At 50.9% G+C, this 128,108-nt stretch overlaps 2 protein-coding genes across 3 annotated transcripts; both read left to right on the top strand.

The window, feature by feature from the left end:
- Window positions 1-16,009: 16,009 nt before the first annotated feature.
- KLF15 (KLF transcription factor 15) lies at window positions 16,010-23,877 on the top strand (the record flags this gene model as incomplete). The annotated part of the gene is made up of 2 exons (XM_084248107.1): window positions 16,010-17,097; window positions 23,709-23,877. Exons 1-2 carry the CDS (start codon window positions 16,019-16,021, stop codon window positions 23,875-23,877), a joined length of 1,248 nt encoding a protein of 415 aa, XP_084104233.1. The 5' UTR covers window positions 16,010-16,018.
- A 64,705-nt stretch (window positions 23,878-88,582) lies between these two features.
- Window positions 88,583-120,761, top strand: ALDH1L1 (aldehyde dehydrogenase 1 family member L1; the record flags this gene model as incomplete). 2 transcript variants are annotated; one of them, XM_084247923.1, is made up of 22 exons in its annotated part: window positions 88,583-88,709; window positions 89,297-89,531; window positions 90,365-90,530; window positions 91,614-91,715; window positions 92,366-92,455; window positions 93,793-93,930; window positions 94,832-94,957; window positions 96,501-96,592; window positions 97,642-97,789; window positions 98,726-98,845; window positions 101,155-101,282; window positions 103,947-104,097; window positions 105,721-105,791; window positions 106,090-106,195; window positions 107,319-107,406; window positions 113,846-113,939; window positions 116,119-116,218; window positions 117,422-117,520; window positions 117,909-118,074; window positions 118,654-118,759; window positions 119,691-119,890; window positions 120,706-120,761. In XM_084247923.1, 22 exons carry the CDS (start codon window positions 88,583-88,585, stop codon window positions 120,759-120,761), a joined length of 2,709 nt encoding a protein of 902 aa, XP_084104049.1. The 2 variants fall into 2 exon arrangements, with proteins under 2 accessions (XP_084104049.1, XP_084104050.1); XM_084247924.1 differs by lacking the exons at window positions 90,365-90,530; window positions 91,614-91,715 and having other exon boundaries at window positions 89,297-89,514; window positions 92,384-92,455.
- Window positions 120,762-128,108: the final 7,347 nt, after the last annotated feature.

The following is a 128,108-nucleotide window of genomic DNA, read 5'->3' as shown; positions in this document are numbered from 1 at the left end:
GCCAGGCAGCAGACAGTCTTGTTCCGCCTCCCCTCCCCCGAGTCCCCAGAACAGAACCTGCCCTTGAAGTTGCAGCCCCTTGGCCCCAGAGCCCACAGGAACCCGGCAGCCTCTCAAGGCTCCTGTGCCCCCTCACTCCCCAGGAGTACACTCTGCTGGGGACCCTCCACTCCCAGGCTCCCCGACCCTCACTGCCCCACCCCGAGCCCCTGGGGACTGTTCCTGCGTGCAGTAGACAGGCCATTCTCTGTCCCCGGATTTCAGTGTCTGTTGAAGTAAAGTGGGGACAAAAACAGGGAAGAAGGTGATTCTTTGAACTGCAGGAGGTCAAGCCAGAGCAAGAGGTGGAGAAGGTGGGCAGGCCCCTGTGGGCAGGGACGGACAGTGGGGGAGCTGCCACAGGAAGCCACTGCCCATGGAGAAAAGACGCGAGGACCCCTGCTTGCACACGCAGTGGCTCCCCAGATCTCTTGGCTGTAACCCAAATTAAGAAATCCAAATCCATTAATTCAGGAACCCCATGAGCCTGAAAGTCAAGTTTCATGGAACAGGACTTGCCTTTTCACCTGCAATGAACTCTGCGATTTTCTTCTTTTTGATTCGATCCTTCTCTCTGCTTTTTGCTCATAACAATGCTGATTGCACTTTACTAAATGGATTCTCGATCCACTACCCAGTTCCAACTCGCAGGTGGAAATAGCCGTAAAGAGACCTGGCAAAAGGCTATGGGGAGGGCCTCCCCGGTTGGCGCAGCGGTTGAGCGCTGGGTTGCGAAGCTGCCCGCAGCCTTTGCGGCGCCGGTTCGATCCCCGGCTGCTCCCTGGCCACCAGAGGAGGGTCCCACATGGCGCGCAGACCTCTCCTGCCGCCCGCTGCTCCCCTCAGCAGTGTACTTCAGTCCTTCTGCCTGCTCTGCTCCCCGCTCTGGCTCTGGTGAATTCTCTCACCCTCCCGTGCTTCTGACTGTACCCAGTGCATGTATAAACAAAACAAACAAAACAAACAAACAAATAAAAAAAACATGCCTCTATAAAAAAAAAAAAAAAAAAAAAAAAAGGCTATGGGGAAAGTGCATAGTCCGGGCCTGGCCGTGCCCCTCCCCGGGCCGCCGTCCCTGCGCACAGGTCGGGGAGGCGCTCCTTCTTGCCAATCCCTCTACCCCACAGCCTCCCCAGGCTGAGTTGGGCCTCTGTTAAGTTTTTTACTTTTGTCTTTAGAATATTCCAGCCCAATTGCCCCGTGGCCCCAGGGACACACATGAGATGCTCTGGCATGGATGGGCCAGCCAGGAAAATATCCAACCATGGGGAAAAAGCTGTGCTGCAGCCCGCAGAACCCCCTGTTGCCCACCACTCCACCACCCTGGGCTCTTCTCTAGGACCCCTAGGCGGCCGGGTACAGCAGGGGGCACCTCATAGCCCCAGTTCTGTTCCGTTGTTCTGTCCTGTGGGGACTGAGCCCTCTCAGGGGGTAAATATTTTGACTGTCACCCCTGCCATGACCTCTGTGCTGGAGCAGGGCTAGGCTCAGACCTGTGTGCCTTGAAACCTGGCCTCTCCACTCCGCCCCACCAACACTCTCTCTGCCTAAGTTTTGCATCTTGCCTTTTTCAAAGGGCCACTGAGGAGGAAACAAAACCTTTCCCTCACCCTGGCCCCACCTGCCAGCTAGTTTTGAGGTTCTGTTATAGAGCAGCCCCGATATTAAATGGGTTCCTGGCTGTGGGTCCTCACCCGCGCGCTTTAAAGGGACTTATGAATACTCTACTACAGACACGCAAAAGGGTTAATAAAAGGTTTATTTACAAGAGAAAAAGAAATAAGGAAAATATACAACTCAGGGAGAAAAATAGGGAAATAAAGTCTTTAATGCGTCCTACCCGATACGACGACCTGGAAACCCAAAGTCACTCTCAGAGCTGGCCGGACGCTGTGAGCTGGCGGAGAGCCAAAATGGAGAGAGAGCCCCCCCAAAGCCCACATGTCTCCCTTTTGTATCCACCTGGCTGCTTCACCCCACCCTCAGGTCCCAGCCACCTTCCCTTGGGTGGGGATAGGATTTGGAGTTCCCAGTGTCTTTGGCTTTGGCCTGGGGTGGGGGTGGGGTCCACAGAGCCTGTATGGAATTTGCTTTGGGACATCCTTTTCCCCCTAACAGTTCTGCTACCAAAACCTACTCCTGAGGTCACTACTGCCACCCTGGTTCCCCTGCTGCCATCTCTCCCCTGGCTCCCCTACTCCTGTCTCTCCTATGTGGTCACTCTCCAAGTGCCAGCCCTTCTCTGCTGTGCCCCAGTGGCTGAACTCCAGGGCTGCCAGCCTTGGGCCTCACCCTCCAGCGTCTGGTTGGTTTGACTCATAGGAGGCCCTGAGGCAATGGCGGCACTAGGGGGGTGAAGGAGAGCAGACAGAGTTGGGGTGCTACCCCTACTCCCTGCCTGGCCAAGGTTCTGGCAGTGTCACTGACACCCCCATATTGCCCCCTCTGGCAGAGCCAGAGCCCCATCGTTAATTATTCCGCTCAGTGCTTTTGAATGCGTTATCTTGAGTGTTATCTTGTCCTCTGAGACTGCCCGCTGCTACCCCACCCCCGCCCTTTTGCAGAACAGTCTTTATAAAGCCCAAATCTGGTGGTGTTTCCTTCTCTTCAACACTTGAGCGCATGCCCAGTGCTCCGCGAGCACAATCTTTATTGCCATCTACAACAGTCTGTTGAGCTGCCAGTCGCTGTCCCCAGTGCGGCCCGAGGTTAATTGAATGGACTGTGTTGCTTGCTTTTTTTCTCCTCTTTGACTTTTAAGGAAATGGTGCATAGTGAAATGGAAGGGAGCCGAAAACACCAGTGTTGTTGGCCGCAGGGACTGGGGTAGGGGGTGTGTCAGACTTCACTTTCTGTAAGAGGCTTGCTGCCTGAGTCTGAGATGGTGTCTTACTGTGGGTGGTGGGACAGATGTTATGAGTTCCGGGCGCCCTGCCTCCCTTACAGCTCCCACCTTATCCCCATGTCCACCTGGTTCTGGGACTCAGCTTCCTGTCAGGCTATTTCATGCCTCAGGGCCTTTGCACATGCTGCTCCCTAAGCCTGGATTGCCCTTTCCTCTGCTCTTCCCAAGACATGCTCCTCAGTACCGTGTTACCTCCTCAGGGATGCCCTTCCTAGCTGATATACCTGAAGCAGCTTCCCTCTGTCTTCCTGTTTTTTGTTTGTTTGTTTGTTTTTTCAGAATCTGCAGGACATAAAGCACTGCTGCATAAGTATTGTTAACTATTCCTAGCACTTATTATCATCAGTAGCTATCATGTCCACTCACTGGAATAGAGGCTCTCAAAAGACAGGCCCGCCTCTCTTGTTCAGTGCTGTACCCCCAGATCTGTGTAGGCACACAGTAGGTGCTCAGTGAGTGGACAGCCTGCAACTGTCCCTGGGAACAGAAGCAGCTTCCAGGATGCCCTGAATACTGGTGGCCCTGGGTGGGGGCTGGGACTCAGAGGAGTGGACGCCCTTGGGGTAAGACCTGTGGGCCCCTCCATATACTCCCCTTCCTTGTCATCACTGAGAGCTTGCAGGATCCAATAACATAGCACCAGGAGAGCCTCCGACCTGCCTCTGGCTGGCAGGCTCTGTGTACCCCCATCCCTCTTTGCAGTGCAGCCCATGCACTGAGCAATCCTCACACTGCCCATGACGGGACCACCAAGGCACTGCCCTCTACAGTCAGCCCGCTGGAAGACTGATGGGCAGTGTGCTGTTATTGAGAAGAAATCATCCCAGTGTTACTTTGAGATGGTGCCAACACCTGCAAGGCCCCTCAGGGCCCCACATCTGGGCCCCTCACCAGGCAGCCCCTCCAGAATCTTCTTCACATGCCCCTGGGGAAGGCTACGCTGTTGGGCTCAGCCCTGGGAGCAGGAGTTTGTCTCTTCTCGGGTGGGGATGGAAGGAAGGACCAATGCATTGCAGGAGAAGGTGCTGAAGGGGCAGAAAGGCAAGGAGAGGCATCCAGGGCTGGCCTGGACTTGACTTTTGATGTAGGTGAGGTCCTGACCTCAGCACAAGCTATAGAATAATTCCAACTGGACTAAAGGAACCTGTGATAACACAGAGCCTGGAAGGTACTAGATGTGTGATTATGCAAGCATGGGTGAAAAGATGACGAGCCCTGATACCCTGAAGTAGAAAGATTTTCTAAACATAACATCAAAGGCAGAATCCACAACAGCATTTGACTACATAAGTATAAATGATCCTGTGCTTCGAGGAACGTGGCTGGCCACCTGGAGTTAAATACCCTTCCTCTGCACGGAGTCCGTGCACATCAGCAAGACAAGACTGGTTCTTTCTGGAAAGGAGAGGACACAGCCAGGCATACCACAACAGAAATGCACAGTGCCAGTAAAATAGAAATAAAATTGAAAAAGCATTCAACTTTACCAATAATCCAAGAGATTCAAATGAAAACCATGGCACTTTATTTTAACCTGTCACACTGGCAAAAACCGACCCCCAATTGTCACTTTTTATAAAGCACTCAGTGCTGTCAAGGATGCAGGGAATGGGGACTGGGATTCATCGACGGCCAAGGTCTAGATTAATATAATCTCTCAAGGGTGAATTGGTCACGAAGATGAAATCTAAAAATGTCCTCTGACCCAGAAATCTCACCTTTCAGATCTGTCTTTAAGAAGTGATCAGGCAAGTATGTGCTAGAGCTGGTTATTGGTTTTGCATAAGAGTGATAAGCTGGAAAAATCCGTGTTGCTTGAAAATGTCCTTCATAATGGATTTGCTAGAGAAACATGGGCACATCTACCACTGTGGAGTACTAGGAGGCCTTTAAAAATGACTGCTGTTAACCTGTCATTGGCAGAGAATGAAGTACACAATATACTGCTCTGTTCACAAAAGGGTCCAGACGCAGCCCACTGGTGAACACGTGGATGAAGAGAATGTGGTCTGCAGACACAATGGAATATATTTCAGCCTTCGAAAGGAAGGAAATTCTGACCTGGATGAGCTCTGCAGACAGCATGCCACGTGAATAAGCCAGTTGAGAAAAGACAGGTACTGTGGGATCCCATCTAGCCGAGAGCCCCTAGTAGTCATACTCACAGGGACAAAACGTAGAAGGGGGATTCCCCCATTACAGGAAAGGAAAATGGTATTTAATCGGGACAGAGTTTCCACTGAGGAAGACAGGAAAGTTCTGGAGATGCATGTGCCGATGGTTACCCAACAATATGACTTACGATGGTTCACTTTTATGTTCCATGGTTTGAACCATATATTTTTTTAAATTTTATTTTATTTTATTTTATTTTATTTTTTATAGAGGCATGCTTTATTTATTTGTTTGTTTGTTTGTTTATACATGCACTGGGTACAGTCAGAAGCGTGGGAGGGTGAGAGAATTCACCAGAGATAGAGCGGGGAGCAGAACAGGCAGAAGGACCAAAGTACACTGCTGAGGGGAGCAGCGGGAGGCAGGAGAGGTCTGCACGCCATGTGGGACCCTCCTCCCGTGGCCGCAGAGCAGCCGGGGATTGAACCGGCACTGTAGAGGCTGCAGGCAGCTTTGCAACCCAGCGCTCAACCGCTGCGCCACCGGGGAGGCCCTGAACCATATTTTTAAAGTCTCCAAAATAGCATATATAGTGTGTTTCCATTTTCGTAATGAAACAAGAAAATGTTAATAAGAGTGTGATTTTGAATGAATTTTTTTCCTTTTTATTCTTCTCTGTACCTTCTGATATTTTGGGCCGCATAAACATTTATTTTTATGCTAATCAAAAACTATATAGCAGTATAGCATACAACTATACTGAATTATAGTATCTCAGTACTATACAACACATACAACATGCAACAACCATATTTTGTCCTGGTCATGAAAATAATATATGTTCATAGTAGAAAATCTGGAAAAGTGAAAACGTAATGCTAAAAATAAAGGTCACTTGTAATCTCATCACTCAATGTAAATATTTGAAAAGCCATCACTCTAACTACTTCCATATTTCTAATTTTTTTCGATGAGAATGTTTGTTCTTTACACAATCATGTGTGGACTAGTTCCTACACGAAACTTTGCATCCTGTGCTTTTGGACATTGATGTTCATCAATAGTCTTTAAATAAATGATATTCTACAGCATAATGGGGCATAGTGTATTTTCAGTTATTCTTTTGTTGGACATTAATTGGTTTCTGATTTTCCTCAATTGTAATTGATGTTGGGAAGAAAAATTTATATAAATCTGACTGCAAATCTGATCACTTCTTTGCGATGAGTTTCTAAGAGGAAACCTACTGACTGGAAAGCAATGTTACCAGGTTATTTTCTAGAAATGCAACTTAGCCTCTTTTCAACAGTGCTCCAACTTTAAAGTATCTTTGTCAATTGGGTAAAAAACATATCTTGTTTTAACGTGTGTTTCTTTGATTAATAAGGAGGCGGGAGGTCTCCCCTGCATGGGATGGCATTTGCAAGTTCTGCTTCTGTCTTTTTTCTATTTGGGATGGTGTTTTGAAATGACAGAGAGTTCATCCCCAAATCTGGCCATGAATCCGGTCAGGTGGGTATGGGTGGGGTCAGCCCGAGGTTCTGATCCTTCATTGTAGGGGTCCTTGTAACAACTGTGTAGAACTCTTGTGTAGAACTCCCGCTCATGTGGGGAGACTGCCCTGTGTGTGCTGCCCAGCGTGACCCCCAGAAGGGGAAGGGAGTGGGGGCAGGAGCAGTAGAGCCTTAGGGCCATGGTATGGGGTACCATACCACAGCTGACACCTGTGAAAGGCATGAGGGAAGGGGATGAAGAGTCCAGATGCAGTGCAGCTTGGGAAACGTACACACTCGAAACTTACTGACTTCCTTGGGGCTTTCTTGGAGCAGAGTGACAGCCAGCGACACCCCCTCCCTGGCTCAGAACGCAGGCACTCTGGGGAAAAGGGATCGGAGCTGCAGGCTGGAGGTTGGCCTGAAAAACAGGTGTTGAACTTCGAGGACTTTAACCAGGCCGGAGTGACTCATTAACTCCCTGTCACCCATCAACGCCAGCCTGCCCAAGCTGAGGAGCAGCCAGATTTAGCTGGGAGGTGGTTACGATCTGTCTTCATTTCTGAATGTGAACTCCAATCCTTTCTGTGGACACGAAGCCTCGGCTGTGGCATTTTTCTCTTATATTTCCCCTCTGTGGTTTTGATTTGGTTCTGAGGGATGTCCATCCTGCCATTCAGCTCATGAATACTATTAAGTATTTGATTTTCAAGAATTCTTTTTTGTTCTGTGAAGCCTCCTTTTTCACGGTCATTAGTTTTTGTTTGATGGTGATAACAGCAGTGCTTACATCACCAAGAAGTTGTGTGGTTTATGAAAGGGAAAGCTGTAAAGACCTTGGAACAGCCCTGCATGGAAAAAATGCCCACCAGGGCCAGTTCCCAGCTCAGTGCCTGGTATTCACAAGCGCTCAATAAAGTTACCTATTGTATCAGCTGCTTCCCAGAAGCTTGTCCTAGAAGACTTGGCGACTCTGGGGCTGTGTGGAAGCCCAACTGCATTCCAGCCAGCGTGGAGGAGGAAGAGTAGAAGGAGGCTTGCCTCTTCCCTCTATGGGGTGGGGGTGGGGGGAGTCCAGAATGGAGTTCTGCGCACAGCCCACTGGCCAGTTGCAAGGGAGGCTGGGAAACACACTCTTTCTTAGGACAACTCTGTGCTCTGCTGAAAAGTAGCATTTCTGAGCAAGGGAGATTGGACATCTAAGGACTAGCCATGTTTGTCACAGAGAGACAAGCTTTAAATAAATGAACACACACACACACACAAATGTGCGTGCGCACATGCAGTTTAATGAGCCTTGAGAAATGATGTGAAGGAGAGGTAGATGATATTGGAAGAGCAAATGAGGGAGGTCAGGAAGGCTTCCCTAAGGAGGTGACATTTGAGATGTGAGAGAATGATGTAGAGCTATTGGGGAAAGAGGAGACTGTTCACAATAATGCCAGCAGTGGTGCAAAGGCCCTGTGGTTGGAAGACCATAGTACACTCAGGAAACTTAAGTTCTCTGGTCCACGGACACAGGGGATGAGGTTCCTGTGAATGGTCCACAGGAAGGTGTTCCATGGGGCTGAAATTCAGATAGTTAACCTGCTCCAGGCTCTTTTGAAGTTTCTATATGTATTCACTTAATCCTGGAACAACCTGTGAGAGTGTCAGTTCTCAACTTCAGAGAAGCAGATGCCCAGAAGGGATCAGACAACTCCAAGGCCTATGGGGGAAGCACCGCTACAAGAGAAGGGGAAGGGAGTGGGGGCAGGAGCAGCAGAGCCTTAGGGCTGCGGTATGGGGGACCATACCCCAGCTGACACTTGGGAAAGGCGTGAGGGAGGAAGATGAAGAGTCAGATGCCATGCAGCTTGGGAAACTTACTGACTCAAAAGCAACATTATGAGGTTGGAAACAACATGGCTGCCCACCAAGGAGATCCCCAGAGCCCCGATGGTGGCAGCAGAATGGCCGCCAGTGGACAATGCCACATGTAACCGGTGGAGAGTCTCCACTTTATTCTGGGTGCAGAGCGGTGAGTGCTGTTGACTGAGCTGGGGCACCTAGGTGTTATGGTGTCACTGTACCCCTCAAATTCATAGCTGAATACCCTAGCACCTCAGTATGCGACTGCTGTGCAAATAGGAACTTGAGAGAGGTGACAGGCAAAATGAGGTTGTCAAGATGAGTCCTGCCCTATCTGACAGGTGTCCTTGTAAGAGGAGGTGATGAGCAAGCAGAGAGGGGAGACCCCTGAGGGCTCAGGGAGACAACACTGCCCTCAGGAGCCCATCCTGCAGACACCGTGAGCTTGGACTTCTGGCCTCCAGAACATCAGGGAAATAGTGGCCATTACTAAGCCTCTCAGTGCACCATGTGGTGTTTGTTACAGCAGCCCGAGGTGGCTGGTGGGCCAGGCTGAGGGGGCAAGCTTGATGGGTTTAATTTTTGGACACCTTTGCTTTGTGTTGCCTGTGAGAAATTTATGGGGAGAAGTCTGGGGACGATTCGAAGGCAGGGATGGGGTGGGGAGGCCAGGGCTGCAGTTATTCTGTGGCTCAGAGGTGTGGCTTATGTGGCAATGAATCGGACCCCACAGGTGGGGTGGCAATGGCAGGATTGCTGAGCCCGGTGAGCACGGGCCCTGCATAAGTCTGTTCACCGTGGGTGTCCTGAGGTTCGCCGTGGGCCCATTGTCCCCAAGGCCCCTCATCAAGGGATGAGAGGGAGCAAGCGCTTTGAGCCTCTACCCTGTGTCATCCCCAGCAGACTCCCTCAGGACACGCTGTCTCTCAGAACAGCACTTCCTTGTCTGTAAGGCTGGCCTCTCGGGTGTGAAGACAAGATGGAGGGTCTGAAGTACAGCGTATGCGCCGCCATTATGAACCTGAGAACTGGAGGGATTCAGGGAGGAAGGCCGCCCCCACATCCCCCGTGGAGGGGTAGTGGAGACAGAGGCCTTCTGGGACAAAGGTGGAAGATGAGGGGCTTCGGGAGCTCTGCCAGGCTGCCCGAGAGGAGATGCAGCCACTGTTAGAGCGACACAGCCAGTTACCAGTGCCCCAAAGGGACAGCCTGAACTTCATGTCCCTTGCCTCCTCCTGTCTGTCCCCAGAGTCTCCCACCGGTCAAACCCACTGGGACACCAGAGGGTCTCCAGGGCTTGGTCTGTGGAGGGAGCTGCCCGGACCACAGAGCAAGTGGAGAAGTCTGGGGGCCTGGGGGGGTGAGCAGAGGATGTCCAGGGGTATAGTCACACCCTTCTTTACAGACAGAGAGAGATAAGCATGGTATTTAGAATTAAGGACATTATATACATATACATATATATATATTTATTTTAAAAAGACAGAAATTCTGAGTGGAACTGGTGCTTGGTGGAATGTCACTTTTCATCCCATGACTTCCTATAGTGCTTGAACTTTACAACAATGTGCAGGTGTGATTTTTAAAAGAATTACTTGAAGGCATGACCTGGGTGCCAGTGCAAGAGGCCAGGGCTTTCAGGGAAGAGAGAACCCCATCCTTTGGGTCCCCATCAGCCACCGGCCACTGTTTCATCAGCTTCTTGTCATTTTCAGGGCCCTGCGTGCCCTTCCATAGGAGAACCTGGATGCTTTCTCTCCTACCCCCAACGGGACCTAAACCCCTGTTTCCTTTATAAAAATGGCGAATGCCATGTGTTCTGCCCCACTTTGGCAAGAGCAGCCTTGAGGGGTTGGACAGTGTGCAGAAAAGCCGCATCACATCCTCGTCTACACCACAAACTCCTTACACTCCTGGGTTTGGCTTCCAGTGGCAGCAGGAGCTGCATCCCTGACCCTGACGGGTGCACAGGGAATGCCCCAAGTCCCACCAGGACCTAGGGGAGAGCGCAGCCACCCTAGTAGGAGCCCAGGCCCACCCATAACATTCCAGAAAGCCTAGACAGGTCATCCAGCAGCCTCCTGGGAGAGGAGCAGGGGAAACCTCTCCACCTCTGGGTCTGGAGGGGAAGCTCCAGAGGTGAGCTCTGCCCACACATCCCTGGGCGGTCTGGAGGGTCCAGAAGACAAGCAGGCGTGGGCTGGCTCACCCACTTCTCTCTTTAACAGTTGGGTGAACTGGGAAGGACCCGCCGCCTTTCAGAGTCATTTCTTCATCTGCAACACGCTTGGCCGAGGATCTCGCAGGAGTGTGGGTTAGAGGGCTCGCAGGCTCGCGGGCACGCTCGGCTCACGTGCTTCTCTTGGGCAAGTCACTCTCGCCTGCTCGCCCTCCCTGTAAGCCCAGCTCGGACGCGGCCTGGGCTCGCTGCCGACGAGGCAATCTGTGAACCGCCCTGGTCAACTGCTGAGCACCGCTGGGTCTCCAGGAAGGGGCTCCCGGCGGCGGGGTCACTGCTCCGGGGCAGCGGGCAGCGGGCCTCGGGCGCCCGGGGAGGCCGGGGCAGCGCGGCGAGCGCGCCCTTCCCGGGCGGGGAGCTGTGATGGCTCAGCGGAAAGCCCGTACCGTATTTCTCCTACAACACGCTCCCCCGCCAAGTCCCCGCCTTTACTGGCGCCCAATCCGAGACCCAGCGACCCATCTGGGTCTGGAGGTGCTGGGTGGGCCGAGCTCGCCAGGCCGACCCCACGGCGCCCGCCCCGGGTGCCCCACACTTTCAGGAGACGGCAGGGCTTTGCTTGTTCCCCGAGGCGCGTCTCGCGCTGTCCCCGGGGAACCGAGGCTTGGCAGCAGCCCCCCGCGGACGCCCCGAGTCCACCGTGAAGGGAGGACCCCGGAGGTGGCCAGGAGCCAGGGGCCCAGCGGCCGGCGAAGCGCGGGACCCCCGCGGGGCCGGGGCTGCAGAATCTGCCGTGCGCGGCTCGCCGGCGGCCGGCGGCCGGCGGGGCCCGGGGCGGGGCGGGGCCGGGGGCGGGGCCGGGGCGGGGCGGGGCCCGTGACGCGCGGCGCGGGCCAATGGGGCGCGCGCCCCGGGCCGAGCCTCCTGCGAGCCTTCGCGGCGCCCGGGACGTCACGTGAGCCGGGAGTGAGCTCCGAGGCGCCGCCGCGGGCCGGACTCCGCCGCAGCGACCCGCGGGCCAGCGGGCGAGCGAGCGCAGGAGCCGCGGCTCGCCCCGCGGCCGCCGCCGCCGGACCCGGACCCGGAGCGAGGCTGCCGGCCCAGCCCGCTGGGCCTCGGGACCCCGGGCCCGGCCGCCAGCCGGGCGCGCGCCGGACTCAGGTGGGAGCGCGCGGCGGGCCGGCGGGGGACGGGCCGGGCGCCCCGGGAACCGGCCGGGGCTCGGGGCGGCGCGGGAGGCGCGGGCCTGCGGCGGGGCCGGGCGCCCGAGCCGCTGCCCCGCTCCGCGCGAGCGTCCGCGGACGTGTCCGAGCCGCAGGGCGAGCCCCGCGCGAGTCGGGGGCGCCGGGGGCCGCACCCCGTCCGCGGGCGCTTCGCTCGGCGGCGCTGCCCCGGCCCGGCCCGGCCCGCGTGTGGGCGCGCGCCCCCGGCCCGGCGTCCCATATGGCGGGGCCTGGCCGCAGGAGCGCACGGCGGGCGCGCCGGCCCGCCCGGGGCCGGGGAGGTGGGGCGCGCCGGGGCCGCGGCGGGGGTTCCGGGCGGTCCCCGCGGCCGGCCTGCGGGAGGGGGCGAGGGCGAGGGGCTGGCGCCCGGCGGGCAGCGCGCCAGGGTCCGAGTGGGGCTGAGCGGGTGCCCCAAGCGCTCCTTTCCCACGCGCGCCCCCACGCGCGCGGGGCCCCGCCGTGTCCACGCGCTGGCGCGCTGCGGGCGCCTCCCGCACGGCCACCCCGGCCCCGCGCCCCGCGCGCGCCCCGCGCCCCCCGAGCCCGCGCCCCGCGCCCCGCGCGCGCACAGCCCCACGGCGGGACTCAGCCCCTCGCACACGCCGCAGCTTCCCACGCGCGCGGAACTCCTCCTGCCACACTGTCGCGCTCCCTCTCCCCGGACCTCAGCCAAGTGACGCCGGGGAGGGGGCGGCATCGCGAGCAGAGAGGCCCCCCGCCCCCCACGGCCACGGGATCCCCTGCCCTCCCCACCCTGGCGTCCCCTGTGGAGTCTCCACCCGCCCCCCAGCCTGGAAGCTACGAGGGACAGTGTCTCCTTCAGTGCCCCGGGGTGGCAACGCGGCTCCAAGCCGGCGTCCCTCAGGCCCCTCCCCGCCGGGCCGGCCGCTCGCGGGACACCCCGCGCCCGCAGGTGCGAGCGAGCGCGGCCGGGCGGGCCGGGCCGGGGGCCTGCGGGCCGCGCGGGGAGCCGGGACTCTTATTTTGAAAGGCGGCCCCCGCCCGCCGCCCCCGTGATTTGCGCGCTGACCCAATGGCGAGCCCTTGGCCGGCGCCCGGCTTGTTATCAATTACATGTTGTTCCTGCAGCGCTGTGTCCCCGGGAGGATAAACAGCAGGCCCGGCCGGCGGGGAGGGGGCGGGGCCGCGCCGGGGCCGGTGCCCGGAACAGCGCGTCCCTCCCCCTGCGCCCTGCGCGCAGCCTGCGCCTCCGGCCGTGCCACGTGCGGCTGTGTTTCAGGGGCCCCGCCGGCCCGCTCTCCTACCTCGGTACCCCGAGCTAACCCGGCCCCCCTCTGGGCGCTCAGCTTCCAGCCCGGGCCACTTACCCCCGCACCCTCCCTCCCGGCGCTGAGAGCTGCTGCTGACCGGGCTGGGCTGCCCGGGTTCTCGTTCCCCCTGCCAGGACCCCAGAGCATCTTGCTCACTCCATCAGCAAATTCTGGGCCCCTGTTTTATGCTAAGGGATAGGGTGATGGACAGCATAGTCAGAACAGCTTGTATTCTGGTGGGGAGGTAGGCAGAAAGAAAATAAAGTACCCAAGTAAATAACCAAGATAATTTCCTCAAATGGTGATAGGGGGTGATTTCTGAGCTGAGGTCTAGTGAGACCCTCCCTCCCACAGGAGTGTTGAGGGAGGAACCCAAGGAGAGGGAATAGCCAGGGCAGTGAGGCCTGTGAAGTGGGAGAGCTTGCCACACCGCCGTGGGGAGTGGAGCAGGTGGAGGTGAGGTCTGGCAGAGATGGGCAGGCCCAGGGCCTGGGCTGCTGGGAGGAGACTGGGCTGCGTTTCCTGAGGACACCCTTGGAGGTTTACTCCCACCCCACCCTTCTGTGTCTATTTCCCCTGCTAGTGTTTTTATCATCTCAGTTGGTATCTCTAAAAAGTAAGGCATTCTTTAAATAGAATGTACCAACCACCATGGCATTATCACATTTACAAACATTAGCAGTAATTCCTTAGTCTCATGGAACAGTCTATGGGTAATCACACTGGGGTCAAGGGTGAAGCAGGTAGGGATATGGCCCCTTCTGCCCCTCGCCCACCAGTCCTGGGGAGTCCCCGGGTTCCAGGAAGGCTAGAGTCCCTCTGGTTCCTTAGCATCACAGCAAAGGGTCAGAAAACCCACCATTTGGAGGTCATCCAAATGGCTGGTACTGATGTGCTTGCGAGCCAGCTCCTCTAGTAAGTGCCCTACAGGTATTAGCTCATTGGACCCTTATAACAACCTGGGAACTAGGCACTGTTGGCAGCATCCCCTGAACAGACCAAGACACGACACAGAGAGGTTGTGCCACCTGCCCATGGCTGTCCAGTGAGGAGTTGCAGACACAGGACGACAGCCCCTGCGCTGAGAGTAGACAGTGGATTAGGGGCGGTCTGAGCTTGCTCTCCAGCCTCACTAACCTTGGCGTTATCTGGTACCTTCATTCCTTGTCAACACTTGATTTGGTGCATAGTGTGTATTTTAAAACTCCCAGTTTAAAATCCTTAGCCGAGTGTTGAAAACCCAAAGCCTGATGTCTTCCTTGCTGAGGGGGGTGCAGGCCTGACCAGGGCATCCACCTTGCCTTAGTTTCCCAGAGCTCTGTGGGGCTTTCCAGATGAGTGGGGAGCAGAGGTCAAGGGTCCTGGTCTATCTCAGCAGAAGAGAGGCTTAGAGGTCATTGAGGCCATTGATGGGGAAGTTGAGATTTGGGGAGAGTAAGGACTTGCCCAAGGCCACAGCTGATGATGAGTCTGGCCCTGGAGGGCTCTGTGGTGGTCTGCCTGTTGACCCTTCAGCAGTGCTGGGCGCCAGCCCCTGGCGTGGTCCTTGAGACTGGGGGTGGGTGCAGAGGTGATGTCAGGCCGCAGAGACTCTGGCTTCACATGCAGAACATTCTGCTTCCCAGCCTCAATAAACACCCAGCCATGGTCACTGGTTAGGGACAAAGGTCCATAGAGGTGGCCCTGTCATAGCTGGACACTGTTGACTCGCCTTGGACACTGTACCTAGCAAGGCCTTCAGAGGACACAGCTTTCTCCTCTGCTCTGTGTTGACACCCTCTGAGCCCCTCCTGGGTACCAGCTGCCACACTGGGAGCCGGGGGTCCAGCAGAGACCCAAAAGCCCAGCCTGCCCTTATGGAGCACCAGGCCTCATGGGGACATAGGAATTAGCAGAGACTTCCCAAGGTGGTGAGTGCTCCCCGCTGGGAAAGCTGCAGCCCCGATGTGGTGGGCAAGAGACTCTCGTCTCCAGGCCCCCTAAGCTGTCGTGATGTCCAGTGAGGTGGACATCAATGCAAGGGCCCCAGGCTCTGCCTGCCCTGGTGGGAAAGTCTCCGTCAAGTGTTTGGGCACAGTTGAGAGTGCTTTACACAGACTGTCCCCACCGCTCCCATTTCACAGATGAGGCGGCTGAGTCTGGGGGGCCTGGGAACCGGCATGATGAACTGCCCGCCTTCCTGGGGAAACAGCCTGTGAGGGCATGTGCATAGGAATCTTTCATTTTTTTACCACAAACTAGTCTTGCCAGATTAAAGTACATCTGCCCAGTTAAATTTCAAAACAACTTTTAACATAAGCACATCCCATCCGATATTCCAGACATTCTCATATTAAAAGTTCTTTTTAAAATCTGAAATTTGAATTTAACCCGGTGATGTGTATTTTGATTTGCTCAATCTGGCAACCCTATCCAAACCCTAACAACACGGGGGTCAGAGGGCAAATGGCCTTCCTCCACCCTCCCCCCTCCTCCAGTGACTCAACTGGAATGGAGCTGAGGCCAGGTGTCCTCAAGAATGAGCAACTCCAACGAACTGGGTGAGGTTCCCCAACCGTGGTCATTCTGGGGTGCAGCGAGCTTCTTCACCTGCACACTTTCTTGCTCACACCCACTTATACTCAGTCACTCAGAGGTCCAAGTGTATTCTTGCCTAGAATCTTTCTGGAAAATCTGTTTGAAACCAAAAGTGTCCTGGGTTGTGCAACAGGCTTGGAGAGGGCTCTTTTGCAAACAGGTGGTGCAATTTCAGAGAACGCTCTTGCAGGCAGAGTTCTCCCAAGGGACGAGATGGAGGCAGGATCCAGGCACTTGTCTCTGGGAGGCTGTGGGCAGGCGGTGGAGGAGGGCGCAGGCCCGCGAGGTGGCAGGTGAGTGCGCTATCCTCATGACCAGGCCTTCCTGTTCCTTTCCGCAGCCGCCACCGGCACGGCCAGGCCAGCATGGTGGACCACTTGCTTCCAGTGGACGAGAGCTTCTCGTCACCGAAATGCCCGGTTGGCTATCTGGCCGAGAGGCTGGCTGGCGGGCGGGCCTACCACATGCTGCCCTCCCCCCTCTCTGAGGATGATAGCGATTCCTCCAGCCTGTGCTCCTGCGCCAGCCCTGACTCGCAAGCCCTCTGCTCCTGCTACAGCAGTGGTCCGGGGGCCGAGGGCCAGGACAGCATCTTGGATTTCCTACTGTCCCAGGCCACGCTGGGCAATGGTGGCGGTGGTGGCAGCATCGGGGCCAGCAGTGGCCCCATGGCTTGGGGGCCCTGGCGGAGGGCACCGGCTCCTGTGAAGGGGGAACATTTTTGCTTCCCCGAGTTTCCTGTGGGCGACCCCGATGATGTCCCAAGACCCTTTCAGCCCACCCTGGAGGAGATTGAAGAGTTTCTGGAGGAGAACATGGAACCGGGGGTTAAGAAGGCCCCAGAGAGCAACATCAAGGACTTGGAGGCCTGTAGCCAGCTCTCGACTGGGCCACACCGGAGCCACCTCCTTCCCGGTTCCGGCGGAAGGGAGCGCTGTGCCCCCCCTCCAGGCAGCACCAGCGCAGGCAGCAGCCAGGGCCCAGGTGGGGGGCCCGCACCCGACGGCCCCATCCCTGTGCTGCTGCAGATCCAGCCCGTGCAGGTGAAGCAGGAATCCAGCACAGAGCCCCCATCCCCTGGCCAGGCCCCGGAGAGCATCAAGGTGGCCCAGCTCCTGGTCAATATCCAGGGGCAGACCTTTGCCCTCGTGCCTCAGGTGGTGCCCTCCTCCAGCCTGAACCTGCCTTCCAAGTTTGTGCGCATCGCCCCTGTGCCTATTGCTGCCAAGCCTATTGGGTCAGGACCCCTGGGACCCGGGCCTGCTGGCCTCCTCATGGGCCAGAAGTTCCCCAAGAACCCAGCAGCAGAACTCATCAAAATGCACAAATGTACTTTTCCCGGCTGCAGCAAGATGTACACCAAGAGCAGCCACCTCAAGGCCCACCTGCGCCGGCACACGGGCGAGAAGCCCTTTGCCTGCACTTGGCCGGGCTGCGGCTGGAGGTCAGTATGGGGGTGGCAGGCCGGGTGGTGAGCGAGGCCCACTTGTCTCTGCTCCCCTGGGTGTGTGGCCCTGGCAGTGTTCTCCACCATTAGATAAGGCTGATTATGAAGGGGAGAGGGGTCTGCCAGGGGTCAGGGCCAGAGCTAGCACGGCTGCCCAGAAGTTTCTTTGTCCCTCCTGTTCACTAAAGCCGGAAACCAGCCAGTCTCCAGTTTCATAATGACCAGGTAAGGCTTGCTGCGGCTTGCGCTGTGGGCTGGACCACAGCAGAGGAATCCTTGTTCCTACAGTTCCTACAGGTTACAGTAGTAACCAGAACAGGTAGCTAAGAGCAGCGGTGCATGGGCTGAGACTGTCCGCAGCTCCCTCTGCACCTCACAGCACCCCACAGTACTACCCTCACTCCATCCTGTAGCTGAGCAGACTGAGGCTCGGACCTGCCTAGTCCCTGGCCCAAGGTCACAATACTTTGCAAGTGGGATTTGAACCCAGCGGGGGTGCATCAGAGAAGTCACTCCTGAAAGGCTGCTTCCCCAACCGGAGGGACCAGCTCCATCTGCAGAAGTTCTTGGGCCCATGGGCTGGGCCTGCCTCATGCTCCCGCTGGGGCCATGGAGGTGTGTTTGGGAAGCCAGAAAGGCCAGTGGAGAGAGAGGGCCAAGCTGGGGATCTCGACTGAAGGTGGAGGAATTCTCCCAGATGCTCTGCTCTGTGTGGCACGGCGGGGAACACTTTTCAAAGTGCAGGGGCCTCGTCTGGGTTATCCGGCCGAGGGCAGTACAGCTGGATGGATCACTGAGGCGCACTCTCCCCTGGACACCCCCTCGCTGTCTACAGGAGGGCATGTCTGTCCACCTTTGAAGCGCAGGCAGTAGGCCAGAAGCTCGAATGCTCGGGACCACCTCATCTACACTCTCCCCAATTTGGGGTGCCTATCTGCAGGAATCTCCAGCCTGCCCAGGGGGTGGTGTGTGCTAACAGCAAGTTCTGGGTTCTGCTGCGTGTGTATGTGAGAGAGCACTATGGCGTGCTTGTCTGCACTGCATATAGAGCTGACCTTGCACACGCGAGTGGAGCTGTGTGAGTGTGTGATTTGTGTGTCTCTGTGCCACAGGACCATCATGTTGGTGTGCATATGTCTCAAGTTTGCCTGAGCACCTTGTGCGTGTATGTGTGTGCATCTGTGTGGGGGTGGCATTCTGGGGAGCAGTCTGCAGCCCTGGTTTTTTTGACCAGACTCTTGTTCTGAGAGCTCGTTATCCTGACCTCCTGCGCTTCGGCTTAGGCTGGAGTGTTAGATGTGATTCTGGTGGCCACTTTCCACATAGTGCCGAGCAGGCCGGGGAGGGGCTTTGGACGCAGCACACTAGCCCCTCAGCTGAGTGTGGCAGTAGCAGTGTCACTGCCTCTGAGCCTCATGCCACCCACCGAGTGGGCCCTAGTGACCCTAGTGGCCCTAGCTGTCCTTGTCAGGCAGCCTGTGAGGCCTGCCACCCCTTCTCATTAGCCACATTGTTACTCTCATGCAAGGCCAAAGTATGAGAAGGCTGCTCAAAGGTATTCTGCCTCCACATGGTGGTACCCCATTTGGGAGCTACCCCCAGGCTCCCAGGGACTCTTCTTAGAGGCATTCTCCTCCTGGTGGGGAGCAGGGCTGTGGAGAGACTGGCAACCCTCTTGGCTGAGCTCTGTCCTGGTGTTCTCTGGCATGGCTGATCCCTGGTGAGCAGGCTCTCCAGTGGAGAGAGGCTGGTGGGCAGGCAGGGAGGTGTGGCCAAGGTTGCCCGCTCAGCCTACACCCCTGGGAGGAGGCGCCTGCTTTCTTCTGAGCTATCCCAGAGTGTAGACAGGACTTGACCTAGAGGGTGTTACAGCAGCCTCTGGAGGCAGCAAGCTCCCTAGGGCAGGAGGTATGATAGCAAGTGAGATCTGTAGAGGGAATTCAGCTTTGCTACTGAGCCCTGGCATTAGTCTTGCCCAAGACCCACTTGGCAGAGGAAGACAGGGAGGGTGCCTGACATGGTGAGCTCCCGATGGAAGGCACAGCAAAGGCATGGGGGTTGGGGGCACCCACCTTTCAGGAGCCCTGTTCTCTCGAGGATGCTGAGTCTGTGGTTGGGCCTCAGGGATTCCTGAACCCCTAGGGATATAGGCCAGACACACCTTTCTCTTCAGCCAGGGGAGAGGATTATCAGAATTAGACTGGAGACAGACCTGGCTATGGGGCAGCTTGTGGTGGTGAGGCTGCCGGTGGTGAGATGTCACATTTACTGTCCACTTAACTCTTTGTGTGGCCCCATTCTAAGGTTCTCAGGGCTGGAATCTCCTTCACCAGCCCTCACACTTGCTGGCATGTCTCCAGCCATGGGGAGCTCATCCTCCCCCAGGCTACTCTGCCCTGGGGGTGCTCAGGTGCACTTACATTCCTGCCCAGTCTGTGCCACAGTTGTGGCCATAGGCCTGCGTGATGTGCTTGCGGACCTCCCCGTGGCTGTGCAGTGTCCCTTTGGTGGGTCTGGGGCCCTGTCTATGGCCCCTGGGTCCAGTGCTGTCCCCCACTCTGGCAGCTCTAGTTAACCTTACAATGATCCTGACTTTGTTCTTCACCTGTCGTGTGCCTTGGCTCATCACAACAGCCCCAATCCACATTTTACAGAGGGGGAGATTGAGACCCAGAAAGATCGTCACATGCCCATGGACAGAGAGAGTGACGTGGTTCTGGATACACCCCCATGTGGGTGCCTGGTCTGCCTTCACCCATCAGCAGTTTTCACCTGGAGAAGCCAGCTGCCATGCCTGGCCTTTTCTCGCCCTCCCTCCCTCTGTACCTGCTGTCAGAGCTGGGCTGGCCTCCTCCTGGCCCACCCGGCTGTCTGCTCTTTCCAGCTTTATGATCGGGGCTAGGGAAAAATTGCTGACACCCCCAACAGTGACGATAACAAAAACTCCTACTGTGCACCAGACACTGCTTTTATCATTCCAAATAAGTCTACCAGGGAGGCATCAGTATGTTGTCCCCACTTTACCGGGAGGCACCGAACAGCTGAGCCAGCTCTCCATGGTCACACAGCTAGTTAATGGGAGAGCTGGGAATTCAACCCAGGCTTCCCCCAGCCCCCACGCCCCACCGGGGGCCTCTCCTTACCCCTCTCTGCTCACCTCCATGATGGGAGGACCTCCACCTCTACCTGCAGCTGGGCCCTGCTCTTCGGGGTTACCTCTCACCTGCCTGCCTGCCTCTGTAGGGAACTCACCACTCCCAAGACCGCCTCTCTTCTTCCTGGTGAGCCATTTGCTCGTCCTCCCACTGGGTTGGTACTGGCCCTGGCGCTGTGTCCTGTGCTCAGAGGACAAGTCAGCCCCACCCTGTGCACCTTTGTGTAATGAACGGTGTGTTCCCCCCACCCCCTGCCCAACAAGGTCCTCACTTGCCCTGGTACCCAACCCCCACTTCCTTCTGCCTTTGGTGCTGAACTCTGTATTCCCTGTCCCTTCCCCTCCTGTGACGTGGCTTGGGCACCCTTGAAACCAGACTTGCCCTACTCCGATGTAAGTGTCTGGGAAGTGGCTGTTTGCCTGCCTTCCTAGAAGTTTCCTTGCTTCACCCGCAGACACAGGCCTTCTTTGTTCCCTGCAGTAGAACGTCCTGTTCCGGAATGGCCAAGCCATTCTATCCGGAATCCCCTCCTGCCACAGCTAATATGAATCTTAGCAACTTTCAGCAGCCCCGGGTGGCAGGTACTGTTGTCAACCACAGGAGACACAGGAGGCTCATAAGAAGGGCTTGCAGGCCTCAGGCCGCAGAGCCAGTGGGAGGCAGGGACAGGATGTCACCTCGTGGTTCAGCCACCAGCCTGCTCTCTTGACCCCTGCATCATGGCTGGGGTGACTCTATTCCTAGCGTAGGCAGGGCCCCCACATATGGCTGGGCAGGTTGTGCATGGCTTGGCTCTAGGGAATGCCATTCCCACCGCCATTTTTGGGACTTGAGCGCTTGCGAGAATGGCTTTCTGGCTTATGGTTTTCTTGACCAAAGGTGCTGTGTGTGCTGATGTTAGGGGTTATCAGATAGTCCCTGGCCCCCATGTTTCCTGTTCCTGCACCTCAGCAGCATGAATCACAGTCGTGACCCACGTGCCCCAGGACCTCGCCCGGGACAGGCCTGTGCACAGCTCCTTGAGGTCTAAGCTCACAATGTTGGACAAATGCCACATGCAACGCTCTGCTCTGAACACTCCTTGCCTTTTGCAGCCCTCACAGCTCTCGGAGGTGGATCTGTCATTCCGCCCATCTCCAAGTGGGGAAATTGAAGGTCAGAGCCGGCTGCTTACCCAGGCAGCGTGGTCAGTAAGTGGGGGAGTCTCTGCCCTCAGAGGCTGCATCTGGGCCATTTGGCCCCCTCCTGGTAGCCTCTGGGTTTCCCTGCTGGCTGCTCTTGGGAGAGTGTGGATAAAGATGTGAGGCAGGCGTGGTGCCCTCAGAAGCTCACAGGACCCTGTGGTGATGGGGAGGGGTTTGGAGCAGGGGGACAGCTTGTTCTCAGGCCTGGCTTTCCCTCAGCGGCCTCTCCTCGGGGTGTCCCCACAGAAGTGGGCTGCCGTTTTCCCGTGTCACTGCCTTTGGCCTCTGAGTCAAGTCCTAGAAGGCAGGCAGGAATCCCAAGGTCTTCATTGCCTGAGGGAGAAAATGAGACCAGGATGCTGCTGTGTTTGTTCAGGACCTTGAGGGGCTTCTGGTGAAGTGGGCATCCAAGCAGCTCCTGCTGTCCCTCGCCCATGTGATCTGGTCAGCCTCTGGGTCTCTGTCCTCTTGCTGTGTTCTTATGGGAAACCTTGGGTATGGCTGGTGGCATTGTTTCTGCCCTCTGCCCTTCACAAGCCTGTCCGAGGGGGGCAGATGACTGGTTGGGGTGCACACATGTGAACTCAGATTGCCAGGGTACACTGCTGACACTTCCTCACTGGCAGGGGGCTCGCGTGACACACCTCCCAGCCAGGCTTCATGCAGGAGGTAGGCCCTTTGTGGCCCCCAGGGAGGCGGGGCACAGCAGGGAGCTGTGTGGAAGCCCTTTTTCTGGCCTTGGCTGCTCTGTCCTGGTGATCCTGGATCAGGCCCTCATCACTCTGAGTCTCAGTTTCAACATCTGGTAAATGGGGCACTTGGGCCGCCCATCCTTTATCCTGCAGATACACTGAGGAAATTGACCTGTGATAGCCCCACGTGGTGTTCTAGGATGTGGGTGGAGCGCTGGCCCCTGAGCGCAGGGCCCCAGGTACTGGAGGTGGCCAGCCAGGCTGGGGTGCCGGTCCTCCGTACCCACAGGCTGACTTCCCTCGGGGGCCCAGGTCCTCCTTCCTGCCACCACCAGAGCCCTCACCCCTGGGATAGTTCTGCTCCACGCCAGGCTGTGAGATCAAGGGCTCCACCCCCAGGGTCAGCCCCTAAACATCAGCTGTTCTAAGGCGCCACCTAACCCACCTTTCACTGTGCGGTGCCAGCTCCAGGAGTGAGGAAGTTGGGCCTGTGTGCGTGTACACACATGTCAATGCGTACCACGTGGATATGTGTGTCAACATGTGCCCACGTACATGCAATTGTATGTGTGCACGTCGTCATGTGTATGCACGGTGTGCATCTGGGCACATGAATGTGTGTTCGTGCGCGTGCAGCTTCCCATGTATGACGTGTGCATGTGCACGTGTGTGTGCAAGCAGTGGGTCTTGAGGGGACAGCACTTTGCCCTCCTTTGGGGGTTTGCTATGTCATCCTTTCACTTAAACACACGTACTGGGCACCAGGCACAGGGCTGGCCACAGGGGAGACCACAGGGAACCAGATAAAAAGTGGGGTGTGGGGTCTCATGGCCGAGACCAGGGTCCTGGGATGCGGAGAGCAACAAATCGCTGGCGTCTTGATGGCAGCCTGAGCCTGGACCCCCTTGGGTCTTAACTCTCCCATTAGCAGCTGCCGCCTCCCTGTGGCTTCTGGACTGCAGGAGAGTTATTCCGCACCCAGCCAGGGAGGGAGGTGTCGGGGGAACCATCTAGATCCTGGAAGTACCGGCCAGGGTGCATTTCTGTTTGGGGACATCTTAGGGATCTCAGCTATCAGGAAAGCAGGGTGCAAGTGTAGGGTGAGCCTCAAACCTGCTGTGTGGGAGCAAGAGCCAGGAGCTGGGCTTCCCTGCAGTGCTGGGGAAAGACACATCCCCTGGAGGGCAGTTCCCCCACATCCCCACCTCCCCTGCGGGGGGCTTCCCCTGCAGGGCCCCCTGCAAAGTCCCAAGGTCTGGCCTAAGGGGAGAGCCCCTCCCTTGGGCCTACAGGGGACTGTGGAAGGAGTTCCCCAGCTCATGGGCTTGAGGGCGGGTGGGAACACCTAGCAGCCACTGACTTGGGTCCAGAAGCAGAGAGGCCCCGGGGGGAACGAGCCTCTGGGGTGCAGTTCTTGCCATCCCAGAGGGTGTCCGGGCAGGGGGCGGGCTGGGGACAGTGCGTCCTGTCACCTGGGGTCTGAGCTGCGCGCGGCGCCCGCCCAGGCCCTGCCGAGCCCCAGCCCAGTGGCCGCCCCGTGGGGTGCGGGCCTCGCTGACCGCCGCCCTGTCCCGCAGGTTCTCCCGCTCGGACGAGCTGTCCCGGCACCGGCGCTCGCACTCGGGCGTGAAGCCGTACCAGTGCCCGGTGTGCGAGAAGAAGTTCGCGCGGAGCGACCACCTCTCCAAGCACATCAAGGTGCACCGCTTCCCGCGGAGCAGCCGCTCGGTGCGCGCCGTGAACTAAGCCTTCAGCCCGGCCCCCGCCCAGCCACCCCTTATTTTGTAGCAATAATTTATTTGCCTTCTTCAGAGGAACGCCACAATGTTACCAACCCACCTTCTGAAGCCCGGGAGGCACAGAAGAGGGGGGCTGGCCTGGGAGGCGTGAACCCAGAGCCACCCCCCCAACTTGCCGCCTCTCCTGGGACTTAGCGCCGCACCCAAGTCCCTGGGGGCTGGGTCCCCAGGGTCCCGGGCTGGAGGTCGGCCCTCTGGTGCCTTCTGTCTCCGTGCCTTCCCTGGCCTCTGCTGCCGTGCCGCTGGGGGCCTAGCCCTTCTCCCGCTGGGCACTCTGCCTGGGCCAAGGCCAGCACTTTACTGCTTGGGAAGAAGAAATGTGGAGTTTTGGAATGTCACTTCCCACAGGGAACCATGCCAGGGAGGAGGAAGTAGGCCGAAAGTCCAGGGCTGCACTGTGGTGTGGGGGGCTCTGCTCAGCTGAGCGCCCCAGCGGTGGGCAGGGCGGTGGGGATGGGGCAGTGCATGTGCTGTAGTTAAACGTGCAGAGCAGACAGATGCAGGCTCGCCCAGCACCTGCGCCCAGCATGGCTCACCCTCTCTCCCTGTTTCCAGACAAATCCAAACACCAGCCTCCAGGGTCACCTTCGGGAGGAGAGGGAAGCAGACTGCATTGTGTGTGGAAGAGCTAGATAGAAACTCCCCATCCTGATTTAGAAATGCATTCCTTATTTTGTCTAGAAATTAATATCAAATGAACTAGCTTGTTTTGACAGGTTTATTTCACATCCTATGAATGTATGTAAATAAAATGTACATAGGTACATCTACATAAAATATCTTTTAATAACATATCAACATTTGTGTACATTTGAAATTAAAAAATCTATGAAGCTGGTGTACATATGTTACAATTATGTATATTTTCTTTGGTCCTTCATAAAAATATATTTACTTTGCCAATAAAAAAGAAAAAAAAGAACTGAAGAGCTTCACGGCATTCATGTGCTGTCTTCCTCTGGAATGCCAGGAGATCGGGGTGATTCTGGGGGCTGAGTCTGGGGACTTTGGTTTGGTCCCAGGAGGACACAAAGGCCCCTATGGGGTCCAGCTGGGCATTTCCCCCACACAGCCCCACCTCCATGCTGGCTGTGGGGCTACTGCTTATTCTAATTTCTGGGAGGGCACGGAGCCCCTTCTCCTCTCCATAAACCCAAGTCCAGCCCCCCTTCTCAAGCGTCAGTTCTGGAAGTCACTGCAGGCCAGGGCAGTCCCTCAGGGGCCACTGCTGCTCTGATGTACTGTTTGAAACTTTCGCTTGGTGCTCATTCCCAATGTGTGGTTCACCCAGCAACTATTGTGCACCTACTGTATGCACTGTGTTCTGGTTGGGCCGGTCGTTTCTCCTCTTAGATTCCCCTAGGAAATCTCCCACGTGCAGGGTATCTCCCACGTGCAAGGTGATTATGGATGAATTAGGGGGGTCTTGTCCAGGCAGAGGGGAAATTCACAGAGGAGATGTCAATATATGAAGTTAAGCCACCTTCCTCCCCCTCCCAGATCCTCTGAGGAGACAAAACTCCCCTGACTCCTCAAAAGGATTGAGGTTTCTGTTGTGAGGTTGTACAGTGAGGCTTGGCCCATCCACATGTCCTGGGCAGGCTGGGAGGTTGGGGGTGTGGGGGTGGGCGGAGAACCAGGACAGGCCATGAGCTAGTCAGGGGCCTCACCAGGGTGGAAACTGCTGGCTGGACAGGGTCACGCCACAGCAAGAGGCCTGCCCTGGTGGTTTTGAACTCAATAAGTGAGAGGTGGGGACCTTCGAGGTGTGGTCCTCAGCCCAGGAGCCAGACGCCTCAAGTCCTGGGAAGTGTTCCTCAGTGACACCCGTAGAGATCTGGAGCCAGGTGGTAAAGCACCCATGGACTTCCAGCAGAGATGTTTCAGTAAGGGTGTGCATGCGTGTGTGCATGTGCATGTGTATGTGTGTGGGGGGGAGGTCATGCACCCCTGCAGATGGAGGCCATTATTCCTGCTCACTTGGGAGCCCCCTGCTGAGCCTCCGTCCTGTCCAGGGGGGTTGGCAGACTTGGAGCTTCCGTCTGTGCCCAGGATAGCACAGTGATCAGAGAATGGACATCCCATCCGACGGCCCCGGTCCTGGGGAAACAACTCGGCCTTGTCACCTCTGCCCTTTGCCCCTGACTGGATGTACCTTCTGTAGCCAAACATGCCCCAGGAAAGCCAGGCATTGATTTCCAGGCACGCTCATGTCGCCTTTCTTCATCCGTAAACAAGCCAGCATCCCAGATAAGGGACAGCAGGGGTCAGGACCGTCACCCTGGAGGAGTAGGCCTGCAGCATGGCCGCCCACAGGGCACCACTCAGCTCATCCCAGTATGTCCCTGGCAGCCTGCTCACTCAGAGCCCCCAGCCCTGGCCGGCCCGTCCAGTGCAGGCTGGGCTGGCCGTGTGTTGTCTGCATGGCCCTCTCAGTTTGGGCTTCCAGACTCCTCACCTGACAGGTGTGTTCATGCCCTTGCTACGCACCTGCCTGGGTGGGCAGCCCAGCCCAGGACTCTGCTTCCGGGAGGTGTTGACCAAGAGCGGGCCGGTGGGTGGGGGCCAGCTGAACCGGGGGATCAGGGCTGAAGGGTAATGAGGATGGGTTCTTGAGTCTCCTCCACCCTGTTGGGTGAATTTCTTACATCTCTGAATTTGGGCTTCTTTACCCTGCTGAGCCGATATGCAAGTCCCCAGGTGGCTACAGGATGGTGAATCATGAGGAGAGCATGAGTGTGACTTTGAGCAACGGCAGGGACTCGGGATGTGGGCCTGCCTCTGTGCCATCTGGAGAACTGGGGGTCCACCTTGGGGGACCCACATGAGCACTGAGAGTTCTACTGAGGCACCTCTGGGAGGCCCCATGCCACTGCCTTTTTCACCCTTTGTAACTCTGTGGCCGGAGGAGGGTTTGTCTTGGCCTGTGGGCTGAGAAAGCGGATGGAACTGGGAGTCGGTGTGTTAGTAGGGGAGGAGCTGGGGCAGTCACAGAGTAGAAACCAGGCCTGAAAGACATCCCTCCCAACACACACACACACGCACACACGCACACACACACACACGCACACATGCGCACGCACACACTCCCTGCTCACTCCCCAGGGCACACAGAAGGGAGTGAAGTAGCTTTTCCTGAGTCCTATGCTAGAATATGGTTAGGCTGCTATAACAAAGAAATCCCCCAACACAGTGGCTGTGGCTACAAGTACTGATGGAAGTTTCTTCCTCTCTGTTTAAACAGTCCAAAAACAAGTAGCTGGACTGCTGTGGTGGATCAAGTGTGGGGCACCCAGACTGCTCTCTTGTTGCCCTCCATGTCTCTCCAGGGTACAGAGCCAGCCAAGAAAGGCAGGCAAGAGGCCTATGCGCCCTCCACCCCTGCCAGGCTCTGGGTTTGCACAGTCCTTCATATTCACTTCCACATGGTCACAGGCCTCATGTACCACAAGGGAAGCTGGAAAACGTAGTCTTATCCCGGGAGTTTATGAGCACAGCTAAGATTTGGGGGTCCATTCCAGAAGAAGGAAGGCATGTGCTAGAGTTGAGTTTCTGCCATAAGCACATCTGTGGTGGGCTGGTGCCAGGCTATACTGTGCTCAGAGAGGGCCATCCACCGCCCCAGAACCTCCATACAGTGCTGGTATGTCATAATGGAGGCTGGTGGGCTCACTTGCATGGCCTTGCCAGTATTTGCAGATGGGTGTCACTGATAAGTATAGGGCCAATGGGCAGGCCTCCAGGGGCAGCAGATTATCCAAAGGGAAACCCTGCTGAACAGAGGAATTAAGATGCTTTGCTTGACAAGCCAAGGTTACAAAGGACAGAGTTTTGACTCTTACAGACAAAAGTAAATACAACAAAACCAAATCCACATAATGTCACCATTGTCTACTTCTGAATAGGCACAGTATCTATACAAGTATCATGGAGGCAAAGAGAACAGAAGCAGAAAGGCCCCAAGGCCAGGGCTTCTAGGAAACTGCAGCTTTCTTACATACCAGTTGGTTCAGAATAATAAGCCTGGTCATGGGTTGGGGAGGAAACTGGGCATATACATGTTGTCCTTCACAGCTTTGGGTAGGGAAAGGGGCTTAGACTGTCATATAAGATGATGGAACATGGACACAAGATCAGTCCTCCTGTGAGAAACAAGCTCTTACTTTGTTTGAGGGCAGGCAAAGATGGAAACTGAAGCTGTGAGACCTGTTAAAAAAAGACAACAGATCAAGAAAAATGGAGGCATGAGGTTACCTGATTTTAAACTATATTATAAAGCAACAGTAATTAAAACATGATATTGAAATAAAAATAGACACATGGATGAATGAAACAGAATTGAGGAGTCCAAAAATAAATCCATCCCTACATCAATACCTAATTTGTGACAAGTGAGGCATAACCACACAATGGAGCAGGGGAAGGTTTTCAACAAATGGTATGGGGAAACTGGGCAGTCACATGTAAAAGAATAAAACCAGCTCACTCTCCAACTCAAACTATACACAAAAATAAACTAAAACTGTATTAAAGACTTGAATGTAAGACCCGAAATCATTAAATACATAGAAGGAAATCTTGGTGATATACTCCATGATGTCAATGATATGGGTGTCTTTGGGGACCCAACCCCTCCAGCCGGGAAATGAAAGCAAATAAATATGTGGGGTTACAAACAATTAAAAAGCTTTTGCACAGTGAAAGAAAATTTCCAAATTAAAAAGAGAGTCTACTTAATGGAAGAAGATATTTGCCACCACACATTCTCTGAGGGGTTATTATTCAAGATATAGAAAGAACTTATCCAAATTAATATTAACTAACAATAATAATACCCAATTAAAAATGGGCAGATCCGAATAGACACTTTTCAAAAGAGATTTATGAACGGCCAACAGACATATGAAAAATGTCCATCGTCACTTCTTTTTAGGGAAATGCGATGAGATAACTTCTCACACTTGTGTGAAGGAGTTACACCACAAAGCCTGCTAACAGCAAGCATTGGCAAGGATGCGGAGAAAGAGGAACCTTATACAGTCTTGGTAGAGTGGTGTAGTCATTTTGGAAATGGACTTTCCTCAAAAAACTAAAAATAGAACTACCTTATGATCCAGTAATGTCACTTCTAGGTATTTTATCTGAAGAATATAAAATCATCAACTCAGAGAGTTATGAGCATCATCATGTTTATTGCATAATAGCTAAGTTGTGCCAGCACCTTAAGTGCCCACTGACAGACGACTGGATAAAGAGGGGGTGGTCTGTGTCACTCAAACCTAAGGAAAAAGGAAAAGTTTGCATCCGCAGCAAAATCGAAGGAACTGGAGGGGATCATGTGAAGTGGAATTCGTTAGACACAATTAAAATGACTGTAATGGAGGGAAAGGAAGAAGCGTCCAGAAGACTTCAAGAAAGCACACGCCTCAGCGAATCACTGCAGGGCCCAAAAGGGTTCAGAAATTTTCTGTGACCTTCGGTAGGGAAAAAATGCGGTGGCTCCACGGAGGCCACTGAGAAGGCCCAACAGAAAAACAGGATGGAGCAGACGGAGAAAGAGAGAGAAGGGAGATTGAAAGGAGGTGAGCACTGCAGCTGCAGAACTGAACCCCGCTGCTGTCTCACATCTGTGGACTTCTTTTCTGGGTGACAATGATGCTCCTCAGCTTCGCGAGGGGTCCTCCCGCTCACCCACCTCTGGAACTGGACCCTGCGCTGGTTCTGGGAGCCACTGGTGGGCACCGTCCGTGCCACCAATACTGAAGGTTTGCAGGGTCCTGGCCCCAATGCTTTCACTCTTTTTTTTTTTTTTTAAGATTTATTTATTTATTTATACAAGCACTGGGTACAGTCAGAAGTGTAGGAGGGTGAGAGAACCCACCCGAGCCAGAGCAGGGAACAGAACAGGCAGACTGACAAAATACACTGCTGAGGGGAGCAGCCGGTGCGGCATGAGAGGTCTGCGCACCATGTGGGACCCTCGCTGGTGGCCGGGGATCGAACCGGCACTGCAGAGGCTGCGGGCAGCTTTGCAGCCCAGTGCTCAACCACAGCACCACCAGGGGAGGCCCTGTTTTCACTCTTATGTGATGTTTCCATTGAAATAATAAAATAATCATATATACTATGCATACTAAGTTCTATTATGATGATATAATCATAAGTAATATAACATGCTAAATTCTGTTATAATGATATAATGTGTATTCTCTCATATTCACATGTATCAAAAATAACATACACTATATTAACATGTAACAAAATATGTAACGTATATACCAACATAGTTATAATAATATGATCTAGAATAGGTACCTCAATAACAATTATAACTCAGAGCTATAATATAAACTCAGCTCCCAGAACAAATATTTGTTGAGCAAATGATACAGGTCATAGGCAAGAGCTACTGCTAAAATTGATGGGAGAACAAACAGGGGTTTAAATATATTATTTAAAGTTACAAAGGAAGCATGGTAGATTGCATAATGCTCCTCCCCTCCCATCGCCACCCCAAGGATGCCCGCCTCCTAATCTCTAGAACCTGCAGAAGTTGAAGAAATGGAAGATGCAGTGTTGCCGGTTTTGAAGATGGAGGAAGGAGCCATCAGCCATGGGATGCAGGTGGCCTCCAGCAGCTGGAGAGGGCAAGGAGAGGCACTGTCCCCTCAGCACCTCTAAAACCATCCAGCCCTCATGACACCCGGATTCTAGGACTTACTTTTTTTTTTTTGAGATTTATTTATTTATGCATACAAGAGCTGGGGTACAGGCCAGAGATGCGAGGTGTGAGGGGATTCACCAGAGACAGAGTGGGGAACAGAACAGGCAGACTGACCAAAACACACTCTGAGGGTGAGACAGAAGAGATCTGCTGCGCCATGGGGGTTGCTCCCTGGCCAGCCGGGGATCGAACTCGTGCTGCAGAGGCTGTGGTCAGCTTCATAGTGTGGTGCTGAACCCCTGGAGCCACCAGGGAGGCCCTGATTCTTGGACTTCTGACTTCTAGAACCGTAAGAGAATAAATTAGTGTTTTTTTTAATTCAATATCATTTATAATTTCAGCAGTAAGAAATTAATCCAAGTACAGATAGAAAAATTAAAATATGAATATAGTGGCCCCACAGTGCAGGAAGATGCAACAGGCCTGCCCCTGGTGCTCCTTCCCTCTCTGGCATGCATAGATTGGTCATAAAGGGCATGTCTGACCTCCAAAAAAATGCACCCTGAGAGTCCACTCCTGCACCCATGCTCACACGAGCTCACAGCAGCATGTGCACCGGGTCCTGTAGTTTGCTGATATGGAGTGGAGCAGCAGCAGAGAACCTGTCATCACCCAGATGGCCAGAGTCAGAGACCAACAAAGTGTGCTGGTCAGTTGAAGGGGAGGACTGTGGTGGGCCTTCTGTCTTGGCTGTGTAAAATCTCCCTTCCTTCCCTGCTCAAGGCACCTGATTTCGTGTGGTGCTTGTTCACCCTGACCCTGAGCACGTTACAGGCCTGTAACCTAAGCTTGGCCAAGCAGATGCCTCTGTCCTGACCTTGGGTCTGGAGCAAGTGATGAAAGAAGCTAGGGTGGCTTAGAACACACGGAGCTCACTTGATGAGCTGGCATGTGAGCTGGGCAGAGCTCCCGCAGTGTTGGCGTCGTGTCCAGCGCTCAGCAGACCCAGGCTTCTCCCTGTGCCATGGTTTCGATTGTTTCCTGCCCGCAGGTCCTTGCCACTTATTCTGAGCTGGTTCCCTGAGACAGCCGGTGAGTTGCCTGGATTATTCCCATACCTTCCTTTTCTGCTGGTTTAAATCAGAGTCGCTTATTGCTTGCAAAAAGAAGTTGTAGGGTAAATGAATGAATCAGGCTTTTTTTTTTAATTAATTAATTTATTTCTACAAGCACTGGGTACAGTAAGAAGTGCGGGAGGGTGAGAGAATTCACCAGAGCCGGAGCAGAACAGGCAGACTGAAGAAATACACTGCTGAGGGGAGCAGCGGGCCCGGCAGGAGAGGTCTGCACGCCATGTGGGGACCCTCGACGGTGGCCGGGGATTGAGCCGATGCTACAGAGGCTGCGGGCAGCTTCGCAACCCAGCGCTCAACTGCTGCGCCACGGGGGAGGCCCTGAATCAGGCTTTTTACACCACTAGCCTCTGCAGCTCTCACCTGTGGCCTTGATCGCGTTAATGCAGAAGGCGCATGCGTTGGGGCGCGCGTGCCTGATTGTGCACACCTGGAGTATGGGCGCGTGCGCATGTGTCAGTGTGCACACGTGAGCCCAGAGGCCAGGTAAAAGCGGCGGCAGTGAGTGGAGGATGAGCGGCGTGACTACAGAAGAGGTGAGGCCGCGAGAGGCCGCGCGGGGAGGATGCCAGCGAGAGCCCGGGGTAAGCGTGTAGACATTCGCCAGGGGCTGGGAGCCTCGCCAGCCTCCTGGTGCCCCGGCCCCCTGTCTGGCCGGCCCGCTTACCACAACGGAAACCTGATGAGTGCAGACTGTCTGTGCAGCCACCCCAGGTTCGGCTCCTTGTGGGTGCCGTGATGGAAAACAGCCCCGGCCAGCAGGGGCCTGCATAGGGAGAGTCATGGTGGGCAGGGGGCTGTTCAGCTCTGACTGTTCCCCTCTCCCTTCCTGGACAGGCCTATCCCCCGCCACCCTGTGCCTCTCCCAAGAGCCCCGGACCTTTAATTCCTCCCTGTCTCCCTGACCTCAGTCTCTCCCAGCTCTGAGCCGGGAGCAATTTTCCACACCTTCGGGTCATGTTTTACTGGCTACAGAGCAATCTGAAGGGAGGGCCAGAGATGGAGGAGAAAGAGACGGGTTGATGGGGCAGCATTTCCAAGAAGAGGCCGAGGGCTGCCGAGAGGATGAGGATGCTCTAGCAGAGGGGCCCAGTCTTCCTCTCAGGCCCAGGGCAGGGAGGGCACAGGGGGTGGTAGGAGGGAGGGCGGTGGCTGGCGTGTGCCCTGCATGGGTCTTCCCCACGGTGCGGCCTCAGCGCCCGGGCTCCACACGCCGGCCCTTTCCCGGGCGCCCTCACGTCAGCTCACATAATCCCCACCTGGCCGGCCCGCGGCTCCTCGTGCCTCATCGCGCACGTGCTGCCAAGCCCACGTGTGTCATTTTGTCTCGTTCACTCCTTGGAAGGCCCCTCCCGACGGGTTAGGCTGGGTGCCTCCCCCCACCCAGCTGGACCCAAGGAGAGTATTTGGTCCAGAAACACTGAGGGAGGTGGGAGGCTGAGGGGCTGGGGCAAGGGTGTGGTCTGGGCAGCCAGGGTTCTCTTCTGCCGGTGCCGCTGGGGGTGGCGGGCACACTTCAGACCCAGCCCACTAGGGCTGAAGACCGCCCTCCCCTGCACCGGCTGCCATCGCCCTGGTGGCTCCTGTGCCTGCCAGACCCCCTTGCTGCTGGGGCCACCGTGTGCCCTGAGGCAGAGCCGCAGGGAGCCGCTAGCCCGTCTGGGGTGGGGGTGGGGGGATGGTGTGTGTGTGTGTGTGTGTGTGTGTGTGTGTGTGTGGCTGGCTGGCTGTCTGGCTGTCTGCAGGAGGCCTCTGGGTCATGGGAGACAGGGCCGGCCTCACCTTCCAAGGCTTAATTTCAAGAAAAGAGCAGGGTAAGCAGTGGGCTCCCTGCAGGGTCTCAGTGGGAGCCGCTGGGAGCCTGGGGGTGCTGCTCACCCCACTGTGAGCTTCGGCTTCCCGATGTGGCAGCCGGATCCCAAGGGAGGAGAAGCAGCAGCTGCTGGGTCTCTTCATTCCCACACGATCGGCCGAAGCCAGTGGCAACTTGGAGTCCAGGGTGTCGTGTGGCTCCTTGAGGGTCATCTTAGGAGAGACGAATCACTGTAGTCACCCAGCTGGAGCCACCCAGCCTTCCGTCTCCCCCCACCAGTCCCTGCTGCCCGCCCCCTAAATGGCTTCCCTGCATTGAAACTCTGTAGACAGTGGCTGATGGCACTTGTGACAGCAGAGGGGTGTCTGTGTTCACAGAAGCTGCCAGGGAAACCCCCTGGAGTGGGTCGGATGGTGGCCCGCCTCAAAAGATATGACTACATCCTAGTCCCAGAAACTGGATGTGATCGTACCCGAGGGATGTAATTGAGGGTCTGGAGGGGCATGATCTGGGTGGTCCTCAATCCAGCGACAGGTGTCCCTAGAGGAGCTAGGAGGGGTCACTAGGGAAGGGGTGGCCGGCATGTGAAGGGGGAGGCATGGCGACACGTGAATGCTGGAGCTGCCTGAGGCTGGAAAAGGCAGGAAGGACCCATCCCTGCAGTCTCTGGAAGGAGCTCACCTAACCACGTTGACCCTGGACTTGGGCCTTGAGCAATAGACGTCTGTAGTTTAAGCCCCTCTGCCTGCGGTGACTGTTATGGAGCCAGTGGGTGAGCCCACCTCCCTGTGAGGAGTCCCTGAACTCAGCGGGGCATGAGGAAGGATGCTGGGTGCACCTTGGTGGGCACAGGCCCTTTAAGCCACCAGACCCTGGGTCCCACTCCTTCAGCAGCTCTTTTGCCAAAATACAAATAAAATGCAATGTGCCTTGGTTTCTCCATACAGCAGATACACCTCTTACAAACTTAAACCTGAGAATTGCAAAAGATAGTCTAAGAAAGACATCCCCCTTTCTGTCTTTTTCTCCTCCCCCCTCCCCAGCAAAAGCGCTTGTATTAGACATCTGGGCTTTCAACCCTTTTGCCTTAAGATGGTTGTAATTCTCACTGTGTGGGACAGACATTGCTCAACCCAGCAGCCACACCCAAACACTTTCTCCCTTGTTTGCTTCCCGCTGGATTAGACAAGCAGATGGTTACTTTCCTGGCTTCCCTTGCAGTCCCGTGGTCATGTAACCTACCCCTGAGTTATAAAGTGTGAAAGGGACTTCTGGCAAGACTTTTTCTTTCTTGATAAAAGAGACAGATACCAGATGAGAATGGTGAGAGCTGCTTTTCCTCTCTTACCTCGAACACAGATGCAATAACTGGATCTGTGGCAGCCATCTTGCAACCAGGAGGTGCTGAGTATGAGATCAAAAAGCCACTTTGCTAAGGCTAAAAGAGCACAATTATGAAAATAACTGGAGCTTTGATAGTCTCTGTACAGCATGGACCAACTCTGAGATTCATCTATGTTTCTTATTTTTTCATATTTGTGAGAATTGATTTAGGTGTGAGTGACAAAAGACCCAAAAGAATTATGTTCAACAAAATAAAACCTTATGTCTTATACGAATCCAGGCTAGAGGTGGCAAGACAGCTGCACAAATTTCCAGGACCCTGATGGTCTACAGTGGCTGCGCCAGCTTCAGTCTTCACATCTTTGGACAGAGACAAGGGGCAGAGATGAACAGGTCTTCCTGTGAGGACACTTCTGAAAGTTGCAGGTACCACTCCCATTTATAGTTAATTTGCTAGACCTTAGCTATATGTCCACACCTAGAGCCTGGGAGACTGGAAAGGTAAAGTCTACCTTGGTGGCCATTTGAGAGGTGTTTTCTGAGGAGAGCGGGATGGGTAGGGTGTTGGGGATGCTAATAGTGTTGACACATGAGTAAACAATAAATGGTTTAGGCATAGCCACACATTCTGTTGTTTGCCGTTAATAGTATTTCTGGTTTATACTCTATGATATAAAAGGGCAGATATTTCAAGAGCATTTCTCAGACTTCCATTTCCAAGCAAGATGGAATAACAGGGACCCAATTTATCCTCCTGCATGAAATAATGAGGAATGTTGGTAAAATGTAAGAAACTAAGTATCCCAGACCCATGTGGCAAATCTGAGACCAGTGGTCTTTGCAAGATGGGAGGCAAATGTTCTCAGTCCAGCTCTCTGCCTCCAGACAGTTTCCAAGCAAGTGCTGGAAGAGGCGCTCAGGTAAGAGATAGACAAAGAGGGGACAGAGCTTCTCTCCTGAGAGTGCAGGAAATTGGTCCGAGCGTGATGTGAGGAAATGAAGGCTGGGGAAGAGCCAAAAGAAAGGATTAGAGGAAACAGTGCCCGGTACACACAAAGGTCTGGGATTAGTGCCTATTCCCATGAGCCAGACTGCAAAGTCTAATAATTTATGGAGCATTAGATGCCATACTGAGAATGGCTTTGTTTCTGTACATTAAATGTTGCACTGAATCCATTCAACATGGTCTGAAAGGCAAGACCCAAAACAGTCAAATTTATTTTCAAGTAACTTAAATGAATAACAGAACAAAGTTCAGGAATATTAATAGACTGAAAGATATCCACTAACATGATCCAACATCTGAAGCCAATAAAACATCATCAGGGGCCTCCCTGGTGGCCAGGGGTTAAAGTCTCAGCAATATCAAGCTATCAGCAGCCACTGCAGCATGAGTTCGATCACCGGCCAGGGAGCTACCCACATTGTGCAGCAGAACCCTCCTGTCTCGCCTGCTGCTCCACTCAGCAATGTATTTCAGTCAACCTGCTTGGTCTGTCTCTGGTGGATCCTCTTACCCCCCAGAACCTCTGGCCTGTAACCCAGTTCTTGCATGCATAAATAAAAATAAAAAATGTGCAAAGAAGCAGAAATATATGACCTTTAAGAAAGGAAAACCAGCCGATCAAAACCAACCCAATAATTGGCCAGATGTTAGAACGATCAGACCAAGGCATTCAAATGAGTGTAATTGTATTCTACATTGAAGTTGAAATAGAGACTCAAATGCAGCTTCTAGAGCTGAAACTACAATGTTTGAGATGAAAACATTATACAACTAATGCCAGATTAGACATTGCAAAAGAAATGACTAGCAAATTTGAAGGCATGGCAGTAGAAATCCTATAAAAATTAAACAGATATAAAAGAAAGCAATAAATAAATAACACCTGAGTTAATAGAAAAATTTCAAGTGGCCTCATACATCTGTAATTAGGATTCTCAAACAGGGGGAGGGAGGTAAAGAAAAAATATCTGAACAAGAAATGGCTGAAAATCAGCACAAGGTGTTTCATACCATACAACAACAGGTGCAAGAATTTCAACAAATCCCAAACACAAGAAACATGAAAAAAAAAAAAAAGACATCAATGCAAAGTATCAAATGACTTAAAGCCAGTTATGAAAAAAAAATCTTAAAAGGAGCCAGAGTGAAAAACCAAGTTACATAAATTTAGATATACCTACGTGAAATCCTGTATCATTATATTTGCAAAATTCCTCACATCATCACCAAGGCTGGTGTCTGACTGAGCAACTGAGAGGGACATGTAGCTCACTGGAAACACTAGATGGGGGTGTGTGTGTGTGTGTGTGTGTGCGCGCGCGCGCACGCATGCATGTATGTATGTATGTGTATACATGGGCTTGTATGTGTATCTCTACATGCAAATGTACGTGTCACTGTGTACATGCATAAATATGTGTGGTTGTGTGTATATACACCTGTATATGTGCATTGAGTGTATATGTGTGTACATGCATGGGTGTGCTGTGTTTGTGTATGAATAGTATATACATGTATTTATGTGTATATGTATCTGTGTGTATCTGTGTGCAAGTGTATTATGTATGATAGATTTGTGTATGTGTGTATGTGTCTGCTTTTCTTTGTGTGTGTCTGGGTATCTACGTAAATGATGTGAGTATATGTGTATGTGCATGTGTGAAAGGGGAAAGTCACTGGCAAAATTTTTGACTGTAAGAGAAAAAGTTTCCCTGCAGGGGCAGGACATCTTGGAGACAGAGAACCCACTCGAGGCACAGGCAAGGCCACAGTCGGGCAAATAGAGAAGACAACAGAGGGTCAGACCTTGAGCCAGAAAAAGGGCTTGGTTAAAAAGTGACTTGGGCCACCCTTTGTCCTTGCAAACTTTGCTTTCCTCTTGTCTTGGGCTTAATTATTGATGTTTAAAAGCCAGTTAACTTTTTCCTTACACATTCCAGTGAACAAATGTAGGAGGAGAGAGGTCACTGCTAGAACCCTGACACAGGCAGGACCCAGTGATGGGTATTAAAATTAGTGGGTGAGAGGTGAAGCATCATCTCTGCCAATCAAGAGGAAGCACTGGACAGACCAAGAGGGAGGACCATTCCAGAGTAAAAGGAGCAGCACTCCTGAGAAGCATCCTGCCCGACAAGGAAGGGTGGATGAGCTGACACAGACCAGAGGAGACAAAGGAGTCGTGAGAACAAATACAACATGGATCCTGGATCTGAAAATGGACATGGGAGAAACAGGTCAAATCCAGATATTCTGCAGCCTGGAGAGGGGGGTGTTCACAATAGCCATGATGGCTTCTTAGCACGGGTGAATGTGCTGTGATTATGGGTGGTGTCCACATCAACATGAGTTCACTATTAGAAAAAAGCAGTGGGCGTATTGTGCGTCACCAAACGTGTGCTCTGTCTGCCCATCCAGAATGTGCTGAGGGCAAACCTTCTGGGGGCCCCCTAATCCCTTGGCAGCAGCATCTGCTAATGAACAGCTTGGTGTGGGAGCAAAGACCCCAGCCCAGCACTGCCGGGAAGTGGGGCGTGGTGAGCCATTATCCACTTTGGACCTGGCTTGCTTGGCCATCGTCCTGGGGAAGCAGGGACTGACCAAAAGAGACTGTGGGCAGAGGAGAGGACAGGGGCAGGACTAGAGACTTCTGTGTCATACCTTCCCGAGCATTGCTGTGGTCATCACTGAGGCTTGGCTTTTCCCCCAGAAAGCTGAGGGAAGTTTGTTGAGCAGCTACTTGGGCAATGGAGGACAGAAGGAGAAGAGGCCAAGGCTTGGAAGAGACACAGTGGGCTGAAAACTACAACCCTCTGTTGAAAGAAATTAAAGATCTAAGTAAATAGGAAGATAGGCCTTGTTCAAGCATTGGAAGGCCTAATAGAATTAAGATGGCAATACTCCCCCATTTATCTACAGATTTAACTCAACCCCTGGATTCTTTGTAGAAACTCACCACCTGATCCTGGAATTACTGTGGGAACTCAAGGGAGTCAGAATAGGCAAGATAATCTTGAAAATGAAGAACAAAGTCAGAGCCCTCACACTTTCTAACTTCAAATAGTTCAACCTACGATTGTCATGACAGTGTTGTACTGGCATAAAGAGAGATGTATAGATCAGTGGAATAGAATTGGGAGTCCAGAAATAAACCTATGTATCTACAGTCAATTAATTGTTAATGGGTGCCAAGTTTGTTCAGTGGGGAAAGAATAATCTCGTCAACAAATGGTGCTGGGACATGAGGATAGCCTCATGAATAAAGAGATTGAAGCTAGATCCTTACATCATATCCCACATAAAAATTAACTGAAAATTGATTAGACTCCTAACTGTAAGTGTCAAACCCTTAGAAGAAAATAAAGAAGTAAATCTTAATCACCTCGGATATGGCAATGGATTTTAGATATTAACACCAAAAGCATCAACAACAAAAGGAAAAAAATAGACAAATTGAACTTTATCCAAATTAAAAACATTTGTGCTTCAAAGCACACTCCCAGGAAAATACATTTCTCAAGAAAGTGAAAGGCAACCGCAGAATGAGAGAAAATATTTGCAAGTCATTTATCTGATAAAGGATTTGTATCTGAACATATAAAGAATGCTTACAACTCAGTAATAAGGAGACAGAGAACCCAATTAAACAACAGGCAAAGGATCTGAATAAATATTCCTCCAAAGGAAATAGATAACCAAGGAGCACGTGAAAAGACACTCGGCACCACTTGTCATCAGAGAAAGGTACTTCAAGGCTACAATAAGATACTTCACTCCCACTAGAGTGTCTCTAACCAAAATTTAGTAGATGACTAGTGTGGGGAAGCACGTGGAACCCTCATACCCTGCTGGTGATGATGTGGAATGAGGCAGCCACTTTGGAGGAGTCCAGCAGTTAAATAAAGAGTTAAACCTAGAATTACCACATATATAACAATTCCATTTCCAAGGGAATGTCCACAAAAGCATGTACAGAAATGTACACAGCAGCATTATTCGTAAAAACCAACAGGTGAAAACAACTCAGTTGCACATCTAATAACAGATGAATAAACAAAATGTAGTTTGTCCTTACAATGGATTACTATTTCCCATGATGTATTTGAAATTTGTTAAGGAAGCAGATCTTGGAAGTTATCACAAGAAAAAAAAAAAACTCTTTTTTCTTATTTTATCTATAGGAGATAATGGATATTATCTAGATCCATTCACGTAGTAATTTCATAATATGTAAGTCAAATATTCTGTATACCTTAAACTTATAGAATAACTGTATCAATTATCACTTTGGAAAACTGGAAAAAATAAATGGGTGAGTTGCACAGCACATGAATTGTGTCTCAATAAAGCTGTCCCCAAGAACTAAAGGACAGTTAGGTCTTGAGCAATGCAGGTGTGGGGGACACTGACCCTCCCCCACATGATTAAAAATCTGCATATAACTTTTGACTACCCCCAAAACTTAACTACTAGTAGCCTCCTGTTGACCAAAAGCCTTAATAATAGCATGGCCAATTAACACGTATTTTGTATGTTACATGCATTATAGGCTGTATTTTTGCAGCAAGGGTAAGCTAGAAAAGTTATTGAGAAAATAAGGAAGAGAAAATACTGTACTAGACTGTATTATCCATACTGTGCATTTATGTTGTCTGTTGATGAAAAAATCTGCCTGGAAGTGGGCCCTGGCAGCTCAAACCCATTAACTATAAATGTGCAAAAATCCATATGAAGAAAACAGTAACAAAAAGTCAACTGAAAACACAAACAAGACCTAAGCAAGCCTTGATTTTCCTGATTTCTGGAACAGGAGACCCGATGTTTAAAAGACAGAGATGTCTTTCTACAGATTCACTTCAATAGCATTTAAATTTTATCACAGCCCATTTGGCGTTTGATACATCGATTCTAAGTTTCATCGGAAGGAAGACATGTTTGAGAATAGTGTGGATTTTTTTTTAATGAAAGAAAGCAATGGAAAACAATATTGGATCTAAAAATTGTTACAAAAGTATGAAGGTGAAAATAATCCTGCAGACCACAGGAAAAGGCACCTAGGAAAAAGAAAACAGCAACAAGAACCTGCCTCCCCTGTGCGTGGAGACGGCCAAGCGGCAGCAGCTGCATCTCCCGACCCCACCAACTTCCTCCCCCATAAAAGCCCACCCATGTCCCTTATTGTTTCTGCCCTCTCCTCGGCATCTTCCATTCATCCGTCTGTTGTCTTTTTTTCATGAACGTCTTGCTCCACAGACACCAAGTGTAATAGGAATTCATTGAAGTTGCTTGGCAAGTGCTTGCTGAAATTTACCTTTTTTCACAGCTGGTCGCTTAGACAAAGAGGCACTTCCTCTGTGCAAGTAGTTCTCTGACAACTCTGAACTTCTTTGATCTTCTGTCTCCTCCTATCTTTGCAGAGGCCTGATGGCCTGTCTATTCCCACTTGAGGGAGGAAGAAACAATAGGGTCTGGTGCTTTTTGGTGAGCAGAGAGGGTGAGTCCTCATCCCTCTCCCCCTCTGCAGAGGAGGGTCACTTGAGCAAAACGTCTCTGGCCAGCTCCCTGGCCGCCTGTGGCCTTGACTTCAGTGTGCACAGCTGTCCCAAGCGGGGTCTGCTGGCCCGGGAGCCTGCTTGTCCTTTATAGAGAAGGGAGACTATCCTGCATCTGGTAGCAATCTGCCGGGCTCCCCTTGCCAGGACAACTGTGTCCCAGAACTCAGGGCCCTTGGGTGTCACTTGTCACTTCTCTGAAGACTCTTCAGCTTTTGGGCAGCAGTAGAGATGGCGCGTGGGCAGGTGAAGGAAGGCGGGAAGCAGCTGGCTGCGGGGCAGGCGCCCAAGCAGCACTTAGTGGAGTGCTGAGACGGGCCCTTGGGCAAGGCCAGGGGTCTGACTTCAGCCCTGCTGAAACCCTGTTGTTTCACAAGCTTCGCCCGGGCAACGTCTGGGTGGGGAGATTGTGTCATGGGCTGCTGGAGCCTTGCTGTCAAAACTAGACTTGAACTATCTTTATTTATAACACAAAACACTTCCACCAACACCCAGAAAAGAAGGGAGGGAGGCAGGAGGAAAGGATGGAAGCCTAGAGGAGAGAAGCACAGAGGAGGCACCGTCTGCTGGGAACAGAAATATTGGGTGACGAGAAATGCATTTATTTTTCGACTGAATCTGTGACCAGGTTCCTCTTTAGTGTCATCCTGATCCTTTCTTTCTCAAACACCCTCCACACTTCCCATCACTTCCAGAGTGAACTTGGCATTCGAGGCTCTTCCTGGTCCCTGTTCAGCCCATGGTGAAGCAGATTCTAGCTGGACACTGGGCATTTCTGCAGGCCATTCCGTGTTGGTCGCCCTCCACCAAGGGGTGGGTGGAAAGAGAAGTGGGCATTGGTTCTGCCCTCCCAGGGCAGTGGGAGAGCCCCAAGTCCTGAAGGGACCACAGGAGTCCTAGAAGTCATTCCTGGGATGCTGGCAGGTCAGAGCAGGCAGAACAAAGATGGGCAAATGCAGAGTAACCAACACAAGTGTTTATGCACCCTGAAAATCATTTGGGAGGCGGTGGTGGCAGCAGCCCAGGGGAGAATGACAGCTGACCCCTGCGGAGCACAGCTGTGCGTCTGGCACTACGTACTCAAGCTGTGACTCACTCCGTGTTCACACCTCCCTGCGCAAGGGCTACGTACGACTCTAGGTCATACAGGAGGAAGTTGAGGCCTGGCCAGTGCCCCATGAGGTGTACACTTCTATCATCCCCTTTGTCTTCCTGGGCAAACCAAGACCCGGAGATATTTGGAGCCATTCCTAGGAGGACGGAATAGAAGTCTGGAATAGAAGTCTGGCATTAGAGCCCGTGGGCTGGCCTGCTGCCCCCGTTCAAGTCTCACCAGGGGTCAAGGGGTCATCCCAAGGGACTGCCCCCCACCCCCACAATTTTTTTGTCCTCACTGAGATATCCTTTTCCCCCTTTACTTCTACTCCCTCAATTGCTATCAGTCCCTCCAGCCTGATACCTCTTCTCTCCTATACAGCTTATTTTGATTAGCATTCTTCACAGGTACCCCCTAACCTCTCAGTGCTTCCCACTGGGAGCCCTGAAATGTAGCCCTAGCAAAGTCCTCCATGCTTGCCCTTTGCCTACAGCAGCATAGCAGCATCTCCCAAATTGCAGCCCTTTCCTTTATCAAGGTCATGATTGTTGCCATGTACTTGAGCCACCTGTTCATTATTATGTACTTAACCTTGTTCTTCAAATCAACTCCCTCCTTAAATGTATTTATTTAAAAGGAATGTCATAGCTCTTTCATAAATGGAAAACCAGTATTTTTCTAATAGACCTTAAAATAGAGGACTGCTAAAATTTAAGACTCATCCACAGACCCCCATAATCAGAAAATTCCCTTCCTAGCACCCTTTCAAACCACCCATTCATTTGTAACTATCTGTGCGACTTGCTGTCAACATTCCACCTTCAAGCTTGAGTAGAAACAAACAAACAAACATCATAAGAGAGGATGAAAAAAATACTAAAGAGGCCCAAAAACAAAAGTGCAGAGAAAGAACATCCCTCTGAAAATGATCTACTTCAGCACCAGATGTAGATGTCAGGAAACTTCCAGGAGTTACATCCAGCTCAGTACCAGCTGCATTATTATTAGCAGCCTCTCCAAAATGTTGTTAATTTGTGTTTTGTTGACCCTGTTTTCCGTGGGCAATCCTCTTATCTGGTTGTTTACTTCCTACTAGTTTGTCTTTCACCCTAGATGTCAACTCCAGTGGGGCAGGGTTTCTCGTGTTTTTGTTTTCTGTGTTTTCACGGTGGCTACATGAGTCTTCGCTACCTGGATCCATGTGGGGAGCTTCATTTTTTCCGTGTTGGTAAGAAGCTGGAAGGGCTGTAGTCGGAGCTACTAGACAGAGCCATTTCTAAAGAGAAGTTCTGTTTGTATTTATTGACACAGTGAAGTTTAAGATTTTTTCTGGTTGAATCCGTTTACCTTTTCCCTTATTGTTTTAATCTTTGGTTTCATGTTTATTAAGTTCTCTCTTACCCCCAGATTACATAAATATTCACTGAAATATGCTTCAAGTGTTTTTATGGTTTCGTTTTACCTCTGAATCTTTAATCCATCTAGAACAAGAAACAGGAATCTGACTTTATTTAATTTCAAGGGGTTGGCCAGTTGCCCAAATCGTTCATTGAAAAAACTCTACACTTTCCCCGCTGATTCGAAAGGTCGTCTTTTCACATACGAAATGTTTACACAACAGCAGGCTGACATGTAGCTTTTCCAGGCTCCTCCATTCCGTTCTTGCACCAGGATCTCAATGTTGAAAAGATTTCAGCTTTCCTATCTTTTTTTTTTTTTTTTTTTAGCTTTCCTATCTGATAAGGCAAATCGCATGCCCCTACCCGCTGGTCTTCCTTTGCAAGTATTCTTGCTGAAGTATGTCCTTCCGCTCAGGGCTCTCTCCACTGACTAATTTCTCTTTCTCAGGTATGAGCTGGAGTCTCCTGCCTCAGATCCTGTGTATGTTTCCTTGCTTACTTTTTTCCCTTGGATTCCTCATTTCTCGTTGAATTGTGAATGGGATCTTTTTTTCCAATATATTTTGTTACAGTTATTTTGGGGAGTTTGGCAAGCCATGAGGTTTTGTATATTTATTTTGTAACTGGCCACCAAGCTGAATTTTCTTTTCAGTTGGAATAGCTCCCCTCCCCCCCACCCCCACTTGCTTTGGACCTTTGGCTTCTGTCTCCTTCTGGGGCAGCTTAAGAATAAAGACTGCCCCCTGGCCATGGTGGCGTGGGGCAGACTGGCTCGTCCATCTGCCTGTAGGTCCAGCTGGGGAAGAGGCATTTCACCCTCCATGAGCACCCAGGGGTCCATCTCCAAGCAAAATATTTTTTCCGTGCAGGAGCTTCTTTTACGTCAGTTGGTATTTTGGCCAGGAATTACAAAATGTACTTCGCAACAAGTTCAAAACACACAGCTTTTTAAAAGCAGGCCTTTTCCAACAAGATCAACAACCAATGTGTTAGTTTTCTCACACCTTGGACATGTAGGAAAATGTGTGCTCAGGGAGCTGGCCGGGCGCCCGCCTGGGGAAGGTGCCAGGCTGGATGAATGCTACAGGCCAGGGGCTCGGCTTGCTCTTGTTTGCCAGCCTCTGAATAGCTGCTAAGAGTCCCTCTAAACCCCTCAGTGCACTAGTTCTCAGAGCACAAGCCAGGGCGCCAGGCTGTTCTCTGCCCCTGCACCCAGGGGCGGCCTCTGCAGTGCAGAGCCCTGGGGGTTGATGACTGAGGGCCCCTGTATTATCCCTAAATCAGACCTCCACATGGCCAGGAGGTAGGCACCACTTGCCTGCTTTCCAGAAGAGGAACTGTGGCTTCACATAGTTCAAGGAATTTTCCCAAGGCCCCATCGACATTCAGGGACAGAGCCTGGAGCTGTCCAGTAAACGGGAGGGTCTCAAATGTCTGGGTCTCAGGATCCCTTTCTACTTTGAATTAATGAAAAATTATTGAGGACCTGGATGAGTTTTTGTTTTTTTAAAGGTGTGAGCTATACCTGTTGCTATTTAACTTGAACTGAGAACTGAGAGATGTTACAAAACAAGAACACACACACACAACACAATACACAGCACACCTTGCACAAACTGCCAGGGCTACGGCAGCACTGACGTCCTGCGGAGAGGCTGCTGGACCCGCGTGAAATCTCAGGAGCATGATTTCACCGTGAAGACCCCCTGAAAAGGTCTTGGGGTCCCAGGGTTTAAGAAACATTGCTCCAAACTGCAGAGAGCCAGGGCCTTTGTGAGCACCGAGGGGGACTCGGTTTCTACACTGGCAAGATGGGTCCAGGAAACGCGACGCAATAAAGAAATGGGGAGAGGGCGAAGAAGACATGGCAGGGACCAGAAGAGATGGCACGGCAATCCCTAATGGACACACCAGGACCACTGCTGCTCACTGAGGCCAAGCGAAAAGAAATGGCTGGCCTAGCGTCCCTCAGCAAGCAAATGGGCCTCCGAGCAGTAAGACCACGGGGGCAGAGTGACCTTGCCATGAGCTGCCAGACCTCGCCAGCCCAGAGAGGCCCTCCTCTATCTTCAACTGCAGCTCGGTTGGCTGAGAGGAACTATAGGATCCAGCTCTCCTAGTATCTCCCCCACCAGTCATGGAAGCTCCAAGCAGCACGTCCTCTGAGCTGTGAAGGCTAATCTGGAAACAGATAAGAACTGATGCTGGACCAGTTCTAGAGTACCAGGCTAGAGGGGACGGCGGAGCTGTCACTGGAGGAAGGCCTCTGCCGCCTACCATGCAGGTGTCCCCCCATCTCTGGCTGGGTAAACCCAGTGGCCCCCTACACACAGCATTTCCTCTTATACTCCCTCTATCAGAGTGTCCTTTGAGCCCCTCTGCCAACTCCCCAGCCACCCCCGCTGCTCACAGGTGCTCAGAAAGACTTCAAGCCTGCACCCTCTCTGGCCAGCCCTGGCCAGGGCCAGCAGGCCTTGTAATTAAACCATCCTCTCCACACTGCCCCTGCCCGCTCTGAGGCAGGACACAGCGGTCCTTGCGGCAGCATCTCAGCACCTCTGGCCCCAGGCCACTGGAGCACGGTTCTCCACTTCCCCCCTCCCTGCTGACCCAGAGCCACGCCTGATTCCTCTGTTCCAATTGCCACTACCTCCAGTGGGGCCATGATTTAGTGCCCCACGGGCAGAGTGGCCCACCAGCTAGACCCCCCGCTCTGCCCCTCCTCCTCACTGGCACAGGTGAGACACTGGCTCTGTCCTCTGGAAGTTGCAGTCTGCTGGGGAGCAAACATGACAGTACATACCCACCAAGAGAAGGCCGGGGCACCAGAGGGTATTGGAGGCAACAGGACTCAGCCAAGGGACTCATGCAAGCAGAGCACTCTGCAGGGGCTGGGTCCTCTGCAAAGCGGTGGCTGATGTTATTAAAGGCAGGAGGCGCCAGGCACTGAGAATGAATGGCACAAGCTCCCTCGGGTCTCAGAGCAATGTTTCCCCATCTGTAAAATGGTCGTGACCATAGAGCCTACCTCACAGGGGGCTGCCGGGAGACTGCTGATGCCCAGCAGACCCTGGCTGCCTTGCACCCTCTGGGACCACCCTCTGGGCCTGGTGAGTCCTGGCACCTTTCAGGACCACAACATGTAAGGCCGCCTGTGCGAGGGGGCAGTTGGGCTTCCAGCATCCTGAGACTTGTGGCACCCCAGTCCTCTGTAGAGGTTAAATACGGGCAGCCTCGGGGCCTGAGCAGCCCGGCCAGGCTGCTCGGTAAACAGCTCACGTGCGGCCCACGGTTCAGCCGCTGGGGCCCGCGCCAGGCGCGCAGGAAACGATCTGAGCTGCAAGAAGCCTCTCTTTCTTCTTGCCTTTCAATCACTAACTCTGCGGCTTTGTCTGCCCTCCCCCACCCTCTCCCAGCTAGCTGGAGTGTTATGAATGGAATGTACGGATTCCAGCCCGTGCAAGCGCCCAGGAATGCAGCCCCACGACCTACCCCCCCACCCTGGGGCGGGGTGCTCACTTGGAGACAGGCCTGCCCGCTGAAGGGCCCTGGTGGCCCCACCGTCACAGGGGACACAGAGCCAAGGCAGACAGCAGGCACACTCACACCTCAGCCCGGGATGAGCGCACCAACAGCACACTCGAGTATGCACACAGCAAGGTGTGAGTGCATCCACACACACTAGAGCATGTGCAAACACGGGCGCAGACACACACAGCGCGACACATGCATACCGTGGTCTATAAAAAGCAAGGTACACACACACTTGTGAGCACACACACGCAGGGTGCACACACATTGACCCTGAGGCAGACACACCTGTTGTGCACTTGCCGTGGGACACATACCTATGCAAGTTACACACACACCCACACATGCTTTTCATAAAAAATGCACACAGGAGGGGGTGTTTGCACCCACAGAAACATGCACTCACACAGCAGATGCTTGCACACACATGCACTATCCCCTGCACACATCACAGTGATGTACACACAGCACACCAAGCAGGCATAGTGTGCACACACACACCCCTGAATACACTGGGGAGCGACCCCTGGTGACAGACTCATTCCCCTTAGTGGACACAATGGACAGAGTCAGAGCCAGCCCCAGCCTCCAAGGTTGGCCCAGCCCAAGAGGGGAAAAGTGAATTGGATTTCTCTCTCTGGCCCAGCACCCGTATGTTTATGTTAAACCACAACTTGAGGACTTAAGGGGTAAAAGTTGTTGCCTGGAGAACTGGAGTGCCAATAGGGGCCCCTAAGTGTGACCCCACAGGGCCAGCCCTCCCCACCCCTGCTCCTTGCTGAGGTGGCTGGCAGCCAGCCCTCAGGCCCGTGCCAGCTCCAGCACCTCCAGGGGCATGCTCCCTCCCTCGGGACACTGTGTTCTCCCACAGGATGTGGGGTAAACAAGTCTCCTGGCCCATGGGAACGGGGCATCCTGCCAACCCTTTCATTCATTCACTCACCCATTCGTGTATCCCTCCATCCATTCATCCATTCAGGAATTATGTGCAGAGCTTCTACAACATGCCAGACACCCCAGGGACACAAATCAATCAGGATACCCCAGCCCCTGATCCCAGCCCCCTGTAAACGTTCAGTCTGCACATAGTCTTTGTTTGTCCTTGCTCTGGTTTTTAAACTTCGGTTTTCTTATAAAAAATCCCTATATATGTCTTTTTGGAACATGGAAACATGTGAAATTAGTCCTGGCCAGGCGCCCCCTTCTGTCGGGCCTGGGCATAGCAACTCCAACTGCGGTTTTCCTGGCCTGTCTGCAGGATGCCTGGCGCCCAGGGGGCTGCTCCCAGCTTAGCCTCTGAGGGGCTCTTAGCCCAGGCAGGGAAACCCGCCTTGTGGCTGGAGGAATTGAAGATAATGCGGTTAATTCAGAACTCCGGGCATATGTGTGTTTTAAGTAAGAGAGGGGCAGGGCAGGCCAAGTGTTTGGGGACAAAGGCCAGTTGGAACCAAGAGATGCCTAAAATTTGGAATCTTTGTAGATGAACATAACTTGAAATATCTCAGATGGTGACCTCAAGGGAAGCCAGAAGCACCTGTCCCCACCTATTCCTAATGCTCCCCTATTGCAAATTGCCAGGTAGTATGTCTCTGTGTTTGTGTGTGTGTGTGTGTGTGTGTGTGTGTGTGTGTGTGTGAGAGAGAGAGAGAGAGAGCTGGGAGGGAGGGGTATCCATTTCCAGAGAACTCAAACATGTCAGAACCCCTAAGCCACCTCCCTGTATTTAGATACAACTTCGATGACACATTTCTGACTTGCACTTCGGGGCTGTCCTTTTCGTTCTTAAGTGGACATCCACTTGTGGGCTGAGGTCCTAGCCTCAGCCCTAGGAGTGAGCCCTGACACTCTTCCTTCAGTCACCCATGTCATTTCCATATCACTTCAGTGGATTTGGTTCAGGAGAGCAAGACTTCTCATCACCAGGAGCTTCTATTGTCACTGGAAGATCTTTGAATATTTACCCCAAAGAGCTACTTGCACCTCATGTCCATGGCAGTACTATCCACGACAGCCCCGGTCTCTCAACACCCAGGGTCTCTCATGCCCCAGGGTGACAGGGTGGCCCCTGAAGGAGCCGCTAGTGAAATCTGACATGTCCCACACATCTCTACTTCTCCAAGGGTCCCCTTTTGCCCCCCACCACATGAGGTGGCCCTGATCCTCTCCCCTTCCAAAAGACACTGGTATATAGGACAACCAAGAAGCACCGGCACACGGCTTCTGGGTTCCAGCCTTCCTAGACCCTAGAGTGGGGGCTGGAAGGCAGAGGTCCAAGCTGACACCAGGTCAGGGCTCACTGTCAACTCTTTCTAGATACATGGAGATGAACACAGACCCAGGAAAGGAGTGGGAGCCCCTGAACTGATGGGGCTTTGGGTTACATTAAAATGGAAATGGGGAAATACGAATTTGAGTGATAAATTATATTTAAAACTACCTGTGCACTTTTATGGCCTAATTCTGACTGCATTGAGTTTGTCTTTAGTTTTTCAATCTGATATTTTATTTTATCTTACTTTACTGTGAGGTTTCCGTTCTAATTTAGGCCTCGGTGGACTTCAGGGCCAGTCCACTCAGATCCCCCTAAATAGCCCCAAGGTGGTGCCACTGAGGTAGTTGGTCCTGGATCTTGGGGTGTTCAACTTGGGGCCACAGAGCCACTACCCCGCCCTAGGGAAACAGTGGAGGCACCCAGCTTAAAGGCCCTTTCTCCAAGGTTCTCTGCCTGCAGCTTCTCCTTGGAGACCCAGATGGGGTGGCCGGCTGGGCTGGCTGGGCCAGATGGGCGTGAAGGAAGCATGGGAGGAAGAGGCAGCTACACCACTAGATAAAGTCTGCAGGGAGAGTTCAGACATCTTGGGCCCTTGGTCTTGAAACAAGGGTCCTTGTGAATCCCTCCTCAGCCCTGGCAAAGGCCAGTTACTCACGAGGCAGGACAAACCCGGGGATGTGCTGAGTGGCACAGGCCCAGGCCCAGGAGCTGATGTAACCCCGCTCTCCATTGTGCAATGGGTTGAAAGGGCCACGGAGAGGGAAGCTCACGCAGGGGGTTTGCATGATGCACACACTGAGCTGCTCGAAATCAATGACCCACACTTGAGCGGGAAGTCTGGCACCGAGAGGGAAGGAGAGAGCAAAGCTGGTCGCTGCTATGCTGGCAAAGCAGGTGGAGAGCCCAGGGAGCATGGAAGCACCTACTGAGTGCTCAAATACCTACTGAGCTCTCTGTCCTGGTTAGTGACAGGCCTCCGAGACCACACAGAAGTCTCATCCCTCCTACCTCCCTAGCAGGATCTAGTAGGACCTCTGCTTCTCCCCCTCCCCCCCCCCAGGAGGCAACTCTGGGTGTAAAAATAGTTATGGCTCATACCAGTTCCTGAAATCACTGCTGAGCTTGATAAACAGCCATCTGAGGTGGCAGTGGAGGGAAACCCAGTGGTGTTGACTTAGCAAGGCTGGTGCTCCTGGGTGTGGTGACTTATGAAGGTGTTTTCCCTGGGACTTGAGACCAGTTTCCAGTTTGTCTGTCCTGATCTTAGGACCTGACCTCTGGGGGCACCGCCGTCCCTGAGAGCAGTTTCCAGCAGGAAGGAGTCCAGACTCTTTAGCTGCACTCCGCTGCCCCCCTCTGGTCAGACTGCAGGCCATCCCCAAGTCCTGAGCCCTGGTCTGTGGACAGCTCAGGAGGAGAGCGACCTGGTGGTATTTAGCACCCCAATCCTCAGAGTCCTGAGAATGGGCCTTTGAGGGGTATCGGAGAAAGCCCTTCACCCCTCAGGATGATGCTGTGGAGGTGCCAGTTAGAGATTTAGTGCTTTTCTACAAGATTCTTCGGGAGTTTTGAGAGGTTTATCTATAGTAAGCAAAAGGGCACACACTTCCCTGGCCTCTAAGTGAGGTAGGCAGGGACGGGCCAACTTCCAGCTCACAACCACAGCACAGAATCTCGCCTCTCTTTTCTTTGGTCTCTTTCAGTCCTTCTTCCTGAGATGTAAAATGTCTCGGATCCCCTCTTCCCACCTGCATAACCTCACCAGAAGCCAAGCCTGAAGGAGATGAGAACATTTGCATTGAGCCTCCTGGTAGCTGAAGGGGAGTGTCGTGGGGGAAGAATTGGGGGTAGGCCAAAGTTAGTGTTCCGAGGCTCTGTTCATATTCCAGCATCAAAGATTGGTTAGGGTAACTAGTCTTTATGGCATTTGCATAATAGATCATCTTAGCGAATCATCAGCTAAATGGCCCAGTTGCCATAGCTGTCCCATCCACTCCCTTGATCCATTCAAACCTCCCAAACTTGCTTGCTGGGCATGGAGTGAGTGGGAGCTTAGTTTTCAGTCTTAGTAATGATACCACGACAGTCTCTGCCAGTTGCTATCTGCTGGGACATCAGGTTTAGGTGGGCTTCTGCACAGGTGGTGCCCTGCCTGGTTCTGTTTGCCCCAGAATTCTCCATGGCTCCCTGTTGGTCATGTGGACCTGTGGTCAGGTTCCCATGGCAACTCTCTCGGTTTCCCTTTCTTGTCTGTGTTGTGTCTCCCAGCATTGTTCAGCTGAGCTAAGTGCAGAGTAAGTTTCAACTATTAAATGATACCCGGCATGCTCCCCAAATAAAACAACCTAGGTAGAGACGTCTGTGTACTTGCATGTACAAGCGCACGGAATGTGTGTGTGTAATCTTATCATTACTCATTTTTCAGAAATGAGATCAAAGTATATGTATTTTTTTGGCATCTTGCTTCCCACTCAACAATACGTTGGAGAAACCTTTCGAGGCAACTGTTCTAGTTCCAATCCAGTTCTTTAAAATCAAGGCATAATAAACCGTGTTGTGGCAATGCCACATTTTCAACCATTCTTCTCATAGACATACAGATTGTTTCTAGATTTGTTGGTCTTCTGCCACTATCAACAGTGTTGCAATTAAGTCTATCTGTACCTGTATTCACATATGTACAATCTGAAGTTGTAATTGATGTTTAATAGACATTACTCAATCTCATATCTACTAATATATTTAACCATCTTTATATATGCTTTGTGGCCTTTTGAATTTGCTAATCTATCAATATATATCATTCTTTTACTCATTTTCTTCATCCTTATCACTTTGTGAAAATGTTGTATCTTACACATTAGCTTCATTTTCTGCATAATACAGAAATATTTGCCCAAACCTACCATTGTCTGATGACTTCGTTGATGCCATCTTTTCTTTTTTTTTTTTTTAATATTTCTCAATATCTTTCTTTTTAAAACAACTTCTTGGTTTCCAGATTTAGTTAAGAGGTTCTCTCCTGCCTTCTAGAATGTTTATATAATCTTACTGTCTTTCTTGCAGGATTTCCATTAGTTTGCTTTTAATGTTGGGGTGCATGGCCACACCCCCATTCCTCTGGGTTCTTCTTGGATTAGACAATTAACCAAAACAATACTAGACAGGGGGAAATCAGTTTTCTTATTTACCGTAGAAGTATTTTTAACAGCTTCATGGAGACACAATTTGCATACCAAAAATTGCCCTCATTTAAGTGTATAATTCAATGATTTTTAGTAAATTTACAGAGTTGTGCAAATATCTGCACAATCCCATTTGCATTTACTCCTATTAATATTTCCAACCTGGGGCAAACACTCATCTACTTACTATATCTCTTTGCCTATTTAATAGTTTTCTTGAGTTTTCTGTCTACAATTATGTTCATGGATTAGAGCATTAACTGTTAGGTGGAAGCTTTAAAAGACCAGGAACTGGAGGTGGGAGTAGAAATGAATAAGGAGCATGACAAAAAACCAACCCAATCTCAAAGTGAGAAATTCCACCAAGAACAATGTACAAGGCCACCCCTGCTCTTTTAAAATGCAGTTCTTGCCCTAAAAACTGCTTGTTGCCGGCTAGTGTCTATGCAAAACACCCTTTTCCTTAAATTTGCCTTATGCCACTGAATGCAGACTCTGCAGAACTCTTTCTCAGAGGAAACCAAGACTCCTCCACAGCCCAACAATATCACACTAAACAGATCATTTTATTCTTTTCTTCAAATTCTGCCATGGTCTTTTAAATGCGCTCACACAACCTCCAGGACCATGTTAAATAGGAGACTGAGCACACCTCTCTAGTTACTAATTTTTTTTTTTTTAGATTTATTTATCTATACAAGAACTGGGGTACAGAGGAGCGGGAGGATGAGAGGATTCACCAGAGACAGAGCGGGGAGTAAAACAGGCAGATGGACCGAAGACACTTCTGAGGGGAGCAGCGGGTGAGAGAGGAGAGGCCTGCAGCGCCATGTGGGAATCTCCCTGGCCAGCCGGGAACTGAACCGGTCCTGTGGAGGCTGCAGACAGCTTCACAGCACTGTGCTCAACCTGCTGCGCCACCAGGGAGGCCCTCTAGTTACTAATTCTGATTAAAATGATGTTAGTATATTTCAGTTGAAGAAAGTATTTTTTATTAATTTTGGAGGAAAGTTTTCATTAAATCATTTCCCTTGCTTCCTGAATTTCTAGTAAGAACAGCTTAGAAATTTGGTTAACTGCCTTTTCAGTATATATTAACGAAACCATTTGTGTTTTCTCCTTTTGGTTTCCTGATATTAATCCATTTTTTTTCCATTCTTGGAATAAAGATTACCTATTTCAATGTTTCAGATAAGTGATATACTCTAATACGAGCCCTGAATTCTTGTGCATGCATCATTTTCTTTCAATAGCTTATCTTCTAGTTTCTAATATTGCAAATGAGAAGTCAGAAGTCATTTTTTATTCCTTTGTAAGAAATTTGTTTTTTCTGCCTAAAATTTTGCTATTATTCTGCCTCCTTCTCAAAATTCAGAGCACTGTTATCAGTCCACTTTGCAATCTGACAAACCCTTTTATTCTGTGGAGCCAAACTTGGGTACCAGCAAACTCCCTTTATCACTCATCACCTGGCACCTCCTCTTTCTACTTCTCTTTCCTTCCCATAACTGCCCTGACTGACAACATGACTTTTGGAGTCAGGCAAGCTCTGAATCACTGGTGTAACACTGCCCTTGAACACTCTGAGTAGATCTTTTCTCTCTTTATGTGATAAAATTATTTCAATAATGATTTAAAGTAATTATAATTTTATTTTTATTTAGATTTGAAACACAAATTTAAAAAGAAGATAGAATTTCAATTTCAAAAATACTCTCAAATTTAGTAAAGTATTCCATATGAATCTAAGATCTGCACTTTATCAACAAAAAGATTACTTACATTTGAAATCTGCACTGTCTCATTGTTTTAAATTTTAAACAAAATAAAAAAACCTTAATTGGTTGCATGAAGAGACAGTTGAAGTAACTTAAATTTGTAACCATGGTGCTACTTTTGTTTATTTCAATTATACTGTTTAATTGCTAGATTATAAAGCACCACAGCAATTGGAGACAAGAACTGCATGCAAAGTTAGCTGGAACAATCTCAAATTGTTAAAACTTTCTCTTGAAAAGAAAATGTGAGAAAACCAATGTGTGTAGCTGATCCTGAATGTCTGTGAGCCACTGTATAACATTTACAAATAAATTTCCATGTAGAATGCAATGTTTCTTAAAGAGTAGGTAATAAAAAATTGTATTATTTGAAGTATACATGCATATTATTTCAATATCACTAAATGACTTCCAGTTTCAGCTGTAACGCAGAAGCTTGGACATCATTCCCTTCCTCGCAACAGAAAAAGAAAAATGAACAAACGGAAAACCAATGAGTTTTCTTCGAGTCATGAGAGAAGCAAGCCTATGGGGTAAAAGACGTGAAAATTAAAATCAGTGAGTCCAAGAGGCCAAAAGGGATTCCCTCTACGTGCATAATCAGCAAACTACAGGACCTAGCATGCCTTGCATCTGCCACAGGAAGTGACGATGCATCCCCCCCCACCCCCCCAAGGAGCAGCCCTTCCCCAGGATTGCTGAGGGAGTCCTGGTCTTTGAGGAAAACAAGGTTGGTTTGTTGTTTTTTTTTTTTAATTTTTAAAAATTTTTTAAATTTTTAAAATTTATTTTATTTTTAAAGATTTATTTATTTATGCATACAAGAGCTGGCTGGGGTACAGGCCAGAGGTGTGTGTGTTGCGGGGAGAGGATTCACCAGAGACAGAGTGGGGAACAGAACAGGCAGACTGACTGAAACACACGGCTGAGGGGAGCAGTGGGCGAGACAGGAGAGGTCTGCCACACCATGTGGGTAGCTCCCTGGCCGGCCGGGGATCGAACTCGTGCTACAGAGGCTGCGGACAGCTTCATAGAGGAGACCAAATTTTGTCAAGAGAGTGTTTGTACCCAAAATGTTTTTTTTATAGTTTCCAAGTAAATCCATTTTGTTGGTGAAATCAGTTGCTTTCTGTTTGAGGTAAACACACGGGCAAGTCAACGACACTGAGGCTGGTGGGGAAGCAGGTGCTGGTGTCCACCGAGCCTGCCGGGTTCTCTCTTATCCTGGGATCTAGGGTAAGTCTTCCCTTGCATCTGAGGTCTGCCATTGTAGTAAGCTCTCCAGAATGGGTATTTGGAGATTTTTCTTTTTATCTAAGGCCTTTTTTTAAAATCTGGGGGTATCACTCTGTGGCGCTCAGGCGGCAACAGGAGGTTGGACTGTCTCACTGGAACCATATGGGCCATTAGCAAATTCTGAAATTAGCTCATTCTCATTATATCTCTGTTAAACTTTGATCCGACCCTTGGGGGAATAGACTGTTCCAACCTGGGGTTGTGGCAAGTCTGAGCTCCAGTTAGCAGCAGGGTGTTGGAAAACAGCTGTTTCCTTATTGACAATTGTACTGTTGAGTCTAAGTTCTTGAGCGGGCCTTTAACCTGATTCCCTTTTGGAATAAGGGCTTCCTACCATTCTGTTTAGGAATTCTGGGCTCTACTAATAAGAGAAAAAGGGATCCCAGTTATCAAAATGCTTTAAGGACATTTCTTCCTCAGAAACCCTGCTGTGCTAGCTTCATGTATCTGAACCAGAGTCCTTCTTCACACATACTTCTAAGTGGACCAAATTAACTAAAAGTAGTTTTAAAATTCCCGAGGCCATTATGGGGAACTTTCAACCTCCCCAAGCTTACTTAAAACTGAATTGGACAGGGGGCCTCCCTGGTGACACAGGGTTTAAAGTCTCAGCGCTGTCAAGCTATCACCAGCCATTGTGGCCTGAGTTCGATCCCCGGCCAGGGAGGTGACCCACATGGCGCAGCAGACCTCTCCTGTCTGGCCTGCTGCTCCCCTCAGCAGTGTATTTTAGTCAATCCACCTGTTCTGCTCCCCACTCTGTCTCTGGTGAATCCTCTCAAAAACAACCCCCCACCTCTAGCCTACACCTCAGTTCTTCTACAAATAAATAAATTTTATTTTTAATAAAGTGAACTTAAAAACAAAACAAAACAAAACTGAATTGGACAGCCTCGGGCCTGAAATTATTGTAAGGTTCATTTTCGTTTCCAGTCAGGCAGTGAAAAACCAGACCAGGCAAAAGCTAGAGGCACTCAGGGACCCCACACTGTTAAGGGGAAAATCCATGTTGCCCATTTTAAAGGTCTGTGCAGCCTGTGCACATAAAGGCAAAGAAAGCAGACTCTTAACCCCTTAAGGATGGTGAGAAATTCAAAGGGTAGAGAGAAGAGAAAGATTTCAAATAACAGACTTCTGGTCAAACTGTGAAATCACCCATCCATTCCTGGTTAAATGCCAAAGAGGCTGGGCCAGAGTATGGTAGCCAGGAGAGTGAGTACAAGGCACATAGCATCAGGACCAACAAGCGAGGGGTCAGGCAGGTCCCAGAGAACTGGGACAGAAGGAGGCCAAGATGCACCATATAAGTGGAATCATGTCTTTGAAGAACTCGCCTGCCAAGGCACTAAAGCTGGCCCAGGAACCACTTCCCCACCCCTGTCTCTCTCCTCTTCTTTCCACACCAACACAGATCAGCCTAGTTGCTCCCTCCTTCCAGCAGCACCCATTCAGGGAGTCTGATCCATGGCATACTGGGAATTATAGTCCAAAGCATCTAAGATGTTGGCTGCAAGCTAGGTCCTTCCCCTGCCACAGGCAATGCATCCTGTAACAAACTTGCTACAACTATTTTGATTGGTATCTGGATACAGCCAGATATTACCAGGAATCTAAAATTGTCTTTTTGCAAAATAAAATTTTAAAATTCACTGAAGTAAACATGCAGTTAAGGAAAGATAAAGCTGCTTCCAACTCTTCTCTTCCCCTGCCTTTTTCTCTTTTTGTCCAGTAGCAGAAACCATATGCTCATGCTCCACTTCTGGTGCCATCTTTATCCTCTCCTGCACCACCTTCCTCCCCTCCAGGCCCTCAGTATCCCCTGGCCCCCCATTCTGCTTCTTCACTGAAGCATCCTTCCCCATTGACCCTCCTTCTCATCCCTCTGCCTTTATTCCTTAACTCTTATTCATTTATGAGGTCGAGGTTTCTTAGAAAAATATCATGTTGGCATCTCTTTCTCTCGAAAGGGGGAAATAATTCTAGAAAGTGACAGAAACTATCAAAATAGTTGACCAAATTAATTAAATGATGCTTCAGCATCTTTTATTTGCCTTGTCTCTGATGATATCAGAGGACACAGATCATTTGATGATTCTGGGGACACAGATCATTTGTCCCTATCAGAGACCATCCTCCTTATGGGCAATTTCTCCTACTGATGTTGGCAAAATTCACAGTGTACCTCTCATCAAGATTCAAATAGATGCCTTAAAAATCTCCCCCTAGAACTTATCAATACCCTATAAGGAAAGAAACTCCTGAAGGCATAAAATTTTGAAAGTAATTTATTGCCAGCAGTCCTGACATGTAAGAAATGTTAAGAGGTTTCTTAAGGAGAGGGAAAATGGAAATTCTGATCTACATTTAAAAAAGAACAAATCATTGATGAGCATAATGAAGGCAAAGTTAAGTTTTTGTTTTTATTTTTCATTAATAAATACTTGTTCAAAGTAACACAAGTTACCATCTATTGGAGGATTATAGCATATGGGTAAGTGAAAGGATAATTTTATACTCTAATAATCTGTTATAAGCTATCTGTACTATCCATAAAACAATATAATGTTATTTGAAAGAAGACTTAATTTAGCTGTTAATGCATATTGCAAATTCTGGGGAAACCATTAAAATTTTATTTTAAAAAGCATAATGATACACTAAGAGATAAAGTCAAATTATATAAAATGTAAATTGAAACCCCAAAAACAGTAAAAGAGTGGGTGAAAAATAAAAAACAAAGAAAAAGGGCAATGATTGGAAAACAGCTGTATTGTCCAGTATGGCAATCATAACTTAAATACTAATGCTCTAAATATACAAATTAAAAGACAGAGATTATGAGTGTGGATTAAAAAAATAAGATCCATCTATCCGCCGACTACAAGAAATCCTCTTAAAGATAGAAACGTGGGGCCTCCCCGGTGGCGCAGCGGTTGAGCGCTGGGTTGCGAAACTGCGCGCGGCCTCTGCGGCGCCGGTTCGATCCGCGGCTGCTCCCCGGCCACCAGAGGAGGGTCCCACATGGCGTGCAGACCTCTCCTGCCGCCCGCTGCTCCCCTCAGCAGTGTACTTCGGTCCTTCTGCCTGCTCTGCTCCCCGCTCTGGCTCTGGTGAATTCTCTCACCCTCCCACGCTTCTGACTGTACCCAGTGCATGTATAAACAAAACAAACAAACAAACCAGCAAACAAATAAATAAAGCATGCCTCTATAAAAAAAAAAAAAAAAAAAAAAGATTAAAAAAAAAAAAAAAAAAAAAAAAAAAGATAGAAACGTGTAGGTTAAAAGCAAAAATGAAAAGCACATGCTGTAGGGAACACCAAAATCTGTTTCCCACAAAAACAATAAATTAACTGGCAAAAAAGGTCAGAATCAGTTTCTTAGGAATGCTGTGAATTAACCAAAAGCTGACAGCAGCCAGGGGCATTCTTAATCTCGAAAACCAGTTGAATTTCAGAAAGACTTTAGTGGCCTTGTAGTTTAGTCTCATCCCATTCCCCACTAGGTGGTGGCCCTGAGACAGAAACCCATGTTCACCGTACAGGTACCTAATACTGAACGGGGGGAAGTAGACCTTTTATCACTTCTGTATGAGCCCGATATGAAAGCTAAGGTAGAGTTGTAAACTGAGTATTGAAGTCATGCCCTAATACACAAACAGCCTATCTGCAAAGATGGGGAAATTTTTTCCCCTGGCATTTAAGAGAATCTTTGTTGCATCACTAATTGGCCATTCAGTGTGACCTCAGTGACCATACAAAACAAAGAATACAGGCTTTACAAAATTCATTCAGAAAGTCACCAGACAAATAACTACAACAAGCAGCAGAACTGGTATTAGGGGGTGAATTTTTTTCCACAACTCCTGCATTATAATATTCAGAATGTCCAATTTTCAACATAAAACTAAGACAAATACAAAAAAATAAGAAAAGATGACCCAAGCATTAGAAAAAAAAAAAAAAGAAATGAATAGAAACTGATACTAAGGTAGTCCAGAGATTGTACTTATTAGAAAAGACTTTTTTTTTTTTTAAAGATTTATTTATTTATGCACACAAGAGCTGGGGTACAGGCCAGAGGTACTGGGGGTGAGAGGATTCACCAGAGGCAGAGTGGGGAACAGAACAGGCAGATTGACTGAAGTACACTGCAGAGGGGAGCAGCCTCCGAGGCAGGAGAGGTCTGCCTCACCATGTGGGTAGCTCCCTGGCTGGCCGGGGATCGAACCTGTGCTGCAGAGGCTGCAGACAGCTTCATAGGTTGCGTCTTAACCCCTTGCACCACCAGGGAGGCCCCGGAAAAGACTTGTTAAGTCAACTACTTGACACATTCTCCAAGAGCTAAGGAGACCATGGACAAAGAACTAAAGGGAATCATGACTACCATCTCATCAAATAGACAATATAAATGAAGAGATGGAAATTCGATAAGAAAGCCAAATAGAAACTCAAGAAATCTAAAAACTGAATTGAAAAATTCACTCAAGAATCTCAAGAACAAATATAAGTTAAAGCATTGAATGAAACTATTAGAAAAGAAGACCTAAAAATCAATAATTATAGGAAGCTAGAAAGAGAAAAGCAAATTAAATTCAAACTGAGCAAAAGAAAAGAAAGAAACATTGGAGCAGATATCAATAAAATTATGAATTAGAAAGCATAGGGAAAAATCAATGAAATAAAAGGCTGATTCCTTGAAAAGATCAAAAAAAGAGATTTTTGTTGCCACCTTGTCCAAGAAAGAGAGAGCAAAGACACAGGCTACTATTGTCAGAAATGAAACAGGGGCCATTGCTACTGATGCATGGGTTTTAAAAGGATAATGTGGGAATATTATGAACAACTCTACCCACAAATTTGGTAACTGATGAAATGGATCAATTTCTTGAAAGACAAAATCTAGTGAGACTCGTACCAGGAGAAATAGACCAATATTGATGAAAGAAATTGCTTTTATACGTAATAATCTTCCCAAACAGAAAGTATTAGATTCCAATGGTTTCACTGGTGAATTCCATAAAATGTACAAGGAACAAGTTATACAAATTCTTCATAGTCTTGTCCAAATAGAAGAAGCCAAGGAGTGGCTTCCTAACTCCTTCTCCTAGGTCACCATCACTCTAATATCAAGACCACATTATCCCAACATCAAGACCATTATAAGGAAGTTGCATAGTAATATCCCTCATGGACATAATATTATAAAGATGATAAATGTTAAATATTTCCACAAAATATTAGCAAATCAAATCCAACAATGTATAGAAAGAATTATTCACTGTGATCAAGTGGAGTTTATTCCAGGTATACAAGACCAGTTCAACATTCAAAAATCAATTAATGTAATACATCGTATCAACAAGTTAAAGAGGAAGATTATATGATTATATCAACAGATATAGAGAAAAGCACTTTACAAAACCCAACAGTATTCATGATTTAAAAATAACACAGCAATGGGAATAAGGGAAATATCTTCAACTTGATAAAGAACATACAAAAATAAACAGTGAACATCATCCTGTAAAATAAGGAACAAGGCAAGGATGGTGCCTCTTGCCACTCCTGTTCAACATCATACTAGACCCCTTAGCTAATATAAGAAGACAAGATAGAGAAACCACAGAGATACAGATTTATAAGAAAGACAGAAAACTATCTTTGTTAGCAGATGATGTAATTATTTAAGTAGAAAATTCCAATCACTCAAATGAAAGTCTTTGAACTAATAAGTGATTATAGCAAAGATGCAGGATATAAGATTCATATAAAAAGTCAATTGCTTTCCCATATATTAGCAAGGAGCAATTGGATTTTGAAGTTAGAAGCAAAGTGCCATATATATTATAAATATATTATAAATATAATATAGATTATATTTATTATAAATATATATTTACATAATTATATAATTATGTAATGTTTATAATTATATATTAATAAATATATTTACATAAAATATTTACATATAAATCTATAATGTATATTATATATACCATATATATTATAAATATATATAACATATATATTATAAATATACCTAAAGTAATGAAATATTTGTATGTAAATCTAACCAAAGGAGCACAAGATCTCTGAAACAGGGACCCAGATTATATTATAGAACAAGAATCTAGAGCTTTGTAGAGGATAACTATGAAACTCTGATGAGAAAAAAAAAAAAAAGAAGATTTAAGCAGCAAGTAACCTTGTCCACGGATAGAAAGACCATATTGTTAAGATGTCAGCCTTTCCCAACCTGATCTTGCAGACTTCGTGGAATCCCAAGCAAAATCTCAGTAAGCTACCTTGATATCAACAAACTGACTCTCAAGTTTATGTTGACAAGTTAACCATCCATATGAGCCCTGTTTTGGGTGGGTTTTATGGACTCTCCATTACATAGGCACAATTGATTAAATCATTGGCATCTCACCTCTTACAAGAGATGGAGGATAGAGCTTTAGGACTAAAGTTTCAACCCTCTGTCCATGGTTGGTCCTTTCATAGCCAGTACCCCCACCCCAATCTTTGGGGGGGTTTCCAAAAACCACATCAGTAACATAAACCCAGTTGGAGTGGAAAGGGAGTTGTTATGAATAACATGCTTATGACTCTGAAGCAATTTCAGGAACTGAAATTGACCGGATTTTGTAGCAAATGTTCCCATTGCTCTTATGGTCAGGTAATTCCAAGTGTTTTGGTGCTGTGAGCCAGGAACTATGAATGAAGACAAAGATACATTTTTATTATAAGTCACAATGTCACAAATGGCTATGGGTACCTTTAGATGACTCATTTGTTTATATCTTGGGATCATTTTTATATTGGTTTTCATCCTTCTTATTCCTGATATATGAGAACTTTCTGTATCTAGAAGCTTAACGGAATTAGTTCCCTAGAGTAATGCAGTAGCACAAACTGGGTGGCTTAAAATAATAGAGACTATTGTCTTATTGTCCTTGAGGCTAGTCTAGAATCAAGGTGTCAGCTGGGTCCTGCTCCTCTGAACCCTATAGGTAGGGGAGTTCTTCCTTGCTGCTCCCTAGTTCCTGGTGGTTTGCTGGGAATCTCTGGAGTTCCTTGGTTTGGAGATGGGTTATGTCAGTCCTCCATCTTTGAAGAGCCATCTTCCCTCTGTGTGTATCTTTGTCCAAATCTCCTTTTTGTGAGGACACTGGGTAAATTGCAATAGGGTTCTCCCTTATACCTCACTTTAACTTGCTTACATCTGTCAATACCTTTTTTTCCAAATAAGGTCACATTCTGCAGTATTGGAGACTAGAACTTTAGGTACCCTATCCAAACCAATCTCAGGTGGTCATTTCAGTTGTGATTTTTTTTTTCCACCAGTGACTTCTTCCTCTCTTAATATTTGTGGTGCTTCTTAGTCTAAGAAATGTGGTGTTTTGCCATGGTTAAATCAGCCATGTTCCGACTTCTGAGGAACAAGACTTTCTTCTCCATGTTTTTAGAATTGTTATTCTCGATCTTATTGAAATAATTTAAATAATTTTGTTGATGTGTTTATGTTTAATTCATCTAGACATTATCTGTGCCTGGTACAGAAATATTTCTGGAATGGAACACAAACATGTACTTAAGGACAAACAGTAGCGCTTGTCACAGGGAGGAAGAAAATGTCTCCTAACAGTCTCTTAATTAGCAAAGAACACACCCCCTTCCATGGAATCTGTAAATCACACCATTATCCAGAGTAGTATTTAATCTTTTGTTCCTTTCCTGCTTCCTTCCAGGCACAGCAGGATAAGAAAGCAGACAAAGATCTCTTTCCTTTAAAGACTGCTCACTTAGCAACACAATTAGAGGCTTAGAAAAAGGAACAATCCAGAAAAGACTGGATTAAATTATTGGCTGAGGACCCTTACTGTTCTTGGCTACATCTGGGTGAAATGATAGGTTTCCTATTCTTATACACTCCCTCTCACACAGACATACACCCAAGCTCACACACATGTTAAGTGTGCATAAACAGATTAAAGCTGAATTTTAAAGATACAACTCTAAAATCTTACTGTCTTCTCTTATTGCTCGAAAAGGACAATTAATATAATGACAGTTTGGTTACTTTCCAGTATTTTTGCCTCGTTTCTTTGTCTTACTGCATTGTCTAGAATTTTATGGACAATGTTGATTGACAGTACAGGTCTTCAATGCTGTACCTGCAGATTTGAAGCCCAGTACCCTGGCTCCTAACCAACACCCAGATCAGGAAGACATCCTGGTGCCTGCTCCAGGCAATTACCCCCTCTGTTCTGATCTTTAGCACTACAAGCCAATTTTGCTTGGTTTTGTATTTTGTATAATGGAATCCAAAATTATATGCACTTTTTTAGCTTTTCATTCAGTGTGATGCCTGTGAAAATTGTTCACATCATTGCAGATAATAGTTGTTTTCCTTGCTGCTTAGTATTCCACTGTGTTCTTAAACACCATTATTTAATGAAGCATTCTACTGTTGGAAGACTTTTGTTGTGTTTCCCATTTGGGGTTAGAAAAACAAAGTTGCTGTGGGTATTCTTGACTGCAACTTTGGGGGGACTTGAGTCCTCATTTCTGTTGGGTTTGTGTCACGAGTGGGGCTCCAACTTCAAAGGGCAAGTGCTGGCTTTCATTTATTAGGTGGTCCATGTGACTTACATATTTGTTGTGGCAATTTATGCATCAACAGTGGTGTACAGTTGTTCCACATTTTCATCAATACTTGGTGTTATTACTTTAGTCACTCTGGTAGGTATGATGTGGCATCTTCTTGTGGCATTTTCCTGCCAAGTAATGCTATTAAGTGGTTTTTCATGTATAGATTGACCTTCTGCATATCCCTTTTTGTGAAATCACTATTCAAGTCTTTCTGCCAGTTTTAAATTGTCTTTTTCTTATTGTAGGGGTTCTTTATGTGTTCAGGCACTAGTCCTTTATTGAATGATAAACAACTTTGCCTGATTGTTTTTTCATTCCTAATGATGTCTTTTGATGGAAATTCATTTTAATTAAATTCTTTTTCTTTTTTTTTGACAGTTTCTTTTCTGGTTAGTTGGTAATATTTTGATATTATAACCAGATTATATGAAGAAGCAACGTCTTTTTGTTCATCATTTCCAGTCCCAGAAGACCCCCAAAGGAATGATCACAAATGCAACCCTAATTTCTCTATCCATGGTGGGTCCAATGTCTAATCATTACCACCAAGGTCTGTTCTCTTGGGGAAGAGGAAATGCAAGTAGGAGAAGGGATACTGAGGTCACCACGCCTGCAGGCCCAGATTCTGCAGGCTGTTTAACCCTGTGAAGCAGGGTACATGCAGTGAATGCAGGGGCAACAGATGGTGGATTCTACCTCCTGGAGCCCATGGGTGCTACCTGCAGTAACCAAGGGCTGATCAATGCCTCATACTCAAATCCGTCAAAATGTAACTCCTTCTGCAGGGAGGAACTGGAAATGTCTACATGGGCCTGGGGGATGGTGGGAGCAAGGTGCCGAGAACTCTGTTGTCCTCTCCTCCTAATCCATTGGGCTTTATGGCCACACCTGTGGTCAACAAGGGGATGCTGCCTTTTCAGGACAGGGAGACAGTAGCTCGTCACAGTATCTGGCCTCTGCTTCCTTATGGTCAGTCTTAGCTTTCTCCTTCCATACCTGCCTGGGATCACACATGTGAAGAGTCCACCTTATTTCACCAGTTTCAAAGTCTCAGCAAGAATGGCTGGGAATCAGCAGTTCTCCTGGAGAGACAAGCAAAACATGTATGCATGTTGTAGTATTGAGCTTTCATCTCCGGAAAAGCAAGTTTGAAGGCTCGTAGTCCCAGGCAAATGGCCCTGCAGTGGAATGAGTAACTGACTGTGTTTTATCCTCGTTGCAGAACTCCCACCATGAACTCTCACAGAACACTGCTGGGGGAAGCCAGACCCACGGGAGAGCCTACAGTGTCTTGAAGTCCCAATGCAGGTAAAAGGAACTTACAATGCCAGAGTTGGGCGAGGGGTTTCCTTGGTCATGGGAAGTGTGGGGGAGCACCAAGAGGGCTCCTAGGGCTTATAATATTTGATTTATTGATCTGGCTCATGGTTACATGGTTCTTTCTGTTAGCCTTGTCAAACTGTACTTTTCTGTGTGCATATTGCATGTCCAAAAGCAAAATAACAAAATATCTGGACCTGGGCCTCCCTGGTGGTGCAGCGGTTGAGCGCTGGGTTGCGAAGCTGCCCGCAGCCTCTGCAGCACCGGTTCGATCCCCGGCTGCTCCCCGGCCACCAGAGGAGGGTCCCACATGGCGTGCAGACCTCTCCTGCCGCCCGCTGCTCCCCTCAGCAGTGTACTTCGGTCCTTCTGTCTGTTCTGCTCCCTGCTCTGGCTCTGGTGAATTCTCTCACCCTCCTGCGCTTCTGACTGTACCCAGTGCTTGCATAAATAAATAAATAAATCTTTAGAAATAAATAAATAAATAAAATAAAATATCTGGGCCTGGGATGGCAACTCACAAAGGTATGTGTCCTGGCCTGGCCACTCTGTCTCATCATACAAATGTCAGTGGGGAACCAAAGGGGGTGGACTCTTTTCAAGAACCACAAAAGCCTCCCCTAAGCCCTATTGCCTTTAGACTCTAGAGCTCCCTGGCAGGAAGGCCCACTTCCTTGGACACAGCCCTTTTGAATTCTGGGCAAAATACTTTTGGCTGCAGTCCTGGGCCATCATTGGAACTGCCAGGCAGCACTGTCCACAGGCTATAAGGGAGTGGGCTGAAATCAAAGCCAGAGTAAGAACGACATGGACCCAGGAGTGTGGCACTGGTGAGGGGACAGGGCTGTGGCCAGGGAGGAGGACAGCAAGCAGGTCCCTCAGACCCCACATGAGCATCCCTGGAGGGACAGCAGTGGTGGCTGGGACCTCCATGGCCCTCTGGGCTCAGGCAGACAGATCAGGGCAGCAGCTGGGGGTGCTGGTTGAGCCCCTCCCTGGAGCCAAGCCCAGGTTTCCAGGCCTCTGTGTTCCCATTTGCATCAAGACAAAGCTCAATGTCCTCTCCTCTCCTGGGAGGCGATGATGGCCAGGACTTTAGCCAGGACAGCAGCACGCTCTTGCCATACAAATTAGAAGAGACTGCTCAGCCAAAGCCTGCTCTAAGACATCTAATCCCACAACCAAATGTGACTCCAGCCTGCGAAATGGGAATGCGGTGCTCTGGGAGGCCCCAGAGAAAGGGAAGGAAAGTTGGGGACTGGAGTCACAGTGGGTGACTGTGAAGATTCCAGATCTGTGCAAGGGAAGGCTCTGTGTGTCCTCTCTCTTTTTAATTAGTTTACATTTTGAACAGGTAATACCTTTACATGGTTCAGAAATCAGATGGTAAAAATGCTTAACTTATAAAACTTGTCTCCTCTTCCCTGTCTCCCTGGCTCTTCTGTGTCCCGGTGAGCAGCCTGTGAGCACTTTGCATATTGATGGCAGGTTTATGCTGAGATGAAATGCAAACAAACAGAATATACAGTCTAGTTCACACCTTTCTCATTGTTCCACACCTTGCTTTTTTGTTTGTAATGTTGTTTTAAGCCATTATGCTTTGGGGTGTTTTTCTTTTTCTTCTTCTTCTTCTTTTTTTTTTTTTTGGAGAGAAAGAAAAAGTTTATTGAGGAGAAAAGAAACAGAAATAAAGTAGGACTCCCAGGCTGGTGGGACCAGGCCAGGCCAAGGTGGGGCAAGGAAGCCGCTATGCTTTGGGGTGTTTTAAAAGCAGTTTTAGCTATCCAGAGCTTCAGATTAAGAGGGACGCACACCACTTTCCCTCTTAGAACCAGCAGTGAATTCCCAGTTCATTGGTCAAAAACTAATGTCCACTTCACAGAAATATAGAGTCTTCCCTCAAAGAGGGGTAGCAGGTGTTCAGGACTAAAATAAAGTGGCTGGATATAAGATAAACATAGCAGTACTTTGCATTTATATATACTCATAATAAGCCTTTACTAACCAACATAAGGATCCCATATATAGCACAATAACAAAAGTAAAATACATAGAAACAGATTTTATGCCTTGAATTCATCTCCTTCCTGGTACAATCCCCCATGGGGACTGTGAAAAGGTTTGTAATGACCTCGTTAGTAGAGATTGCATATTGGGAAATTTCCGGCAAAGATGCAAATTGGCACACACTGCTTCTGCCAGATGACAACAGTGTTCTTCTAAACTGTTAAAATTTTACCATGTATGTGCTGAGGTTGGGATAAAATGTTAAAGTAGGGTGGCTGGTCTGATTGAACTAATTGAGAAATTCTTTCAAGTATGTGCCAAAGTGGAAAACTCATAAAATCCGCTGCAAGAGCAGGCATCATCAGGCCTGAGAATCAGCTCCTAGGGCAGGCTGTCACTGCTGAGCTCTAGTGGATAATCCTCCAGGAGAAGGCTCGCGGCCTTCAGAGCAGAGCTCCTGATAAGGTCTGGCAAGAGCCTCTCACCATTTCACCCCCTGAAAATACACTTTTTAGTAAATGATTACATTTATAAGTAATGTGGAGTAAACATCCTAGGATTCTTAACCTTTGGGGGTGAAACTCTAACTAAAAGGTACAAATTTTCCCTCTAGGGAAAAACCCCTCTGTGCAGGGTATATATAACAGCCTGCATAGCAGTTCTAGTGGTTACTGACTCTGTGAGTCTTGCCCTTAAACCACAAGACAGTAAGAAACTATATTTTAGAAGTTTGTGTGACAAGGGTGGGAAGAAATAGGTTGGTAGGGGAGACAAAGGTGAAGCAGGGAGTTTTAGCATGGAGGATACTAAGTTTGCCTTTGCTGTGTTGGACAATAATCAGATGGGGTGGGTGAGGTGGAGAGAGAGTAGATCGTGATGGAAGGAGGTCCCCAAGGAATACAAGAAGGTGGGCTTCAGAGCCCTGGGCACTGGGGAGCCCTGGAGAGGTGGACAAACACCTTTCCTCTGCAACGAAAGGGGAGCAGTTGGGGTCTCTCAGTTCAAGGTAGTTAGGCTGTGTACGAGACTGTCATGGGCACAGGTTCCTAAGGATGACTGTCAGATCGTAGACCATCATTCCTTCCATGTGCATTTACGAGCAGGTATTATGTGCCAGACACTTCAAGAAAATGGTCTTTGCTCTCATGGAATTGAAGCTGGGGGATAAGTAAAATTACATTGATCAACAGGACACTTTCCAACACAGCTCACTACTAAGAAGGAGCTAGGTCAGGGGATGGAAAGAGAGTGGGGTAAACAACTCCCATCTGTGCCTGACTGAGGCAAAGGAGCCCCTGAGCCCCCAGAGGGAGGACACAGCAAGTGCACAGGCCCTCTGAGGCATGGGGCTTGATATCTCACTCCCAGAGGCTATAAGCTCTCTTCCCCGTGTTGTGAATCTCCAGGTTCTACTAAGGGCCTAGTATAGAGTTGGCTTTAACAGCCATCAGGGGATGAATGAATGAATGAGGGCAGGATGATGTGTGCTCCTTGACCTTTCCTCAGCCCTGGATGCATCTGCCCTCCTTTTCCCCCAGATGCCCTCTTGCAAAATCCGGAGTTTGCCAGTCACATTCCTGCCTTAGAGCCTGTGCTCAGCTTCACTGCCCCATCCCCAGGGACACCCTTGCACAGGTGATACCCTCCCCCAGAGACACCTTTTTCTCTAGGGCGCCATTCCTCCAGATATATTACCCCCATATGTGTCTTTCCTCCCAATGTGCCCTTCCCCAGGTGTGACTCTGCTCAGGTGTGCCCTTCCCTACGGGGCCTGTGGCTTCCTCACCTCACCTTCTTTGGGTCTCTGCTCCACCAACACCCTGTCATGAATTTTTGCTCTTCTTCCTGTTTAAAATGCCCCCCACTCTGTTCTCTTAGCCATTTTATTTTCTCCAGCGCCCATACTCCACATTTCCCAAGTTTATCCTGTTTATTGCCCATCCCCAGCCACAGACATGCAGGCGGGGAGTGCCTGCAGGGCTGCGAGCTTGCTGTGCTCGGGAGTCCAGAGCCACGTCCAGCACAGAGCAGGCACTCAGTATGTTTTCATCGAGAGAGAGAATGGACTTTAATGCATCTCTCTCTCTTCCCTGACCTTAAACTCCTGGGAACTGGGGACCCTGCCTCAAGGACCAACACACAGTGGGGAGCTTCTTTAAATGTAGGCTGAGCTCAGGAACCATCTGCGGTAGTGTGGAGATACCAGTAGTTTCCTGAAGCTTCAGAAAAACCCTTAAGGAAGGGCTCTCCCTGTGCACTGGGGTGGGGGTGGGGGGAGCAACCCCTGTGTCCCATGAGTAAGCATTTCATTAGAGGCGATCTCGTCAGGGTTTACTCAATCTGATCAGCAAAGACATTTCACAAGTCCACAGACAGCGTCACTCTCAGGGGAAGCTACGAATACCAGAAATCAGGAACAGCCCCTCACCCTTCCAGGGAATTCACCAGTCAGGCTTCCTGGAACAATCCAAGAAATGCAGAGTTGGCCACGTGGGCCCAATACACCTGGTCTCTAGAAAAGCACACTGAGGGCTCAGCGATGGCCTTGCCGTGATAACAGACGTGCTCCCAGGACACTGTTTCACAGGGGAAGATGAGTTAAAGCCCCTGTCTGCTGACTCAGGAACGTCGAGATGCATTTGTTAAGAGAAAGGGATTGCAGACTAACTCACATAATAACACGCTCCAATTTTGTAAAAAAAAAAAAAACAAAAACAAAAAAACACAACAGTAACACTTCCTTGTCACCTTAGGGAAATCCGAAGGGGGAGTGTGTGAGTGTGTGTGTGAGTGTGTGTGTGTGTACATGATTAACTTTTCTTTGTCCATTTTTTAATTGTTCAAAGTTTATACTAACCCATTAACTTTTTATTTAATTTTCAGCCTCATTATTATTTCTATACACAGATCTTATGTGTTCTGATTAATGAGTTTGACAGTTGAATAACCTGTGTCACCTTCGTTATTCCAGAAGGCTACCTGGTTCAACCTTTAACAACTGTTTGGCTCTTAGCACCATAGAGTGATTTTGTCTGGTCTCTGAGCCTTAAATGGAACTGTGGCCTGCCCTCCTTCGAGCCTGATTCCTTTTACTAACAAAATGTTTCTGCATGCATTCCCTCTTCCTCATTGATAAGCCAGACTCTACTGCATAAAATATTAAGATTTGTTTACCCTTTCTCCTACTCATGGGCATTTTGGTTGGATCCACTGCTTGGCTGTGAAGGATAAGGCTTCTGTAAATATTCTACAAGTCTTTATGTGGATGTATATTTTTATTCTCTTGAGTAAAGTATGTAAGAGTGGAATGGCTTGGTCCCAGGGTATATAATTAATATTTAATAAAGTAAATTGAAAGCTAAATCAAAAAAAAAAAAGCTGCAGCAATTAAAAAGGGTGGCCTCTGGCTCAGAAATAGGCAAGCATTCATTCTAGAGCATACAAAAATGTGTGCTCTTACAAATGCTAGTCCCAAAGGGGCCCTTAAGGTCATAACCTCCTCATAACCTGTCCTTAGACCTGTGGTCAGCTGGGACCCCTCCACTTCCACAGCTACTGATTTGGGCATCCCCCACCTCTATCCACATGTTGCTGGTTTCAGCCTCTGGTTCAATGCTCCAGTGTGACTATTCACTGCCCTTAGAGAGGCCTTTAGTTCACTGACCTCTGTATTTCTCTTACCCATCAGCATTTCCTTATCCAGTTCAGATTCTGAAGTTCGTTACTGCCCTCTGCTTCTCACGGAAAACATCTGGGCAAATTACAGCCTTTGATGAATCCAAAAATCTGTTTCCTTTTCCTGGGTGCATGTTCTTTGAATAGTCTAGAGCTGCTGGGAGAGAGTCTCAAAATAGGACAAATTGGTTCTACTTATGAACACCAACCTCAAATGAGTCTTCAACACTGTTCTACTCAAACTTTCTCAAACCAGCCCCCCCACCTCAGTAAATGATCTCACCTTGTTGTTTAGAGAGAGAAGGAAAACTATGGTAGAAGATCTGCCATCTTATACTGACATGGAACAAAGGAGAGAAAAATCCACCATCTATTCACCCACCCATTCATCAGTCCACCCACATATCTACCATCCCTCTATTCATCAGTCCATCTCAGTTTATCTATACATCTGTATATCCAGCCAGCCAGCCACCATTTATCATGGAGCTCTGTTTATCTATTCATCTACATATCCATCCATCCGTCCGTCCATCCATCCGTCCGTCCGTCCATCCACCCGTCCATCCACCCGTCCATCCATCATTCCTCTACACATTTATCCACTCATCCACCCATCCATTCATCCATCCTGCCTACTTGTCTTGCTTCCCTCTGGCTACAATGTCACGGAAGGTCACTTCTTGAATCTGTTTTTGCCTTCTCTTCCCACCTTTTCAGGAGCCATAGGCACCACAAAGTCTGCCCTTCCTTCCTGTGACATCTAACTTTTCCTTCTCATCTGATTCTTCCCACTGACCTTTTTATACGCTTAGATCTCTTTCATTGAAAACCCATTTTTGATTCCTTTTTCTCATTACTTCCGTTTAACAGCCAAACACTTCAACAGTGCTTGTCTCGCTGCCCTCACTACACACTTATTTCTCGCTCTCTCTAAGCTGACTCTTCTCCCATCACCACAGACAGTGCTCACGGAAGTCACTGATGCCTTTCGTGTTGCCAGGCCTAAGCACACTCTTTCTTCCCCTTCCTCGCCTCTCCCCAGCAGTCAGCTCTCGGCCCTCTGTGTCTGTGACGTGCCTGGTGGCTTATGGCCGTATGCCTTCCTTGTCCCCCTTCTGCTCGGTGTTCCTGTTCCCATGTCGAAGTCTCGTTTGTCAACTTGTTGTAGAGCAGCCCCGATACAAAACGGGGTGCCTGACTGTGGGTCCTCACCCGCGCGCTTAAAAGGACTTATCAATGCTCTACTGCAGGCACACGTGAAAGGTTCATAAAAGGTTTATTTACAAGGGAAGGGGAAATGAGGAAATGTACAGCTCTGGGAGAAAAGTGGGAGACAAAGTTTTAAGTGAGTCCTACCCGATCCACCGATCAGGAATCCCAAAATGGCGCTCTCAGAGTTGGCTGCCAGCCAGGAGAGGTTAAGCCAGGAGGCGAGCGATTGCGAGCCAGAGAGCCCAAGGCCCACGTGTTTGGTTTTTATGCCCAACCTGGCTGCTTAACTCCACCCTCAGGTCCCAGCCACCCTCCCTTGGTGGTGATGGGATTTGTCTTTCCCAATGTCCTGATGGCTTTAGTCTGGAGTGGGGGTGGGGTCCACAAAGCCTGTATGGGATTAACTCAGGACATCACTTCCCCCTAACAATTTGAGTACCTTCTAATTCATCCAGCACTGGAAAACCCTGGTAGGAGATACAAAGAGGGCAAACTGATGCCAGGGTGCTTTCCCATGCTCCAGGCAATATCTTCGGGAGTGGTTGTGTCTTTTCCTTGATCCCAGTGCCCTTGGACGGCCCCAATCCCAGTTTCTAGGTGGTTCTCTTGCTAGGTGATTCCAACTTCAGATATGGAACACAGCACGGCAATGTTTTCAGCCACTGGGCACATGACTGACACAGGGGACAACCATGCCGGCTGCCATGGAGAGGTCAAGATGGCCCCATTAAAGCCATTAGTGACTCATTTTTGTCCACTTGGTCACAGGTTGGTGTCAGCTTCCTGTCTGCTGTAAACTCTGGGTTGCCTCACCATTTCTGGTGTGTACCCTCAGCTCTTCTAATGCCTCTGTAACTATTGCTTCATGTTACATTCCCTCCTTTGAACTTGAGGTGGGCTCTCTCCTAACTGGACAGTGCCAACCCACCCATTGATCTCTGCAGGTCTGCTCTCCTCCAACCCCCATTGCTTGTGGCCCAGGAATCTGACGGGAAGGACTGCCTGTGCTGGCCTCTGACCTGAGCTGGGTTTAGCCATTCGAGTCCTGGAAGGAGATGGGAGAGGAAGAGACTGAGACTGAATTGTTTTTTCTATTCATCACATGGTTTGCTGAATATTTTAAGCCCACTGTTGAGACCTACTGCTCAGAAAAAGGTTCCTTTCAAAACACACACTGCTCACTGACAATGCAATTGTTCCCCAAGAGTTCTGATGGAGAAGGACAAAGAGATGAATGCCTGCTGTCACCTCATCCCCTCTGCAGCTCAGGATCAGGTCTTATTATTTAAGAAGTACATTTCCTAAGGCTACAGCTTCCAGACATACTGATTCCCCTGATGGATCTGAGCAAAGTTAATTGGAAACCTCCTGGGAATGATTCACCAACCTCTGTGAAATGGAGAACAGGAAGGTTTCATGGGACGAGGTTACAACGTCAGTGTTAAAAGGAGTTAGGAGGAAGTGGACTCCACTCTCGTGAAGACTTGCAGGGACTCAAGACTTCAGAGGAGGAAGTCACTGCAGATCGGGGGAAGCAGCAAGAGAACCAAGATTAGAGGTGGAGCCCAAAGTTGTTCAACTTGAATGGATGAGCAGTTGCACTTAGGATGGATGACCAAGGACAGTTATTTCTTGAGTTTGAATCCACTCTTGGCAACAATACTGTGACACTTAATTGCCTTCTGATTGGTCTCTCTTGAATAATTTCCTTGCCCAAATCTCTGCTGGAAATGTTTTCTGAGACAAGCTTTCTGAACACTGTGGTGCACTTGCTCATTTTATGTCTCTTGTTGCTTTGACTGTCTAGTTTCTGTCGGCTCCCAGAACCCTCCTTTTCACACACGTGCAACCTCCTCGCCATTCAGAAGCCCTTCAGATCCTCCTCATGCCATGTTCAGTCCACACAGAGGAAGGGGAGCCAAGGTAGGCAGCGTGATCTCAACAGCCAAGTCTGCCCCAAGCTCCTCACAGTGCTGAGCCCACAAGAGATGACTCCCCTCAGAAAGTGAGCTCCCTGGGATACTGTCCCCAAGGAAGGGAACACAACCAAGGCTGCAGATTTTCTGGGGCTGAGGCTGCACCATGCTCCTCATGGCAGTGAGGTCAGTCGAGATGCTGCCCCTCTCTCGTGGCTCATCCTCAGGAGACCCCACCACTTAGGCTCACAGAGACGCCACCCCAAACAGCTCCCAGGTGGTGAGCTCACTGGTGACGCAGCTCCCGTTGGTGAGAGACTGGGTATTCGTGCCCCTGGCTCCCCCTTGTGGCCAGCTGTGTCTCTTGCCAAGGTCACGGCTCCTCACGCTTTTCTGGCTCCTGCTCTGGGTCTGGGAATTGTACCACTCCCTCCCCAACTCCTCAGGGAACAGGCCTCTAACTGCACTTTTCTCACCAGCCTTGGGCACCACCAGAGGCTGCCTTGGACCAGCTCCTCTTACACCTTCCTGGGCACCTTTCTATAGTCTTGCCAACCCAGTGCACTGCTTCCCAATGCCAGGACTGACCTAGAACCCGCAGGGAGCCAGGACAGCTTTCAGTAAGGCCAGTTGCTCCTTTATACTTTTTGTTGTTAAATGGCCTTTTCAATGTTAATTATGGTGATGAGCAGAGGAAATTCATTCTTTAAATTTATTGTGGTAAAATGCCCAAATTATGGTCCAAAATTTACTGTCCTATCCATTTTCAAGTGTCCAGTTCAGGGACATGAAGTCCATCCCACTGTGGTGCAGCCATCACCACCACCCACCCTCTCCACCTCCACGCTGGAGCCCTGACCTCAGGCTCTAGAACAGTGATCCAGAATTCCCTGTTGTTTGTACTCTGCCCAGTCTGTGGTATGGTGTCAAGTGGCCACAGTGGACTCTGACAGTAGGTTATCTGAAGGGGAACTATTGAAGAAAGTCATCTGAACCCCAGCTTCCCACTGTGGGGTGTTCTGAGAGATGGAACATCAGGTGACATGTGAGTCATCCTCAGGGGGAGTCAGGGGCGGTCTCACTTTGCATCTGAGCAGAAGACCTCCAGAGCTGAGCTGAGAAGGATTTGTGGGGCCCAAGTTTGAAAAGAAAGTTCAGGCCAGGCACCCAAAGGTCATAGACCCTGCCAAGTTAATGTTTCCTTTGCAGTGTACACAGGACACCCAGCCCGTCTCTGTAGCCATCTGCTCACCCATCCATGTATCCCTGACCCAGACTCACCCCTGCACCTAGGGCAGTGCGACCAGCACCCACTCCCCCAGCCACCCAAGGGCCTGCAGAAAGCTGAGGCAGAGGCTGTTTGTTGGCACATCCTCCATCACGCTCACCTGATGGTGCCTTTTTGAGGCAGGTTCCATGCAGAACCTGGGTACACGGGTGAGGAGACCCTGTCCCAGCCCTCAGGGACTTGCAGTTGAGAGCGAGACAGACAAGCACAGGGAAAAGGACATTACCACTCAATCTGTGCCGTGAATTCTCAAAGGAGGAGGGCGGGGGAAGACTTTGCGAAGGAGAGGAGGTGCAAGCCAATCCTTGAAGCCTCAGCAAGACTCACGGATGAAGTGAAAGGGCTTTCCTGGCACAGTGAATGAACTGAACTGGCAGAGGCAGGTCTGTGTGAATCGGATGGACCCGCCTCTGCCAGTTCAGTTCATTCACTGTGCCAGGAAAGCCCTTTCACATCCGACCTCAGTCCCACTTTCTCTACCTGCTCTGACAGGATGGGTTCCGAAGTCAACACTGTCACTGCCATCATATCCCATTTGGTAAAAGCAAGTGGCTAACCCATGCCCAAGGGGAGGGGAATTTCACTTCTCTGCGGGGTTGGGGGCGGTGTAGAGGGGGGCGTGTCAAAGAGTTTTTAAACTACCACTGTGCAATCACTTCCCACTAATTATTTATATTCCTCCCACTTGAAAAATGCATGCACTTGTGCAAACACTCTCCACAAGTCCCATCCTTCTACAGAATCAGCTCAGAGTGCAGAACCTCCATAGTAAATCAAGTCGGGATATAGACAAGCGAAGGAGCTCCTTGACAACGATCCGCTTAATCTGAAGTCCTGTGAATCCAAGAGATAAATTGTCTGCGCCCCCAACCCCTGCCTACATCCACTCAACATACAGTGGTGGGATCAGCAAAAGCCGACCAGTATAGATCGCCTTGTTCAGAGGGGATGGAATGGGAGGCATAGGGAAGCGTCGTCACCACATACAATTTTGAAATCCAGCTGGGCAGATATTGGGAGTTCCCGGATGAGGACTCAGTCTGACTCTGACCTGAAAGTGATTCTTGGTGCTCTGGCTCCCCCCTTGGCCTCTTTATTCTGCTCTCCAAGTCAGTCTTTCATGAAATGTAGCCCAAGTTTTCGCCAAGCAACTTCTTGCCGGTAGAATTTGAGGGGAGGGGTTTCAGAGGTCTCTGTCCTTTTGTACAATCTCTGATCCTTTCTAGCTGGCACTGTTTAAAAATGTCTGTGAATCCTGTTGAGACTTGCTCCTGTAGACACTGTCCATCTTCACTTCTCTGAGAAAAGCCCTTTGCTCCATTGGGCTTCTGCTGAGACGGCTAATCAACGCCAGCTCTGAGCGTCCTGTTGAACTGAATGCTCGGAGGCTCCACTTCTGGTCATTTTGAGGACTTCACATGGATATTACAGCCCCACCCTTGATTTTATCTTTAGACTGTCTTTTCCTGGCATGGCCCTGCATCATATCTTTGGAAGCTATTTGCTAATTTTAGTATCAGTTGACATCAGGAAAAGTTGGGAATTTTCAAAACCAGCAAGGTCTGATTTTATTTCACATTCCTTTTATTTCACATTCCCTCTTTTCATATTTCTCTTCCCTCACAGTTTAGTATGAGCAGCAAGAAGAAACCAGAAGGCACCTTCAGCATTCCTCTAGAAATGTCCTTGGCCAGGTCACCTGGTCCTTCACACACATTACTGCTCAGGGCAGCGCAGCTAAACTTCCTGCTTACCCTTTACTCCTGTCCTGCTCCACACTCTCTGTGAGGATGGGCTCTTTCCCGACTCTCTAAGTCCATTTCGAGGCATCCACTCTCCACAGTGGTTCCTGTCGTCACCTCTTATTTTGCCTTTTCTACTCTAGCTTTGAAGCTGTGTTTACACTGCTTTCCCAGCCTGACATACAGTTAGTCTACAATTTTACTGAGCACCTTCTAAGTGCAAAGCACTATGTTAGGGGTTGGGAACTAAGGTTTGCACTCATGGGTTGGTGGGGTGGGGGGACATGTCAATAAAATAACTCCAGAAGCAGTGATGAAATTGCACTTGAAGGGGGTGTATGAAAAAATATTAGAGCATCCTCTGTGGTCCTAGCATGAGGGGCTCTGTCTTAACGGGCTGTGGTTAGGGCAAGCTTCCTTAAAGACATGAAATTTAAGTAGGAACCTTCTGAAGATGTGTGGGGCTCGCTTGAGGAAGAGGATGAGAAAAGCTCATGGAAATTCATGAGTTGAGAAGACAAGCATACGTGAGGGACAGGGAAGGCCTGGAGGCTGGAGCAGAAGGAAAAAGTGGACAGTTCTGAGAATGCACTAAAGAGCTCAGGAATGACAGGTCATCGCAATCCTAAGTGTCCATCCCTGCCATGTGGGCAAAAATACTTGCATTAAGTCATTCAACAAACATTTAACATCTCCTACTTGTCATCATTGGGTATTGGGGATATAACAGTGAATATATTACATGACTTTCCTGCCCTGAAAGAGCTTACCATCTAGTGGGAGAGAAATAACCATCAAATAATGAAAAAGAACATACCAGATTTACAGCAAGTGCTGTAAAGGAAATAAAGCAGAGTGTTGTGATGGGAAGTGACTGAGGGGTTTCTTCAGGTTGTGTGACCCAGAATAGTTGCTCCAAGGCCCTCATCAGGTCTCTGATACACCAACTGCCAGGTAAGAGTGAGACAAGGCTGGCCTCTTAGTATTCGAGAGAACATCCCGCAGAGGCCAGTGTAAGGGCCCTGTGTTGGAGCAAGCTCATGTGAGGCGCTGAACAGAGGTCCAGGTGGTCAGCGCTCAGGCAGAGGGTCCTTAGAAGAAGGGCTCTAAGAGGGCACAGAGGAGCCCAGTGCTGGTATGTCAGGAAAAACAGGTGGAAGGGACCACCTGGACAAAGATTCCCAGTTAGGAAACATGCGGATTTATCCTCTGCTTTATTCTTTTTTGGTGACTTTCCTTGGCCCAGAGAGGGACAGACAGCCCTGACTGAGACAGGGTTGCTTGGGCTGGAAGCCAGGGGACCAGTTGGTGGCCCCCAGCCTGGGTAGAAGGGAGTGGGGAGAAGGGCATCGCCTAGGTGGAAGCCTGGAGTTGTGGAAAGCAGGATGGGACCCGGCTGGCTGAAACCCCGTGTCCTCCTGGACAAGCGGTCTCTAGAAAGGGACTGTGAGTTCATGGAGAGCAAGGGTCTTGTTTGGCTCTGTCCTTGTCCACAGTCCACGGCAGTGCTAACAAACAAGAGTTATCCTGCGGAGCTCTAAGTGGCTTTGTTCACGGATCCATGGGCAGCACCCCATCTAGCAAATAGAAAAGCATCAGGAGGGGTTGGGGCGGGGGTCTCCACTTGGAGAGGACCTCACTAGCTTGACCAGGAAAGTCCAGGCTGACTGGTTTACAATTCCACTAGGGAGAGCTTGAAACTGCAGTTAGGTGATATATTAAGTCTTGGTAGATTTTGGAATTTTAAAAAAAAAGTTTGGGGGTTGTTGTTTCTTTTTTCACGGTAGGAACTTGGCACATTATCCCTGAGTGAGTGAGTGAGCGAGTGGAGAGTGTGAGTGAAATTAGGGAGTTTGGGGAGAGTTTCCTCTTAACCAGCTCAGCCCTGCAGGAACTCCTAACCGGTGGTGCTTGAGCCTTTCCAAAGCCCTGTGAGTTCTGGAAGGGTCAAAGCCAGTCCTCTCACCTAAGACGCAGGCAGGCTCGAGAGGGCGCACCACGAGCCAGCCCAGGTCACTGCCAGCCGGAGCTCCCCACCCCCAGTGCGACTTGCCGCGCCCCGCGTCCCGCCCCTCTCGTCTGCCCGGCGCCCTTCCCTCCCGAGTTCTGGCCTTGGCCTTGGCTCCTGAACTGGCGGGGGTGGGTCCCCTTCTACACCGCCCAGGGCCGGCCTGCACCAGCCGGCATCCCCAGCGTGACTCTCAGAGGTCCTTTCCGGCGGTGACACCTGCGCCTCCTTCTGCACTTGGTGAGCCCCTCACACCCCGAGGGCAAAGGCCCCCACAGCTCGCAGCTGGAGGGGCGGGGGGGGGGGGTGGATAGGGTGGGGAGGGCTCTGGCTTTTGTACCCTCAGCCCGGGTTTCTAGTGGGCGCCGCAGGGCCTCTGGGTATGAGATCCCAGTCTGGGGTTCTGGGAGCAGTGGAGACCCCAGCTTGGCCAGGGGTGTATGTGGGGGCTCTGGGGCACTTTACCCAACCCACACCATCCTATGGGGTGGGCATTATCCTCCAGGCTTGCAAAGGAGAAATCTGAGGCTCTGAGAAACATGTTGAAGCGGACCCATGGGGGATCAGCCTGTCCCCTCTCCTCCCCCGCATCTGCCCCCTCTTCTAAGTCCTTCACTCCATTCTCTGGACTAAGGAAGACCCCGCCTGCATTGGCTGAATGTGGGGTTTGGACTCAGGGCCTCCGGTGATGGGAGAGCTCTCAACCCAGCTTGCTTTGCCTAGGAGTGGGGGGACTGCCCCAGTGGTGGCCTGACCCCACAATGTGGTTCTTGGGGTTTTCATGGTTCCTGCTACTCAGAGCCTAGGCCCACCCGCTCCTCTCTAGGCCCTACCCTGGCCACCTGCCTGGTAGAGGCAGAATCTCCCTGAGGTGCTACAGAGGTCAAGAAGGATTCTGGAACGCAGGGTGCAGGCATGCACTCTGGCTGCTGGTCTCTGTTTCCTCCCCACTCCCTTGCTTCTCTGTGACCTTGGGCAGATTTCTCAGGCTCTGAATCTTATTTTTTCGGCTAAAACCCAGAGGGTGGGTAAATAATAGTACCCACCTTGCAGGGATTACTTGCGATGTCTGGCCCATTGCTGGTCTTCTCACTAGAACTCACCTTCGCAGCAGTGTTGACAGACTGTCCCGTAACATCCCTCTACAGAGAAGGAAGCTGTTTGCCCAGAGTTGAGACAGGGACTATTGGCTCAGGTGATCCAGGTGAGCCTGGATTCCTGCGCCATGGCCTGTCCAATTTGCCCAGGGCCCTGGGAAAGACAGAGGATGGGGCATGGACTCCCTCTGTCCCCCCAGGAGACCCTGGCTGTGGGCGGGACCCTGCCAGGTGCCAAGTCACAAGTCAAACAGCAGAGTAAGCTGGAGCCTTGGGGCGCCTTGTTGTTGAGTGTCCTGCGGCTCAGCTGAGCCTCTGTCCCCTTCTAGAGCTGCATCCCTCTTGTGTGCCCCAGGACCGCTGTGCCAGAGCAAGTGACCCAGAGCTGCTGCCTCTGCCCAGTGCCACCCGGCCCCAGCTGAGTCTGGTAGCGGGGTCTTGGGGAGCCAGGCCTGGGCTGCGGGCTTGTGGTAGGAGGTCTGGGAAGCCTGTCCTGTCCTACTGCTCCTCAGCAGTCATACAGGGTCCCCACACACTGCTAGGGGGATGAAAACACTGAACGGTGAGGTGCCCACACACCCACGTGGGGCTCTGTTTTCTTTTCCCTGCCCCTCCTCCTCACCACACCTGATCCACGTGGGGCCAAAGACCAAGGGTGGCTGAGGCCCTTGCCACTGCCAAGTTCAACTTCCTTGTACTGTGACAATATCCCCAAGCCGGTTACCTTGACTCTGCCTTCCTGCTTCCAAAGGGACTTTTTGTACCCCTTTATTTACCACAAGCAGTGCATGTTGAACATAGAAACACAAGAGCATCCTAGTAGGAAATGATACTGGTATCAAAAAATTCCCAGACCCAAAACCTCTACCCAGTGACCTAACCTTTCAGTGTAAACCTCTCCTGCCTTTCACGCTGCAAGTACTCACGTGCACAGACACCTGCCTTAAAAAATTATAGGGATTTGTTACCTATTTGGGGTGTTTTGTCTTATAATTCCTGGATGTGAAACCTGGCTTATCATTCCTGGATGTGCTGCCATATCGAAGGGCTGTGTGCATAGACAGTGTGAATGTATCATAATTTAAAAATATTCATGTTTTGATACACTCTTCCAAACGTAATCTGAAAGTGAAATTACCATGTCAGAAAAGGAGGATTTTGATATTTATTGCCAAATTTTCCCTCAGAAAGTTTATGCCAACCTATCTTCCCATTTGTGGTATATGAGAGCATTCATTTTCCCATAACCTACGCAAATGGAATATTTATATTATCTTAAATAGTTTCCAAATTTATAGGACAAAAATAGTCCTTTGTTTTATTATACATTTCTTTGATTAGTATGATTTAACATGATCGTATTTGTCTATTGGCAGTAAGTTTTTTTTTTCCTTTAGACAAATTGCTTCACACACATGTAAAATCTTCATGCATGAAAATTTATATACTTTGCTTTATCTTTCTCCTTATAAAGTCTAATAGTAGTATTTCCTAATACTTTAATGTTTACTCCTTATTTTTAATGTTTTTTAAGATTTGTTTTTAACCCAATGAGCTATATTTTGGAGTAAGATGTGGCCTGTAGAGCTAGATTTACTTATCTAAATTCATAGATGATTTTTTAAAGGATGGTTTTAAATTTACAGGAAAAAAATGAGCAGAATATGTGCCGCGGACCAGCACAGCAGTAGACGATGAGGCCGTTTCAGGGTTGAGAGACTGCGCAGGGTGGTCAGGGATTCGGCGAATAAATGACAAACAGACACACTTCAAGAGAGTGAAAATCTGAGTGTAATTTTCTTTGAGTTGGTGACCAGTATATATATGTTTTCTAAAAGCATAGGAATGGCGAACATCAGTGAAGAAATCAGCTTGCTTATAGGTTTAGCTTATCATTGGCAGGGCAGTGATTTACATCTGGACCCAGGCGCATTCCTAAGTAGTTAGGCTATTAATTTTTCTTTTTGTTTTATGTGATTACTTTTTTGTTTTAACTACTCACTACCACTAAATTACTATAAATTAATACGGGTGAGTTTTACTTTTTACAATGTAATATTTTTATCATTAAGATTAATACTAACAAGGCTAAGCTAAGAAATTATTAAGCTAACAGTTCTATTAATACACAGAGTTTAGTAACGTTTCATTTGAATTAGCCTAGTTATTAGATTTCGTATGTTCTTTTTTAATCGGCAACCAATGACCTTTTTAGACAGAGAAAGAGAAAAGATTTTAGAAAGAGAAAAGATTGTAGAGAGACAGTTGTATTAGAATAAAGTTTGTGGGCCTTGAGAAGGCGAGATAAGGTTTCCTGTGGTCAGAATTCCTGTAGTGGCTCCTTGGGGTCGTTATCTTTCAATAGGCTTCTGTCTTAGCTATGTCTTGGGGGGGGTTGCTATTCTCCCCCTGCTTCAGGGAGTTTTGCTGTTCTCCCCCTGTGCGCTGGTTCCGGGACCTACCTAGGGACCGTGGCTAAAGCCATTAGCCCTAAAGGTCACTGCAGGGGGAGGTGCAGCAAATACAGAGTTCCCATATAAACCCTGGATGAGGGTTACATTTGATACTCTCACTGAGCCAATAGTGACACTATTATTAACTACGGCTCAGTTTATATCAGGTCCAACTTTTTGTTATATATTCTGTGAACTTTGACAAATGAATAATGATCTGCATCTCTGTCATAGTAAAGAACTTCGTTTCTGGTAAAAAAAAAAATATGTTTCACCTGTCCATCCCTCCCTTTCTCTAACCCCCTAGCAACAACTAAGCTTTTCTTTATTACATTTTAAAAAGACAGTTTTCTTAGAAAAAGAAGAAAGAAAAAGAGAGTCATCTGCATAGTCACAGGCGGGCAGGAGAGCTGACCAACTGTTATAGGACAGTGACGCCAAATCTGTTATAGGACAGGGAGAGGGGCAGCCCAAACCCCGCAAACCTGCCTATTCTAAATGGGTTCTGCCATCCGCCGCATCAACAGAAAACATAGGAGACTTTAAGGGGAAGGAACTTTAATAAAACTAGGAAACAATACAGGTAAGGCAGAGTCTAGTTTCTAAATGAAGCACCCAAAGTTACCCGTCCCCTCGTGGGTAAAAGTCCATCCAAATGGGATTGGCCCAGAGCAAGGCCCCAAAGCCTGCCACAAGTCTAAAGCACCTTCCAGTGGGGACCCACAGCAAAGGGTCAGAAACAACCAGACAAGGCCGGAAGGAAAAGAGCAAAATCAACATCAAGATAAAAGCTGCCATTGTCACCTCCCCACGGGTCTCACCCACATCTGTGTCACCCCGTCCACGACCAAAAGACAAGTGCAGTTTCTTCACGTGTCTCTAGGCTCCACGCGCCTCCTCCAGGTCTCCTGGCTCCATCCTGCTTCCTTCCTCAGTCTCTTCTTCTGCTTCTCCTCTTCCTGCTCAGCTCCACCCTCCCTTGGGTGGGGCAGGGAACCTCCCCCTTTCCTGGGGACCACCCTGTTACACAACCACTGAGATTATTAAATAATAGACGTCATTATATATTATATATCATAGATAGATTCTTGCTTCTCCTCTCTTGCCCACCCTGTTGAGTGTCTCCTCCAACCTGCACCCTCCAGAGCACAGATGCGCCTGGCACTGAAATGCTAGGGGTTTCTTTTGGGTGCCAATTTTTCCCTGAGGTAGGTTTCCGCATCCCCTGGGGTCACTCTGTCAGCCCGCTCAGTTCCCTTACCTTCCACTGCATCCTTGGCCCTGAGACTGTCATTACTTATGATCTTCCCAAACTGTTATTTTCCCAATGGAAGCATTAAAAAGAAAGCGAAATCTCTTTTGACCCAGATTTCTATTGAAAGTGAGAAGGTGAATGCTAGACCCAGAAGGCTTCTTTTCTTCTCATTAGACTGAGGTACCTTCATTAATTTATATTACCTGCCCAGGGTCCTACTAACACTTCAGTTTGTGACCCATGCTCTCAGAAGGCCCCACGTCCTGGGCGCAATAAATGCTGGTTGATGGTGTAACTCAGACTCTCTGCCTGATTACTGAGGTGTGTCATTTTAATGTGCACTAGGATATGGCTAGTAATGCAGCCCATGCTTTCAAGGTTTTCAAATTTTCCTTTTATTTATTTATTTTCTCTAAAATTTCCTTTAAAGCATCTGGAATAGCATAGAATATTCCAAAGCAGGCCAGTACTCCCACTTAGAATAACTGAAAAACTTGGTTAGATTTATTTCTACATTATAGTAGCTGTATCTATAAATCTACACATTTCAAGGTACCCGAAGCCTTTGAAGCAATACAGATTAGAGGGAATAAACTTCCAGTGAAAGGAGAACTTTTAGAGATGAAGTGAGGCGCGCTGCCTGCCTTTCCCTGTGGACACTTGCTGATATGTGTGAGTCTTGATGTGGGCCAGGGCTGCTGATGGCAACAGGGAAACAGCCAGGGGTTTTATTGATCAGGAATAGTGACATCATTGCTGCCTTGCAGGCCTTACACACATTTCTTCCTCATGGTATTTGTTGAATTCCAAAGCTGCCAAAGGTAGAAAGCTGAGCTAAGTCAAAAACCTCTGAAAAGTAGAGCATAAGTTTCCAGTCTCTCAGTGCTAGGGAGCTACCTGCATCTAAATTTGGAGTCCCTGGAAGGCCAAGCCCAGGAAAAAGGAGTGGGCAAGAGGTAGCCTCAACTTACTAAAACTGCAGCAAAGCATCAATCCATATCAGTCCATGATTGGAAAAGGTAGTCATCACAGGGTCTCAATCGTTTCATCTACTAAAGGACTTCTTGGTTGCTTCCTACTAAAGGACGTCTTGCTTGCTTCCAGGTTTGGGCAGTGGTAATTAAAGCTGCTAAAAACATCCATATAGGTAGGTGTTTGTGTGCACACAAGTTTTCAACTCATTTGGGTAAATGCCAAGGAGCATGATAGCTGGGCTATATGGTGTGAGTCTGTTCAGTTTCCTAAGAAATTGCCAAGCTATTTTCCAAAGTGGCTGGACTATGTTGCAATCCCACCAGCAATGTATGAAAGTTCCTGTTACTTCATGTCCTCATCAACATTTGGTGTTGTGTTTGAGATTTTGGCCATTCTATTAGGTATATAGTAGTGTCCTGGTGTTTGTTTTTTTTTTAAGATTGATTTATTTATGCATACAAGAACTAGGGTACAGGCCAGAGGTGCAGGGGGTGAGAGGATTCACCAGAGACAGAGTGGAGAACAGAATAGGCAGACTGACTGAAATACACTGCCGAGGGTGAGACAGGGCAAGCTAGGATTATTAGGCAGTTTTAGGGACAGTGCAGGAGGGGACCTCTGAAGAATTTAGGGAGGCTTCAGAGATAAGGACAACCAAAGAAATATAACCAATTCCATTAGGAAAAACAAACACGCCAGGACCAAGGACAACATTGTTAACGCTGGTCCTGGTTTCCTTCAGGTGGTAAAGGGAGGCGGAGATTGGAGAAATGGAGAGTGGTTTAATTTATGGTCACATTAGAAGGGCAGCTGTTTAACTTCAATGCAGGGATGCCCATCCAGAAGACTGGGCCATAAATTTAAAGATGCAACAAATGGGAAAATAAAAAGCTGTTAGATAAGAAATGTGAAGATCCTGCACTCAGTAGCAAATTAAGTGAGACAGCCGAGAACTAACCAATCACAAAGAGACTGGGGCAGCTTTAGAATAATGAGGGAAAAAAGGTATATATTCCCTAAGACACGACTCCACTTTGGCTTCCTTGCCCCTCCCAGGCCTGGTTCCCTGGCCTGGGAGTCCCACTTTATTTCTGCTCTTTTTCTCCTCAATAAACTTTTTCTTCTAAACAAACCTGCCTCTTCTCGCTTGCTTGCCTGAGCGTCTGCGAAGTTCCTGCTGTGGCTACGTGAGACACCAACCCGTGGGGGTCTAGCGGCTGGGGCTCAGCGCTGCCCTGCAGCCTGGGATCCGTTCCTGGCTGGGAGACTAGGCCTGACAATTCCGGTATCAAGGGGATCAGCAGGCAAGACAGGAGAGGTCTGCTGCACCATGTGGGTAGCTCCCTGGGCGGGGGCCAAACTCATGTCACAGTGTTTGGTGATAGCTTGATAGCACTGAGACTTTCACCCCTATGCCATCAGGGAGCCTCCCTTCCCCCAGTATTATTTTAATTTGCATTTCCCTGATGATCTCATGTGGAACATTTTTCATATTCTGATTTGCCATCTGCCTGTTTTCTTTGATAAGGTGTCTGTTAAGCCTTTGGTCCATTTTTAAAATAGGTTGTTTTCTTATAGTGAGTTTCTAGAGTTGTTTGTCTATTTGAGCTGACTCTCCTTTATCAGATCTATCTTTTACAAATATTTACTCACAGTCTGTGACTTGCCTTCCCATTCTCTTGGCACTGCTTTTTGCAGGACAGTTTTGAATCTTAATTCCACTTATAAATTTTTACTTTCATGAATCATGCCTTTGATGTACTGGTGTGCTCTAGTGTATCTTAAAATCACCAGATTCCTAAAATCCTTTAGGTATTTAGGTTTTCTTCTGTTAGCTTCTAGTTTTATAGTTTTGTGATTTACCTTTAGGTCTGTGATACATTTTGAGTTAATTTTTGTATAGCGTGCAAAGTCACCTATTTGCATCTGGCACCATGGGCTGAAAAACCATCCTCCATTGCAAGCCTTTGGTTCCTAGTCAAACAATAAAAATTTTAGAAGACATAGAGAATGTCATAATGAACTTGCAGTAGGCAAAGAATTTTTAAATAGAAATTTAAGAAACTACTAACCACAAAGAAAACTTTCGATAAAGTCTACTATATCAAATTTAAAGATCTCTGTTCATCAAAAGATACCACAATAGAGAGTGAAAAGGCCAAGCCACATAATTGAAGAAATTGTCCAGAAATGTGTCTGACAAAGGACTCACAGTCTAGATAATTTCAAAACAAAGCAAACAAACTTTTAAAAATCCTCCCGCAATTAGGGTGGAAAACAACACACAATAGAGAAAAAATAGGCAATTGGCTGGCTGAGGGAGGTCAGTGAAGAGAAGCCCTGGCATGGTACAGGTCATGGGCAGGCAGGAAGGCTGCTGCCCTGTGGAGGAGAGAGTTGGTGAATAGCAGCATGGCATAGGCACAGGTGGGCAGAGAGATGTTTGCAGAGACTGCATGGATATAGTCTTTGGGAGGGCCTCACTCCTTGGAGCCTTCAGTTGGTTGCTGATTTTGGATATCTATGCAGAATCCCAAAGGGACAGGAGATTCTACAATGGGCTTAATCTCCATATCTTTACCCTTGGGCCTGTGCTCTAGACACTCCCTACAGCATCTGATCCCTGCTTGGATCTTATGCTTTGTAATCTAGGTGTTGGCGCCTAAGGATCTTGGTTTCTATAGCTGGGTCAATGGCTATGCTAATCTCTTCTACCCCCACCTCCAGCTCTTGGCATTGTGTGAGCCAGGTTTCTGGACATGTTGTGTGCCTCCTCTTCAGTTTTTCTATTCTTGTTCTCCATCTCTCTCACAGGGGTAGTCTGGGGGCGGCTGCCTTCCTTGCAGTCCCAGAGGTAGCCCAAGGCCAGGGCTGGCCTGGGTCAGGAGGGACTATACAACAGCTCCCATGCACCACCCGTGGTCTAAGGCTGCTGCCTATTTCTTCCCCAGATCTTCCCACCCTCTTCTGCTGCCATGAAGATCGCAGTGATTGGGCAGAGCCTATTTGGCCAGGAAGTTTACTCCAACCTGAGGAAGGAGGGCCATGAGGTCGTGGGCGTCTTCACTATCCCAGACAAGGATGGGAAGGCTGACCCCCTGGGTGAGTGGGTGGCCCAGGAGTAGTGGGGGAGAGCCCTAGCAGGTAGCTGTGGGCAGCGGGTGGGCACAGAAGCCTGGGCATCCCTGGCTGGAGGCAGTTGTCACATCCACTCTGAGTCCTGCTCAGGTGGCAACTGAAACAAAGGGGTGGAGGTTCTGGCCTGCACGGAGCCACTATGAAGGGTGCCAGCTCCCAGGGCCCTTCTGTCTGACCACCCCACACTCCACTGACCCCAGCATCCAGGTGCTGAAAGGCGCCAGGCAGGAATCGGTCAGTGTTCTTGAATGTGAGGTGGCTGTAATATGGAGCACTGTGTCCCCTTTGAGCTTCCAGTTGGAGTTGTGGGGTAGAGTCTCAGAATTTGCATTTATTACAAGTTCAGATGTCTCGGTAGTAGGTAGCTGTGTGTGAGTCCAGGCAGAGTAACCCCTGAAACTCTTGGGAGATGCTATGGGGCCTGGCTGGGTAGCAGGATGAGTAGGAGGGACAGGCCTGGAGAGAAGCTGCAGTAGCCACTTGCCAGGGAAGGCAGAGGTGGCAGTGGGGTGGGCCCAGGAGAGGCTGGCTTCTCACCCACTGCCCTGCAGGCCTGGAGGCCGAGAAGGATGGTGTGCCAGTGTTCAAGTTTCCCCGCTGGCGAGTGAAAGGACAGGCTCTGCCCGACGTGGTGGCGAAATACCAGGCCTTGGGCGCCGAGCTCAACGTCCTGCCCTTCTGCAGCCAGTTCATCCCCATGGAGGTCATCAGTGGGCCCTGCCACGGCTCCATCATCTACCATCCGAGTCTGCTCCCCCGGCATCGAGGGGCCTCAGCCATCAACTGGTGAGACTGGACACCCCCTACCCCGAATCTGCCTGAATCTTTGCTCCCATAGCCCAAGCTTTTCTCTGGCACCGTGGAGCAGGCGTCACGCAGGGGCCTGTCCTGTGCTGGCACACGGCACCCACAGGCTGCTGTAGTGACGTCAGTAGTGACGATGTTCCACGGCCCCCAGCACAGGCACCGTTAAGCACTTTGCACCCCACAGCAAACCTGAGATGTGAGTGCAGCAGTGCTCCCACCCTGCCGTGGGGCAGCCAGGACAGAACAGGTGTCAGGGCTCACCTGAGGGCTCCCAGGAGGCTGCTGGGGCACCAACCCCTGCAGTGTTCCCAGACTCCTGGTCTGACATCCACCCACTGCTGGTCCTCTGGGCACCAGCTTGCTTGGAAAGAGAGATGGCAGGAAGGCTTGCATGAACAAGATCTTGTGATGATGAGAGATGCCCAGTGGGTGGGTGGTTCAGATGGGTGGTGGCGGTGGTGACACCTGAGCTGGCAAAGAGAGTGCTCTGACAGCAGGCTGCTCTGGGTGGAGGTCAGCCTCCCTGACCTCCAGTCATGTCTCTTCACTCCCCAGGGCCTCAGTTTCTTTATCTGTAAAATGGACATGCAACGACTGTCTTTGTGTTGGGAGGATAGGACTTTTCACACCATAGCTGGCACTTGGTTGATGTCAATAAATACCATTCTCCTTCTCCTCCCCCTCCTGCCAGAGAAGGAATCCTGGGGGAAAAAGGGGGCTAGAGGATGGCAGGGGCCTCAGGGGCTGTCCCAGGGCATCCTTTTCTGTGATCCTTCCTTCTGGACTCACGGGTCCACTCTTCTGTTTGCTAGGACCCTCATTCATGGAGATAAAAAAGGGGGGTTCACCATTTTCTGGGCAGATGATGGCCTGGACACCGGGGACCTTCTGCTCCAGAAGGAGTGTGAGGTCCTCCCAGATGACACCGTGAGCACTCTGTACAACCGCTTCCTCTTCCCTGAAGGTGTCAAAGGGATGGTAAGTGCTGGCAGCTGGCTGGCAATCTGTTCCCCAAATTCCAGGGTTCTGCAGAAGAGAACTCTCATTTTAGGGTGTCAAAGAGGCAGGGTTGGGACACAGTGCATGATATTAGGTGAGAATTTTGCTTATAATGCAGAGAACACAGCTCAAAAAACTTAAGAAGGGGACATCATTTAATCAGCAGGGATGGTGTCAGGTATGGCTGAATCCAGAGGCACAAGCCATGTCACTAGGATCCTGTCTCTCTCTCTTTCTTCACCCTGATTCTACTTTATTTGATCAACTCCATCCCCAAGTTGGCTGCCCTTACTGGGAGAAAAGAGTCACTGGTAGCTCACCTGTAGCCCACATCTAGGAGAAGCAAGCAGCCTTGCTTCTCCTAGAATTCATGAATGAAAAAAAAAATCAGAGAAGTTTCTGATTGGCCAATTTGTATCAGGTGATCAAGTAATCATACTGAGCCCATCACTGGCTGGGATGATGGAGTACTTTGATTCGCAGAGCTTAGTCACATGCCTTCTGCTATGGCCCCATTATACTTCCATGATTGACTTCTCCCCAGGAGAGAGGGTCTGTCAGACGCAGACCTCCCCTGAGGCCCACCTCCCTCACAGTGGATCCAGGCTCCTCGGCTCTCTTTCTTCTCCTGCCCTGATTTCCCTACAACCTTCCTTTTCCTTTTCACAAGAAACTACTTCCCACTTCATCTCAGACCTCCAAACACATCAGAAGGCCTCAAGGTCCATTCTCCTTAAAAGAGAGAGAAGGTTTTAGATAAAAACAGCAATTTGTGTGTGTCGTACCTGGACAGGGCTTTGGAGGTTACATAATCTTCTAAGATCATGGAAGAGCTACATGATCTTCTAAAATCTCGTGTGGTAGAGAGAGTGGGATCTTGTGCCCATCACAAAGGTTAGAATTAGGTCTGGGCTGGCTCCACCTATTCACATGGTAGCTATTTCTTGGTGCCCAGTATGTGCCAGGCATGTCTGGTCAATGTGGGGTGGTTTCCGAAGTCTGCATGTAACCAGGGACTAGGGGTAGAGAGAGGGTCCTAATGCTGACAATGGGTTTCCCCAGGTGCAGGCTGTGAGGCTGATCGCTGAGGGCAAAGCCCCCAGACTTCCACAGCCTGAGGAAGGGGCCACCTATGAGGGCATTCAGAAGAAGGAAACTGCCAAGGTGAGTGCCACACCCTCCTACCCCAACCTGCCTGTGTGTGGGCTGGGGTGCAGAGGGTGCCCTGGGAAAGCAGGGGTTCAGGCTGCGAGGCCAGAATGTAATTGTTTAAGGTCAGAAGAGTCAGGGGACACATGAGCCACGCCTGGGTGGCGGACGGCACGTAACACCTAGACGGTCAAGGAACAGGGTCTGTTCTGGATTCTCCCTATTCCTCTTTAGGACAAATAGGCAGGCAGGGCCCCAGGGAAAGAGCGTGGGGTGGGTTGTGGGGTCTCTGGGCTGTATCTCTGCTCTGGGCTCATGGGATGCTATGTGGGCCCCACAGGTGAGAAGCTGCCGGGGCATATGGGTGAGCGTTCGCTTTATGTTGGCGACATGTAGGCCTTGGCTATCTACAGCTGCAGAACTTTGTCTTCCCTAGAACGTCCACTACATTAATCAACCCATGAAAGAACAAGCACCAGGACCAAGGTGCTAGGGAGAGACTCCCAGCTCAGGGACTTGGACCGGTGTCCTGGAGGAAGCCTGACTTCCCAGCTTTCTCCCAAGACTCCTCCACCCTCTATCCAGGGCCATTGGGGTGAGGGGGAGAACAGAGTCTCAGGGAGTGGGGAGGGACTGGCTGAGCACACACATCCTGCCTCCCCCAGATCAACTGGGCGCAGCCAGCAGAGGCCATTCACAACTGGATCCGCGGGAACGACAAGGTGCCGGGCGCCTGGGCAGAGGCCGGTGGGCAGGTGCGTTCGTGTGTGGCTGGGGGTGGGCTGGGTGCCCTGGTGTAGTCCCATTGGCTGTAAAACTACCAACCTGTTTGAACTGGTTGGCAAATAGCCACTGTCCTAACCCTCAACCCCACCCGAGTTCCCCTGTCCCCTGGGCTGCTCCCCCAGGACTGTGAGACATCACTACCCAGAGGCTGAAGGATGGAGGTCAGGGCTGCTGGATGGAGTCACCAGGCCTGTGTGGATTGTCAGTGTTGTGACTTGCACCTTCGGCTTTGTTAAAAAGCTCAGAAATAGCAGAAGTAAAGCCAGTGGATCACCAAAGTAGTAGCCAGTGAAAGCTCATTGTCACACACCAAAAAGACTGGCCACGACTGAGGAGCACAGGAACCAGCTGTGGTAGGAAACTCGGAGCCTGTCTCTGTTAAGCTGCTGGCCAGTCAGAGTCGGTGGCTGTTTACTCTTCGTGGTGATTGGTTATAATCTTAGGGTCTTCTTAAATAATAGGGAATTGGTTAGCAGTCACCTCAGATGAATTTTGAGGCCCTGTTTCGTTTATGCTATTCAGAGGCAAAAGCCAGAAAGGATGCAGGTCAGGTTAGTCTTGCTTATCTTGCAAAATAAGCTACACGAAGCTCCGGCTTGTATGGCTAAACTGGTTCTGTCTGCTAGGGAATTTTCGAGGCTGGTGTCCACTTGTGTTTGATGTTAACAGCTCTCAGAGACCCTAGCTCCAGATCCAAATCCAATTTTGACTTGGGCTTGGGGCAGGAGAGGCAGCCTGCTCAGGGCCTGGGACTGGCAGTGGGCCAGCCAGATGCTAAAGATGTGCTCAGGGGCCCACAGACGCTCCAGAGGAGTCAGGCGTGAGCAGGACCATGAGCAGGGACCTTCATCCATACCCATCAGGCATAACCCTGTCCTCCATGAGTTCCTGGCTGGTTAAACCCAATTGCCAGCCGACTGCCCAGACTGTGCAGGAGTCTCTCTGCTGTCCTTGCTGCCACAAGAGCAATGACCAATGCCTGGTGCCATCCCCAAGGCAGGTTTCCCCACACTGAGGTGCCTTGAATAGATTTTCGTCTAGTCTGTCCACCTGAGGTTTCAGGCCATGGGCCACACAGAGGGTCTTGGGGCACTCGCTTGAGGCAGCCTTGGCATCAGGTCCCTGAAGCCTCTGCAGCTGCTCTGGGTCTTATCTATGCCCCTGAAGGCAGGGTTCTTGGGGTCTAGGCATGCACGTGGGGGCTGCCCTGAATACCCTTCCTCTCCCTAGAGCTGCTCGGGCCTGCCTGGGCTATGGGCAGGGCCCATTTTCATCCACCGCCTTCTGGTTTTCTTGCCCTCAACAGAAGCTGACGTTTTTCAACTCGACACTGAACACCGCAGGTGTGGTGCCCCAGGGAGAAGCTTTGCCCATCCCGGGAGCCCATCGGCCAGGGGTGGTCACCAAAGCCGGACTCGTGCTCTTCGGGAATGATGACAGAATGGTAACAGCGCTGCTGGAGTCACGTGTCTGTGCTGTAGGCTCCAGGCCACACACGCTTGTCCAAGTGCTGAGGCCCCACAGTTAGGCTGCTCACTCTAGGAGGGACACCCTGCTTGCCTGCCCAGGCCTGTGGGGGGCCCCAAGCACAGGCTGTCCAGTGGGGGCCTAACCACTTCCCTCTTCTGGGAATCCAGGTGCCCTGAACCTCTTCAGGGAGTCCTGAAGTAGGCGGGTGTGGCTGCGGGCCCCTAACAGTCACCTCTATAGCAGCTAGTGGATGGTGAGCCCGCCCGGAGAGCTCCTGGGGGGGCACAGACTGTGTCTCCCATGATATCCAGAGGGACAGCAAACAAAGGAGGCAGACTTGGTGGACACCCTTGGTTGAAGCCACTCAGGACCTTCCATCTGGGCTGGGATGGGCTTTAACTCCAGAAAGCTCCCCAACACCTTGGAAAGGCTTCAGGGTGGGGGTCTGGCAGGGAGCCTGGCTCTGGTTCTGTTAGGTTCACAACTCTGAGTCCAAGAGAGGCCTCTGATGGCCTGTGCCAGGTGTTTCCATGGTGTCTCTCCAGCTGGGCTGGTGAGCAATTCACTGTCTCAACTGACTCAAAGTAATGCTCCAACTACTTTTGTCTAATGAGTAGGCATCATTTTTATAGAAATGTGAAGTAATTACACCAAAAAGAAAGCAAGATCGTGGTGGGGCGTGGGGGAATGAGCTCTGTAGTTTCCTGTGTCCCTGGAACAGCAGAGGCCTCTGCGCCCCTTCTGATCCCCTCCGTCATTATCCCGGGCTCTGCCTGCCTTGAGGTGAGGGCAGGAGGTGCACATGCCCGCGGTGGAATTGTTCTCTTCCCTGCCACGAGGGCACCTGCAGGCCCTGAGAAGGCTTCTTTTTGCAGCTGCTGGTGAAGAACATCCAGCTGGAGGATGGCAAGATGATCCCGGCCTCAAACTTGTTCAAGGCAGCAGACAGCAGTGCCCTGGAGCTGACAGAGGCAGAACAGGTCACCGCAGAGGCCGTGCGGGTAAGTGATAGAGACCAGAGCTACCGTCCAGTTGGGCAGGCCACACATTGCACATGTGTTTCATGAATCTGACGCCCTGGAGTCGGGCCATGCACACCCTCTGTAGGTGTGTGTGCTGGCCCAGGCATGGTGTCTTGGTGCTTCCTGATGTCCCTCTTGCTCTCTTTCCCCTGCCATGGGGAACCTTGGGATTTGGCTGGCTGGGTCTGACTCATCTCAGGCCTTGTCCACAGTGGACAAAAGCAACAAAGTTCCTGGAATAACTGAGTCAGATGTCAGGTGCGTGGCCCTGTGATGAGAATGTGTGCACTGGAACTTCCGGAAAGGGTCCTGTAGGCAGAGCACAGGCATTCTAGTCAAACAGTCCTGCGTTCCAGGCCATCTCAGCCACAGGGAAAAGCCAGAGACACTTCCTTCGCTGAGACTGTCCCATGGGAGGTCTAGTCAGTGGTCACTTCCCAGCCCTCCATCCCCCAGCTGGAATCTGAACAAGGTGCTATGTGCCATCAGGGTGCACCGCCTCTTAGAGGTTCCCACAGGGCTGGTGTGTCACTGTGTGTGTGCCACTGGGACCTGCAGCAGGGAGGCAGCACCCATGTGGGGGCTGCCCTGGATCCCCTTCCAGGGCACCCCTTCCATCACCTCAGGCGATGTGAGTCTCAGGAGGGTTGTCTTGTCCAGGGAGCAGACACTGAAGGTTTTGGGGTAAAGGTGATGCTACAGTAAGCCCTGAAAGATCCCCAGAATTTAAAGAGAACTGGGGATTCAGGGAAAGGCATTGCTGGTAGTCAAGGACCCAAGTGGACACCTGAGGAGCAGGCAGCAATTGTGTGGGGACAAGAAGTGGCCTGGCGTGGCTGCTGGTGGTCACACCGAGGATGAGGAGAACAAATCTGGCACACCTTTCCAAGAAAGAAGGAGGGAGCCAGGAGAAGTTGCACTAGGGGTCCCGATGGAGCCTGCGCCACCACGCCGCATCCCTTTTCTGGACTGGTGACCATCCACAGTCTGCAGATAAGTCACAGTGTGGGGCCTCCTGGCTCTTGTCCAGACAGGCCTGGCGTGGAGCCCACCCAGAGAACAGTCAACTGATGGTTGATGGCGTCCTGGGGAGCTGCCCACTCAGTCTGAATGGCCCATTCCATGCCGCCCATGAGACAGGCTGGCGGGCGCCGCTGCCTTCCTCAGGTCCAGGACAGAGGGGCACAGCCAGTCTCTCAGTGAGGTCAAGCCCCAGTCTGCATTTTTACCCACAAGCCACCCCCCGTTTTGTGCTCTTTTCCACACTGTGACACCCAGGCTGGGGATACCCAAACCCAGACAACAGCACCAAGGTGAGGTCAGCCTTGAGGGGCTTCCAGGCCGCACCCTGAGCTCTGGCATGTCTGACCTGCAGAGAAACTGAGGTCAAGTTGAGGTGGGCACAGTGAGTGACCAGGCCGGCAGCTGCTATTTCCCAGAGGTGGTCCTTGGGCCCAGCCTGGCACCAGCTTCCTCCCCACCAGCTCCCCAGGTGCCACCTTCTCACCACCCTGTTTTTCAGAGCGCCTGGAAACGCATTCTCCCCAATGTCCCGGAAGTGGAGGACTCCACCGATTTCTTCAAGTCGGGGGCTGCGTCAGTGGACGTGGTGAGGTAAGGCCGGAGTGCAGGGGTCCCATCCCCAGCGTCTGCGTCACACCATCCCAAAATTGAGTGGCCGGAAACACCATTTGCTCTTGGACAATGCTCTTAAAATGCTCCTGGACAATGCGGGTCAGGGATCCGGAAAGGACGTGTGTGCAGGCCCAGCGACAGTGGACTGACAGGAGCAGGGCAGCCAGGCAGGGACGCCCTCCTCAAACTGCCTTTTTGCTGCCTGTGTAGAGCATGGGCCCCGAGGGCTGGCACTGCCAACTGGGCACACACTGTAGGTGGTGGTGGTGGCTCTTGGTGTGGTGGTCTCCCTGTTATTATTCAGGAGCCCTGCTGATGTGGGGTGGGGGGGGGAATACTCCAGTCCCATGATCGCGTGTTAGGCTTCAGCGGCCTGCTCCATCCCTGTGATCTGCAGAAGCGCTTGTCAGGCCCCTGCCACCCTCTCCCTCTGCCCTTGGTTGGCAGGAAAGGTGGAGGGGGCTGGAGGGGGCTTTTCCCTTCTCTCAGTTCAGCTGAACTCTGAGGAATTACCGGGCTGGGTACATAAGAAAAACTGCAGTTGGGATTTTAATGGACATCAAAATATTTGATTCAGACGATTCAGCTGTTGGTTAGGTGAAGGGAGGAGAGGTTATCATCTTCTGCTTGTACACAGGGTCTAATTTCTCTTGAGGAAAGGTGAAGTGTGAAAAGTGTCTAGTTTTTAAGAAGTTGCCCAACTGCTTTCTAGAGTGGTTTCCAAAGTCTCACTTTTCAGCTCCGCCGGCAGTGTAAAGAGCTGGTTGCTTTCTGTCTTGGCCAGTCCTTGTATGTCCAGACACTTTAATTATAGGTAGTTTAGTAAGTGTACAGCCTCATCGCATGGTGGTTTTAATTTAAACCAGAACTTTCTGAAGGCACAGACTGGGTTCTCCACCCCAGCCCTAGGTGATGCGCTCTGGGATGAAGGACCCGTCTGGATACACGTTTGGCACCACCACCTCCCCTGCTGGAACAGCACCGTCCTGCCAGTGCTCCACCCACTTTTTCTGTCTCCTTCTCCCCAGATTGGTAGAGGAGGTGAAGGAGTTGTGTGACGGGCTGGAATTAGAAAATGAAGACGTTTACATGGCAACCACCTTTGGGGACTTCATCCAACTGGTAGTGAGAAAGCTCCGCGGGGACGATGATGAGAGCGAGTGTGTCATTGACTACGTAAGTGCTGGCCCCCACGGAGGACATGCCCTACACACCCCTCAAACCCCCACAGCCATGGATCTACAATGATGCATGGGGAGACCTGGATATTTACAAAGCCAGGATCCCCAAGAGCTAACTCCTCAGGGTCCCAAACTTTCCTGGCAGCTCTGAGAGTCCCAGGGCAGAGAGCAAAGTCAACAGAGGAATTTGCTCTCTATGGTGCATTGTATGGGGCAAACTTGAGCTCCTTTTGTTGACCAGATGGCATGGGGGCAATTGAGAACATTTTCCCAAGAAGAAAACGAATGAACCTGTACATTGCTTTTGTATATGTGGGAGCGTGATGCAGTCATTGTAAGTCTACTTTTAAAAGAAACTCTTGAAAAGTCACGCCTGGGGTATCTTAGTAGCCACCAACTCCTAAGGGAATTGGCTCTGGGGTAGTTTGTTTGGTGGCCAGAATGGACTCCAGATTGGCCTGGGGATAGTGGACAAGACTCCTGAGCAGCTGTCAGGAGGGGAATGGCATCCAAGGGCTCCTGATTCCAACCGGGGTGCAGGCCCCCTGGGAAGGGCAGTGGGTGGTCGTCATGTCTGGTGGCTTACAAAGCTGGTGCACCCTCCGCTACCCCCAGGCAGGGGCTGGGCAGCCAGCCTGAGGTGCCCCCCTCCATGGGTGACGGAAGAGCTGTAGCTCCTGCAGTCTGGCCTCAGAGTCTGTGCTCGTACCTTTTGTTACTTCTCAGTCACCAGAACATCTGCACACCCGATTGAGCAGATTTGGCTGAGGAGGCCAAGGAGCCATGAGCTTGGTCTCGGGGGGCGGGGGGCAGGGGCGGGTGTGTGTGTGTGTGTGTGTATGTGCACATGTGTGCACGCGCGCGCCCATCACTGATGCCTGTGTGTGAAGAAGACACGCTGTAAACGAAACCCTTGGAATTTTCCTTCCAGGTGGAAAAGACAGCGAACAAGATGACCCTCCGAATGCCCCACCAGCTCTTCATCGGGGGCCAGTTTGTGGATGCCGAGGGTGCTAAGACCTATGAAACCATCAACCCCACAGATGGAAGCGTGAGTCAGGCCCAACATCCCCTCCCTCTCTCCTGCCCCCCACTGCTCCCCAGGGTTTCCCATGGCCTCAGGGCCTTGGGCCTCAGTGGGTTTGGGGGACTCTGCTTGGACCCAGAAGTGTTACAGTCAGTCTCTAGTCTCCCCTGCAGGAACAGCACAGAGATGCTGTGCAGAGGGTCTGGGGAGGGGGGAGGCTGTGCACTCTGGGATCTTGAGTATGTTACAAAGACTAGGAACAGAGTTACACCCCCCTTTCCTCTGTGTTTTGACAGTCGCCTCAGCATGGGCCCCAGCCTCTCCAGTATCTGTCCACCCCACTATCGGGAGCATTTCCCTTGAATCCATGTTTGCCAGACTTTTTGGCCATGATCTTCTGCAGCCTGTACTCTCACACATGTACACCCCAAAGCAAGCCTTACCCGTACAGGTGCAACACTGAGTGTGCTCTGTGCTGTCCTATCATATAGCATCACTCAGATGCCTGCAGAAGACAGCATCCCCAAAGTGGGTCATCTGAGGGAAATTTATGGAAAGTGCTTGACAAGGGGGTACATAGGGTGTGGAGACAGGGACAAGAGGTGGGGTAGCCTCAGATAGGAACATCAGTTGCTGTTACACCTCAAGACCTATCTTGGGAGTCGAAGTGAGGCTATGTAGAAAGGGCCAGCCACAGACCTCCGCCTCGCCTTTGCCAGCTTCCCTTGAGCCAAGTGTGGTCTGTGTAGTGGTGCACATGGGCACATGATGGGGAAAAGGAGGAGGCGCCATTCTGAGCCTCTAATATCTATCTCATATCACTGCTCTTGGTAGGAGATGCTGAACTGATCCTCCTTTTGGCTGCAGCCTGAGTCTGTTGCCCTGAATGGGCTCAGCAAGAAGTGACATCACTTGGATGTGGTGGCACAAATAGACCTTTCCAAAGCCCTCCTTCCCCTGGTTGACACCTTCACAGCAGCCTCCTGTGGGTCACCTTCCCTTGAGCACCAGTCAGGTCCAGGGCCAGCCTGTTGGTCAACCTTGGCAGCCTCCAAGCTGGCCTTTAGCCGGCCTACTGATTGAACTCAGGAGTCTTTAACCATAGCACAGGGCTAGGGAACTGGGCAACTTCACCAAAATCCAGGCTGATCTGGACCTGCCTGCTGGTTGACCTCAGCAGCCTCGAGGATGAGCCCGGGGCTGCCACATGGTCAACCGCGGCAGCCTTCAGGCTGAGCTGTTGACCAGGCTTGCCGGTCAACCTCGGGAATCTTTAATCGTCGTGCAGGCCTAGGGTACTGGGCAAAATTGCCAGCCTTTAGGGTGAGCCAAGCCTTGTCTGCTGGTCGACCTAGGCAGCCTCCAGATGGAGTCTGGAGCAGCCTGCTGGTCGACCTTGGCAGCCACTAGCCTGAGGCTGGGCCAGCTTACTGGTTGACTTCCCTAGCCTTCAGTCTGACCCTGGGTGTGCCTGCTGGTCATCCTCCCAGCTTCTAGGCTGACCTGTGGCCTGCCTTGTGGTCCACCTACCAAGCCTCCAGGCCAATGCTATTGGCCTGCTCATCGACCTCCCAAGTCTCCAGGCCAACACAGATACATAGTCAACCTCTCCAGCCTCCAGAGCAATTCATGTCTGGCCTGCTGGTTGACCTTAGGTGTCTCTCTCTCTCTCTCTCTCTCTCTCTCTCTCTCTCTCTCTCTCTCTCTCTCTCTCTCTCTCTCTCTCTCTCTCTCTTTTTTTTTTTTAATATTTATTTATTTATTTATTTATTTATTTATACAAGCACTGGGTACAGTCAGAAGCACGGGAGGGTGAGAGAATTTACCAGAGCCAGAGTGGGGAGCAGAGCAGGCAGAAGGACCAAAGTACACTGCTGAGGGGAGCAGCGGGCAGCAGGAGAGGTCTGCGCACCATGTGGGACCCTCCTCTGGTGGCCGGGGAGCAGCCAGGGATCGAACTGGCGCCGCAGAGGCTGCAGGCAGCTTCGCAACCCAGTGCTCAACCGCTGCGCCACCAGGGAAGCCCGACCTTAGGTGTCTTTAACTATAGTGCAGGGCTCCGGTACTGTGCAACATTGCTAGCCTCCTGGTTGAGTCAAAGCCTGGTGTCTTTGTGACCTAGGCAGCCTCCAGGTTAATCTGGGGAAGGCTTGCTGATCTATGTCAGCAGCCTCCAGGCTGAGACCAGGTCCAGCCTGCTGGTCGATGATCCCAGTCTGCAGGATGAACACCAGGGCATCCATCTAGGTTTGCCCTGAGCTTCCACATGTCGCAGGGTCCAGGGTTTGTGTCTCCATGTCTGAGGGAGGGCTTCATACTCTCTTCCATCACAGGTCATCTGCCAGGTCTCCCTGGCCCAGGTCAGTGATGTGGACAAGGCAGTGGCTGCAGCAAAGGATGCCTTTGAGAATGGACTGTGGGGGAAGATCAGTGCTCGGGACCGTGGGCGGCTCCTATACAGGTGAGAGCCCATCACCCACCTGCTCACTACCTTCAGCTTGGGTGGGGCTGGACCTCAGTCCTCCCAAGAGGAGGTTGGGTCCAAACAGGTCATGCAGTCAGCCCTGAATCTCAGAAAAGGCTTCTTGAGGAGGCCTTGCCTTGTGAGACAGGAGAGATTTCAGCAGATACAAAGTGGCTGACCCTTAGGGGAAAAGTGAGTCCGGAGGAGGTGACATTGTGAGCAAAGATGAGAAGATGCAAAAGTGAGGGTATGCTTCAGAGGGGTACTACAAACCTGCAGTGTTAAGAGCTGGGCCTGGGCAGCCCCACCTGAACCAGCCTGGGCCAGAGAGAGATGGGGCTCCTTTAGGTAGGGGCCAGCACAGGCAAGGCAGGATCCAGCCTGCCCCCGCTTGTCCTCACTCAGCTGGGCTCTGATGGCCAGATGGCCTGCTTTCACATCCCTTGGTCTCACACTGTCTTTAATTTTTTAAACCAGCATCGCAGGGGCCCTCTCCTCCTGGCTCCCATCAGAAATCCTGGGGAAGGACCTGGGATTGCTCCTGCCTATGACCATAGGGTGAAAGTGAGGCCGGAAGAGAGATGCTCTCTCCCCTAGAGCCAGGAGGTCCCCAGGGTAGGAGCAGTGCCCCCCAGGGAAGTGGGATGATGTTTCCAGAAGGGAGAGTCCCGGGCAGGTAACTTGCTTTTGTCTCTGCGTCCTGGCGAAGCTCTCAGGTACAGAGCGGCCAATGACATGGTCAGAGTGAGCTTGTCATGGGGTGGGAGACAGCCAACTTGGACTGGGAGTCAGAGTGCATTTTGTTTCAGCTCCTGGGGTCAGAAATGCCAGAGTAACCCCTGATTCAGGGAACCAGAGAGGGGAGCCTATGCATTGGCAGAACAGAATAGACAGCAGGGTTTGGGGCAGGAGGGCAGTGAAGGGTGGTGCACCCTGCCTGCTGTCTCTCAAGTTAATTTCAAGAACCGTTAGAGAAGCCATAAATTTTAAAAAGCATTTGGCCAGCCAGTGACCCAGAGCCCCTGTGAATCCCCCTGCCCCAGGCTGCTGGTGGTGACCTGCTGGGAAGAAACCCACCCAGAAGTGGCTGTCCCTCAAGGTGCTCTGCTGCCATCTGCTGGCACGTGGTGTAATAACCCCACCAATCCTGATAACAGCGAGGGTGCCCTGCGCAGTTCTAAGTGGAGACCTTCAGGGGTGGACGGGCACCTCCAGGCCTGAGAGTGCCTAGTGACACAGTCCCTGCTCTGAGCAGCCTCCCAGTCACCAAAGAGGAGTCATGCCCTCCTCCATGCCCAGGAGGGGGCAAGGCAGGATGTCCCAGAAAATGGCTGCAGAAAGCCCATGGAGTAAGATGACTGAGGGCTTTCAAACTGTGAAGGAAGTTCCAGAAGGGAGAGTTAAAGACGTTGCTAGTCAGCCCCCAGGTTCCCTGGAAGACAAAAAAGAGCCTCCCCAGGAACCTGGAGAGCCAGGGTACCATGAAGAGTTGATGGGGGTGGGGGTCTTTGAGAAGCTGCTTCCCGAGTGCAGACACTTCTGTGGTCCACAGCCGAGAGCTTGGTGGTGGCCCAGGCTGCTGTGGGTCAGGCGGCCAGCCGAGCAAGGCCAAGCTACCCAGGTACCTCCACGTCTGACCTTCCCGTGTTCACCCTGCAGACCGTCAGGGGGTAGTGCTGCTTCACTGCTCCTGAAGCCCCTCCAGCCGGAGCTACCTGGAGACAGGGCTTTTCCTAGCTGACAGCAGAACAGCCTACTCCCTGCCCTTGTGTAAGAATACTCAGAAGAGTTAATTTTGGGGTTCATGATGCAGCCCCATCACCTGCACGTGGCATAACCAGGAGTGTCAGGAGTTGGAGGAATTTGGGATGATCAGGGAAAAAGACAGGGCCACGAGAGTCAGCAACTCAGAGGACTTTATTGGGCGCACTTGGGCAGATTACCTGTGGGGGATTCCCTGAAGCTGGAGACCCTCCAGCAGCTGGGGTCATGGGGGGTTGGTACTCAGAATGAAGGGCAGACAAGGGAGCTCCCAGGGAGCAGGAGGGTCAAAGTGGGGGCTCCTGTGTCTGGGTGATGCCTCTGGCCTGAGGGCAGCAGCTCTAACTGCACAGCCCATCCCCCAGTGGCACAGCTATGGGTATAGCTGCCTGTGGCTGGAATCACGGGAGGCCAGGAGGGCACCTGGACACTGACGGTCTAGACTCAGCCTTGGGGGGCTGTGCAGCTCCACCTGCCCTTGCATCTCTCCCACCGGGGCGGGGATCCCTCCATCCCCAGAACCTCCAGCCCCTTGGTGCACACTCTCCCAGATTGGTTGAGGTTTGCCTCCCCAGCTGAAGTCCAGAGACAGCAGGGTCTCCTGGCATGGTGACTTCCTTGAGGCAGATGCAGGAGCTCTGCAGGGTCACGTGTGAGGAGTGTTTATTATAACAGGCGATGCTCAGCATTTCGGGAGAGGGACAGAGCGCGCCTGTCTTCGCTCATTCAGTGAAGTGAATGTTGCTGTCCCATATCACAGATAGGAGGCTGAGGTCAGTGCCTCTGAGTGTGGCAGAGCTGGGGCATGCAGGCAGGAACCCCAAACCCTTGAAGAAGGACCTCAGGTAATCCAGAGCAGACCTGAGCCCCTCTCCCTGTCCTCCTGTACCCCATGTCCAGGTTGGCAGACCTCATGGAGCAGCACCAGGAAGAGCTGGCCACCATCGAGGCTGTGGATGCAGGTGCCGTCTACACACTGGCCCTGAAGACCCACGTGGGCATGTCCATCCAGACCTTCCGCTACTTTGCCGGCTGGTGCGACAAGATCCAGGTGGGGCCCGGGCTCCTGCCTGCCACGTGAACACTCTGCGTGCTGTGTGACAAAGCCCACAAGTTAGGCCTTAAAATAACACTGGGTATCAGCTCCCGGCTCTGCAGGTGGGAATCTGGGTGGGTTCTAGGCTAGGGTCTCGCAAGGTCGAAGTCAAGGTGAATCCAGGCTGGGCCTCACTTGGAGATAGATGAGACGACCCCACTTCCAGACCTGCACAAGTGTTGGCAGAGCTCAGCACCTGCAGTGGCAAGACAGAGCATTCATGGCTTTGCTGGCTTCCAGCTAGGGCTGGCTACTGCAGACCTCTCTCTTGTCCTTGCCCCAGCCCTGCACCCTCCAGGCCAGCTCACCATTCTTGGGCTCAGAAGTCCTCTGACTCTCTTCACTAGCTGGAGAAACTGCTTTCACAGGGGTACCTGGGGTTATGCTGGCCCCACCTGTTTCCTCACCTCATCCTGGTCCACCCTGCCATACCCCATCATCACAGGTGGGGGTAGCTCGTGATCTCCCAGGACCCATGGGCCAGAGCATGACCCTGGGGATCACTCTCAGAGATTTAATGGCCTTGGTCAGTGATAGGTAAACCCTTCCTAGGGACACCCATGGCTGTGGGACTCACGGTGTCTCTGCCGGGTCTGTCTCCCCGTCTGACTCCTCTTTGCTCCTCTCTCTGGGTCTGAGGTTTGTGGGTGTGGCAGTCATGAGGGAGGTGGCCTCCCCACCCTGCCCTGTGCCTGCTCCCCATTCTGTCGCTGCATCACTGCTAGCTGCAGCAGCCTCCACCTAGGCCTCCCAGGCAGCAGAGCTAACAGCTCCAGAAGCAGCTCTGCCCCCGCCACATCCTCACCCTTTCTCTGCCCCGGTGTCAAAGCCAGGCTCGCCTATCCCAGGGGCAGCCTCCTGTCTAAGGGCTCTGCTGCCCGCCCCCCTGAACTGACCTCCCATACTTCCTTGTCTGTCGTGTGCCCATGTTGCTTAGTGACTGCCAATGTTGTGGATCTGCCTTAAGGTTCTTTTATGATTGCAAGGTGCCCTTTGGCAATAACCACCAGGAAACTGAAAAATACAGGCTTATTACATCTGAGACCAGGGCCACCATGAGGTCATAGATGGAGAGAAGAACACACTTGCACACACACAGGGCACACTTTCATGGGTTCTGCTTTTATGGGGGGGGGAGGCTAGGGTTTCACAGGCTCACTCTTTATTCATGAATTTAAAATACAGGAAGAGAGAAAAGACAGAAAAGTGCAAGTGGCCCCAAGTGGCATCCTCTAAATCAAGCAGGACCTGTCGGACAAATGCCCTTCCGTGGGAGGGTGTGGCTGCCCTTTATCCATGAGGACCTATGTGTTCATTGGCGCATCTTTGACTGGGATGCCTGGGCAACCGAGCTTAAGCCAGGCACTTCCGCTCCAAGAAGAAAGTTTCTGTGGGGGTTCACACTGTTTACCTATACTGGGAGGTTTGGGACCCCTGTCCATCTGGATAGTGGGGACATCAGGATGCAGATGGGAGCCTGCTCCTCCCTGGGGGTTCAGGAGCAGACTGGCCACCCAGAAGGGAAGGGGTGAGCAACTGGAGCCCCCTCCCACCAACGCCCCTTCATGCTTCCTCCAGGGCTCCACCATCCCCATCAACCAGGCCAGACCCAACCGCAACCTGACCTTGACCAGGAAAGAGCCTATTGGGTGAGTCACAGACCAGGCCCTCGCCTGGCAATTTTCACACAAAACACTGGGCAGGCCCCCCCATCACTCCCTTCTTATGTATTTATCAAGTAGTTATTTGCCAAGTGCCATGTGTCTAACACTTCTGGCGCTGGGGATACAGCAGTGATCAGAAGTGATGGAAACGCCTGCCCTTGGGATCCAGGCAGCTTTTTAGCTGATGAAAACAGAGGGCTGGGCCTTGAGGAGCCTGGGGAGAGGGCTCCCTCCTGGCCCCTGGGCGGAGGGGAGAGACCAAGGCCCGCTTCTCTCGCGGCAGGGTCTGTGGCATAGTCATCCCCTGGAACTACCCCCTGATGATGCTTTCCTGGAAGACGGCCGCGTGCCTGGCCGCGGGGAACACAGTGGTGATCAAGCCGGCCCAGGTGGGTGCAGAGCGTGTACGGGGCCTGCTGTTTATCTGACTTAGCGTAATACCTTCAGGCTCCTCTATATTGTCACAAATGGCAGGCTTTTGTCACTTCTATGGCTAAGTAATATTCCATGGTATGTTAGCATATATACCATGTCTTCTTTCTCCATCCCTCTGTCTGTGCACATTTGGGTTGCTGCCATATCTTGGCTGTTGCAGAGAACTCTGGATGCAGGTATCTTTTCAGGTAGCCTTTTTGTTTCCTTTGGATATATTCCAAAGGGGAGTGCTGGATGACATTTATACTATTAACCCTGACTCAGGCATTTCTCTAGTGTTTCAACATACTAACAAATTACATAACATTTTCATGCATTTGTTTATTTAAGCATCACCGCAATGCTATAAGAGGACCCTAACCTGCCCTTTAATGGGGGAGGGCTGCTGACAGGCCAAGCAGGTATCTCTGGAGGCCCCCTCTGGCCCAATCCCAGCAAGGTTTGACCATCCCCAGGCTAGGCCCCTATAGCCTGAGGCCCGGTGGTAGGTGACCTAACCTGTGTGAGCAAAGTTACTAGGGCCAGAAATATCCCTTCTCTTCCTTCAGAAGAGGGAGGTGTGATGGGGTTTGGGCAGGTGGGGGTGGTCAAAGGCAGAGGAAAAGCCTCCAGCCATGGGGTGGTCATTAGAATTACATCCAGACAGTGGAGCGCCCAGCCCTGCTGAGGCATTAAGAAGCTCCCAGAAAGCTGGGGCAGGGGTAGCTGAGGCAGAACCATGTCCAGAGATATACTCTGCGGCCTTCTGGGCTTGAGCACCTGCTGGGCAGTGCTGGGACTCTGCTCTCCTTGAGGTCCTGGTGTAAATAACCCAAGAGGGGTCCAGGCCTGGTCAAGGCCCTGGAATTCTGCCAGGAGAAAGTGCTCGAAAGGCTCCAGAGCTTAGCAGGCCTTGTCCCAGCTCCCACCAGGAGCTGTGGAGCAAGCTGTTCTGGGTTGGCCATACCCACACAAACATGGCTCCCCCAAGGGCTGTTTCTCCACAGGGCTCCTCCCTCTGGCTGTTGACCCCCTGGAGAGGACTGCAGAGCCCCACTTTCCAACCCCGCCTGACCCATCCTCTTTCCTACCCCTCAGGTGACCCCACTCACAGCCTTGAAGTTTGCAGAGCTGACCTTGAAGGCTGGCATTCCCAAGGGTGTGGTCAACATCCTCCCGGGATCTGGTAAGGACTGGGGAGGACAGGCATCTCAGGATACCAGGTCAGTGCAGGGTCTGCTGCATGATGTGCCCTGGAGGGGTGGAGCCACCTGGTGGTGGTGGCCAGGCCTCCCTCCTGGAAGGTTTTTTTTTACCTTTCAAGTGCCTCCCCAAATGCTTTTCTTTTTTTTAATGTATATATGTACTCAGGAATAAATTACATGATTATATATATCTTGGGAATTACCTACCCTTGAAAATTTGAGACAATTTTTCTGTAGAACATTCCAGAATTAGAGCATGTGGGGAGGTAGTGTGCTAGTTGCTTTTTTAGTTTCTCCTTGGTTAGTGGTCAACTTATTGGGAAAGTTGGCTTTTCTTGTGCTCATTTAAAGATGTGGCATAGAGTTGCATTAATAACTCCTTATAGCTATTTCCATTTTTAATTCTCCTCTTGACTGTTATTTTGTACTTTTTTCTCTTCTTGAATTGTTAAATTTATGGAAAATGCTTGTTTGTCCCACATCCCCTCAGAAAAAAACTCAAATTTCTTTACCCATTCCATTGCTAGTCTATTTTATCTTTTTTCTGATTTTATTATTTTTCTGTCCTGTGTGCTTATTTTGTATTTTTTTGAGCTAAGCATTTGGTACATTCACTTTTATTTTTTGTGGTTTAAAATGAGGAAGCATTTAAAGCAGGCTTTGGTGACACCAGACACCTTTTTATTTATTTTTTTTGTGGGGCCCTCGCCGGCGGCAGGGGAATGAACTGGCGCTGCAGAGGCTGCAGACAGCCTCACAGCCCAGCGCTCAACCGCTGCGCCACCAGGGGAGGCCCCGCACACCTTTTTAAAAAGGGCATTTTTATCATTATAAATGTCCCTTTTGATTCCTTGTAATGGTATTTGTTGTAAAGTCCATTTCATCTGATTTTAGTACTGTATAATTATCAGTATAGAACACTCCAGTGCTCGTGATTGCCATTTGCTCTAGCTATCCTTTGCATCCTTTGTCTTCAACCTGTTTTCATCTTTGAATCTAGTCAACTTACTCTCTTAGATCTCCTGTAGAAGCCGAGTTGGATCTTTTTTTCATAATCCAGTCTGACAGTTTCTGGCTTGTGACTAACTTATCAAGGTCAATTTCAGAGTTATACTAATTTAATTCTAGTGTTAGATACAATCTATGTAGCTCTATTATCACCTGTTGTGCTATTATCACCTATCTTTATGCATCTCACATCTGTATTTGTACAAACCCAATAATACATTGCTATAAGCGTTACTTTATATAAGTTTAGGTGTATTAAAGAAACTAGAAGGAGGGCCTCCCCGGTGGCGCAGCGGTTGAGCACTGGGTTGCGAAGCTGCCCGCAGCCTTTGCGGCGCTGGTTCGATCCCCGGCTGCTCCCCGGCCACCGGAGGAGGGTCCCACATGGTGTGCAGACCTCTCCTGCCGCCCGCTGCTCCCCTCAGCAGTGTACTTCGGTCCTTCTGCCTGCTCTGCTCCCCGCTCTGGCTCTGGTGAATTCTCTCGCCCTCCCGCGCTTCTGACTGTACTCAGTGCTTGTATAAACCAAACAAACAAATAATAAATAAATAAATAAATAAGGCATGCCTCTAGAAAATTAAAAAAAAAAAAAAAAATAAAGAAACTAGAAGGAAAGAAGGGCAAATGTATATTTATAAGGTTTGTTACATTAACCTCATTTACTTTGGTTTTCTTCATTTGTTCCTGCTGAGTTGCTCTGGTATCAGTTCCCTGAGCAAGTACCCAGTCACCCTGGGGTGACAGCAGTGTTAGTCTTTCCCCTTCTCTCTCTATTAAGCTCTCCTTGGGTATCACACCCAGAGTTCAGCTCCACCAACACGGCCTGGTCTTCCTATTGCTTTCAACAATGCCCTGAAGCATGTATTACTTGATGGTCAGATCCAATTAAATCCAGGCCCTGTGGAGAGTCATTTTTGAAGCCAGCTTGGAGGTTTATCCTCACCCAGAAATTCACTGGTTCTCGCTGGTAAACAAGCCACTTATGGTTTCACTTAGTGCCGTTGGAGCTATCAGCCTCCTCGTAGTTACCCCAAACATTCCACTGCTTTTGAGACGCATTGAACTTTGCCACAGTTTCAAAGAAAGTCTTGGGTTTTTTTTTTTGGTTTTTTTTTTTAAAAGATCTATTTATTTTTGCACAGAAGAACTGGGGTATAAGCCAGAGGTGTGTGTGTGGGGTGGGGGGCAGTGTGTGAGAAGATTCACCAGAGACAGAGTGGGGAGCAGAAGAGGCAGATCCACTGCAAAACACTGCTAAGGGGAGCAGCCGGCAAGACAAGAGAAGTCTGCTGTGCCATATGTGGGCCAGGTCCCTGGCCGGGGATTGAACCCAGGCCTCCGTGGTGATAGCATTGAGACCCAACCCCTAGGCCATCAGGGAGGTCTTCGAGGAAAGTCTGTTTCTTTGGGAGAGTATTTTGGAGTTATCTGTTCTTATGGAAAACCTCCCCCCAACCCAAATTCTCTATGCTGCCTCAGGTGCTGCACCCAAAGAGGGGCAGGGGCCAGGCAAGTGAGGCCCCATTCTCTTAGCCTGTTACACCTAGGAAGAACCTTCTCCGCCTGGGTGGGGACTGGGTCTGGAGGAGGAAGCCCCAGCATCTCATCACACTCACCGAGAATTTGGCCTCTGCAGGGCAGAGCTGGAGGAGATGAGGAAGGCTGTTGGCCTGCCCTGCCTTGGACTGGGAGGTTCCTGCCTTCCTGGCCACACCTGCCTGGAGTGAGCTTCCACCCAGCAGGTGGGAGAGGGGTGTGAGGAGGGGACAGGTGAGGGTGCAAGTGCCACAGGCTGGCCCTCCTTACTGAGATTTTTTTCTTGAATGAATCTTTCCTCTTTTATATATGCCATTGGGAATTTTTCCAGAGGCTTTTAATGGTTGTGTGTCTTTTAAAATGATTTTCCCTGGGAAATTGTCCCAGGACTTCTCATACTGGCCTTCCAGAAGTGACTCCAGACTTATTAAAAATGTGAACAATATTACGATCCATGTTTTTGAAGAATGTTTTGGTGCATGTTTTTATTATTCATGAATAATATATAATTTTACTTTTATTCTCCTTTCGGACCCAGTAACTAAAATGAGATTTTTAAAAATGTTCCAGGGTTTTTTGGTCTAAAATTTTATTTCTAATTTTATTAGTCAGGCAAATAATACATTCTGTGTGTTAGTCGGTCAGGCTGCTGTAACCAAGAACCACAGACTAGGGTGTTGTCTCTGTCTGGAGACCTGAGGTCTGAGATCACCATATGGCGGGGTCAGGCGCCCTCTGAAAGCACTAGGAGGAATCTTCCCTCACCTCTTTCTAGAATGTAGAAGCGCCTCCCCCATCTCTACCATGATCTTTATGTGGCATTTCTCCTCAGTGTCTGTGTCAACACTATTCTCAAATAAGATCCCATTTTGAGATACTGAGGATTAGGACATCAACATAGGAATTTAGGGGAGACACAAGCCAACCCATAATAGCCTGTCAAATTTCTGCTTTCTAAAATATAAGATTTCTTTGTTATCTGATCTATGACACCTTCTTGTCTATATTTCATAGATAGCCTAAAACAGTGATTTTTCAGAGAAGTGTTGGGTTTATTAAAAAATTGAGCGGAGGGCCTCCCTGGTGGCGCAGGCGGTTGAGCGCTGCACTGCAGCACAGGTTCAACCGGCAGGTGAGAAAGCCACATGGCGCGGCAGACCTCTCCTGTCTTGCCCGCTGCTCCCCTCAGCAGTGTGTTTCGTCAGTCTGCCTGTTCTGTTCCCCGCTCTGTCTCCAGTGAATCCTCTCACCCTCCCGCGCATCTGGCCTGTACCCCGATTCTTATATAAATAAATAATTTTTTTTAAAAAATTGAGTGGAAAGTACAGAAAGCCACTTTGGCAAGTAGCTGCAGGGAGAGGTTGTTTACTGAAATGGAGAAGCCAAGGAGAAGCAGGTCTGGGGAAAGCTTAAGCGTTCAGTTTTAAATATGCTGAAATTGACAGGCGGTGTGCCATCCAAGGAGAGGTGCTGAGCAGACAGAGGAATGATAAATGGATCTGGATCCCAGGGGAGCTGGGCTGGAAACCCAGATTTAGAGGGTGATGTGCCTGAAATGGCATCTGAAGAGGTGAACTGGGGTGAGAGCAGCCGAGACAGCATGAAGTGAGAATAGAAAAGAACCCAGGATGGGGCCAGAGGCCCAGGGTATTTTAAGGTTGGATAGAGAAGATACAGAACAGTCAAAGATGAGGAGGCAAATTAGGAGAGACAAAATCCCAACTAGAAAAGAGAGAAAAGAGGGATTTTTATTGAGTTTGAGGAGAGGCCACAGGGAAGTCACATTGGAAAGACCACCTGAGGGTCAATAAGAATTAGCCACCGGGCCTCCCTGGTGGGGCAGTGGTTGAGCGCTGGGTTGCGAAGCTGCCTGCAGCCTCCTCAGTGCTGGTTCGATCCCCGGCCTCTGGGCGAGGGTCCCACATGGCGCACAGACCTCTCCTGCTGCCTGCTGCTCCCCTCAGCAGTGTACTTCGGTCCTTCTGCCCGCTCTGCTCCTGCTCTGGCTCTGGTGAATTCTCTCACCCTCCCGCACTTCTGACTGTACCCAGTGCTTGCATAAATAAATAAATAAATCTTTGGAAAAAAAAAAAAAAAAGAATTAGTCACCTGGAGCGGGGGATAGAGTCCAAACTTTCCAAGTGGACTCCCCCCCCAGCCCCCTCCCCACATTCTCCTGCCAGGCAAGACCCCGAGGATCAGCCTTTAGAAGTCAGTGATCCTGGGGTGCCACCATTGTCCCCATGGTCCAGCCAGCTGTCCCTTTGTCTCTGCTGGAGACTCTGGAAGAGCTGGAAGCCTGGGTGCCTTCACCTTGGGGTCTACCCTGACAGGTGGGAAGTCACCTGGGGTTGGGGGGTGGTGAGTCTGCTCAGGCCACCATAGCAAAACACCTCAGGCTGTGGGCTTAAACAAGTGTTTCTTTTCTCACAGCTCTGGGAGCTGAATGAGGGTTGGTTCCTTCTGAGGAGTCTCTCGTGTGGCCTGTCTCCCCCCTGTACATCTGTGTCCTCAAGTCCTATTGGTAACTGAAATAAAGGTCTCAGGCGCCTCCTTGGTAGCCTAGGTTGAATCTCAGCACTACCACTGTGATGGCCCTCTGCAGTGTTCTGAATTGGATCCCCAGCCAGGTTGCTGGCCCACATGGCACAGCAGACCTCTCCTGTCTCACCCACTGCTCCCCTCAGCAGTGTATTTCAGCAGATCTGTCTGTTCTGCTCCCCACTCTGTCTGTGGTCAATCTTCTCAACCCTTGCACCTCTGGCCTGCACCCCAGTTCTTCTACACATGAATAAATAAATATAATCTTTAAAAAAAGAGAAAGAAAGAAAGGTCTCAGTGCTAGTTAGACAGACGGTTTACTAGATAAGCAAGGTGAAGACTTGAACCTGGAAGCATCTGACAGTTTACCTGTGAGAACTGCTCTGTCACAGGCTGGAGTTGGCTTCTTCACCTTGTTACAGAGCAGAGCACAGAGGAAAATGAACAGTCATCAGTCATTAAAATGTAATTATTCTTGGCAGAAGGCTTCTGGCATTTGCTACTAGGTTTAAATCTTTTCGATCTCTCTCTCTTTTTTTAATATTTATTTATGCATACAAGAGCTGGGGTACAGGCCAGAGGTGCAGGAGGGTGAGAGGATTCACCAGAGGCAGAGCGGGGAACAGAACAGGCAGACTGACGGAAGTACACTGCTGAGGGGAGCAGCTGTGCCATGTGGGTTGCTCCCTGGCGGCCGGTGATCAAACTGGGCTGCAGAGGCCGCGGACAGCTTCATAGGTTGCGCCTTAATGCCTTGTGCCATCAGGGAGGCCCTCTTTTCGATCTCTTAAGTTATCTTGACCTAAAGAAATGTTGATGTTGTCTATATGAGGAGGGGGCAGAGACTGGCCTCTTATCGCTCTCCTGACTTCTGCGGAATGCCCGGGGGGACGCTTGGGCAGGTGCAATTGTCGAGGTCTTGTTTTGCTGGCTACTTGGTATCCATGGTGGGCGAAGTTTGCTTTACCTATGGGTACCAGGCTCCTGGTGTCTGCTGCATAGGACAGAGCCTGTTCTGGGAAGGCAGAACAGGAGGACAGGCTCTAGGAGGACACCCGTCGGCTCAGATTAGGGCCACCCTAATGCCTGCATCTTAACTTGCTCACCTCTTTGAAGACCCTCTTTTCAAGTAAATATCTCAAATACTTAGGGATTCAACCTTGAGGGGACACAACTCTGCCTGTAACGAGCAGGAAGGCCCAACGAGCCCTGGTCACACGGGCCCCTAGCTCCCCAGAGCTCTGTCCTTGGGGGATGCGGGAGGGAGGAGAAGACTTGCGTTTCCCATCCTGCCATGTGGGGACCACCCTGACCTCTTGCCCACTCCCACTGCAGGCTCCCTGGTCGGCCAGAGACTCTCAGACCACCCCGATGTACGGAAAATTGGATTCACAGGCTCCACAGGGGTGGGAAAACACATCATGAAAAGGTAAGTGATGGGGTGTGGGAGGAGCCACGGTCGTGGTTGCAGTGTCAGGCATGGGCAGTGCTGGGGGAGCGCCGTCCTGCTCCCCAAGCCTCTGAGTGCACCGCGGTCACAGAGCCCACAGTGCCAGGTGTGGCTCAGCGTCCAGCCGGCCCTTGGTGAGGTCGGCAGGCTGCTCTACAGAGGTGCTGGGATGGGATGATGCTGGAGCCTACCCGCCATGGGGCCACCAGCCACACGAGGCTGCCGAGCATTTGCATAGGCTACTTTGGGCTGAGATGTGACCTGAGTATAGACACAGCCAGCGTCAAAAACCTGGCACAAAAAGTAAAGCAACTCATTGACAATTTTGATAGTGATCACAAGTTGAAATAATATTTTTGATTAATTGGGTTAAATAAAATATGTTAGAATTAATTTCACCAGCTTCTTTTTAGTTTTCTTTAACATGGCTGCTAAAACACAGCTGCCATCACACACGAGGTTAGTATCCGAGGCTTTCGTCTTCCTTCTGTGGGGTGGCATCCATCTAGAACATCCTCTCAGCTCTCATTCTGGACTTTGGCCTCCCTGACTAAGATTGTGTTCCAGACCAAGTTGCTAATGTGCAGTATGACATGGACTAAACCTTGACCCTTCCAGGCCTCAGTTTCCCCACCAGTTTAGTGAAGGTGGCTTGACAGGCTTAGCGGTTCTGGTAGGGGAAGTTAGTAAGCTTGGAGAGATGGACACAGGGCCTCACCCCCACCCCTGAAGCTGAATTTCTGTGAGTGAGTGCAAATCAAGAGGCTTTGGGGCTCTGCTGAACACTCTGTGTCCCCAAGGACACGAGACCACCCAGGGGTCACTCATGTGGCCTCGAGGGCCCTCCAGCTCCAGCCTGATGATCTCACAGGGATCCCACACCTCCTCATGGCAGCTCCTGATGGGGCTACAATGTCCTTTCTCCCAGGGGCACTTCCGTAGACCCTTGCTCCATTCCCCGTGGGTGTGTGGGTGTGCCCAACAAGGTGGGGTTCTTGCCCCTCAGCTCTGTGCTCTCCCTCTGTGAGCCTGTCCAGTGCAGCCTAGGCCATGACCCCTGTCTTGAGTGGCACCACATTTGTGCTAATCACAGTGGCTCCACGTGACATCCCCTTTGGGGTAAGGAGCCACTGACAATGGCTAGTGGATGGTGTCTTGTGGGTTGGTAGAGGCTGATGAGTGCCAGGCAGGCAGCTCAGATTCATTTTCAGTGTCCTGGCACCTGGGACAGGGCCTGTCCAGAGCAAGCCTTTGGTACTAAAGAGAGGGAGGCTGAAAGGAGCTAGTGATGAACAGGCAGATGGACAAGCGGGTGATAAAAGGAGGCCAGTGCTTTACTCACCTCTCCTGAATTGAAAGCTGGTGTCTCTTGTGTGGTGTGTAGGTGACAGTCACATTTGAGCCTGTGTGCAAAGTCCGGGGGTGGGGGGAGGCAGGCATGCACATCGGCACTGACGCCAGGGAAGGAGGGCACAGGTGGGCAGCATTCTGGGGCTCTGGGGCTGCCATCTCCCAGGGATCCTTGCCTGTGGCTGGCTTCTGAGACAGGGCCCCCCTACCACAGTCAGTCGTGGGCAAGGAGATTGTCCAGCCCTGCTGTCCCTGGGCAGACAGTACATTCACTCCATCTCCACCATTCTTGAGTCCAGGGCCCCCAGCTTCTCTCTGCACCCATCACTGAAAATCTGATGCTCAAGTCCCTGTGTCCCAACTGGACAATGGTTCTGTGTCTGATTTATTCTTTAAATGTTTATGGAACACCAGCTGCGTGGCAGGCATCAGGGACAGACAAGCCAATGGGTTTTATGCCCTGGCAGTGGGGTCAGATGCACATGCACAGTGAGGCCTAGGAGGCTGTGTTTTATATGGGGTGATCAGGTCAGGCATCCTAAGAAGGCACCACTAGATCACAGGCCTGAAAGAAAGAGGCTGGGCTGGGGACATCTGAAGGAGGAGCGATCCAGAAGGGGGTAGTGGGAGAAAGGTCCTGAGGTGGGCCTGGCTTCCCGATGAGAGGAGGAGGGAAGAGGGAGTGTGGGGTGGGGAGACACCTCCCATTCAAGGCTAGAGTAACACAAGCTTTGGATCTGCCCTCGACCTCTCCCCCGGAGCCCCTGTGTCCAGGCCCCCTGCACCACCAACCCTCTGTTCCCTTCAGCTGCGCCCTGAGCAACGTGAAGAAGGTCTCCCTGGAGCTGGGCGGAAAGTCGCCGCTCATCATCTTCGCGGACTGCGACCTTGGCAAGGCCGTGCAGATGGTGAGGGCAGGGGCGCAGGGAGGGGACCTTTCTCTCCTCCCACCGGTGCCTGGTCCTCGCGTCACCCCCACAAGCATAGACCCACAGAGAGAAGGGGTCTCGGGGACAAGGAAGATATGCACCCCCCAGCACACTTCTCAGGAGGCTTCCTCTGAGTAAGGGTGACTGAAACCATCGAGTAGGCAGTGAGCTGGGTTCAGCAGGTTCTAAACTCAGTGTGGCAACCTTTCCAGCCCCAGAGAACAGTGAAACAGAATGCAGGGCCCACGGGCACCTCCCTGCTGGCAGCAGGGCCCTCACCCGCCCCCACTTCGTGCCTGGTCCACGCTTGCCCCATGCAGCCCTGATTCCTGGGCACCCTTGTGGGGCTTTGGGCACCTACACACTCTCACCTGTGGCTCAGGGAGAGTAGGACCTTCCCCCCAGGGCCGCGCAGGTCACTGTTGGACATCCAGGGCTTAGAGTGCAGCTGCAGCACGCCTGTGTCAGTTGTCACTGGGAGGCCTTGCTCACCCCTGCCCCACGCCTGTGGGAACAAGCCAGTAAGTCCAGGGGCAGCCAGATACGTACCCCCATCTGAGTCCCACAGTGCCCCAGAGGATGTGCTGATCCCCAGCGTGACTATGACAGGGTCAGAGGTGGAAACCAAGGGAGGCCAGTCTGTCAGCCAGTCTTGGCTCTGCTGTCCAGGCTGACGCCGCTGGGCCAGCGGCCTAGGTCCTGTCGCTAGGCAGTGCAGTCCAGGACTAAAAAGCAGGCTCCCTTCAGTCTCTGAGGACATTTATTCTGAACTCCGGCCAGTTCACTGGGGCCTGAGCTGGCTGCCCTCCTCTGCCCCCTCTGGCGCCTGCTCTGGCTAACAGACTCCCCACTCAGCCCCAAGAGTGTGGGCTCTGGCACAGAAGACACCCCTTCTCAGCCACCCCAGAAGCCTGCCTAGCAGGGGCTAACTCCACGCCTTCCCCCACCCTCCCCTCCTGGCCTGTGGGCACTGCCTCGCCCTCTAGTGGCAGAAGTCACGGCTCAGTTCTGTGGCCCCTAGATGCTGGCCTTGCCTCTGCCCTGTTCTCCCTTCTCCGCTGGAGGTGACTGAGGAAGGACGGGAGCACATGGGCCTGTGGATGGCAGCTCTGTATGTGGCAGGGAGCTGGGACTGGCACCCCCAGAAAAGTCTTAATCCAGATTCCTGTCCGTTCTCTGAAGGGGATGAGCTCTGTGTTCTTCAACAAAGGAGAGAACTGCATTGCAGCGGGCCGGCTCTTCCTGGAGGACTCCATTCATGACCAGTTTGTGCAGAGGGTGGTGAGTTCTGCCACAGGGCCTCACCCCACCTCCTGGAGTGGGTGCACAAGCACTGCTTCAGCTACGCAGGCCATGATCTGGGTGCAGGACTAGTGAGGAGGTGCATGGTGCCGCGTCCCACTCACATGCACACCTGCCCCTTCTCCACTTGCCCAGGTGCCCGCCCATCTGCCTGTGTCCGTGCACATAGGACACGCTTGGAGTTTCAGCCTGGCAGGCAGGTTTGGGACGTAGTCATGGAATTACCTGAGTGCCAGAATCTGGGATGGGGGGCTTTGTTCAGAGGCCATGATCCGCCACCACAAAGCAAATGTGGGTGTGGGTCTGGTGAGGACCATTATCAGAAGCCCTGGCCCTGAGTGAGACCTGACCCGGAACCTGTCTGCAGGTCGAAGAGGTGAAGAAGATGAAGATTGGCAACCCCCTGGATCGGGACACCAACCACGGGCCACAGAACCACCAGGCCCACCTGCAGAAGCTGCTGCAGTACTGCCAACAGGGCGTGAAGGAGGGGGCCACGCTGGTCTGTGGTGGGAAGCAAGTCCCTCGGCCAGGTCCGTCAGAGTTTTCTGGGGTATAATGAGGCAACAGGTAGTATGGCCTCAGGTTGCCTGCCCAGCTCTAACTGGAGCTCTCTGAGGCCACGTGGCTGCATCTCAGTCAGGATCCCAGTGTGTCCTGGGCTTGGAGTGCTTCTGGAGAATCTCACCTCTGCAAAGGCTGAGACACTCCCGAATATCTGTCTCTACCTCCCCCAGAACCTCTGACCCCCCAGACATCCCCAGTTGCCTGTCCCCCAGGCCCTTCAACTCAGTGGGTACCAACTCATCACATCATCACAGGGTCCCAGTCCTTCTGACCCCAGACACACACCCCTAACTTTCTAGAATCATCTATTGATCAAGGCACCTGAGTGCAAGAAACAAGAGTGCAGGCAGGGACTATTTGTTGTCCTCTGCAGCGCTTCACTGGAAGGGTTGTGAGGCTCACAGAAAATCACGTCAGGACAGGCTTCTGCCTGTCTCCCTCCCCCGACCACGGTGTGCACCCACTGATGGCAAGGATCGCGCTGCTGGAGTGGGACATGGTGGCCAGCGGGACCCACCTGCCTGAGCCTCTGTTTTCCCCTGTAGGTTTCTTCTTCGAGCCAACCATTTTCACAGACGTGGAGGACCACATGTTCATAGCCAAGGAGGAGTCCTTCGGGCCTGTCATGATCATCTCTCGTTTTGCTGATGGGTAGGGAATCGAGTCCACTATGTCTCGAGGACCTGATTCCTTTCTATGTGTTACTGGGGTCTTTGCGTGAGCTCAGTGGGGTGGGCAGCAGGCGCCAGGAGAACTCAGAGTGGGGCTGAGGACACACCTGTCAGCCACTGAGGTGAGGAGAGCCCAGGGGCCGGGGGGCTTCTGTCCCCACCCAGTGTCCCCCACATCATGCTGGCTGTCTCCCACATATGCTGGGCTCTGTTCTAATTTTTCTACTGCTGTGTGATAAATCTCTCTGAAACTCAGCGGCTGGGAATATCGAGGGTGATTATTTCACTCGTGAATCTGCGCTGTGATCACGGTTCCCTGGGGCTGAGCCGCCTCTGCTCTGAGCCTCTTGGGGTGTTCCACGAGGACACCAGAGTAGCTGTCCTGTGTAGGCTACAAGCTCTCACCACAACTTATTTTCCAGAATAATACCTTAAAGCAGATTATAAGATGCCCACATCCTCAATGAAGTATACTTCTCACTGTTAAAAAATCAAAATTATCATAGGCCGACTTTGTTAGAATATGACATTTTCCTGAGACTTTCCAAGTGCACCTTGTGCCAGGCCTCCATCCCTGGTGGATGCCCAGTGCTCTGCCCATCCCTGTGTGGTAGAGGCCCCATCTGCCCCCTCTGGGCTCCATCCCCAGGTCTGTAAAGTGAAGGGCTTGCCTGTGATCCTCAAAGGAAGGAGCCTGTGGTCAGCCTTGTGCGAATCTTACTCGGCTCATTCTCCTCCTTCACTCCTCTCGCTGCTGCCTGTCTCCTTTGCACTGGCTGTGCCCCTGGTACATGTCTTTTTGGAGGGTCCTGTGTAGCCAGGAACTTGGGGGGGGGGCAGGTATCTGTGTCCCACGTCCAGGGCTGCCCCTGACCCTCCCTCATGGAGTTCTTCCTGAATTCTCCCTGCAGTGACGTGGACTCAGTGCTGTCTCGAGCCAATGCTACGGAATTTGGCCTGGCCTCTGGCGTCTTCACCAGGGACATCAACAAGGCCCTGTACGTCAGTGACAAGCTGGAAGCAGGCACTGTGTTCATCAACACGTACAACAAGACCGACGTAGCTGCCCCCTTTGGAGGGTTCAAGCAGTCCGGATTCGGCAAAGACCTGGGTAACTGAATCCTAGTCATCCATTAGCAGCCACTGGGGCGAGGTCCTGTCCTAGGGCTGAGTAGGGAGGTGGGGGTGCCACACCCCCGGGGTTTGGTCTCTGTCACTTGATGAGTCTGCCTCCTGATCCCTCAGCTCCTCCAGCCTCCATCCCTGGGTCCTGCACAGAGAGGACCCACAAATTGGTGTCCTCACAGCTCACCTAGCAAAGGCCCAGAGACCTCAGCTGTTGAAATGAAGCTCCGGGGGCCACTGTTGATGAGTCGGGGTCGGGTGGGGTCTGTCAGGCACCAGTTGGCTGTACCCGTGCCAGTCACAGGGCTGAGACACAGTAGCCGCAGAGCTCAGCCATGTTCCAGGGGCCCTCTGAGGTGCCCCTTCTCCCAATTGCAGTGTGATCTGGAATTAGTTGTGGGCAGCGATGGGGAGAGCCTGCAGGTAGCATCTCTATTTAACAGAAGAGCAGTAGGAGAGCCTGGGGCTGAAGAGGCTGCCCTCCCTGGCAAGGAGGTGGTTGTAATGGGGGAAGTTTCTGCAACAGTGGCCCAGATCGGTTCTACTTTTGCTACTCAGATGCCTGCACTGGAAGCCATGTGCCCTCGACACACACGTGCACATTGCATGTGCATGCACGCACGCTCCCTCACTAGCATCAGCTTCTCGCCTGTAATGGCCTGATCCAGGGGCCCCCACATGGTGGCTTCAGGGGTCCAGTGAGATAATCCGAGTGCAGGGCCTGGAGCAGTGTGGGGCTGCAGGAGGAACCGTTATGGTGACTCCATGGCCTGAAGGTGCGATGTGTGTGGCGTCTTACAGGAGAGGCCGCCCTGAATGAGTACCTGCGAGTCAAGACAGTTACTTTTGAGTACTGAAGAGAGGCCTGAGAGGAAGCCTTACCTCCACCACGTGTCCTCTCCTTGCTCCACCTGACCATCCTCTCCGCGGGCCAGTGGAGCTGGGCACCTCGTCCTGCCCCATCCAGTTAAAGCCGCCCTTGGCTGGGGGAGAATAAAGGGCAAATAAAGGTTCTGACCAGCAGCACCTGACACCCCTTGTCTGTTTCTCCAATCTGTGGGTACCCTGGTGACTCTGCAAGTCCCAGAATGAGTCAAGTTCGAGCCAGGCCCCCAGAGAGACACAGGAGTGAGCTGTGGGCGCACATCAGCTCCAGCCTCAGGAAGCATTCTAGAGAAGCGTGTAGGAGGGGAAGGCTGGGTGGTTTTCCTCACATACTTGCACAGCTGAACCAGAGGCAGAACAGGAGTGGGTGCCCTGGCTGAAGCCAAGGATTGTGTGTGAACAAAGGACTGTTTTGCACACAGAGCACCTCACTTCTAACAATTCTGTCCACCAAACATGTCTTTTTCCCCCATACCAAGTGATTCCTTGTGAATCAGCAGGATGAGTGTCACTTCCACAGGTTAGGGATTCAGTCCCCCAAGATTGCTCCCACTGCACCACAGATGCCACTCACATAGAGGTATCCAGGTCACCCACAACCCTGCTCAACTCAGCAACAAACCGGAGGCCCACACACCCCCTCAGACTCTATTCTGAGGCTGGAGCAGCTCACAGAACTCAGGGAACCACTTATTGTCACCAGCTCACTAGGGGATACGATCAAGGATACTGATGAGCAGCCAGATGGAAGCTTACACAGGGAGGGACCTGAGCCCAGGAGCTTCTGTCCCGTGGAGTTGGTGGCGACATTCTCTGGGCATGTAGATGTGTTCACTACCTGGAAGCTCACCAGCCCTGTACTGTTGGGACTTGATGGAGACTTGCTCGCGTAGGCTTGATGAATGAGTAGCTCCAGCCCCTCTCATCGTCCTGGAAAATGGGAGTGTGAGGCTGACAATTCCAGGCTTTTGATCACTTGGTCTTTTAGGTGACCAGTCCCCACCCAGAAGCCGTTCAGGAGTCCACCCTGGATTCCTCATTAGAACAAAGATGCTCCCTCTGCTCTTACCACTCAAGAACTTACAAGGGCTTCAGGAGCTTGTGCCAGGAGCCATGGCAGAGACCAACCTATGTTTCTGTCATCTCACAATAGGGAGTGTGGGACTATCACGTACCTCCCATTTCCTTTTCTTTATTCCCTTGTTGTCTTAAGTCATAGGACCTCAGATTTTATCTGGACATATGACTGCCCTAAGGAAAGAGAGTTCCCAGCCTTCTTTGCAGCTAGGCTGCGGTCGTGGAACCAAAAGCAGCAGGCGGAATAGGAGCAGAGGCAACAAATGCCTCTCCCAGACCCTCTTTGAAACAATGCCATGTTGTCACTCCCTCTTACCCCTGTTGGGCAGGAAGCAGACCTAGGACTTGGTGCTGCTGTTGCCCAGTCATGCAGCTAAGATGGCGGCTGGGGAGGACAGGCAGCATGTGATGGAGAAGCCTGCTCCCCAACATCAAGAAAATGCATATCAATAGAGGTGACTCAGCAGCAGACACCTGACATGGAGAACTAAACTTTTACCACTCCTGGTTATCTAAAAAATGCATTTCTTTCTTACTGTGTTAGCACAGGAGTTTAAGGTCATTTAGAACTATATTAAATGAAATGAAAACATGCATGAGCAAATTGGGGCAAAGAAGAACGGGGAAGGAAGAGAAAATTAGGAATGCAGCTGGTGTGGAAACCATGCTGCGAAATATTATACCTTCTACAGTTGGACCACAACCTAGCTCAGAGCTTTCTAGTGCCGAGAACAAGGGGAACGCAGCCAGTGACCTAATTCAGAGCGTCTGTAGGACAGAACAGGCCAGTTTTTCTCAAGTAGAGATAAAAAGCCATCACATGAGTTCTCCAAAAAAAATGTTTGATGATGTGGTGAGCGCTCTCTCACATGACTTTATAGGGGGTGGTAGGGTGTAGACAGCTGCCCCCTGGGCATGCTCCAAGGGAGGCGAGCACCTGCTCAACACAACCTGCATGAGCAACTGCACCTGTAGGGGCTGGAGCATGGGAGGGGGATGTGGGGAGCAGATGGACCCCTAGGGCCAGATTGTAGTTCTATTGGTTTGTCTTGATTCAAACATGAGGAGCCAGAGGAAATAGAATTTGCCAGAAGCCTCATCAGGGACAGCCTTGCATCTTTGCAGAAGATATGTCCTGATGTGATATAAAGGGGCCTCTGAGAATGTTCAGGATCAAAAGATACCACGGGATTGCCCTGCAAAATAAAGAGAACATGGAAATAGTGTGGGAATTAGGCGGAGAAGGCTCCCAGCCCTGGGGGACAGAGAGGATGGGGCCCCTCAACAGCAGAGCACCCACAAATCTTTGGGAGAAATGTGGGAGTGTGTGGTATGAGTCTCCTTCCCTACCCCCCTCCAAAGTCAGTAATTCCCCACTGTTTGTTCTGCTTGCCTGTGAATAGTCCCCTTTGGGCAAACCCAAAGAGGAGGTGGTTCATAGCCGAGAGGATACAGACAGAGCAGAACGCAGGAGCAAAGAGTGTTATGCAGAACATCTGATTGTGCAAACTTGGAGGACTTGGTTGGACTGCATGTACATTAGTCATCCTGTACGCACGTCAGTCATCCTGCCAAAACACTGCTTGCCCAAGAGAATGTGAAGGCGCTTGGCACAGCAGGCCTCTGCCCTCCAACCTCTGAGGAGTGCCCGATGGCCCAGTGACCACAGCCTGAGTGTTGTGGGGTAGCAGATCTGGGCCAAGCAGATGGGGTAAAGTACCCTCTAAACTACATTCCAGAAGGGGAAGGGAGCTTAACAATAAATATATTTAAAATATGAGGACCCACATCACCCAACAGAGACCATCAATTTGAAATGCTTACATGCTACAGGCCTACAGGAGAGCAATTCCCTTAGAGTTTTGGTGCATGGAAGACACCAGAAGTAACTAGGAATGAGTGAGCTGCTGTACATGCCTAATCCTGGCCCTAGATGAATTACTGAGTTCCTCTGTGCTTCAGTCCTGTCATCTGTAAAAAGTCGTGGTGTTTTGAAAATCTCTAACACTCAACAATAAGATAAATATTAGCTTCAGTGTGATCTAAGGAGTGGATTTGGCCCTTTTCAAGGTCTAGTTTACATTGAAATTTTATTTGCCCATTGAAAAGTAAATATTGAATGCCTCTTGAAAAAAAGATGAAAACAGAACACACCATCTGTTTGCTTTGCCCTCCAGTGCCGAGGACAGGCCTCGTGTAGAGTGGGTCTCATCAAATAATCACTGACTTCGTGACTACAGCTAAATTCTCATTGCAATGGGTCATCTTCTAGGGAAGAAATTACCCAGATTGTTTCAAGAAGTAGTCAAGAACCTGACCAAATTCATTAACTTTTGGAAAAACATGAAAAAGCCTCCAAAGGGAAGCTTTTACCGTTCTGGATCGGGGAGCTTACAGACCCAGAGGGCTTGACTCTGTTGGCACTGCATGTCCACCACAGGTTGTCTTTTTGGGGGGTCTCTTCCATCGCTGAGACACTCTTCACTGTCAATGACAGCTTGTTTCTGTTTCCAACCCACCCACACTGGCCAGAGGGCCCACCCATGCCAAGGTGGGAAGTTCAGTCTCCGTGTGCCCAGACCAGCAGGTGGCATTAACCACTCCCCCCAGTGAAACGCTCTCAGCTCTGACCAGGAGAGATTTCTCTGTAAGTGTTCAGAAACAGATAATTTTCTTGCCTGTATTCCAGAGCATAGAAAAAGATGAAAAACTTTCTAATTCTCTCTGTGCCGCTAGAGCACATGTGGTGAAGCCTGTCTTTGGCTCCATTGCTGTCCCTGCCCCCCACCAGCATGGAAGTGGGCCAGGCCTCTTTTGGGAGGGACAGAAAAAGCTGCACCTTAAAGGTGGGATGGCAGCTTTCCATGGTCCAGTGCCTGGTGACTAGCTGCCCCCAAATCGCTTCCCTTTTGCCAGCTGCTCTTCAAAGTCAGCAAAACCAGCGTGAGTATTTTTAGTGCAGGATCAGTCACCTCAGGCCCTCTGGATTCTGGGGTGTGCTCTCAGCAGCCCATTGCTGTCCCCAAGGGACAGGGTGCGCCCATGTATGTGCTTGTCTTTTGAGGGGCTGCTCCCTCCTGCAGCTCTCAGCTGGACCATGTCCTGGAAGCGAATATTCCTACCTCCAGGGAGACCAGCAGATTCACTGAGGATAAGGAGTCCACACCCCTGCAGGTGCCAGAGTCCAGATGCACGTGCTCTAACAGACAAGTCTGTCCCTGGCTGGTAAGCAATTGGGGGTGGAGAAAATTTCCAACACTACAGAAGGGAGGCTTTTATCCCAAAACGTGGTCCCTGATCTTCTGAGTCCAGCACTGCCAGACACTCCCTGGTGGGCAAGCTGGGAAAAGGGACTGGTAGAGGCCACTCTGCCTGCTCCCTTCTGTCGTGATGCGCTGTGACTCATGGGAGGGCCGGGGTAGGGTGGGGCTTGGGGGGAATGTGCCGGGAAGCTTTCTTTAAATGCAAGGCGCTATTTCCATCACACAATGAACATTGTTGCTTGTATTCATAGTTTTGCACATTGCAGGAGGGTTCGTAGTGGTGGCACTGTCTGCCTTCCTGCCAATTCTGAGCTAGGATGCACCAAGGTGGTGGTCTGGGTCCAGGGCCTAGATGGCTCCTGCAGCCCCGTTCCACCTTGAAGACGAGGCCCTTGGTCCCTCCTTGGGGGTGTCTGTTCACTGCATAGCTCAGGAAGGGGGTCGCCTATCTGGCAGGAGGATAAAGAGAATTCTTTGCAGTGTAGGTGGGCCGGCTGGAGTGCTGGGCGCTAACTCAGACCCGATGAGGCAGCGTGCCAAGAGGGGGCCCACAAGGGGCAGGACCTAAGTGACCTTGAATCATCGTCGTCATCATTCAAGACCTAATTTCATTCCTTAGAATTTCACATGTAAATTTGCTATTATAAATTTAATAACTAGAAGAGTTCATGCACAGCACAGTCATCTTTCACCTGGAACACTAGCCGCAGCACCTCTCTTCCTAAGCACTCACTCACTCTGATGGGGAGGAAAACATGTTTGTCTACCTTTCTAGACTCTTCAGCTGGAAAGTAATTAAATTGACGTGAAGTGAGATTAACAGTAGAAAAAGCAAACTTAATTGTGTACGTACCAGGACCCACACAGACATAAAAGGTCCAAGGACATTCTGGCAAAATGAGGTGTAAGTGGCACCCTGGACTAAGGAGAAGGGGTGCAGCCTGGGGTTCCGGAAGAGGGAAGGCGATTCACAGGAAGATGGGGAAGGCACAAGTTTGGAAAGCGTTGTTTGCGCTGCCATGCCGAGTGCCCGGGGCACACAGAGGGATGAAACACTCCAGGTCCACCTTCCTGGTAGACAGCCCTGGCCATTGTGTTCCTCCGGAACAGGTCTTCTCAAACGACTTGGTTTGCCCTTGAATCCTAGTCTCAAGGACACCTGTGGGCACCCAGGACAACCTAAAGCACTGTCTGCGATGTATATGACATGCTGGGGATCCAGAGATGAGCAGATCCCCTCCCTTGGGTAAGTCACAGCCTAACAGGCAGAAATATCCAAGCTAACATCGGGCCATCATGCAGTTAAGAGGTGCTGAGGGATTTCAGAAAGGAGGCCACGGCTTGACACTTCTGGGGAGGACAGTCCCATGCAGAGTCTGAAGGAGGCACTGAACAGGGCAGCCTCTGCAGGCCCAGGGGCTGGGCAAGGAGGCTGAGGGGCAGCCAGGGGCGGGTGAGATGGTTGTGGAAAGAGATGGAGGACCCTGAATGCCAAAGTCATTTTGGGGGTCATTTTTGGGGCTGGGCCATGACTCCATTCTGGGAGCCATGCACAGGTATTTGAGTATGTTTTGGGGAGGTGGGAAGAGCTCATCGATTATAGGAACACAATTCTTAAATGCGTGTTGGGATGCTTGGAAATTACTCCAGAAAAAAAAAAAAAAATTAAAAGAGGTGTGTGTGTGTTGGGGGCGGGGGGCTACCCATGTCCAGGGGAGGGCAGGCAAAAGACCATGCCTAAAGATGGCCCGTGGGTGCACGGGGCCATAGCGTCCTACTTCCTTATGTCTGAACATTTCCACAGAGAAACGCTACCCCTGGATGGGACGGGTGTCGGGTGTCTGTGCCTTAGGAATGGCCGGTCTTGGCGCACCCTCCAGGCCCTTCCTCAGCCTAAACCAGGCCTCAGAAGTCACCCCACCCCGCCAAGGCCGTGCCCAGCGTTTCCTCTAACAAAGGATGCGGAGCTGGGCGCGCTCAAGAAAGGCTGAGCTCCGGGCCAGGGAGAGCGCGCAGGAGGCCAAGAGGCCGGCGTGTCTCCCGGCCACGCAGCCCGGCGCTCGGGCCAGAGGGGGCCGCGCTGGCCCGCGCCCCAGGACCGGCCCCGCCCCCGCGTTGGCGGGTCCCGGGGCGCGCGGCTTAGGGGCGGCGCCGCAGGGCCGGGCGGGGCGCTGGGGCGGCCCTTCCCGCTTCCTCCGCGAGGCCGCCCCACGGCCGCCCCACGGCCGCGCGTCCTCGGCTCCCCGGACCCGCCTTCTCTGCGCCGCCGCCGGGAGGGGATCGGGTAAGCGTGGCCCTGAGGTGCAGCCGGCCTGGGGCGAGGCGCGGGGCGCCGGGGCGCCGGGCGGGGGTGCGGGGAAGATGAGGTGCCCCTGCGGGTGGTTTCTGAGAGGTGCCAGGAGTGAGGGGGCGCAGAAGATGGTGATCCCAGAGGGGGCCTGGAGCCGAGTGAGGGGGCGGGGGTTGGGGGCAGGCGGGTGCGCTCGCTGCTCCCCACTCCTTCCCCTCCGTGTCACGCAACTTCTGCAGCCCCCTGTCCTTCAGGATGCTGCTGTGGCTTAAGAACCACGGACCCCAAACGCTTTGAGGGGGTTGACCGGGTTCCCACCACCCTGGCAAGCAGGTGCTGTTAGCCCCATTTAACAGAGGGGCAGGCTGCGTGGACCCCATGTGTTCCAGCATCTCTGCCCTCTGCCCCACCCCCCGGGGAAGGTGTGGGTGAGAATCCCCGCCTTGGGTGGGTGACATGTCCCCCTAGCCTTCCTCCTCCCTGTGGGCCAAAGGACAAGGGGTTTCCTGTGTCCACAGCCCACCCTTCTGACACGCCCTGTCCTGCAGGACCAGCTGGGCTCACCTGGATGGTTTTATTGACCCAAGTGACATTTGCATACATTCTCCCCACACAACGCCCCCAAGAAGCCCCGGCCTTTGACCTCTGTCATGGGATGTGAGGTTCCTGTTGGTGGGCCATGGTGTCCC

Source organism: Talpa europaea (assembly GCF_964194135.1).
Source record: "Talpa europaea genome assembly, chromosome: 11".
NCBI lineage: Eukaryota > Metazoa > Chordata > Mammalia > Eulipotyphla > Talpidae > Talpa > Talpa europaea.
This window is presented reverse-complemented; position numbering and strand designations above follow the sequence as displayed.